At 39.3% G+C, this 121,524-nt stretch overlaps 5 protein-coding genes across 14 annotated transcripts; 3 read left to right on the forward strand and 2 right to left on the reverse strand.

Moving 5' to 3' along the window:
* Positions 1-15,425: 15,425 nt before the first annotated feature.
* LOC131235071 (DNA (cytosine-5)-methyltransferase DRM2-like) lies at positions 15,426-29,508 on the reverse strand. Of its 8 annotated transcripts, XM_058232178.1 has the most exons (11): positions 29,376-29,508; positions 28,160-28,370; positions 28,021-28,059; positions 27,833-27,871; positions 27,464-27,571; positions 25,986-26,088; positions 25,853-25,899; positions 23,958-24,077; positions 18,888-18,987; positions 16,808-16,875; positions 15,426-16,679 (listed from the first exon to the last, which is right to left on the reverse strand). In XM_058232178.1, the coding sequence occupies exons 2-11, from the start codon at positions 28,232-28,234 to the stop codon at positions 15,465-15,467; spliced, it is 1,914 nt and encodes a 637-aa protein (XP_058088161.1). In that variant the 5' UTR covers positions 28,235-28,370; positions 29,376-29,508; the 3' UTR covers positions 15,426-15,464. The 8 variants fall into 8 exon arrangements, with proteins under 8 accessions (XP_058088161.1, XP_058088162.1, XP_058088160.1 ...); XM_058232179.1 differs by lacking the exon at positions 28,160-28,370 and having other exon boundaries at positions 29,376-29,465; XM_058232177.1 differs by lacking the exon at positions 29,376-29,508 and having other exon boundaries at positions 28,160-29,203.
* A 9,304-nt stretch (positions 29,509-38,812) lies between these two features.
* On the forward strand, positions 38,813-46,227 carry LOC131234412 (uncharacterized). The gene is made up of 5 exons (XM_058231265.1): positions 38,813-38,951; positions 41,931-42,532; positions 44,244-44,348; positions 44,456-44,503; positions 45,807-46,227. The coding sequence occupies exons 2-5, from the start codon at positions 42,266-42,268 to the stop codon at positions 46,044-46,046; spliced, it is 660 nt and encodes a 219-aa protein (XP_058087248.1). The 5' UTR covers positions 38,813-38,951; positions 41,931-42,265; the 3' UTR covers positions 46,047-46,227.
* LOC131234410 (probable polygalacturonase At1g80170) lies at positions 44,264-95,796 on the forward strand. Of its 2 annotated transcripts, XM_058231261.1 has the most exons (10): positions 44,264-44,348; positions 44,456-44,503; positions 90,550-90,678; positions 91,667-91,837; positions 91,946-91,972; positions 92,292-92,499; positions 93,957-94,038; positions 94,201-94,309; positions 94,443-94,559; positions 95,247-95,796. In XM_058231261.1, exons 3-10 carry the CDS (start codon positions 90,571-90,573, stop codon positions 95,547-95,549), a joined length of 1,125 nt encoding a protein of 374 aa, XP_058087244.1. In that variant the 5' UTR covers positions 44,264-44,348; positions 44,456-44,503; positions 90,550-90,570; the 3' UTR covers positions 95,550-95,796. The 2 variants fall into 2 exon arrangements, with proteins under 2 accessions (XP_058087244.1, XP_058087243.1); XM_058231260.1 differs by lacking the exons at positions 44,264-44,348; positions 44,456-44,503 and adding an exon at positions 88,192-88,762.
* Positions 46,295-49,389, forward strand: LOC131234409 (pentatricopeptide repeat-containing protein At1g05750, chloroplastic). The gene has a single exon (XM_058231259.1). The coding sequence runs from the start codon at positions 47,050-47,052 to the stop codon at positions 49,096-49,098; it is 2,049 nt and encodes a 682-aa protein (XP_058087242.1). The 5' UTR covers positions 46,295-47,049; the 3' UTR covers positions 49,099-49,389.
* A 441-nt stretch (positions 95,797-96,237) lies between the features above and the next one.
* On the reverse strand, positions 96,238-102,688 carry LOC131234411 (shaggy-related protein kinase epsilon). Of its 2 annotated transcripts, XM_058231263.1 has the most exons (13): positions 102,518-102,688; positions 101,434-101,635; positions 101,231-101,323; positions 99,963-100,022; positions 99,527-99,799; positions 98,444-98,518; positions 98,316-98,372; positions 97,625-97,765; positions 97,465-97,515; positions 97,272-97,367; positions 97,099-97,182; positions 96,817-96,919; positions 96,238-96,738 (listed from the first exon to the last, which is right to left on the reverse strand). In XM_058231263.1, the coding sequence occupies exons 2-13, from the start codon at positions 101,545-101,547 to the stop codon at positions 96,656-96,658; spliced, it is 1,230 nt and encodes a 409-aa protein (XP_058087246.1). In that variant the 5' UTR covers positions 101,548-101,635; positions 102,518-102,688; the 3' UTR covers positions 96,238-96,655. The 2 variants fall into 2 exon arrangements, with proteins under 2 accessions (XP_058087246.1, XP_058087247.1); XM_058231264.1 differs by lacking the exon at positions 99,527-99,799.
* Positions 102,689-121,524: the final 18,836 nt, after the last annotated feature.

Here is a 121,524-nt window from a genome sequence, read left to right on the forward strand (position 1 = left end):
TGAAAAATCAGCCAGAATGTGAACTCGGGTGGGACACGCCACAAGGAACAGTTCGGAGAGGATGTCAACCAATAGAACCTTTCCAATTGTTTGTGGGGCCCACCGTGTTGTGCACATGTCATGTAATCCATTCATCAGTTGCGCTCAACTAGGATGAAGGGACAGACCAAAAACACCTGGCCATTTCAAAACCCAGGTGGACCATACTACATGAATTTCAAAGTGTTAATTTTACATTGTTCCCTGCTTTGTATCCCACCTAAGTTTTGCATCAACATGAATTTTGGGGTCTGATATGAACATAAGGGGAAGAAAACAATGGATGGGGTGGATCAGAAGCACATTTGAGATGGCCTCTACGGAAGCCTTGTACTGCCACAAGTTGTGGTGGTGTGGTTCCATATAAACACACCTCTATGTATATATGTATATATAGTTTTAATTTTCCATTATCTTTTTTAATTCTAAAATCTTGTGGCCCACATGATTTTTTGGATTTATATACTCTTGTCTCTAACCATATGATGTAGAGCAGGTGGAGGATATTTTCTTGGCAGATATGGACCAAAGAAAGCCACATCAGATGCGGAAGTGATTAGGATTGACAAAACCCTAAAATAGGCGTATCTTGCAAACCAGAATGAGTTATTTGACGTATTATATATAGTTTTGGGTAGGAGAAGCTACTTTAGCTAGCCAACCTGCTGGGTTACCCATGGCGGATTTGTGAGATTCCATTAGATCGACGGTCGAAAATCCATTTTAATTTCATTTTTACTGTCTATAGTAAGTTTTGTTCGATCATAACTCTTGATCCTTTGAACTTTAGGAGTCATGCCCAACATAAAAAGGGTTTAGAAAAATTAGGAGAATATTGTGATTAGGCCAAATTGGACACTTATTATTTTTGGCCAAAAACCATGAAGTCTAGTATAAATCATGACCGTCTATAAATTGTAAGTTTATTATTTATAGTACGTCACGTTTTTAGAGAGTTTGAGTTTGAGTTTGATTCTAAACTTCTTCCTATGTTTAATATCACTATTTAAAGGATTCTAAATTCATTTTTATCATCAATCAAATTCTTTTCAAATTTATTAGAAATTTTTTCTATTTTCCTCGTGAATTCGAAGAATCTCTGTGAGGAGTCCAGAGACCGTGGATTCGGAGTAATTATCCCCTAAGGAAGATGGTGATCGACCTCATCACGTCCATCCGTGCGTCACCATAGCTCATGTATTCTCGTGTGGTGCACTTTGGTATTCTCTAAAATAGGAATATTGCGTGATTTTTTACTACAAAGGAACAACTTATGGAAAGTGTTTCAATCAATCCAACCGTTTCTCCCATTTGGATACATGAAAATGTTTTGGAAGCATTTTCTTTTTGAAAAGATTTTACTTCAAAATGGTGGTAGTATATTTCTTTTATAAAAGCCAGTTTATCATTCTCCTAAGATTTTTTATTTTTTTCTTTAAAACACACACTCACAACTCACACACTCACACTACAATAGGATTTTACCACAATGAGTACCTAAACCCATGACCTTGTTGAAACTCCTGTGAGTTTACCACTGAGGCATGAGTAAGGACCTAATTCTCCTAAGAAATCTACCATGACAACATTTTTTTTTTCTTTTCTTTGATTGAAAGTTTAGGTCTCAATCATTTATTGTCTTTCCTCCTCTTTAATATAATAGCCCATTTGATATGAAGGAAAAACAAGGAAAATGAAACACTTTTTATGATGAGATATTTCACTATATTTGGTTTAAAAAGAAAATAGAAGATTACACCTACTTTTATATTCTTTTTCTATCGTGTTTATGTTGGGGGTCCCTCCTTATGTGGAGCTAGGACCCACATGTGTGGCTTAAGTAATCTTTTTTTAATCACGTGTGTGTGTGAGTATTTTTTGTCTTTTTTCTAAGTAAACTAAACGAAGAAAAAATGGACATTCTTTGTGTAGAGATTATTATTGTTTCAACACAAAAAGATTTTTTTTTTCCATTTTTTAGAGAAAAAGAAAAAAAGAAAAAATATATTTTATGGAAGAGGAAGAACAAAAGCCTTCTACTACTAAAATCTTCGCATTCGGGTTTGTGAGGGTTCATCTATAATATTAGTTTTTTCAATTGTCTTCTCCAAGAGTCGTGTTGAGAGTTTTCTACAATCCCTATTTGTTGAGGAATTTCTTTCTTTCATGGTTGCTTTTAATTCACCTTTGGATGATGTAATTTTGATATCCAAGAAAGGCTTCTTAATAATTGTACTTTCATTATTTTTATTATAGCGAATTTACGTCGTATTAGGTCTCATAGTTTGTTTCTTCACAATGGAGAGTTTTCCACATAAAAAAATCCATATCTCTTGCACTTTACATGCTTGATGATTTGCTTACTTATGTTGGAAATGATTATTATTTAATTAAATATTTTATATTGTTAATCCCATTGATTTGCACATAGAAGTGAAAGAAGTATGGTTTTTCAACTGTTTAATAGAAAAAAAAAATGAGAAAAAGAAAGGAAAATGAAGTACTTTCTCACAAGGGACATGTCAAATCGAAGTAAAAATGGAATATGATATTTTCACTCACTATTCAAATAACACTCCTAAAGTTGAAATCCATAAAAATCCATGTTTGAACAATGATATTGAAATCAACATCAATAACCATTATACTTTTTTATTTATTTTGTTTAAGGTAGATTGAAATGTAATCTGATGCGTTGGTGATAAGGATAAAATGACAAAGAGTTAATATTCAACCATGACATATACTGTTTACATGAATCACTTTCTTTTTTATGCACTTGGAACAAATGTGCATTGAAATCTAGACAGATGCGCATTGAAATTTATAAGAATTCATATTTGAACAATGATATTGAAATCATCCTTGAATAACCTTTTTTTTTCCTTTGTCTAAGGGTAGATTGAAATGTAATCTCATGCCTTGGTGATAAACAGAGGATTAATATTCAACCATCACATAATCTGTTGATATGTGTCACTTCGTTCTGGAATTGGAACAGATGTGCATGGAAATCTATTAGAATCCATGTTGGAGCAATGATGTTGAAATCATCCTCAAATAACCTTTTTTTTTCCTTCGTAATTAAGGATGGATTGAAATGTAATCTCATGCGTTGGTGTTAAAGATAAAACGACAGAGGGTTATTAATATTTGACCATGACAAAATCTGTTGATACGTATCACTTTTTTTATAGATTTGGAATAGATGTGCATTGACCCTTTCATATCTCTTGTTTATCAATGGATAATGTTTGTACTTTTAAAAAAAGTGAGTAGCAACCCAAATAAGTCATGCAAAAGACGGTAACAGTAAAGGAGGCGATTGGTTCAAGGTGACAAGATTTCAAAAACACAAAATATGCAAATTCCCGAGGTATGAGGACAATTAAACTTCCATCATCAGACCAAAGAGGATATTCTCTTTTACATCACTCATTTAGATTAGATAATATAGATAGAAAGCTTATAGAGTAGATGACACCGACCATCTCAAGAGGACGGAAAGTTTCATGAATGTTTAAATACACCTTATCTACCCATTAAATAAATAAATAAATAAATAAATAATCAGGGAGATGAGATAGCAAATGAAAGACAAACACGCAAGTGACACACACACACACACACACACACACACACACACACATATATAGAGAGAGAGAGAGAGGCCCATGCAGTTGCGCACCTTTGCACATGTGTCATGGGCCCAAAATTTGAACAGTATATGTGATGAGGCAACTCATGAAACCCCCAAGGATTAATTTTTAGTCTTATCCAAAACTCTAGTGGAGCTATAGAAAAGAGAAATGCAAATCAAGGGAGTAAAATGTTATCTTTAGCCATGGCCCACTAAAGTTTTGGATCATGGTAAAAGTTGAGCCATGGGGTTTCTTGGGGTGCTACATCACACGGAACATTCAGATTTTTGGCTCACATCATGTGTAATAAGTTCTTAAAAAGTTTTCATGAGAACCCTTGAGAATTGGTGTGAGCTAAGCATTGGGATATATATATATATATATATATATATATATATATATATATATATATATATATATATAGATATATATATATATATATATATAATACGCTGTCTTTAAACCTTAATTCGGCTCCGGTTGAATTGAGATCGCTAGTGGGTTACAAGCGAATTGCTTCCAGGATAAGACAAGTTTTTTGTAAGGTCCTGCTTGTAGCAATCACAAAGGAGCTTACACAGATACTTGATTAATGCAATTTGCTTCTCTAGCAGATTTGTTGAGTACTCAAACTCAGTGACTCAAACAAGGTTTGAGTCATTCAGTTACTTGTTGAGTAATCTTAAAAGAGAAAAACTATTTACAGAGATCAAATCACATTCTGATTGAATCTGTTGTACTTGAATTATTCTGGACCTGGAGGGAACATTTTATATAACATATGGGGTGTGGATCGTTGCTAGGTGGTGATTAATGGTTCAGAATATTTGTAAAACGTTTATGACGGTTGACACTAAATTCCATACGTTTCAGATCATTAGATCAATGATCTGATCATTGGATCATCAAGGGATGTCTGTTTTTAGACCATTTTGGATATTAAGACTACTATCTGTTCTTAGAAACGGTCAACGATTTCAAATCCATCGATCTAACCGTTCCCAACAGCCTATAAAGTCAAGTCATCACTCACATTTCACACCTCTCTCTTGCACCGTCTCACATAAGGTTGAGATGGAGCAACCACTTTGCAACACATGCGAGCAAAGTGCATAAACTAATAGCACTAAAGCCACACAACCCGCGCCCTCGAGAGCAATCGTGCATGTTTTGCCATTGGAACATACAAACCGAACGTCTCTCTCTCTCTCTCTCTCCATTTCCCCAAGCAAGAATCCTCAAAGAAAACCTCTTTTTGGAGGAAAACAAATTTTCAAACCTTTATTTATTTATTTATTAAACCCCACACACACACATGAGCAGCTCTCTCTCTCTCTCTCTCTATATATATATATATATATATATATATATAACAAATTAGAGATGGACAGACACGTGGGCGATGAAAGGAGAGACGGTTCACCATCATATTTGGGTTGTGAAGATGACCCAAATTGTCGGGGCCCCAACTGTTGATGGAACATCGCCCAAAATTAACACCGATTGATATGTTGTAGACACCCCACTTCGTGTGTGGATCCAATGATCTTATGTCATTTAGATATATGACCTTAGATTTGATTGGTGTTTGGCAATTTTGAGCTGAAAATTTGAGTTTAATCTCTTCATGGGACCTTGATGGAAAATCTGGTGTGGGAGAAGTGTGGACCCCACTTTGCCTTTTGAGGGTTTACACTTTAATTTTGAGAATTTTAAGAAAAATTAAGTAATGCACACATGAATGAGGGGCCCTAACTTAAAAGGTGGTGGTAAAATATCACCTTAGTCTTGCTCTTAATAGGTGGATGGCTAGATATGGCACTAAGATGCCTTTGCCTAATCTCGTATCTAATCTTATCAATAACCAGAATAGAGGTTTTGCCTTTAAAAATAAATAAAGATAATGCATCCGTACGTAAATGACAAAAGTGAACCATTTTAGTATGATGCATGTATATATAATGATACAATACTACAACTACTTGTAAGTTTCATACATGCCTTACATCAGCTCAAATTAAACCGTTCAAATTGTGGGCCTCAATCTAAGATGGGCCATCAGCCCAAGATGATATTGATCGAGTGATTGTAACAGACACTTATTTCTTCAATTCAGATTGTAGGCTATTTTAATTTCATTCTATCCATCCATTAGATGTCCACCAATCGTCCAGTTAGAAAATTGAACCAATGTGATTTTTGGTTTATGATCCATCTAAAATCAGGGTCCATATGGTACGAATGATTTAGTTGTACACCACATATAAAATCTCTTAGTGACTGCATATCAACCATCATACCCTGCAGAGTACATTTTATTTTTTTCAATAACATGGCCATCAGGACCTTTATCATCAAAGCTACTTACGATTTTTAATTAAGGGACTAGGTTAGATTTTTCTCAAACATAGAAAGGATTTGGTTACGTGAGACTTGTTCTTGGGCTTTTTAATTATATGATTAAAGAGAGGTCTTAAGTCCAACGAGTTGGACAATAAGTTACGGTCCACCCATTGGATTACTTCCAACTTAGCATGTGCATGCCACATCCAACACGTCCAATAGGTTGGAACGATCACAAGGATCAACATATGCAAACATTAGCCATATAACTTCATCTGGTGGGCCACACTTGTATTTTGTTATTTATCAGTGGCTAGATAATGGTTTATAAGGTTTGGCCCACCTGATAGCTGTATGGGGCTTGTTTTGCACAAATCCTCATGCATGGTGGGACTAAACTAGTGGAAGCGTTGGATGTCGTACACACATGATAGTCTGGATCAAGTCATTGGTTGGGCCGACAGTAACTAATGGCCAATCGGTAGGACTTGAGACAATGTGGCATACGTGTGCGAATCCTGACCACTAATAAGGTGTGCACCACTTTTATAAGTAGCGGACTGAAACAATATCATGGGGTGCAACGCATCTAAGTTGGATGACGACAATTGCTATATTTCTTTTTTATTCGTTTTATTCATAGACGAGTGGCCGACCTGATGACCAGACCAGTCTGATTTAAAGGTCACATCATATAGATGGTGGGGCCAACGAGATGAACGGCCCGGATCTCATACACATGTCCCACAGTGATAGGCATGGGGAATTGTTGACTACTGTCACGATTTACCAGCCATTTTCTTTAGGTTAGAATGAGCTTAAGCTACAAACGTTGTGTGTAGCAACCATTTTGACTTAGGGCCCAAATCCACTCCGTCCATCTGGTGGAGCCTTCCAAATTCATCTACTATCCAAAAATCAGATGGATCCAAAATAAAGGTCGGTCACACCACTAGGAAAAGTTGGCATGCGGTCCTGGAAATGCCCAACATTCAAACTTTCCAGACTGTGTATGGTACCCACCTTGTTCCGTATATCTCATCCAATCCACTCATCGGATGTTCCCCGAGAAGGATGAATGGACGCCCCTAACCCATGCCATTCGGGGGCCCAAACCATAGGTTTCAGGCATGATTTCACATGGTGGCCCACTTAAGCTTTTGATCGGCCTGATTTTTGGGAGATGGGGTAGGTTAAATTGAAGGTAAAAAACTGATGGACGGAATGGATGTCACACACACGCCACGGTGGGCTCCACACACAACGTTTAGAATAAGCATATTTACAAGGTTGTAGAGAAGCGGCCTCCTTTATTTATTATTGTTATCTTAGCATCTTGAGGATTTTGCAGGCGACAACACATACATGGTGGGGCCTACTAGATGAACAGCCAAGTTGCAATATTTTAAGGTTCATTCACTGAACAATCGAAGTATAGGATTAGAGATGAAAAGAGCACTACAATCCAATGTGGGCAGTTAAAAAAATGTCGCATGGTGATGGAAGTTAGGTCACTGGTTTGGTAGTGAGATATCCAATAGAAATTCAACATTAGATACGTAAACTATCGGGATCTCTTTATTTTATTTTATTTTTTTTTAAGGCAATATATAATGAGGTTAGATATTGTATAAATAATATAAACAATCACATTATTTATACCTCATTGTTTAAGGTTGTTGACTACCTAATAATAAAATCTTGAACCTTAAAGCAAGTGAGTCGGTTCGAGTCATGTTGAGTTGTGTCGATTAAACCTACTCATCCAATTACGTAAGGGCCTCTTCATCAAATCACAACCTTTCTTTAGAAGAGAAAATCATGTGGTTTGTCTTCTCTTAAAATTAACTCACTGAGTCAGCTTATTGTGTCACAAATAATAGTAAAAAATATGAAAAAGAAATATTTATTAAAATTACTGTGGACCAAAAGATTTTCAACATGAAGTCCGAGTACGCATTGTGGTGAAAACTCACTCTGTGTGTGGAGTGTGAGTGCATTGTTTTTTAAAGGTGGGCCATCCCACTTAGGTCATCAGAACCATTCATCCTTTGCACCCCATCATGGATAGTTAAATCTCAAAATGTCCATATTCACATTCAATCATTATGATTTTCCAAGGCAGGTAATGAGGGGTGGATCTAATGGTCAGCCCAAGGTGCCTATTGGATCTAACTACCTAATTTCTATAGGTCAGTCGAAATACAACGGGTTGGATCATCCAATCATTATTTTAGGAAAGTTTGTTAGGAGTGGGGTGGATCTAATGGCTAGTTCAGGTATGATTTCATATAAGTGGGTCGAAATATAGTTAGGTGCATGGAAAGATTTGATCATTTCATTTCTCTTTTTCTATTGGTCCACTATTTTTAGGGCCAGCCTCTTATGTTAGTCCTCCACCATTTAAAAATAATGGTGGTGACTCATCAACTTCATATGTGGCGATGATGAATAGCTATCACACCATCCAAATTGTGGGTCACATTAGATGATGCATTTATCTATAATCAGACTCATCAAGCAATACTAACTATCCAATTAACGGCTATCAAATGGATGGTTAAAAAATACATATTGGATATAAAAATTAAATAAATAAATAAATTTAAAAAAAAAAAAGAAGAAAAAAGATGGTTATTATTATTTACAGTTGGGTGAGTATTTCCAAGGTCTAAATTTTCATACGACCTTTCATACGTAGGTTTTGAAGAGTCACAACCATCTTTCAAATGTTGCAAAACTAACATTGGCGCCTAATCCTCATTTATTTGTTGCTTTCAGCTACAAGACAACTACAATCGTTGCAGTGAATGACATAAACACGGAAAGTTAGTTTTATTATGGCGGCTATTCCTGCGATAATACAACAAAATCCATACAGTCAATCAAACCACTCCATATGGAGAAAACCTTTACACTCTGAAAAAGTACGATGGTTAATATGCAGCACTTAGACGATCGTTAACGAACATGGCATACAAGTAATTCAAATGAAATTGTCCAAAGTTTATATATATCTGACTGTGGGATTAATGGACATCTACTGGACGGTTAAAATTGAAAAGAAAAGAAACCTGTGATCATATTTTAAAATACCAGTGTCCACAATTCAGAGGTTAGGATTGTTCAACCCATCTAATTCTAAATCTGAAACTGTTAAGTGACGGTCAATGTAATTTCATTTAGGGCCCATTTGGATACCACACTTTTTAACTTAAATTAATTTGATTTAAACAAGTTATTTATTCTCATAAGTATTTATTTTTAACCTTTCTAGCTCTCTCTTCATGTGATGGATGGTTCATATCAAAAGTGGAACCCACGCAATGGACGGTCCACAAAGGCCCCAGATGATGGACAATCTATGTTAAAGGGGGCCCACACGATGGATGGTCCTCATCAAAAGTGGGCCCCACATCATGGTGAGCCCACATAATGGATTGTCCAAATGAAACGTGGGCCCCTAATGATGAATGTCCCACATCCAACACAAGCTCCGCATGGTGGATGACCCACATGGAAGGTGGGGCCCACACGATGGATGGTCCATTTCAAAGGGGGACTCCATCTGAGGGGTGGTGGATATTGAAGATGGCCTCATATGATGGACAATAACATTGAAAGTAGGCCCCACATGATGGACGATAACATTAAAAGTATGCCCCACATGATGGATGACCCAGATCCAGTAAGGTTTCAACAGTGGACAGTGGACGTTTCAGTTCCCACTATCTTGTTTGGTGTGACCCTGATCATGGGTTGTCAATGGGCCAGACCCGGCCCACAAAATCGAAGGATTGAATAAACCAGCCCAAAACCCATTCAAAATCTCAGCCCAATCCACCACAGACCCACCCCATCTATCCGTCCCAACCGACACGGACATAAGTATTAATTAAAGCACCAATGCCAGCTGCCGAGAGAAGGACAAGATAATTAGTTATTTTTTCTAATTGTGGGCGACCCGATCGCTGATGCGAGGTTTGATAATTAGTTATTTTTCAATGTTTTTTTTTTCTAATTGTGGGCCACCCGATCGCTGATGCAAGGTTTGATAATTAGTTATTTTTCAATGTTTTTTTTTCTCCAATTGTGGGCCACCCAATCGCTGATGCGAGGTTTGATACCGATAGTTGAGCTTTTCATGAAATTGATTGGCTAAAAACAATGTATATGCTAAATAATGTTGTAGTTTTTGACTTTTGGATTGATTCCACCTCAGTTGAAAAGGATTTAATAATCAAATTATAACCTAAAATTCTTCAAATGATAGTTTATGTTATCTTAATTTTTGTCTGTCCAATTAGCACATTCAACTATAGTGGTGACAATTGCTGGGGTGGGGCCCATTGAGGTTGGTCCTAGCCCAGCCCTAGTCCTGTAAGCATCGGTCCTGGCCATACATGGCCGGGCCATGCCTGTAAGAAAAATGTTTGAAATAGTTTGATCTAAAAATTCTTTTCAGTATCCTCCATCTAAAGCAATCCTATCATAAAAACGGTTTGGATCATTGAAACATGACCCAAATCCAGCGACTGTCTTTAAACTACCCATGTATGGTGAATTGGAACCGCTTTAAACCATCCCTTCCTTTTGAATAATGGTGGTTCAGCTCAATAGGCAAAATTTCAAGCCCGGGCCCAGCCTTAGCCAGACAAGGTCAGGCTGGGCCACCCAGCTTATTGCCTCCGTATTCATCTCCAATCAGGGCCGTTGAAAATTTTCACATTAAAATCATATAAAATGCCACTCGTTCTTAGATGATGACGAAAATCATAATAAAGCTTCAAATAGCATTTGATAATGACTAAAAAGAATTTGAATATATCTATGACTTTTGTAGCCATTATAACAATCCATAGATAATGGCTCAGGATTCATATGAGTCGACTCAGCCGCAGCTTGATTCGACACCGGACGAGTCGGTCTGAGTCACTAGGTGCCTGCATGTAACTTGTAATCTTGCACCGTCTGTCTTTCCCGCCAAAGCGAACATCCGTACTACCATGAGAATCACCTGGAATCAATCGACAAGCAGCTGTCTGACTCAAGATATAGGTGTGGCCCACCTAATGAGTGGATAAGACTTATCAACAAGACAGGTGATCTTCATGATGGGACCTACTGCTTGCCTGGTACGGAAGACACTTTGAATAGCCTGAAGTTATGAAATAGATGGGCCAGAATAGCCACAAGGTCCATTGATCTTTTCCTCTTATCAGGCGCCCAGTTGATAAACGGACCGGATTGAGCTAATAAGATTTGACAACAACATTATATAGAGGCCTAAACCAACACTAGGACGAAACCCCATCTACTCATCCGCAGAACTGGGATGAATTTCAGGAGAATTACAGACCCTTGGATAGGCCTAGGGCCATAACTCGGGTCCGGGAAATAACTAGGCTGGGCTTGGGCTTGGGCTGTTGATTTGGTGGGCCATACCTAAAAATCAAGCCTATTAAATTTGTAGCTCTCCGATCTGTGGTCTAGGAAAAGGATGGTTTGCCCCCAAATGAGCAGAGCTATCCAATTACTGTGAATTTTGGTCTATAGCCAATGCAAGTGGTGGCCCACCAGATGGACACTTCCAATCACCATACATTTTTACCGTGTGTACGGTGAGGACAACACTGCATGGGACAATGGTGCCTGTCATCATAATCACATATCTCAATCAGCAACTTCACACCACCATCTATATGATGAAGAGAAACAGATCCATCACGACCACATATTTCAAATGATCTGCCGCAAATGGGCCATCAAAATGCCATAAGCAGTAAGAGTTTCAACAGTTGGACCAGAGGAAAAGGCGAAGCCAATGCCCCATGGACAAAAAAGAAAGAAAAGAAAAAAGCAAGTGGAACTATTCATCCCGATGGAGTGGGCTGCAATGCCAAAATGGCATGAGATCTGGGCCATCCATTTAGCTGGGTTGACCTCATTTGTTCCCCAGTCCAACAGTCAGGGCAGATATGTTGGTCCGGTGGCCCACACTTACATTGGATGCAGAACATTGGCTGATTGTCTTTAAGCCTCTCCATCTCTTCAGCCCACCTGAAGAGGCTGTTACCACCTTTTCAAACGAGAAAGTTAGGCAAAAGCAGCAACAACACCTGCAATTCCATAGATGAGCTGTTAAAAGGGTTACAAAAATTACAATATCTAAAGACCATGTTTCTCAATCGCCACAATGGACATCATATCCCTCTGGCTTTGACCTTGTTAAGATGAAAGAGAAATGGAAATTTATGAAGGGCTAGAAAGCAGTGATGGTTCAGGGCCACTTTTGACGTTCCAGTGTGTCTCTTCCACCGTACACACGGCACGCATGTGCAACATTCCTGACCATCTGAATCATAGGCCCCATTGTGGATGGAGCATACTGCTTGAAACTCGCATCGATAGAAAGTCTTAACCAGTGTTTTAAACAGCCAATAGCATGTAGCCAAGTGTTCACTCCTCTAAAGTGTGAGTAGTAAGCTACATAGCGTGTAGTGTGAGCTACATTCTATAGATTTTTAATTAAGGTTGTGCTTGGTTGCACTAAATATCATGAAATTTCATGATATTATGCACGAAATTAGGTTGACTAATAATGAAATTTCATGATATCTTGTGCAACCAAACACAACTAAAATAATAGGAAACATAGAGCAAAGATTAACAGTAAAGATAAAGAAAGAGGAAAAGAATTAGTTTAATACTGCTACTCTTATAATTTTTCTAAAATCGGTTAAAAAGATCAGCTAATTTTTCTTGAAAAATAGAAAAATGTAACAAATCGTTGAAGATATTAATTGATTTTTGTTTTAGCAAAAAAATAACTTGTAGTATAGGCTACATGCAACTTAAGCTATTTTAATGAGCTACATAGCATTATGGCTAAGCTATGCTATATAGCTTAAGCTATTTAAAACACTCTTAGCAAACTGATTTTCGCTAATATAAGGAAAGATTTAGAAGAATGCAATGTTATATAAACTTTATTTCATGTACACTCTACACAACTAAAAATACATGTTGAGTCATTGATTAGCATATAGTGTGTAGGAAACCTTTTCATGCTCAAGGTTCTTGTCTAGCACTTCATGCTCTAGACAAATGTTTGAAATATTACCCTTTTGTGGGTAAGACACAATAGTTTGTTCTAAGGTACATTTTTTGAGCTGACTGTGTGTCATGCCAATCGCAATGGTAATCATGTACTAGTGAATTCCCTGACATTTTGGTGCAGCCAACTACTCGAGCATGATCTTAACGTAGCACTATGGCTAAGCTACACTACATAGCTTAAGCAACATGCTACATAGTGTACGTTATTTAAATCACTTAGCAAATTGATTTTTGCTAATAGAATAAAGATTCAGAATAATGCATTGTTATGTAAACTTTATTTCATGTACGCATAAGATGTAGAGAAATGCAGCTACATTCTACATAACAAAAAATACACTCGAGTTATTAGATAGTATATGGGATGTGGGATACATTTCATCCTCAACGGGCTTGTCTAGCACTTCATGCTCTAGACATCAACTGTTTGTGTATTTCCTTTTGTGGGTAACACACAATAATTTGTTCCAAGGTACATTTTTGGGGCCTACCGTGTGTCATTCAATCGCAATGGTAATGTATGAGTGAATTCCCTGAATTGTACATATCCATGTTCTTTGTGAGTTTCTGACACAAAAAGCTTGAGAGATGGGAAGACTGTAATGCTACAACAAGAAAAGCAATAGGGGCAAAGGTTTCTAAATTGTTTCCGACACAAAGTTTAGAAAACCAGGTTTCTTTCGCGTCCCTCTGATACTCAAAAAGGATACAGATGATGTAATGCTCTGATCTGCTGTAATACTAAAAGAGATTGTTGTTCAATGCATCCTCACTTAATGGGCTGCAACATCGTATTGGGAGAGAAGGTTGGCCATGGAGTAGTTGGTGATGTCTTTATAGGAAGAAAGCTCTAATGAGCTCTTGCATTTGAGATATTGGAATTGGGGTGAGTTAAATGCACCAGTACAAGCAATCTAATGCCAGCAGATGTCAGAATGATGTTTTAGAGGGTTTTTTTTAGCTAGGTTTTTTTTAATTATAAAGGAGATAGAACACAAAGTTGCTTATGATGAAGAAGAAAGCATGCAACCAGCCAAGGTCAGGCAGTTTGGTTATATTCTGGCGCTTGTGTCCTTTTACTCCTGGTTGGAGTCTACGATATCTTGAGCCTTACTTTCTTCTTTCTTATCCAAAATTTCACAAATTTCCAACTAGTTTTTCTCATTGTCAAAACACCTCGATCTTTGTTGCTCCAAACCAAGATACCATGCTTCGAATAAAGCGCTAAAAGATTTATTGTGTAGCCAGTGTGTGGTGGAAAGGGGGAGGAAGAGATCACAGTCTTCTTCCTCAAAGATAGACCTCAAATCCATGAGGAATCTTCAACCCATGAGGCAAAAAAAAAAAAAGTCTCTTAAATATAAAATATTAATGAGAATCATGAATAGTCTGTTTATAATGCTTATATTATGACTTATATAAACCCTAGGTTCATAACTTTCTTGAAATAGTACTTTCGAAAAGTAGTAAACTTTCCAAAAAATAGTAAAGACATGTAATCCTACCCTAGCTCTCCAAGAAAACTTAAACAGAGACTTGGGGCTATAACAGTACTATTGAAACCCTAAAACAATTAAAAATGGTAGAAACCATAACTAAGTAAAAAATCATAAATTTTAACCAAAAACTTAGATTTGAGTCATTTGACCTCTAAAATGACCTTATTTTGGAAAATTTTTCGGGGGCCAATTGCCTTTGGCATTCACCAAGACGTAGAGCGTTGATAGCTTTCCAACAACATATTACATGCATGATTCCAATAAACTCTCACAAAGTTATGTCCATTGAAAGCTATAATGCACATTATACCTTTGTTTTTCCCCCCATCGCAAGCTATACAGCCTAATTTCTCTCAATCTTGGCCCTCCATAAGATTGCCCTTGTCCTACATCAATTTATGTCACAGAGATTTGTTGACCTTCAACTAATAAAAAGAAATCATGTTGAAACATAAGTGTCATTAAAAAGAGATGTATTTGTTCTGTGGACAGTCTTCAATGATGCTTTTTTTGGGATCTAGATCTCAACACCAAATGCTTCTGACTTCATCTGTCTAAACATAACAAGACTTACTCTAGATGTATTATTAATGACATGCTTGCCACTTTCTAAGATGGCCGAGATTGGCCTTTGTCCCAAGATGCAAAGAGATACTAAGCTACACTTGAAGTAATATACTAATGAAAGGATAGCATCCGCAAAGAATGAAGGGAGGAGGAAGAAGAAGAAAGAAAGAAAAAGAAGAAGACGAGTAAAGAAGAATAAAGAAGAAGAATCACCAATTTGAATGCCACTTACCAAAAGGTAGCTCTATTTTCAAGACTACTGTACGTTTCTCCCCATAATCGCCTTCACAAGGTCCAGAATACGATAATAATCATAGAAGAGGATAGAGTGCTCTCCCCCAAGCCCATCTCTGCTCACCCTGTTGCTGCCCGCAAGGTTATTGCACGGGCTTCCCCCGATAATCAGATCGAAGCCACCAAACGTATTTATAAGTTGCTCAAGCCGATCGGAGTTCAATTTCCGCACATCCTCAATATGGATCAAATTCCCCGTTTGGTTCGTCTGTTCCCACCAACTACGCAGGATGTTTCTATTGATTTCTGAAATTTCAACTGAAACAACAGTCTTTAATGGGATCCCAAGCTGGTGAAGAGCCACTTCTGCACCCCCAATTCCAGAGAAAAGTGACAAAACTGTGATGCCGTTGGGAAACATGCACTTCAATATGGAGAGGTGGTAGGCTACAGTGTCAACCTGAAAAGAATTTCCCAAAGATTTATATCTCTCCGTTCGACTAATTCCGCCTCCTCTTGTGTGATTCCTTGGGAATCCCAATAACATCTCTATCTCATCAGGCTCAAGAGGGGCAACCTTATGCACCCCAACCCAAACCAAATTCCATTTCCGGCATTCATTCAGCACATATTGTTGGACATTCTGAGGTGGTGGATCGGGTGACTTGGCGAGAGCACTCCGTATTCTCTCTGTTAGTTTAGCACTTGCAATACAAGTCTGTAAACAGTTCAGTTGCTTTCGTGGGTCCCACAAAGGCCACCATTTTTTTGTCATGGGCAATGCTTCATGTATTGTGCGTGGAGCAACTGGCTGAAGCGGAAACCGACCGTAAATGGGGAGATTGTGAATGTAGCCGCGTTTTCTTGTTGCAGCGCAGAAATGCTTTGAATCCACAAATTCTGGCTCAATATCATATAAGAAGCGGGATATAGTTTTCCAAACACCTTTTGGGGTACTTGCCACGTTTTCATAGTAGAAATACGGAGGTCCTATTGCAGCCTCTGGGATCTTTCTCTTAGTCATAGTCCACGGATCATCAGGAACCCCAAAGCCAGTCATATTGGCCGGAATGCAAAAATCTACTGGCTCATTATCTTCATCCACTACAATGTTTTTCTGATGTTCCCATTGACTACTCCGGAAATTAATTTTCTTTTCCCACCTCCCCCCTTCTTCAAGCCACTTTCTGCTTTTCTTTTCTCCAAGAGAATCGTCAATCAAATAACTTGACCCATGCTGTAGAAATAGGGGGGAAAAAAAAACAAGATTTATTATCTTAAAATTTACTCGATACAATTTTACAAGAACCAAAAAAAAAAAAAAAACTAAAACAACTACTTCTGTAAGCATGGAATGATGCCTACCTCAGATGCCTTTGCTATTTGAGCAGCATATATGGAATCAGTTAGCTCCACAAGAGAAGCATCTGGACCTGCAAATGTTTTCACACTAAAAACTGTAAGAGCAAGGAAAACAATAAGAAATGCTCAAAGATACCAATAAGAAGAAATGCAAAAGGTTTATGTACTCTAACAGAGAATATTAGTTAGAAAAATGAGCATCTCTTTTCTTAATGCTAGCATCTACCATGCAATTTAAGCTCATTATCCAATTATTCAAATCCAACATAAGATGGAAGGTTTGGAAGTAGAGGTTTCATGACCTAACATGACAACATTTATTCCTCACAAGAAACATGATAGAAAAGGGCAGAGTACAATGAAACCATGGATATAATTAAGTGGCTATGTCTCAGACATATATATAGCCTTGACATGGAATTGAGATAGGAGAATAGTCTATTCCATCATGATTTTTATATTAAGAAAGACTGATGACAATTCTTCAAGTTCAAACCTAATAATTGCTGAAGATGACCATGTTGACCATGGAATGGTGGACATTTACATGTGCATGATACATGGGCATTATATAACAAGAAAGCAATATAGAGGGGAGCACATCCCCTATATGCAATGAAGGTCTTGGAACAACACCTTGGCTAGAAGACCAGCTGCCTAATTATCCTCTTTGAGAGCATGGATGAAAGAAACATCTAAAGATCAACACTAGTCATGCAGTTCCTCTAGCTCATTAGTAACCATGTATGGAAAGGAATTACATCTATATACCCACCAGACCACATTAAATGAGTCACCATCTGTAATCAGTGAATTGCATTGAAGGAAAAAAAAAAGTCACAAGCACTCTATGGCTCTCAAAGAGAGTATCAACATATGTAGTGATGGAATCAAACAATGCGAATGAGTCCCACATAAATCAATTGAATCTTGCCCATTCAGACCAAATTATAGAAAATTTAAATGGACAAATGTGCTTAAAAATTAATTATCAATTAAAAGTATAAGTGGATTGCCACAATTGACAACCCTAAGATATGTGCATACAATAAAAATAACAACCATGAGAATATCAAAGTTGAAATTGCTTTCTAATGTTCGAAAGAATCTAGAATCAGCATAATATCACAAGAAAAAGGGACCGGCATTTCTAATCTAAAGACTAAAACTAGAGAAAGTAGGAGGCCAGGGAAAAGCCCCTTAATCTAAATAGCATATTTCCCGCCATCGCGCTTCATGGGAAAGAAATCAAGAATATGGGATCAAACATCACCTCACAGAAAAGAAATTCTTCAAATCCCAAATGCTTAGGGTACGGGTATGGAAGTATGGGTACAAGTGCAAGTATGATTCGTTACAACTAATAGCTTATGAGATAATCACTTTAAAATGTCACCCCAGCCACACTGTTCTTAGATGTATCTTTGAAGAAAATTCACTAGTTGGGCTTGTAGTCATCCCCAACTGGCTTTAACTAATAGATCCTGAATTCAAAACCTGGGCATGTCAGGAGTTGAAGTCTCAAAGGAAGGGAGCAGTGGAAAATTGCCAGAGAAACAAAGGAAGGCAAAAAGAAGGGACGCTGGTGGGCTGTATCCATGGCATATCCCTTATCCAACTTACTGGAAATCCAATACTATGTAGAACTCTGTGCAGGGATTTATTTATTTCTTTTCTTTTCTTTTCAAGCACAATGATTTCATGAAATATCATCATCATCATAGCCTTGCAGGAGCTATTTGGGGTCAGATTAAATAATCCTGTTTCAATCAATTGAAAACAGGAATTCTCGTAAAAGAATGGATATGTGGAGTAAAAATGGATAGGCAACATAAAAAAGCAATACAACTTTAATCACGAGCAATAAGTGAACAAACTCCAACTGCACTCAAAGCCTACATTCAGCTGAAAAATAAAATATATGTGCAGAAATTCTTATATCAAAACCCAATTCTTCAGAAGGAAGAAACAAAAATCCTGTCCCTAACTAAAGCATAGGAAGCCATCGCTCCTGCATCTTGCCTGTACGACGGGAAAAAAAAAAAAAACTAATATAGTCATAGTATAAGTGCTATATACACACCACATCTATCCATAGCTGAAGCAGCCTCGTCTGTGGAGAAGCCCATTTCCACTAAAAGCAACAATTTCTGCTCCTCCCCAGAAAAAGTTTCCTTTGTTTCCTGGAAGAAACACCGGCGCAATCATGCTGAATATTATATAGCTACCCCTAGGCACAACAAACATAATTTGATACCCATGAACTCTAAACAAGTATCATAACTCAGGAACACACACAAAATTAAAACAAAAATGACAATGGAATTAGGAAACGTGCAAACAGTACGTTTGTAGTAAAGTTATACATGCTCTCATGAAACTCTATCAGAGGCAGGGAATAATGAGGGCTTAGTAATAAACAGATCAAAGAAAATTTTCATATCTGAGCCAAATATTGCAAAATCATGAAGAGGGTGGATCAGATCATTAATGAACAAGTGTCATGAAAGGAAATTATAAGCCTCTTTCATTCATTAATTTTTACTTGAAAACCTCTCTCAAACAGAAACATTTTACCATATTAGTAGAATTGCAAGTCACTGAACTTCACTTGCAGAGATCTGTTGTTTTACAGTATAAGCAAGCTTGCTGTTGGTTCATCAATAACAAAACAAGAGCTAAATTTTGCCACTCAAAGGACGTTCTCCAAAATTGGGGTTCCCACTTAAATTAATACTCATTTGTTTCATGTTGCTTCTTTCCATTCCTGCTAGCTTCATCACAAATTCCTCACCATGATATATGCTACCAGACATATCTAAGGAGACACCATACTGTATCTAACACTTCAACAGTGAAGATACAAGCTGCAATCATACCACATCACTGTTAGATTGTCCACAGTTGTTAACTTAAGGTTTTGTCTTTTACATGATTAACCTGTCATATATTTGGCTGTCACTCATGTCCATGGTTGCTGAACATTCATACTGTTCTTTGAAGCAACTTATGATCATTTTCTTCAGAAAATGCTAAACTGGATGCTAATTGACTGTAATTATTGTTTTTTAGAGAAAGCCAGACTAGGTGCTAACTCTTAAGAAGGTTTCAGAATTACCTCTTGAGCTTTTGTAACTATGGCACGAGCATGGTCATACACATTGATTGAGATACCTGCACAAATAATTACCTAAGACACGTGGCAGTCCCATGGTTTTGAATAAAGGTTATGTTACGGCTGTATCAGCCCTTACATAACCCTATCTGTCACCCCATTACGCGACACAGGGGTGTACCATTCTGTTATGAAAAAAAGGGGCCATGTCGACACATATTGTCCAATAGACTCTGTATTGGCACCAATATGGGGCTGATACGGCTGTAAAAGCTCCATTTTCAAATATATATTTTCAAATGTTCTCTCGTATTTCCACTTTTCTCCATTTCAATGATGAAGGAAGCTTAGAAACTAATTTGAAACTGGATCTAGGCCTATTTTTAGAATCAAAACACAAGCTTTCTAATGAGGACATCCGAGCACCATACCTGAGGAGGAGGGCTAAGCCAGTCTCCTTATGGCTAGACGACCATTACATGGAGCCCACTTGGGCCAATTCACATTCTTAGCTAAAGACCCCACATGCATGTCTATGCATCTTTGAAGACCCCGCACTAGGAAGATGCGCGTGGGCTATATATAGGAGCTTGATAGACACATCGGACCGTTGGCTTGGGTGGACATGATAATCGGACCGTTGGATCATTAGTATCAAACATCTTGATCGTGGATCCCCATGGGACACAAAATAGTTTAGTTGTTTAAATTGTTTACATGTTTCGTTATTTTTTTGTATAACTTATATTTATGTTGAAATTAAGGAGTTAGGAACAACTTTTAATTTATTAAGTGTTTTTATGTTGATAATCTTATCTGAGAGCGTCTTTTTGTAAAAGGTCTTTTCTAAGACTATAAAAGAGAAAGATGGGTGTGTGAAGCCCTAATGTCATTATTTTGAAAAAAAATAAAAAATAAAAAATAAAAAAATCTATGTTTTCTCTTCTTCATGTGATTTGAAGAATACTCCATGTAATTTGGAGCTTGGGTGTGGTGTTATTCCATTCCCTATTCAACGGAAGTGTGAGGCATCCATCTATCATCTTCCTTCTCTCTTCCTTTCTATCCAAAAGAGGAATTTTTCCAAAAACTTCATATCTTTTCTTCCCTTCCTATCCAAGAATATCCAAATCATCTTTTTCTTCAACTTTTCATTATCTAACTTCAAACCCAACCAAAATCAACCATTGAGGACCCAAAAACCCTAGCCAATGACCCACACGTGCGAGCCCCTAGGCTGACCATATGGACAACCTCTCAATCCTTTGATTCCCCTTGCGTCCTCCATCAAAACCCCTTGATTCCCCATCCATAACCCTACCCTAAACCCTAGATCCGCAATTTCCTATTTTCTCCAATTTCTAAAAACCCTAATTCCAAAATCCCCAATTTCCATGAACCTTAATTTTCTAATTTTCAGAATTTCTCCTTCTTAACCCTAATTATAAAACCTACAAATCTGGCCATTGAGTGTGGAACGTGCCTATGCTAAATTAGAAGTTCTATCCTTCCATCGGGCATAGTTTTAATTAATTTATATTTTCTTGGCATGCAGGCATATGATTTAGATTAAATCAAAGTTTATTTCCTATTGTTTACTCTTAATTACTTAGTAGGTTAGCATCTTTTGTTAAATCAAAGTTTATTTCCTATTATTTACTCTTAATTACCTGGTAGGTTGGTATCTTTTGTTAATTGAATTACTTTATGGACTCTTTCATAATCTCCACGTTACATGCTAGCATTAAATCATGTGTCCTGCATCACTTTCATTGGTAAATAATGAACCAAAGAGGAATCGACCATTTTTCGAAATATTGGAAGAAGGGGTAAATCATCATTTCTTTTCCATTTCTCTGCCTTTTTGTTTTATTTATATGTAATGGCTTCTAATCCACAAAATCATGCTTGATTTGTGTTCGATTTTTCTATTTCATCTATTTTCATCGTGTCAAGCTGACATTGATTGACAAACAACATTCTTACTAAAGAATGGCCGGTTGCACCATTAAACACTTGTCCAAAAACAAATAAGGTACATATTCGAGATCCTCCTTAAAATAAAAATAAAAAAAAATAAAAAAAATAAAAACCCATTATTTTTTTGATTTTCTTCAACCAAATAAATCCTATACAGCCAGTATTGCATCAATCAGCAAGCTGGCCGATACAGAACCAAATACTAATATTCAAAACCATGGGCAGCCCTAACATGTCTTTTATCCAATTCCTATGACTATAATCAAGACAATCAAATTAATCTTAGGCACTAGCCGCACTAAAAGTAGAAAATTATGCCTAATACATAATGTAACAAACCACCCTAATTTACCTAAATTAAGAAAATATACTTGAAAGTCAAATAATATTTAGTATCCCCTACACACGTGGACATGTCGTCGTCGTCATCATCTAAGCCTTATACCAAGTAATTGCGGTTGGCTATATGAATCCCGTTCCACCATTCCACTCTATCAAGGGCCAAACCTTCAGTTAGACCATAGGCCATCAAGTCTTTTCTTACTTTATCCATGTCCTTTTGTGCCTTCTCCTTCCCCTTTTAGAGCCTTCAACTTGTCTCACTCCTAACCGGCGCGATTCTTGGTCTCCATTGCACATGACCAAACCAACTAGGTCTACTTCCCTCTTCTTATTACCTATTGATGCTACTTCTAGGTTCTCTCAAATGCATTCATTTCTAATTCTATCCTTCCTCGTCTTGCCCCTCATACAGCTCAACATCCTCTTTTCAGCTACACTCATCCTATGAACATGTTGTTCCTTTAGTGCCCAACATTTTGTCTCATAAAGCATGCCTTGTCTTATAGCTATCCTATAAAATTTCCCTTTTTCATTTGAGTAGTACATGACGATCACATAAAACTCTGGAGACACGTCTCCATTTTTTCCACCTACCTTGAATTCTATGGACAACATCTTTCTCAATCTCTCCACTCATGGCTTAGTGACCCCAAGGTATCGAAGGTGGTCATTTGGGGAAACTTCTAGTTGACAATCTTAACTAATTCCTCATCTTTTCTTCTATTTTTACTAAAATTGCACTCCATATACTATGTTTTGGTCCGACTAATTTCAAATCCTTTAGATTCTAAAACATCTTTCCATAGATCTTTCTTTGTGTTTATGCCCTCCCTCGTCATGTATGTGCAAAATAAATAAATGCGGTGAAACCGTCACCAGATTTCCTAACACAATGATATCATGCATGTATGCAAAGTATGTTTTGGTCCTCTTCTATTTATGATAAGGCCAATATGTAAAAGAAGCGGTTACCCCCGTTACACATTACAAGGGTGAATCAGTTTGTTACGAAAATGACTCAGAACTCCAACACTTCCTTATAAACCAATACAGCCATAAAGTGCTCATTTCGAACATTTTTATTTTCAATCTCTCTCGAGTTTCCACTTCTATCTTCCTTTCAAATGTGAAAGAAGCTTAGAAGCTAAATTTAAACTAGACCTAGGTCTATCTTGAGGATCAAAACACAAATTTTGAGTAGTCAAAGTTGAGTGGGCCATTTTGGGGAATATTGGAAGAAGGGGTTATCACTTTTATAAATCTTTCCTTCTTTTTTTTGTTTTGTTAAATTTATATGGAACAAGCCTAATCCACCAAATCATGCTTGATTGGAATTCAATTAGAGCCTATTTGGTTGACTCTCAGTTGGCCAAACATTGCCGAACAGACATTATTCTTATCAAAGAATACACCATCAAATATATGTCCAAAACCAAAAGAGAATACATATTTGGGATCCTCACATTTTCTAGAATTTTACCAATAATTTTTTATATTTTTCCTAATAAAAAATAAAAAATGGCCGTTACAAGATCGTATCATATTGGCCAACTTGCTGGCCACTATGCCGGCCTATTCCATTACACAATGCCTTGGCTACAAACAAGAGATAAATCCTTGCAAATAAGTAAATAAATGAGTCAAGCAAGAGATAAAGAATCCCTCAATTTCTCTACAAGAATTCCATTGTCATATGTGGCCCACAAAATGAATTACCTCATTTCCCAGCCAGCTATCCACATTTGGAAGCTCTTCGTCCATGCTAAACCTTTCAATTTCTGAAGAACATGAATTAGTGGGGAAGCTTCTACCTCCTGGAGAAGATTTCTCAAGAACCTGCCATATCCTACATACTGTTAATATGAAGACACTACCTTCAATTACATAAGAAACAACTAAGATCTAGAAATTAAGGGAAAAAATGTGCTCCAACAACCTATAGGTTAACTTCACTGTGACCCATTTCGAAAACTTGAAATGTATGATATAGTTTGTGTTTATAAATACGGCACAAAATTTAATTTTGTGAAGTACAAAATTAGAGGAAAGGAAAATTGACATATGAGAAAATTGTGGAAATTGAAATCTATGGAAAAGAATCCAACTAAACTAGTTTGTTTTAGCATGTGATTTCCATAGAAATGTTAATGCGGGGGCATTTTCACACTGGGCTTGAGTGGGCTGGCCTGTGAGATGCAGGGGCACACTCAGGGTGGGCAGCCTGCAGAACCCATGGATTTGGGGGCTGTGTGAGGTGGGTGGCTCTTGTGAGGCGGAACCCATGGATTTGGGGCTCATGAGGAGGGTTCGGCCGAGGACCTAACCCATGGATTTGGGGCCTGGGCCATGAGATAAAGAGATTAATTTGTCATGCTTTATCAGTTCAAGCTTTTAGAGCAGGTGGTTAATTATCCTGCATCAAATTGGTATCAAAGCGAGAGGTCTCATGTTCGAAACTCCTCACCGGGAGTGATTAATGTGGGGACATTTTCACACTGAGCTCAAGCGGGGTGGCCTGTTAGATGCAGGGACACACTCGGGGTGAGTGGCCCACAAAACCCAAGGATGTCAATGATAGAAAAAATGAGAGTGGTCTCTCATTAAACGTGGAAATCTCCATTTCCTAGCTTTTTTCAGGAAATGGAAACCGCCCATCTTCAAGGCTCACTTTGGTAATGGAAATCAATTTCAGCAGCTGATTTTGTTTTCATAAACAGCGGAAAAACATCACAGCCTAGGAAAATTATTTCATTTCCATGGAGAAAATAGGATTACACCAATCAACGGTTTCAGCAGATTTTACTACTTCGTTACTCGGACCAGTGATAACCCGGGTAATACATGGGTGCTTCATGGGTAAGGTGCCTCTATTGAAATGTCTGGAAACATAGAAAAGGACAGCCAACAATAGGATACTTCAAGAAAATATAGAAAAATCAACATTATCATTGCCTAGACATAATTAAGAAAATCATCCATGTTCTAATGCAAAAAGTGTAGAGTATGTCAGTTCTAGTTCAAAGATTTGTGGATTGTTGTGTCATGAGAAGCACAAAAATGTGTTTGTCATCAACCAAAAAAGGAGTTTCATAGCCTCAAATGAAATGAAATGTCAAATTCCCCTGCAATATACAATTGTTGATAAATCAATGCACAAGAAAACCCAATACCCAAAATCACGGGGAGTGATATGAAACTATTATCTTCAAACAAAATAAAAAATAAAAAAACACTTCTAGTTGGGAAGCCACTTTGAAGATTTGATGTTAGTTGTAAATGTATCAAAAGGATCAAATTGAAAAGTTAAGGCATTGCCCCACCAAGGCACAGCTAATTTCAGTCACAGTGAACTAATTTCCCATGGACCCAAAAGAACAAAGAAAAAGATTCAAGAGGCTTATTGGCTTATTTTTGTATAAAAAGATTCATGAGGCTTATGGCTTATTTTTGTATCTAGATATCATTCACCAAGGTCACTGGGAACTAACTGCAGATGAGGGAAATTTTCCTCACTATATACCTAGAAAATAAAAAAAGAAACAGTGTCCTTAACAGTGAATGGGAAACGGTATTCTTGACAGTTTTCAAACTAGAGGTATATATTCACTCACTGAATATGCAAGGAGAGTTTCCAGTACTCCCTCTGCATCCCCTTCTCCTACATGCACAGAACAAATTAACAACTTTTCAAGGCAGGATTTGTTAACAATGTAACAGAGCCTATCAAAAATACACTGCATATACCATTTCCATCAATTGCTTTAGCCACCATGTCTTCTGAGAAGCCCATTCCAACAAAATGAGCAATCAACTTGGACTTGGAGCAGGAAGAGCTTGCAGAATGAGCCTAAGGAACAAAACAAAAAATATATTTTATCACAGATATGAACAAAATTACAAGCAAAAATTTATGCAAAAGTCATATTTCTACTTTAACACAAAAGCAACTCCCAAAAAAGTTTTTTAAAGCCTGCAAGGAGAGATTGAAACCTCAAACAGACAAACCTCAGCAAAGATACAGCCAATTACTTGCATGCTCACCCTACTGCTACAAACACCATATACCCACCAAGCCTTATCCCTTCAAACAGACAAACCTCAGCAAAGATACAGCCAATTACTTGCATGCTCACCCTACTGCTACAAACACCATATACCCACCAAGCCTTATCCCTTCTCCCACTGGAACACCCTCCCCCCCCCCACACACAAACCATGCAAGACAATTAACCACTTGCTCTAAAAGCTCGAACTGTTAGAGTATGGCGAATCACCCCGAGTGTATCCCCGCATCCCACAGGCTACCCCACTCGAGCCCGATGTGAAATGCCCCTGCATTAATCACCCTCCGGTGAGGAGTCTCGAACACGAGACCTTCCCAGTGGGCCTCAAATCACATGGGTCACCCACCCCGAGTGTGTCCCCGCATCTCACTGGCTACCCCACTCAAGCCTGGTGTGAAAATACCCCTACATTAATCACCCCTGGTGAGGAGTCTCGAACACGAGACCTCCCACTTTGATACCAATCTGATGTAGGACAATTAACCACTTGCTCTAAAAGCTCGAACTGTTAGAGTATGGTGAATTAATCCCTTTATCCCATATCCCAGGCCCCACATCTCCTGGATTAAGACCTCGGCTGAACCCCCCTCGTGGGCTCGTGGGCCATAAATCACATGGGCTGCCCACCCCAAGTATGTCCCCACATCCCACGGGCTACCCCACTCTAGCCGGGTGTGAAATGTCCCTGCATTAATCATCCCCTGGTGAGGAGTCTCGAACACGAGACCTCCCCCGTGGGCCCCAAATCACATGGGTCACCCACCCCAAGTGTGTCCCCGCATCCCACGGGCTACCCCACTCGAGCCCGGTGTGAAAATGCCCCTGCATTAGTGTGTTTGGTTGCACCAAATTTCATGGAATATCATGAAAATTTGCACCAAATTAGACTGATTGATCATGAAATACATGAAATTTTGCACCAAATTAGACTGATTGATCGTGAAATATCTTGTAATTTCATGATATTTGGTGCAACCAAACACAACCTAAAAGAGAAATTTTCACTAATCTACTAAAATTTCAAAATGTAACTATTTGGCATTTGGCATTATAGTGATTTCTCATGTTTGTTTCCAACTTCTCTTCAATCATTTCAGTGCTACCACAAAAATGAGATTTCACATAAGCTCAGAAAAAAAGTGTCTGCGTTCCCTAAACCTGAAACAGCTTTCGAGCAGGAAGTGTCACACTAGCGCAAGTAGAGGAGGCTGAAGTCGGGGTTGCAATTTCCTCACCACCCTCTCCTTCAAGGTCAATAATCCCATCCTATACAAACAAGGACACATCATATCTTAAGTTCTTAACAGGATGGCAAAAAAAAAACAGAACCATAATAGAGGAGTCACTACTTGAACCCTCATTTTTTTTATAGAATCATCACTTTCTTCTACGTTTGGAAAAACATTGATACAAACTTTTACCCTTTTTTTAATTTGTAGTAAAAGAAGGGTGTCTCTATCGATCAGAGTAGGCGTAAATATCAATTCCCTTATAATAACAGAATTAATGAATACAACAAGGACTCACCATTTCTTCAAAACCTTGATTCTCCACAACCAGAGTTTCCTAAAATCCATTCGTGAACAAAAGATAATTGTAAATAAGCTCCAAATCAAGGGAATCTTGGAAAAAGAAACAACCACAACGCAGACACAAGAATACCAACTACTCGCTTAAACTTCAAGAATAGAAAATTTTAATAGAACAGGACTCACCATTTCTTCGAAACCTTGATTCTTCACAACAGGAGTTTCCTAAAATCCATTCATGGACAAAAGATAATTGCACATAAGCTCCAAATCAAAGGAATCTTCAAAAAAGAAATGATGACAATGCAGACACGAGAATACCAACTACTCGCTTAAGCTCCAAGAACAGAAGATTTGCACTAACAGGTACTGTAAAATACTTCGTCTGAACCAGCTGCATTCTGTTTCAACCAGCATCCTACATCAGTGGTGAGGTCCGCCTTTCAGTGGTTCACAACATTTATCTGGTGGGTTCCAATGACTTTTTGGAAGGTACAAGAAGTTCGTTGATGAAATGAAAATTGAGAACTCATCACCTGCAGCCAGTGGCATGCTAACTTAGAACACAACCCCATTTTCCAGCTAATGTATCACTTGTGTAGGAGACAGGAGCCTTGCAAAATGCGGGCCCCACCATGACTATCACCTAGAGAAGAAACAAAAAAGAAAAGAAAAGAGGATAGACCACTTATCAGATGGGCCATGCAGTCAAAATCTAAGAATGGCCGAGTTCGTCTGGCTCAAGGACAGGTGTGTACCACCTAGTAAGTGGATTTGCCTGATCTTCAACACAGATGATCTTCATGTGGGACCCTGTTGTTTGCACGGTTCAGATGTGACATGCTACGGGAAAGATGGGCCTCGTGTAGGTGATCGGTTCTCAAGAAAAATACATCAAAGAAGGGGAGAAATAGATAGATAGACCAAAACTAAACACTACCAAACAATCCCATCCGTCGATCTGTGGACACTTATCTGTGCCGTAAGTTAACAGATGGACAATCAGCCACATTTTTTTATCGAACCATCCACTCACGGACCTAAGAATCGGATGGCTAGGAATTCCCCAAGATAGTGAGAGTTTTTCTTTTCTTTCTTCGCAGCATTGTCCATTCATGGTGGGGCCTACCAGATGAACCATCTGGATCACATAAATGCGGGCCCTGCACTGCTGGCCCAAACTGAAACGACTGCAAGCTCAGGCCGAGCATTGTCCGTTCCCTCTTCCGCAATTCCTTCGAATCAAAAACTGCAATGAAAGACTTTTTTTCAAAGAGAAATCGGAACCGTACGATCAAGATTGCCACGCCAAATGATCAAAGGATTCGATTCATATAACACTCAAAGAACGATGAATTTGCAGTAATATTTTCAGGAAAAAAAGAAAAGAAAAGAAAAGAAAAGAAAATAACATAAAAGAAAAGAAAAGGGAAAGAAAATCTGCAGAGATGAAAGATCAAATGCCAAAACCTCGCAAGAGAATTATAAAATAAAAGAAAAATAGAAAACTCGTTTTGGCGGGAAATGGGGAGCGATTTTACCTCTGCGGTTGGAATGAAGAGAAATGAGGCTCCGTTTCTCTTCTGCATCTTGCAGTTTCCTTTTATGGTAAGAAAAGCGGGGTTTAATGGCGGAAGAATGAGACAGAATTTTCCCTAAATGGTATGTACGGAGGTTGCATGCAAAAAACGGAAGAGAAGCGTTGGGCTGCTGGTGCGCACTGTAACAGATATCTCCGAGATTTTGAAAATATCGCGATATTTCCTTAGAAATCAGTTAAACTATAGTATCGCGATAATATAGCTCATTTTCAAAATATCGCAATTTTAAATTGTCGCATTAGATTTTAATGAGACAAGTTTTTAATTTTAAATACTTTTATTATAGGATTAAATATTTTCAAATCTAATTGCTTTTAGTTTTCGTTTTTCACGATATTTTCCCGATAATATCGCGATAGAACCCTCAAATTCACTTGTCTTCGGCGCCGCGCAGATCAGGAGCTATTTGGTACGCTGCAGGAGTGTGAGATCCATACGCACGCACTCATCCATCGTACACATAGAATATTAGTAATTGAATCAAAACCGTATATCGAGTGGATCTAATTGTAGGTGAAGAAAATATCCTGTAGATAATTGAGTATGTGGTTTTCTATCAGATAAATGGACATTTTTCTTTGAATTCAGACAGTTATTAATACTCCTTTAGACCGTCCATTTCATGTTACCAATTGATCGGTTAGGATATCTTTGCAGTGTGGATTTTGTCCTGGGGGCCATCTAATATGGGTCCCATATTCTGGAAGGTTTAAATTGAGGTACACGTGTGTCAGTTGTAGTGGGGTCTGATGAATGTGTATGGACCATTACACTCCGCCAGAGCATCAAAGTTTTTAAAAAGATAGGTACTCTGGCAGTGTATGACAATCCGTGTTCATAAATAGAGTGACTATCCACGTGTTATGCGTGTCTGTAACCGTTAAAATAGTGGACACGAACAAAGACGCATCATAACACCTAAAGTTCACAAGCATGCTCATAGCTATCCAACTGGTAATTGGTGGCCATTAAATGGACGATTGAAATAAAAGGTCAACTTTTCAATTGTAATAAATAAAGTATTCATTGTCTGTATATGAGATCATGCAATCTGATTTTTGAAATTCGGACGGTTGCATTTGAAGAAAGATCAAAGCACATGAACCAGTTTCTGTTAGGGCTGTTCACGAGTCAAGCTAGCTCCAAAATCTCGCTCGACTCAGCTCGAGTCAGCTCGGATTGACTCTGCTTGAATGCCGATTCAGGCCGAGCCAAGCTAATTATTTGAAGCTCGAGTTGAGTTCAAGCCGAGTTCAACCAGGGGGCATTTCAACTCGACTCGAAGCTTGAACTCGAGCTCGACTCGGCTCGATTAATAAACATATTAAAGTTGTGGGGAATGTGGAGAAAGTTGAAGTGGGATCTTTGCTTTCACCCCAACAGCGAAGAGTTTGATGCTAGTGTTGACGATGTCTTGAATCCAAAATGATATATTATATGGAGCACTCACATGAATAGACATATCCTTCCTGAATATCTTGTGAGCTACAAGTCCTCAAATCATCTGTAAGGTAACGGAAACTACAATTTTGTCTAAGTAGCAACAATATAGGTGGATCCCACTTTTTTGTGGTCCCAGGTCTATTCAAAATCCTATCCGTTGGAAAGTATGGCCTTGATGATGGATAATTCAGAACATACAATTGAGGATGCTTTTGGCCCATGGTTCTTCTATCATAGGGCCCACACAGATGAATTTTTTGGACTGCTGAAAGATGGACTACACCCTGTTTCGGTTGCCGGGCCAAACCAAAAATGAATTTCGCTTGGTGGAGCATCATGTAAAATACATCTTTAATTTTTTTTTATTTAACTTCTTTTCTGAATCAATGGAGGAGGATCAAGAACAAAATCCATTACTCTCTCATCCAACAAGTTCGAGCTTGACTCGAGGTAAACTCAACTCGACGCGAACCACTAGCTCGACTCGAACTTGACTCGACGGCTTTGGCAAACAAGCTAAGCTTCAATGTTGAGCTCGAGGGCTCGAACTCGAGTATAGCTTGGACGAGCTGAGCCGAGCTTGGCCCACCTCGACTCGGCTCGGCTTGATGCCCACCCCTAGTTTTTGTGCCTGTGTATGGATCAAAATAATCTCCAAGTGTATCAAACAATTCTCTCTCTTATTCTCTTTGCTTTACAGTACACGTGGCAATATGATGCGTTAGAATTGAGTTCACTCATGTTTTTTTTTTTACACGCGCACACGCACCCCCACACACTCACGCCATAGTGGTATTTCACCACTTATGGATACTCGAACCCTTGACCGGGTGTTGAAACTCTTGAGAATAGGATCCGAGTTCGAATCATGTGCAGGCCGAGGCATCAGAGAGGCCGGTGGATCCATGAATGTGGGGCCCACTGTGCATCCACGCCGTCCATCCATTTCGAAAGCTCTTTTAGAGCCCGATCCCAAAAATGAAGCAGATCCAATTCTTAGGTGGACCACACCACAGGAAACAATGTTGATTGAATACCCACCATTAAGAACTTCTTGGGGCCACAAGAATGTTTATTTGCCATCCAACTTGTTGATAAACTCACAAAGACCTGAATGGGGGACCACATCGTATTAGCTTGATACAAAATTTTTGTGGCCCATAGTAAGCTTTTAATGATCAATCACCTCTGTTTCTTATGATGTAGTCTAGTTGACGTCCGGATCTGCTTCATATCTTTTATCATATCTTAAAATCAGTTTTCAAAATGGATTGACAGTGCACATATATAACATATACAGCTAGGTATGCCAATGATCCATAATTATTTTTGTATTTAGAGAGTAGGTGATGATCTGCTTCATGACTGGATAGATAAATATTTAGATTTCTCTTTAATTTTTTAATAGGAGTTGTTGATTATCAAAAGTTTATTACGCTATTCTCAATTTTTTAAAATGAGTTGAAGGAGTGCATGTGCTACAATGGCCAAGACAAAGGGTGACGATGCCACAAGGGTGAGCTAATTAACTCTAAAAGCCCCTCCTTAGCCCACCATGATGCATGTGTTGTACATCTATTTTGCCTCCTCAATTTAGAAAATTAACTTTAAAATGAAGTAAAATCAAAGCACAAGTTGACAACACTACAAGAAATAGTGGTGATAATGACACTCACTGGTTGAAACCTTTCTAGGGCTGACTATGATGTTCATTTGCCATACCCCATGCTCATCACATAGCATGGATGAAGGAAGAACACAAATATCAGCTTGGTTTAAGACTTTTATGCCTCCTTGAGTTTTTAATAATTGCCCTTCAATTGCCAATGTTTCTTATGTTGTGGTCCACTTGAGTTTTGGATTTACTTCATTGAGCTGGCAAAATGGATAAACACCTTCCATAAAACACATATATCATGGTGGACCCCACGGAAGGTCACCAGGCAATTCCTTTCTACAATTTAGGTGGATACCCAACTGTGAGGCCCACAGTAATGTATGTGCCTTACATCCACACGGTCCATCTATTTTGGTATCTCATTTTAAGGTATGATTCGAAAATAAAGCAGTCCAAATCTTAGGTGGTCAATACCATAGGAAATAATAGTGATTGAATCCATACCATTAAAATTTCATGGGGGCCATTGGAATTTTTATTTACCATCCAACCTGTTGATATGGTCACAAAGACCTAAGATGCAGAGATCACGCAAATACCACCCTGATCCAAAACTTTTGTGGCTTACAATAAATTTTTAACCATTGATTACCACAGTTTTGTGTATATATTATGGTTCACCTAAGATTTGGATCTGCTTTATTTTTGGATAATGCCTTAAAATGAGTTTTCAAAACAGATAAACAACGCGAATATGAGGACCATACATCAGATTGGGCCCCATGGTCAGGGATCTCATCCACCTTAGTGGATCGTGGGATCTACCGAAGTTGCACCCCATTAAATTCCACAGAAAAAAAAAAAAATTAATGATCAAAATGTAAATGAACAAACGGTAGAAATACTAACAAGATTATTTCATGGGTTTTATTTTCAAATATAAGCTCTCTATTGTTTTCTTCTTTAATTGCAATCACAGGCCTCCTCATCACCTCCTTTTAATATATGAAAGGTGGTGTCCTGTCAACAAAGTCCACCTTGCTTAGCCGTCTCTCATTTGTTTTATTGTCTTTGTATATTTATCACATTTCATGACTTCTTTCCTTTAATTCTTTTATTTAATGATAGTCAACTTCTTTTCCATGGTAACATACACTTGAGATGCATGTAAGACGTAATGCTCCTGTTTGTGGCATGTACAAATCAATGGTTTGGATTAACTAGATGAGCTGTTGTTGGATCTATGGTCTATGGGCATGTGGCTCACTTTTATGGTCGTTATTGTTTACTTTCACGAAATCAGAAGATGAACAATCATGATTTGGGTACTAGAAAATGAAATGCATGGATACATAAAGATATCAACTAGAAAACTACGGTTTAAAAATAAAATTAAAAAATTAAAAAAGAAGAAGAAGAAGAAGAAGAAGATTGGTTACATAACTTTGAAACTTTGAGCTCATGTTTTCCAAAAATCAAAAGCTAAAGGAAGGAGTAACTTATTACCTTTTATCATATTGAGTAAATTGTACTGGGCCCCACCATAAATGTATGTGGTTTATCCAAGCTTTCCATCCATTTTTCTAACTCATTTTAGGGGTTGAGTCCAAAATTGAAGCATATTCAAAGCTCAAGTGGACTACATCACAAGAAATAGTGGGAATAATGATTTTCATCGTTGAAACCTTCCTAGAGCTTACAGTGATGTTTATTTATTGTCATTCAACCTATTCATAAGATCACATAAACATGGATGAAAGGAAAAATACAAATATTAACTTGATCCAAAACTTTTCTATCCTCCATGAGCTTTTCAGTAGTAGACATTCAATTCGCATTATTTTCTATGGTGTGATCTACTCGAGCTTTAGATATGTGTCCCTTTTTTTTCGATCAAGCCTTAAAATTATTTGTTAAAATGGATGGATGAAATTATAAAATAATAAATTATCATGGGCCCAGCAAAGTTTCTTGATCACACTTAGTACACTAAGTTACTTAGTATGCAATCCACTTCCAAGCTAAAGTGGCCATATGCATGTGCGTGTGGGTGAGGTGAACATGTAAGAGACACTAACAATTGTATTATGTATATGAGGATTAGGGCAATAAATGTTTCCATGTTTCCTCATATGTGTGATAACCACTCCTTTACGATGACCCTAAGGAGAGAGTTTGCAATGAGTTATGACTTTCATCCTTAATTTATAGGAATACGCCTAGCTCTCCAATTTCTCTATACGATCTAAGCAATTATTCTCATCTTTAACTGCAGTAAGGGAAGAGAATTGCAATTGCTTTCATCTTTAATTGTAGTAAAGGGAGGGAGCTGCAGAAGAACATCGAGGGTGAATCACCTAACAATCAAAGCAAGCTCGCTTGGAATGTAAGACAATGGAGGCAACTCCTTTTGATCTAGTTACTTTATTTTTTTACTCTTTTCTATTGGGAGAAAAATTAATCCTTCCCACCCACACATATACAACAATACTGAAATTAAAAGAAAGACAAGAAAAAAAATATAAACCACAATATAAAGATTTACATGACTCTATTCCAATACATTTACCAATTTACACCAATTCAAAATACTTAAGAGGCAAAAACCAAAAAGCAGCTCTCAAAAATATATCTTTTTCTCAATAAAATATACATTACCACACTATCTGATGATCAGACTTCATAGATCCTGCCATTTTTCACCCTCATAATTTTGATGAATAGACACCATGCACGTAGATCGGAAATCCAATTACAAAATATGTTATCTAATTCCGGTGCAGTGTATTCAGTGCAGTGTATTCTTCAAGATTTCCATTGAACGATAACAGCCAGCAAAGACATGAGAAATTCTTCTTTTCTTTTTTTTTTGGGGTTAGCTTGTCAGTACACACACTCCATGTTAGCCACCCTCATTAGGGATTGATACCAAGACCTCAAATGTTGAAACGATGTTTCTCCACTCAATCTGCCAAGACATGAGAAATTCTTGAATCATATCATGCCAAGCAAAATGTTAAAAACATACTGTTTTTCAAGTGATTCCAAAATTGAAGCAATCCCAAAGCTCAATTGTACTTTTTTTTAAAACACACGCACACACCCCCACACTCACACATGGGTACTGGAACCCTTGACCAGGTGTTGAAACTCCTGAAAGTCTACCACTGGAGAAAAGCTCAATTGTACTAAATCACAATAAACAATGAGAATTGAACTCCCATTGTTGAAAACTTTTGAGGGCCATAGAAGTTTTGGATAAGCTGATGTTTGTGTTTTCTCTGCATCTATCTTTGTTTAACCTTATGAATAGATTGGATGTCAAATAAACATCACTGTGGGGTCTACCTGAGATTTGGATCTGCTTCATTTTTTAGATCATGCCCTAAAATGAGCCGTCAAAATGGATGGACGGCTTAGATGTATGGCATATATATCACGGTGGGCCTCATAGTCAGGGATCCATCGAAGCCGTGTCCGAACCATGGGTCCCACTTATGCTTAGAACCCGAACATCCCAGCCGCAGTATTGCACCATAACTCTTCAAAACCTGTGGTTCGTCGCAAGAGTAGAGATTCAAATCCAGCGGCGGAAGCATTACCTTGTGCGGGACAAGACAAGGGTGGTAGGTGATAGTTCACCACCATTTTTTAAGTTGGTGAGTCTATCCACCACAAATGGTATTCATGCCCTTCAGTTCAACGGTCCAGATCGTGGGAAGCATCGTTGATAGGAATAAGCCCAAAAATAGCACTGATCAAAAATCCAATTTGGTGGCTATAAAATGGATGGTTAAAATGAGATAATCAGCCGTCAAAAATTCATGAGAAAAATGAACGAGATCTGTTTGGGCTGTGACACATCCACACCGTGCACGCTATTTGGACAGTCCAGATCTACGTTCAAGTTGTGTGAGACCCACTGTGATGTTTATTTTCCATCCAGACCGTCCATCAAATGGTTCCATGTTACTCTAGCGACCCAAAACGAAGATGGTGCACACCACTGGAACCAAAGGGAGAGATGGGAAGGAGGAAGCCTAAGATAACCTTCCAGAATTTCTGTAGGGCCCAACTTGCTGTGAATACAACATCCAATCCATTTATCCGACGCGATCCCGGAGGATGAAGGGAAACTCCTCAAAGGAATACAAGCCGGACGTGATTTTATTTTTTCCATGAAGTGTGGCCCACCTGATTTTCGCATAGGAATTTTTGTCCATACGAAAAAAATTAGGAGAATCACATGATTCACGGTTTGGATTTGACACGAACATCAAGTTTCGAACGAATTAGAAAATCACCTACGTGAGTCCGTACGTGGTGGTTCCTCGCGTGGTAGAAGGCTGCCTAACCTTACACGGCCTCACCTTACACGGTGCGACCCTTACTGTGGGGCCCACATTGATGTATGTATTCTATATCCACACCGTCCATCCATTTCTCTAGCTCATTTTAGGTATGATCCTAAAAATGAAGAAGATCCAAGTCTAAGGAGGACCATACTATAGGAAAGAGTGGTGTTTGAGCACCCTACCATTGAAAGTTTTTTTGGGCATACATTAGTATTTTCGTGGTGTTTATTTTCCATCCAATCTGTTGATAAGGTCACGTAAACCAGGATGAAGGGAAAAATATATCAGATTGATCCTAAACTTTTTTGGCCCATCAATGGTCAATCACCGCTATTTTCTGCGGTATGGTCCACCTGATAATTTGATCTGCTTCGTTTTTGGTAAAATCCCGTTAATTGATCTGGAAAAATGGATAGACGGTATGGATTAGAATATATACATCAAGGTGGGGCCCACTGTAAGGGCCGAACCATCTTAGGTGAGGCCGGGGTCTCACCTAATCCACTCCCGACCTAATCACCGGTTGGCCAGGTTTTGGTAGGACAGTGAACACGGCACCGTGGCTAAAGTGTGGTGTGGTTTTTCATACGGATTGCATCTTAGATTATGATCTGAACCGTTAATATTCTGAATTCTACGCGAATAGTATATCTTAAAAAATATTCTTTGAATGAATGCTTTTGTATGGAGAAAAATTTGGAACACTGATAAGTAAATTTTGAATGGTTCGTTTTCAAATATAAGATCTAATGGTTAGAATAAGCAATAAATCCTGATTTTAAGATGTTTACTTACATAAGGCAGTATTGAGCACACGAACGGTTCAGATCATCATCTAAGATGCAAACCTGGGTGAAAACCCACCGTGCTGTGGTAATGGGGCATGGTAACTTATCAAAACCGCTCTATGGATAAGAACGGTATTTTTTTAAGGAAAATGCTTGTGTAACTCGCGTAGGTGACTACCAGGGTAGTTTTCTCTAAATTTAGAGGAAAATAATTAAAATCCAATCCGTCCATCATTCGTATAACCTCTTTATTAGCGTTGATCTAAAAACTTAGGCTCATTTAACACAGGTGGGTGGGAAAATCCATAAATTTATACATAAAACTTCTAGATTCACGTATCATAGGCCATATTAGCTTTTTATATATTGAATTTTGGCTAATTATTTCACCATCATGGATAACATCATATGAATGGACTGGATGGCATATAAAAACCACGATGGACCCTATATAAAACTAAAGGTGGGCATCCCATCCCAAAATCTTCCTAGGTGTTTATTGGACAACTGGATGGTCCTGATTTCTGGATTCCAATTTGAAATGAGGCAGAGTACCTGATGGACGGATTGGATCTTCTGAAAGTTCCACCCACGTGGCTCTCAGTGCTCGACGTACCTTGTGCGGAATACCTCCCTGCTCGAGGTACGCTAGTGCAGCTCATTTTCGCAATACGTGGAAAATCGGAACCGGATTAGGTGCCACCCCGGATACAGCCAGGTGGGTACGTCCCTGAGAGTGGGGTCCATATAGATATATTATTGTATATCCATACCGTCCATCAGATTTTAAAGCTTATTTTATGATATAAACATAAAAAATAATGATAAATAAAATCTTAGATGGACCACACTTTAGGTATTGAATTACCACCATTAAAAACTTACTGGGTGCCACAAAAGTTTTTTTATCAAGATTATATTTTTTAAAAAACTTCATCAGTATCCGTGTAATCTTCTCAACATGTTGGATGGAAAATAAACATTACGGTGGACCCTAGGAAGTTTTTAATGGTGGGAGTTCAATGATCACTCTTTACATTTTTGTGGTCCACCTGAGATTTTTAAATTCTAAAATTTTGTAAAACCTGTCTAAAAATATCTGTAAAAACTTTTGGACGGAGTAGATATACAACGTATACATCTATGTGGGCCCCACGATAGAGCCGCACCCACCGGGCTGTATCCGGGGTCGCACCTAATCCGCGTTCTGAAAATCGAGGGGCATTAACGAGGATGCCTTTCCAGCAAGAAGCCGATTTTAAAGGAATCGTCGTTCTCTTCTAAAAAACCGGCGATCTCTTCATCTCGAAAGGTTAGTTCGTTCTTCAACTCTCCTTCCTTCTACATGCCTCTGAAATCTCAGCGCCTGTAATTTACAGTTCTGCCCTTAGTCTAGGCCTCTCTTTTGATTTCTCCAGGGCTAAAATCGTCTTTTTTTCCTTTTGCTTCGGCGATTCTTCTACGTCTCTTCCCTGGAATAACTCCGGAAAGTTCTCCTTCAGAAAAGAAAACGTTATAACTGTAACGGTCCACGGTCTGTGCAAGTGGGACCCATGGTTCGGCGATCTAGACCATTGATCCAATGGGCCTCGGTGTGAATGGATCATGGCGCTATAGATTCCCTGATTCGACGATCATAGCCCTTTGATCAGTGACCTGCTAAAGTAGACGGTGAGTTGAACTTGAGCAGTGGCTTCTATTCAGCTGGAAATGGGCAAAAGATTGGACGGCTAGGATCTTCCAATCTGAGAGATCTTTTCTGTTGGCTATATCAGATCAACAGGCTGGATCGTGGGTCCCACCTGTATAGGCTCAGGGCCCGAGGACACCGTTACGGTTACATAACGGTGATGACCCTCGACTGTCATATTTGGGAGATATTATTATTGTTTGTGTAGGATTTCCAGTTTTATGTGATTTAATTCAGACGTTCTAATGCTAGTGACATAGTTGATTTTTAATGGAAAAATTAAAAAAATCCATTAAAAAATACTAGTTAGGTTTTTAATGATTTTAGTGCATTTCCTGGCATTTTATTGTTAGATATTCTCATGATCATTGGATTTTTTTTTGGGTATCTGGTTCTACTGATTTCTATAATAAGGTAAATCTATTTGGGATTTTTTATTTTTTATTTTTGCATGTGGATGAGCAGATAATTTATTTAGATATCTATTTTCTAGTTGTGCCCCATGGCACCCTGTCCATCCTCTGGGCCACTATTAAGAATGGCCTGTGATCCAATGATCACACTGAAAAATGTTATCCTGACTGTTGATTTATTGATATGAATGTGACCCATTAAAAAAATTTCCTTTCAATGGTTCACATTCAGCTGTAATCATCTCCATTATAACAATATAAGTTTCTTACTGTGACCTGTCTGGGGTAGCACATGAAGGATGGTTGTGATCATGCAACCATCTCTCCACGTTGGCATTATTTAGAATGGCCTATGATCTGATAATCACACTGAAGTAAAAAAAGGAAGGAAAAAAAAATAAAATCCTGACTGTCGATTTATTGAAATGAGTGTGAGCAGTGAGCCATTAAAAAAATTTTAATTTCAAGAATCATCCAGTCAGCATAAATTTATTACAGTTGTGATCATCCAACCGTCTCTCCATGTGGGGCCAGTCAGGCAACACATGTTGATGATTGACGCAGGGAAGGACATGTAGTTACAAGGCATATTCCTTAACACCCGATTCGAGCACCGTCTTCCTCAGGGGGACAACTATTCCGAATCTACGAACTTATCTGGACTCTTCACAGAGATCCCTCGAATCCATGAGGAGAGATATAAAATAGTAAATAATTCTAATAAAATTCATAATAATTCAATTGATGATGAAAAATGAGCCTACAAGCTCTTAAATAATAACATAAACCCTAGGAAGAAGTTTCGGAATTAAACTATAACTAAAACTCCTAGAAATCGTGACTTACTATAAATAGTAAACTTATTTATATTAGTGCGCATGTTTTTCGGCCAAAAATAGCAAGTGTCCTATTTGGCCAAACCATGATGTTCTCCTAACTATTCTAAGCACTTTTCATGTTTGGGCGCAACTCTGAAAGCCCAATGGATGAAGAGTTATACTCAATCTAAAACTTACTATAAGCAGTAAAAACGAAATTAAAACAGGAATTCGACCGTCGATCTGATGTTATTTCGCAAATTCGGCGTGCGCAACCCGGCATAGCAAGGTTGGGTGGCTAAAGTAGCTCGTCCTACCCCAAAATCATACATGGCACGTTGGATAACTCATTCCGATTTGCGAGATACGTCCGTTTTAGGTTTTGATGGTCTGGATCACCTCTGTCTCGGATTGGGCTTTTTTGGTCAATCTTGGCCATGAAATTATCTGCGACACGCTCTACATCAATGATCCTGAGTGAAACTAAAGCATAGAAATTTTTCAGTCAACTGAAACTAAACAGTCTCATTTTTGGATCTTTTGTGAGTATTGCTTTTGCCCCAAAAGAGAGCAAGAAGTAATTTTTGTTTCTCTTTTTGAATTGGTTGTCACTCTTCATTGATCTCTATTTAAGATCAAGACAAATTCAAAGCATGCTTATCTTAGATTTGCATGCCATTTTCCCCCTTTTTGTAAGATTGGTTTTTCCATCGAGGATTCGTGGAATTTTATTCATGTGAAGTCCCCATATCTAGGGGTGTACACGAACCGAGTTAGCTCGGTTAGCTCGCTCGACTCGACTCCAAAAAGTTCGATTCGACTCAGTTCGAAGCTGAGTTCGAGCCGAGTTGAGCTGATTTTTTTGAGCTCAAAAAATTTTCAAACCAAGTTCGAGCTTGCCCGAGCTCGACTCGACTCGGATCGAACTAGTTCGGTGACTCGGTTACTTTGATATTGATGTTGCTCACCAAGTGTTTGATGAAATGACCCAATGAAGTGTCGGCTAGTGGCAGGGAAGGTATGTATATGAAACAAATATCATTTTTTCTTGATTTTGATGTTGCCTAGAAGGTGTTTGATGAAATACTTTTAAACAGCTGCTGCTGCTTTACATATAGTGAGAAATTGAAAGTGCACAACATGTGTTTGTGAAAATGCCACAGAGGCTCGATTTTGGCTCGAACTCGGCTCAAACTGGCCCAAGCTGCTGACTGAACCGAGCCGAGCTGGCCAGTCAGGCTCGAAGACTGAGCCAAGCCGAGTTCGAGCTGGGGTCAGCTAGTGGCCGAGCCGAGTCGAGCTGAGGCCAGCTCAACTTGGTGTACACCCCTACCCATATCTGCATCTTATGTTACGTGTTTACGTTTCAGGGTAGTGGTACAGATATTGGTTTGATCTGTGGAAGTTGGTGCGCATTTGCATTTCTATAGCTGCCGATACAGATATTGGTTTTATCTGTAGAAGTTGGTGTGCATTTGCATTTCTATAGCTGCTATCGTTTGGTCATTTCAAATTCTGCGTAAGTCTTTCCCATCGGGGATTTGTAGAATTTTTCTTGTGTGAAGTTTCCATGGCTGCTTCTTACTTTACCCGTGTTGAAATTTCCAGGAGGTGGTACTGATCTTTTAATCTGTGGTGGACATTTGCATTTCTATAGCTACCATCGTTGGGTAATTTGAAATTGTACAGGAGTCTGGTTTGAGCCATGGGATCTGAAGGGCCACCGGCTATTACAGTTCATGTGACTGGATTCAAGAAATTCCATGGAGTCGCTGAGAACCCGACCGAGACGATAGTTAGCAATCTGAAAGATTTTGTGAAGAGAAGAGGATTGTGTGGAGGAGTTACTCTTCGGAGCTGTACCATTCTTGAGGCTGCTGGAGAAGGAGGGCTTCCTAAACTTTACAAGATCATGGAGTCAGCTATGTCTGAGCCCTACTCAGACTCTTTGAGCAATGAGCGGGTCATATGGGTTAGTTTCAGTTCTTCTTCTTTCCATTTTAGAAAGAATTCCATAATTAGATTTGTATGTTAAAGGTATTAGACATGCTCATGCTGGGAGCTTGTACAGTACATTCTGGTTTCAATTTTGTACAAGTGCGTCCCATGGTTCAGTGATCTGGACTGTTGGCATGGTGTTCTTTATCCTAGATGGAACATGTGTCAAAACTCCCCAAGATTGGAAGATCCTAGTTATATGATATTTTGCATTTCTCGGTTGAATGTGAACATGTGCTGATTTTTTTTTTTCTTTGGCCTTCTAATTATCATGGCACCTATTGAAGGCTTAGGGTTTCTCCATCTGAGAAATTTGGTGTGTTTGTGTGTTTCAATTGTTCACATCAATGTTTTGGATCACTTACTGTGGGCCCCACCTGTACAAACTGAGACTACAAATATTTGGTCTGAGCATTGTATAAATTCTTGTGTGTTAGTGTACTTTGGGATAATAAGCAGGCTCTTGAAATCAAATATATATCTTGAAACTTTAAAGAGAATATAATCAAGGAAAGGTTGGCTCTTGAAATCAAAGCATGATTGGTGTTAGGTGGGCTTAGATATTAAGCAAAATTGTATCAAAGGCCCATCAAGGTGTTGAATGGAGAGCATGACAACTCATAAAGGCGGCAGACGCACTCATCTTGACCTTGAGTGGGGCATGTGATTTATCATGATTACTTGATTTTCCATGTCCTATGTTTCAATTACATGTCTTGTTTGGATTACCAATTACCACATTAATGTAAAGGAAAAATGCAATGATTACAAATTCATTTACCTATCTCCTAATAACATCTGCATTTGACCATTGATTCCCGTGTTTGGTTGATCGTCAGTAAAATCGTAACGATGGCATTTTTCCATTACCTTAATGTCAAATCATCACATCCATACACCGATGTCGCTGTTTGGATTTGAGATTTCCATGGGAATGCCATGAAAAAGTGCAATGATCACAAATTCATTTACCGTCTCTTGAAAGTATGTGACAATTCCAGTGTTCGGTTTGGCAGTAGTAAAATCATGATGATTACATTTTTCCTTTACATTACCATGGTAATTGGTAATCCAAACAGGCCTAGCGTTTTTTGTGTTGGTAATTTGTCATAGCAGTTTATGCGTTATTGTTTTGGGGAGTTATTTGATACTTGGGCTGCGTATGATGCTTGATATACATGCACTCATAAATTGTACACATAGCATACATTGGCAAATTGATGAAATTGTGGAACTCAATTTCCCTCACTGTTCGGAAATCAGATTGGTTGAACTGATTCATGGAGACTTGTTTGTTTGTTGCACCAGAATCATTAGATATTTTTCATTTTCAACCATCCCCGTAAATGCCCACCAAACAGACAGTCAGTTTAGATTGAATTACTTGTTTGCCACAACTGCCTGCATATCATCCATCACACTACCAGATATCAAAGTTTTTCTCTATCATTTGTTTACTGCAGTGATAATAGCAAGGATAGGGATTCATGCGGTGTTCATGTTTGGAATTGGATGCATATTGCGGCTCTCCTACTGTTTGTTCGATCTTTTGTTGTTACTAATGCTTGTGGAAGGAATCAAAGGAATTGCATGGTAGATGTAGTTCCGATTGAAGTACTCTGCATTATGTAGTCTTGAGTGTTTTGTCATAGATGCTTGTTGGTAACCCACATTTCTTTGTGCAGCTTCATCTTGGAACCAATGCCGGGGCATTGAGGTTTGCCATCGAGCGACAGGCTGTAAATGAAGCCACTTTTCGTTGTCCAGACGAGCTTGGCTGGCAGCCTCAGGTAGAGCTTCTTTTTTACCGGATCAATAGAAATCAAAGCTGTCCTCTCCTTGACTTAGAGCTGTAGTTCGTCTCAATCTGCATTGTTTTCCTTTTTTAATTGCGCAGCAAGTTCCAATTGTCCCGGAGGATGGAGGGATTTCACGGACTAGAAAGGTAATTGCTCATTTTGTTTTTGTCATGTGTTTCAGTAAGGAGGAAGTATGCGATGTTCGATCCTATCTGTGGGCCAGCTTGATAACCACACCAATCAACTTATGCGATCCTCATGGCAAATGGGAAACACCCCAAAAATCTCCCCAACTGGATGATCCTAAGGTCCAATTGGGCCTGTTAATGCAGCTCATTGGCTGCAATTGCCGATTTTCATTAGATGGCTTGGATCATCTGATAGCCAGGGGAGATAACTAGAGCAAGGCATGTCAGATAATGTGGCCCAATGGATCTACTACATCTTGGGTTGCAAGAAGGTGGTCCCCACCTGCACCATTTTTAGGTTGAACAAACAGGGGCATTTCGAGCATCATATATAATCAACCTGAATGGAGCCAACCGGTATGAGACAACAGTACAACAGATATCCTACGTATGATCTATATGGGAAGGGAAGTTATCACATTCATTCAAGCGTATGGTAATCATCATGCATTGGAGCTGTCTGGAGCTCATCCTGATGTTTAAGTGCCATCCAACCTGTCCAGTAGATTTGAGCCCTACTTCAGGTGTAGATGGCAAAATCCATCCCGATCCTAACTCAGGCGGGTCACACCAAAGGAAACCATGGGGGACATTGGAGAGGCAACGCCAGACACTTCTAGATGGAATGTGGGGTCCACAGTGCTGTTCGCATGCTATTCAACCACTTCATCTTCACCGCAAGGGAGGCAAAACTCAGACCATAGTAAAACTCAGGTGGGGCCACACCATGTGAACAAATAGTTTTTAGGCATGATTCTGCACTGCTCCCTTGCACCTGAGTTTTTATTTTTATTTTTATTTTTATTTTTTTAACACATGCGGTCACACCCCCACACACTGGTTTTTCACCACAATGGGTACTCGAACCCATGACCTCATTTTGAACTCTTGTGAGTCTACCACTGAGAAATGAGTAAGGACCCTGAGTATTGGATCAGGATGATTCTTGGGATGTATGGTAAACATGATTCGCATCAGATGCGCGGTTAGGATTCCACATACACATCATAGGTGAGCCCAACACAGCTCGAACATATGGTAACTGCCACGCATTCAAACGTGTGATCATTCCCATATTGGAATCAGGCGACCTCAACTGTCATAACTGTGCCTGCCATATCTCGAGGACAGTAGGTTTGTGCTGGTCTGTTAATTGCTTAGGCTACGTTCGGCTGCACCAAACATCATGATATTTGGTGCAACCGAACACACCCATGCTGTCTATCTCAAATCTAAATTGCTTCCATTGGGTTTCCTGAAGACTTCATGCTCCACCGACGCGATTGCGAAGTTCTTGAGAAAGCAGGGCTATGATGTGGCACTCTCTGACGATGCAGACCAGTTCGTGTGCAACTATGTCTACTACCACTCGCTCCGGTTCGCCGAGCAAAGAGGCCACAAGTCTCTATTTGTCCACGTCCCTCTCTTCTCGAGAATCGACGAAGATACCCAGATGCAATTTGTGGCGTCACTCTTGGAGGCATTGCCGATCATGTACTGAATCTACCAATCTTTTTGAAATTATTCAATCTCTTAATCTTTGTTTCCTTGCTGTCATATGTGTGTGCATAAGATAGTGACAGGCTAGTGGCTTTCCGTTCCTGGGGCAAGTCACTCCTACTCAGCTGTGCGTTATAATACTATCATAGTTATTGGTTTTTCATGTGAAGTATATTTATATATGGACTCTCTCTCTCTCTCTCTCTCTCTCTCTCAGGTTTCCTTTAACTTCTCTGTAGGAGTTTGGATGTGATTATTCACAGAAACACCCATTTCCGTGTTTGGATGCACAAGTGAATTGAATTGTAAATGTTCAGTTCGATCAGGAGAAGGCTATTCATAAGGCGGTAGTAGCCCTCGAGTTGCAGTTTTGTACTTGCCAAGTCCAACCTCAAAGTAACATATTTTCAATTTGGAGTGAGGATTGAAAATTGGATTCGGTGTTCCATATCAGTCACCACCGTATCACCTCATATCGGGTCGTGTTGGGCCAATACAGGCCATCTTTTATGGATGAAATGGGCCCACAGAAAGGATGCAAATTGCCCGTGGGATTCGATTGGGCCACATGCTGCTATCAGAAATGGGGCCCACACCAAGCATGTTCAAAAGTTGTTCGATCTCAACCACACTCAACTGGGCTCCATCTCTGACACCGGCATGTGGCCCAATTAAATCCTGCCATGTCGGCTCACCGGGCAATCCGCTTCCCCACATAAAGTTCATAGGTTCTGGTTCCAGGCAATGCTTTGACCCTTGATTTGGAGCGCAGTCCCTTGAATGAATGCTGCTAGAAATATCAATTTGGTCATTTCCACTTTATTGGATTCATCATTGCAATCCAACTGGATCATGCACCCAAATGTGCCCCATGCCCCCATGAATGCTTGCTTTGATCTTCTACTGTATATATTCCTTCCTATTGGAAGAGGCCCTCTCTCTTTCTGTCCCTCCAAGTCCTGGTTGAAGTGAGACTTATCAGAAGAAGATGTCTCTATAAGTGCATGTTAGCAATGCATGCAAGGTATCTGCTATCTTGCATCCAAAGTACCGCAAGACTTACAACCATAGCTGCTGCTGCTGCTGCTTCTGCTTCTGCTTTCCGCGGATCAGGATCAGGACAAATTCACCTCGTAGATGTTTCTTCGTACAATCAAGCAATCGACAAGTTCATAAAATCTGGTTCCTTAATTCCTGCCATTCAATTATTCGAGGATATGCCTGACCGCGATGTGATCTCATGGAACTTGATAATTGCTGGCCATGCACGACACGGGTTACCAGAGCGAGCTCTTGATCTCTTCAAGGAGATGGTTTTTCAAGGAATCAAAGAAAGCCCATCGACGTTTTCCTCCATTTTGGGTATTTGCAGTGATGCTGGATTTTACCGAGAAGGGAAACAGATTCACTGCAGGGTGACTGTTCTTGGTTTTGGTTTGAATGTGTTCGTTGGTTCCGCACTCATTGGTCTTTACATGCAGGCAGGATTTCCAGATCTCGCAATGATGTTGTTTGATGAATTGCTAGAGAGGAACTTAGTGACATGGAATTTGGTTCTGCGTGGATTCTGCGAGTTGGGTCTATCAGATGAGCTGTTAGAATTTTTCTCTAGAATGAAATCAGACGGCATCAATGCCAATTGCATCACTTTCAGCTATTTGATACGCGGATGCAGTAATGGAGGATTCTTGGATCGAGGAAAGCAGGCACACTGCCACGTGATCAAGCTCGGATGGATACCAGCAAATCTATTCATTGCCAATGGATTGGTGGATCTATACTCAGCTTGCGGATGCTTGGCCGATGCAAAGAAATCATTTGAATTTATTCCCGTCGAGGACGTGATTTCATGGAATTCGATAGTCTCCATTCATGCAGATCATGGGCTTTTGCTTGAAGCTCTTAAATTCTTTTATGGAATGCAATTGTGGGGGAAGAAACCTTCTGTCCGCGCATTCAATGGGTTTTTGAATGCATCGAGCAGGAGCCAAAACCTTGTGTTTGGAGAACAGATTCATGGGTCTGTTCTAAAATTGGGTTTGGATCGCAGCAGCCTCCATGTTCAATCTGCATTGATTGATATGTATGGAAAGTGCAGTGAGATTCAGAGTTCAGTTTCAGTGTTCGACGAAATGCCAGAGAAGAATTTAGAGTGTTGCAATTCACTGATCACTTCATTCTTACATTGTGGCATCATAGACGATGCGGTTGAGATGTTTGGATTGATGATGGATGAGTGTGTGAGGCCTGATCATGTGACTTTCTCTGCGACACTAAAAGCATCATCCTTGTCGTTCTCTGGGGGTCCAACGACATGTCAATTGCTCCAATGTTGCGTGATCAAATCAGGTTTCGAATCCGATATTGCAGTGTCCTGTTCTCTGATTGACGCATATTCAAGATGCAGTGACATAGAACGGTCCCGCCAGATTTTTGAATGGATTCCAAAACCAAATGTCATTTGCTACACGGCAATAATCTCAGGATTTGCCCGAAAGGGGATGGGAATAGAAGGGCTACAAATGCTCAAGTCGATGGTTCAAGAGGGTCTGGAACCAGATGCAGTTACGTTCTTGTCTGTCTTATCAGGGTGCGACCATTCGGGGTTAGTGGAAGAAGGGCAATCAGTGTTCAAATCGATGAAAGACATTCATGGGGTCCACCCAGATCGACGGCATTATTCATGCATGGTCAACCTTCTTGGCCGAGCAGGATTGCTAGAAGAAGCGAAAGAAATGCTGAGAGTTGCACCAGTTGAAGGCAATTCAGTAATGTGGAGCTCACTGTTGCAGAGTTGTATAGTGCATGGGAATGAAAAGATGGGGGCCGAAGCAGTGAACGCATTGATGGAGCTGGAACCAGAAGATCCTGCAACTTATTTGCAGGTTTCGAATTTTTATAATGCGATTGGGGATTCGGAAAGATCGAAAGAAATTAGAGAGAAAATGGTGATGAAGAAGATGAGGAAGGAGATTGGGTACAGTTTGATTGAGGTGATCGATTGTCCTGATCTTGAAATGCAAGTACAGCAATGGATTGAACCATCTTCCTGATAGTCTATCTGTCCATAACTAATGTTTTGAAGCTTGGACCAAGCATCAACCTGTATTACCGGTGTCCGACCAGTTTGGACGTTACTTGTGCAGCTGAATGCATGTGGCACAGTTGGGTGTATGCAACTCAGGGAATGGGCCGTATCTTCGTTTTTTAAGGTGGAAAAGTTCTAAACCCTGGACTGAACATCGACCCGTTTTGGTCCATGGTTTGGTCTAAACGGGTGCAACCAGTGTCCGAACAGTTGGACAGACTGGTGCAACTGAATGCATGTGCATTGGTTTGAGGTATGTTTGTTTGCTTGTTGTGGGTTCCAATCACATACAACTCATTTGAATTTACCTCTACAAATGGTTGAAATGGTCGAGCCTTTCATTCAAAAATAGCCAACCTGGGCTGGACAAGATGGTTCAAATTGTTTCTCCAAAGACAGGTTTTGAGGTGACTGGCTCACTCGACTCGGCTCGGATCGAACGTTGGGTGGTTCAAATCGAGACGAGCCATTGTTTTAAGCTCGAAAGATTTTTGAGGTGAGCTCAAGATTATCCTGGATCGGTTCGACTCGGTTGAGAATATTGTTGCTCCGACAGGTCTGATGTGTCTCGCTTGAGGCGACTTGGAGTCAGTCCGAGTCAATCCGAACTCGGGCAAGTTGGGATTGGATGAGTCTTGACTCGACTCAGGACTAATGAGCTGGATGGATTGACCGAGTCTTTTAACGATGTCCCTCACTAGTGGGAATTCTTCTTCTTTTATTGTTCATGTTCGTATGTTCATTTCGAGTATTCCATAGGGTCGATAGTGTCGATCAAAATGGGGCCCACCATCATGTGTCAGACATCCAATCCGTCTATCAGCCGCGCCGCCTAATGTTTAGTATTGATGCATACAGCCCTGATGGATTGATGTATCATGCAATAATACATCGAGAGACATTGTAGCTGTAGTTGGAAAACCAAAAACTCGACTCGACATCAACCCGGTTGGGTTTACTCAAAGACTCGACATGACTCAAATTTGATAATTATAAATTGAAAGTAATAAGAATAATACTTAATATCTAAATTAGTTAGAAATATTATAAGAAATTAATTTATTTTTTTTAAAGAAGAAGCTAATCTAACAGCAATCCACTAATTAAAGAGTCAATGTCGAGTCACAGTTGCAACCGAGTTTCCAATGACTCAGCTCAAAATTTCACTGACTGAAGTTGACTCATACGAGTTTGGAGTCCAGCCAGTAAATTTTAGAACTATACTCTTAGCAAACCTCCTCGTTATTTTATTAAAATGATTAGTTTAGCTTAGATGGAATCATGCTTCAAAAGTCATTCCTCGTGCATGTTTCATGCATGACTATTCCTAGATGGACGGTTGGGAAACGTAATGTGGTAGGCCACCTTGTGGATGTTCCTCTACTTCACTTTGGTGTCCAATTCAATCAATCCTAATCTAATAAAAATATATCCGCATGATTACAAGTTTTTTTTAATTAATGAGATGTGTGTGTGCATTCATTAAATTTTAAAATAATAATAATAATAATAATAATAATAATAATAATAAGTTTCATGTCTAAATAGACATGTGAAAGATGACAACCATGGTTCTTAGACTCGTTGACTCAGATCAACTCGTTCTTTGTCTCACCCGAGTTGCATCGAACCGGATCCGATCGTGTAGTACCGAATCTGAGCCAACTCGGTCTCCTCTTTGTATAGTATGAGAAAAATGCTCGTGTCCAACCAATGGCTAGCTTCCAACGTGTCATGTGCATGCAACATCCAACCCGTCCACCGATTGGCCCCACCGTAGGGATCACCTAGTGCGAAAAAAAAAAAACAGCTCGATCCACATGTCTAGTGAACAATGGATAGCCGTCGATGTAATAAAGAATACATGTGGGGCACTAATAGACAGTCCAACCCATCTAAGTAGACTGTTCACCCCACATATTTTGCGCCAGTGTGCAAAAACAAGACCATCAGATGATCCTATCCATCCAAAAAAAAGGGCCCCGGTCAAATTCCCTAAAGGGATTCAACCTATCAAATATTCTGAGGGTAACCTTCCGACGAGCTTTGGAAAAAATTTTGGACCAAAAGGCCCTTGTCCTTGGATTAGTGGTTATACAGTTTAGAGTGTAGAAGAAACGTGTTATTTCAACGGAAGCCTTTTTTAGCGTGGGCAACGCCCAACTCGTGGGGCCCATATTGACGTATGTGTATAATCCATGCCACCCATCCTTTTTGTCTTGTCATTTTACGGCTTGAGCCCAAATATCAGCCTGAATCAGAGCTCGTGTGAGCCACATAATAGAACATAATGGTGACAATGGCACCCGCTGTTGAAACTTTCCAGGCTCACTGTGATGTTTGTTATAAGTAGAGCTGGGCATAATCTGACTCGATCCGATCGGAACCTAAGGTGATGGGGACATCACGCACGCCGCCCCCTACGTATGTAGGCAAGAAGAGGGAGAGCCCCACCATCGATTTGGCTCGATGACGATGTCCAGGGAGGAATTTCTAGTTAGAAAACGGAGTTTTGATTCCTTGGAGTAGGCCCGATAATCAAGTAAAGCCCATCATGGGATCTCATGATCAGGGCCCACTAGCCAGATTGATTTTATATTTTAGGTTTTGATTATTTATATTATTTAGAATATCATGAACGCTTTACATTTCTTTGATTAGTTTTTATTTTAGTTTACTTCATCGCCAAGTAATAGGTTGCGCACAAGGCGCGAGTTTTGGGGTATAGGGTTTTCTTATAAATAGGCACCCTTTGTAGTTCTTTTGATTAATTGAAGTTGAATAAAAAATCCTGCATGTTTTTCTACTTTCTGAGTTTCTGAGTTGTGAAAAAATTCAAGTGGGTGCGAAGCCCTCCCTTTTCGAAAGGTTAACCACCGTGGTGTGAACTACATCTATTTCCATCTGCCCCTACCCTCTTCCACCATATCTCTCACTTTCTACAATCATCCTTGTTTCGGATCCACCAGTTTTTTCAGTCGTTCTTCTTCCTACAGCCAGTTTTCAGAATCTGGCCCTATAGGAGGGTCGAAACTTCGACGGAGATGGCGCACAGACCGTACGTCGGATCGCCACGAAACTTGGGAGTTTTGGAAACCCCCCTGGCGACCAGAGCCAAGGAGTCCGTTTCAGAAATCGAGCCCACTCGCACGTGCGGCCAGGCTCATGCACACGTGCGCTGGTCGTGCCGCTGTCCACATGTGTGGACTTTCTTCAGTTCAGGTTTTTCTCCTTATTTTTTCTATTTTCATAAACCGTAACCTTAGATTGCATTATCTTTAATTTAATTACTCCTTTTTCTCACCCTAAGCCTCCTTGAGTTAAAATGGTAAATCCCTTAGATTAGGGACTGATTGTTGTGCATATGTGGATGAATATTACTTATCTTTGAGTATCGTTTTGTTCATAAATTTTATTGATCCAGCTCTAACATGTGTAGGCCTGGACCCGCATAGATTTTCCTTAATTGAATGTTTGGACTTTTGTGTGGGATATGGAATTATTGTAATTGTTTCTAAATTAACGTGATCTTAAACTTAAAATTTTGCACATCATATTTGAATTTCATGTCCTGCATCAAATTTGATATCAGAGCCTAGGGTTCTTATAAGGGAATGCGTTACATGTTTAGGGTAGTTTGTTTAAGTCCATTATGTATCCAGTTTCATCATATATAGCTATTTAGAAGTCCATAGTTACTGATATTAGTTGCTGAAATTTTTGTTATCAAGAAGCTAGCAATTCACATTGCTGTAACTTTCTGTTATTCCTTTATTTTGACAACTATATTGCTGAATTTTAGTAGCACTGTATAGTTTCCCTCATATAGAGTCTCATAGAATCATTTAATCCTATTTAGTTGTATATAGTCGTCATAGAAAGTCCTTAGGTGGAGTTAGCAAGTATATGCTCACACGTACGGGTCATGGTTTTGGCTTCCACCCTACACTAAACATAGAGCAACTGCTAGAGTCACTAAACAAACTGTCCTAACAGATCGAGTCTTTGGGTAAGCGCTGAGAACAACATATAGACCAACGCTTTGATCAATTTGATGTGTGCATTACCCAAGTAAAAGCCTCCGCCAGGACAAACCCCACCAATGGGGTAGATGTCTAATCTCAAGCAGGTGGCTGAGAGGATAAACCAATGAATGGAGTTGGCTAAGGAATCAGTTATAAGCATGCACCCATGCACCCACCCCATGAGAGACATCAAGACCACTATTTTGAGGGGTACAACATGTGCAGCCTTGTGGCTGGAGAAAGTGCATCAAAGGCTAGTGTAGAGTTACCCAATGAGGTCATTCCGGTAATGGATGAGTTCCGTGATATCTTTTCTGATGATCTACCAGATGAGTCTTCTCGTATGAGGGATATAGAACACACGAGAACATGAGACACTATAACACCTACAATAAAGTTTGCGTTTAATAGTTTTGTCGATAGGTCCACAAGTCTCAGTCCTTATAAAGTCGTTACTGGTTACAATCCTGAGAAACCAATTGATCTTGTCCCTATGTCACTGTCTCATATGCCGTAAGAGCCTGCAGAGTTTTTTGCGTATCACATTCATTCATGGCATCAAGAAATCAGGCAGAAGATCACTACTAATAATGAATATTACAAATTTTCTACAGACCAACATAAATGTTTCAAGGAATTCAATGTAATGGACTCTGTGATGGTTCGCATCAGGCCCGAACGGTATCCTCTAGGGGTCATTCGTAAGTTATATGCACGCAGTACTGGACCCTTCGAAATTATAAAATGAAATGGTTTCAATGCGTATGTGGTAAATCTTCTACCCTCCATGGGAATTATTTCCACATTCAATGTGGAGGATCTAGTTGCATTTCAAGGGGCCATTGATGTATTGTCCAGCCTTTTGCCTAGCCATCCTAATTCTCCAGACTTTTCCTTGATCCATGGCCCCCTCACGACCCATTTTTTCAGCCTCTACGTCCCATACCTATCCATTCCGACCTATTTTTTCAGCCTCTACCTCCCACACCCACCCTTCCCAACCTATTTTTCTAGCCTCTACGTCCCTTACTTATCCGTCTCGACCCATTTTTTCAGCCTCTACCTACCATACCTACTCTTTTCGACCTTTCTTCTCAGCCTCTGCCTCTCATACCTAACCTTCACACACCAAGAGAGGAAATAGAAGATATCCTGGACCATCAGATAGTTTCAACGTCGGATGGTATGTTTTAGAAGTACCTCGTTAAATGGAAGTCACGCCCAACTTCAGACAGCACGTATCTCACTGAGGAGGAGTTTCAGAGACTTGATCCTGACATCCTGTAGTGGTTCAAGAGTTTTATTTCGTCAGTGGTGAAATATTCGCAGCCGGGGAGAATTGATGGGGACATCACGTGTCGCCCCCTACGCATGTACGTAAGGAAAGGGAGGGCCCCACCGTCGATCTGGCTCGATACGACGTCCAGCGAAGGCCTCCTAGTTAGAAGACGGAGTTTTGGTTCATTGGAGTGGGCCCGATAATTAAGTAAAGACCATCATGAGATCTCATGATCGGGATCCACTAATCGGATTAATTTCATATTTTAGGTTTTGATTATTTATGTTATTTAGAATATCATGAACGCTTTAGATTTCTTTAATTAGTTTTTATTTTTGTTTACTTCATCGCTAGGTAATACATTGCGCACAAGGCGCGACTTTTGGGGTATAAGGTTTTCTTATAAATAGGAACCCCTTGTAATTATTTTGATTCATTGAAGTTGAATAAAAATTCATGTGTGTTTTTCTACTCTCTGAGTTTTTGAGTTGTGGAAAAATTCAAGTGGATGCGAAGCCCTCCCTTTTCGAAGGGCTAACTACCGTGGTGCGAAGCCACATCTATCCTCATCCGCCCCTACCCTCTTCCATCCATATCTCTCACTTTCTACAATCATCCTTGCTTCGGATCCACCAGTTATTTCAGTCGTTCTTATTCCTACAACCAGTTTTCAGAATCTGGCCCTACAGGAGAGCCGAAACTTCGACGGAGCACGGCACTTAGACCGTACGTCAGATCGCCACGAAACTTGGAGGTTTTGAAGACACCCCATGGACGACCAGGGCCAAGGAGTTCGTTTCAGAAATCGGGCCTTGCTTGCACGTGCGGCCAGGCTCATGAGCACGTATGCCAGGCCCTGCCGCTATTTGCATGCGTGGACTTTCTTCGGTTCAAGTTTTTCTTGTTACTTTTCCTCTTTTCATACATATTTTCATAAACCCTAACCCTAGATTGCATTATCCTTAATTTATTTGCCCATTTTTTCACTCTAAGGTTCCTTGGGTTGAAATTGGTGAATCCTTTGGATTAGGGACTGATTGTTGTGCATGTGTGGATGAATATTACTTATCTTTAAGTATTGTTTAGTTCATAAATTTTATTGATCCAGCCCTAACATGTGTAGGCCTGGACCCGCATAGATTTCCCTTAATTGAATGTTTGGACTTTTATGTGGGATATGGAATTTGTGTAATTGTTTCTGAACTAATGTGATCTTAAACCTAAAATCTTGCACATCATATTTGAATTTCATGTCCTGCAACATAAGACCAGGATCAAGCCGGATCGAGTTGGCCCAGTGAGATCTAACCATTCATTGGATTGAGTTCGAATCAATGTCAAGCCAGACCGATCCGATCCGGAATTCGATCCGATTCAACCCGATCAGCACAATATTCATTCAACACTATTTCCTGTAATGTTGTCCACTTGAGATTGGGATATACCTCTATTTTTGTTCAATGCCATAAAATGATTTAGAAAATTACGTGGACAACATGGATGAAATAAATACATCATGTTGGGTCCACATAGCACCGACCATCAGCCATTGGCCGGTGGCCGGTGGCAGGGGAGTAGTCAATCCCTCCTCTCAGCTCGTGGCTCCAGGTGCATCGAGCACCAAGCTTTGACACGGACAAAAGGGAATGGTTCTATGTGGTCGAGCTGTGTGAGCCCCACCATGATGCATGTCGAACATCAACACCGTGCATTTGATGGTTCCCCTTTAAATTATGGGATATCCCAAAAATCAGCCATATACGGAACTCAGGTGGGCCATACCATCTAAAATCATGTGAAGACATTCCTAAAACATATAAAAGAACTTGGTAGGGCCCACCTAAATTTTAGAAGCATCTGAAACTTGGTTTGGCCCCTCATCCAAGTGGGACACACATACTGGATGGTCTGGATTTGTGAACCACACCTCGATGGGCCAAAAAAATTATCATGAATGTTTTAAGGGGAGGGTTACCCGTAACCCTCTCAACATTGTACGTGATTGAAGCGGCAGCTTGGTAAGTGTACCAACGCACCATGCCGGTTGATGTATTGACGTTAGAAAGTTATGTAGGTCCCATCATGAGGTATGTGTTATATCCAAACCGTCCATTCATTTGGCGGGCTAGTCTTAAGGCTTGAGCTGTAAAATAAGAAATATCTAAAGATCAAGTGGACCACACTACAAAAAGCAATGGGCGGTTGAACGTCTACCATTGAAACAAACTATTCAATCTGAACCGTACCCAACCCTATCCGACTCGGTTTCCCTAATCGAGTCGAACTCAGTTCAGGTCAGGCCAGCAGTACGACAGATTGGATCGAGTCAAAGGACTCGGACTCGGTCCCAAATCGGATCATGTTCGGGTCAGGGCATTGAAAGTTTCTAACCAAGTCGAGTAGGACCCAATCCGGTCTGACTTGACCCAATGCCCACCTCTAGTTATAAGTGGACACTGCCCAAGTCAGGACTTTTTGGGCCCATGGCGAGCTGGCAAAGGTGGATGGAATAGATCACCCCACTGTGGGCCTTAAACTATGGTACCTATGATTATCATTTCATTTTATAGTAAAGAAAGTGAACATGTACCAATCGCGACCCATGTAACATGACAACCCCGACCCGTATAACATGACAACTACAACCCATGACAACTACGACCCATGACAACCACGACCCATATAATATGACAACCACGACCCATGACAACCACGACCCATATAACATGACAACCTAGACCCTTGCCACATTACAACCACAACCCATATAACATGACAACCACGACCTCGACCCTTACTCCATTACAACCATGACCTTAATCTGTAGCTTTTGATCCATTTTTGGTAGTGTAGGCAATGAACAAGTAACAATCTGTCCATTAGATTTAGAATTTAATTTAACTTCATAGGCCAAAAAAATTTATGACCCCCAAAAGGTTTTCAATGGTAGGTTTTCAATTTATATGGGTCGAGGTTGTCGTGGTTGTGATGTGTTAAGGGTCGGGGTTGTGATATGTTAAGGGTCGAGATTATAACAACCCATTTTTTTAGAACCAACCCCACCGTCCACTTGTGTGTGGCCCTGTAACGCTCTAAAAATCGGGGGTCGAGCAGGTACCCAACTCTCGAGTTCCAACGCATCACTTATGCAACATACATAATGATGATTTGATGTTGTCCATGTTAGTGCATAAAACATGAATGAGGTTAAGCTAAATCAGTAGAACATACTCCAGGGACAGTTAAATTTACGCAAGCGGAAGACTGTAATCAGAGTATAAAATATATAAATCATTGTAAGTCCCCAAAGCATGAACGTATTGCCAGGTCAAATAGTTACAAGTATTGATTCAAAATACAAAATGTCAAAAGAGTAGCAGTCCTCTACAAGCATAAACCCTGAAGCCCCGTCGATTCAGAACGGTCTACGAGAACCCGCCTGAATACTGCATATATGAGAATGCCTCCTCGTCGTCCTCAAAGTCTGGCTCCGCCTCGCAGGCTACGCCATCATCTGAACCTACAATAGGGTCTGGTTGGTGTGTACAACACCGTCCCGTAACATAGGAGTGAGTGATCAACTCAGTGGAACAATAAAGCAAAGGTTAGCATGTTATCAATTCAGTCAAGCAGTAATGATAACACAATACAAGCAATTAACATGTTATCAATTAAGTACTGTGATTAATGCAAGAATGATATGAAATAATGATGCATGCCCTCGCCTGCGCTCCCTCAGCGACTTCATCTCACGATCGCGCATGCAACACTTCCTCAGTGCTTGACCTACTACACCAAACGCACACGTAATACGGTGCATGAGCGTGATTACCAAGTTCTTATTAGTCCTTTTCATACAGTAGGATTGGGAAGCTAAGGTACCTCCCTTATATCATTTCCTAAACAGTGATCCATTCCAGGGTCGTCAGTCCTAGTAAATCTCATAGGATGTTGCGGTTCTAGGTCACTACAAAGGGCTTGTCACTTTATCAGTGCAGGCCTAGTATATACTCTGGTTGCTACGTAAAGGCTCGTCGCCTCTACACGATCTTAAAGTATGCTCGAGGTCACTACAAAGGGCTCGTCACCTTATCAGTGTAGGCCGACAGCTCGAATACAGTGTCCCATACCACCGTATTCGGCTCACGAGTTTGGGTTGCTCATTGGTCACTACGGGGAGGCTCGTCACCCCAGCGTACGCCGACAGCTCGACCACATTGTCCCATACCACCATGCCCAGCTCATGAGTCTTAGCGGATCGAGCTACCAAGGTTAAGGAGTTTTCCACTGGTGAGTTTGGTACCTTAGATTCAAGCAGTAGCGTCCATACATGGTGAACATACATCGGGTTAATCGGGTTACTTGACGAGCTCGACTGGTACGAGCATACGTTGACTTGATCGACATGAAGTGCGTAAGCATTCCGCGTGGCCTAACCACTGCCGTCAAACGACGTACGACTCGAATTCGTTGAACGTATCTATCGGGTTAAATCAATTCAGCCACCCATTGTAAACCATTACCAATTACCTGGACTACATCGTAGCCCCACTCACATTCTAAACAATCACACTCACATATAATAATCCAAAACATCATGTGACAACTAGTGTAAATATAAATCTTACTTAATCATTTAAACAACCACATCATACACATGTTATCACACATAAACATTTCATCTATAATCACATAGTAGTAAGATAGGCTTCACACGGGAAACTGTAATTACGTATGAGGGGATCGAAAATTCTATCTCAACACCCTCATTAGATACATTACATCAAGCATTTTCTCATTCAGGCATTTTATCAAACACTTAAACTACGTACACTACATACATGTAATATATTAGTTATAACACATATTATAGCAAATCCTTCCATATAGGAGTTACCATACATACAACAATCAGGTATTCTCAATCAGAAATCATGGCAAGCACAAATCATAATTTCATACTCATTCAGACATTTCAACAAATACATGGAATGCATTTTAAAATCAACATAGTTCACATATATGTGTATTATACAGAAACCCTCGTATCTAAGCACATGTGATAGCAATCAAGTCAGTCATAAATCATTAACTGACATTGAAAGCCTTGAAAACCATAACCTAAACATTTATAGTCCACACCTTACGCCGGTAAACGCGTAACGAATTCGTTTTAGACACTTAGCCTTTGTCAACGGCGGATTGGCAACTTACAGTATGAAATAGGTTAGTTATTCCATTACTTACAATGTTTGAAATCCTATAACAGGTTAGGGTTAGGTTTTCTTACCTAAGAACGGAATTGGAATCGCTCGTATAGCGATACAGATAGGGTGGCTAAGTGCATGGAGCAACGGGATCAAATCCCAATATGACTCTCCAACTCTCACTCTCACTCTCTCTTTCCTTTCCTTTTCCTTTTATCTCTTTCTTAGGGTTTAAAAATTCGTATGGAATATTAGGGAGAGAGTTTAAGGCCCTTATATAGGCCCAGGTCTGATGGAAATGGCCCCAGGGCCAAGGTATACTTAGGTTATATCCAAAAGGTGTCTGTTTCAGCCCAACGGAGCACTTCTGGTGGCCCCTTTTCTGCGTGCGGTTGGACTTAAGTTCCCTGACATTAGATCTAGGTCAGGCTGAGTTTTTGCTCCGATCGGGTTTGCAGATCGACCGTGGCGGACCAATTTCAGTTCAACAGTCACGGTCACTCGATCAGGGCCACAAGAGCATTGCCATGTATGGGACATTTCTTCTGATCCGAGGGTATATTTGGGTTAGATTATAACGGTCCAAGTCCTTATATTTGGCCTGCAAGCGACACGACTTAGATTACTTAAATTCAAATTTCATTTCTAAAGATATTCACGTTTCTCACACATTTTGCTCCGGGCTCAAGTTGTGCATTTCTAGACACAACTAAGACTTGATTTCCGAGGGGATTGTCAAGTCCAGTAATGCGGTCATAACTGTATAGTTTTGCGATTATCGGACTTTCAACGTGTAGTCCAGGTCCGATATGAAGTTTCGGTGTGCTCTCGAGAGCAACCGGATTTAGGGATGGGTTCTAGATTTCAGGGTAATGTAGCGTCAATGATACTGCACGGTTTGGGTCTTGCAGATCATATTTAAAGTGATTAGTGCTAATTTCATAAGTACTCTAGTTTAGCACTTGCTAATATTAACCTAATTTCTAAAGGTTTTGGTCCTGGGTGATTTCTGCCTGAGGTGGTACTCCTTGTACGGATTTTTTCGAGACGTTACAGGCCCACCTGAGTGTTGGATCAGCCTCATTTTTTACCTTATATCCTCTCATGGCTAGGTCGAGATGATGGATAGAGTAGATTTATATCATCGTTAGTGGGACCCACCATATCTAAAAAAATAAAAATAAAAATTTTATCTTCCACACGTTACCGCCACCTAACTCACCTTCTCCATTCTTCCTTCCTTTTCGTACGGTAATGGGCACTGAACCCTCCCACAAAATGAAACTGCCCACATTCCCCACTCTTCCGCCCCGTTCTTCACATCCATTAAAAATGAAGGAAAGATATAAACAAAGATTCAATTATATTGAAAATGGAGAGAGGGAACCCAGTAGATCAAGAGAGAGGGGGAGAGAGAGAGAGAGAGAGAGAGAGAGAGAGCTCTGTAGATCAAGAGAGAGAGAGATGAGAGCGGGGGCGGATAATCAGACTTTTAAGGTAAGTGATTTTATCTTGAGGTTTATCATTTTCAGTTAATTATTATGCTTATTTATTCCAAAATTTTAATAAGAATATTATTGTCAGTTGATTATTATGTAGGTAATTCTACTCATTTATGAATTTCTATTTTATATATTTCTGATATTTAATGTTGAAATAATTTTCTTAGAAATAAAATTATCAAATTCATTTATACATGATGTTTATATTTTTGAATTTCAAAATTAATTAAATTTTATTGATTCATAGAGTTCAATTTTATTCTAACATCAATTCTGAAATTTAGTTCTAGGTATATTAAATTAAATTCACTAAATATTAATTCTGAGTTAGACTATCTGATTTAAATTTTTACACTAAGGCGATGGATGCACATTGAGACTTCTAGAGAGAGAAATATATATATATATATATATATATATATATATATATATATATATATATATATATATATATATATATATATATATAATTACAGAATAAAATAAACAATTTATTTGAGTTTATATTTTAATTTAGAAATTCTTAAATGTTTGTTAAGATTAAAAATTAAATATGAGTTATTCCTAAAATTTTAAAATTAATTAATATGAAAGCAAATTATTAAAAATATAATAAATTCAAATTAATTTATGAATTTATCTAAATTATTAAATTATAATTAATTTTAAAATATTTTAATTAATGATTATGTTAGTTATTAAATTTAATCGTGTAATTGATATGCATTATATATTAAAAAAAAAAAAAAAATCAAGTTACGAAGTAAACCAAAAATTTTAATTCCAATAATTTATAATACTTAGGATTAATTATAATAATAATAATTAAATTAAAATTTGAATGCATAAAAATAATAGTATCTAAAGTCGAAATTAATAAATTCCTTTAACTTATTAAATTTAGATATAAAAATAAATAATAATAAAATTCTGAATTTAGAATGTTTGATCTAAAATAATTAGATTAAAAATTTTAAGATAGATTAACTTAAATTATTAAATAATAATTTAATTACATTGTTAATGTTATAAATTTATGAAAATCAGTATAATATTTTGTTTCTGTAAAGATTAAAATTCAAATTTTAATTCTAAAATTTTAAAGAGTTAATTAATTTAAATTTTAAATGAACTTAAGTTTAAGAAATTTATCAAAATTTTAGAATTGAAACTAAATCGATTAAATTTCTATATTTTGAAATTTTAGTGATTAATATATATATTTAAAATGTATCAGAGTACATTTTAACGGTGAAAACCACTGTTTTCTAAGTTATGGCCCGCCAGGTAGCCGGATTGACTTCATTTTTCGGCTCAACACCTAAAATGACATGGGGAATGGAATGGACGGCATGGATTAGATTGATACATCAATGTGAGGCCTACACAAGTGGCACACCAAAAAAGTTTAAAAATCAAACTATTATATATATATATATATATATATATATATATATATATATATATATATATATATATATATATATATATATATATATATTTGTTAAGTTTATGTGATCAATAAAATAAAAATTAAAATTTTAGAATTTAGTGAATAAAAATAATAAATATTTTTATGTTAATATTTAATATTATTTAAGTAAAAATTTTGATTTAATTAAAGTTAGAATTTAAATAAATTTTCTTGTACATTATTTCACATTAATTTCTAAATTAAATAATAGTAAAAAATAATATTTTATTTAAGTATTTGAATTATTAAAGTTTCAACAAAATTTAAATTTGGAATTATTAATTAGCATTATATTGTTGATATTTTCGATTGTGAAATGATTATTCATCTTACATGCATGTCTATCATTCATTGAGCATTAATTTTAATATGTTGTATGTAACGTAAGGAAGTAGGGCAATCGTATCCCTTGGGTGAAAGACCCTAAATTTAGTAAGTAGCGCAATCGTGTCCCTCGGGTGAGAGACCCTAAAGCCAACAAGTGGGGCAATCGTGTCCCTTGGGTGAAAGACCCTAGAGCCTACTGGATCATTTGGAGTCTTCTTTGTGTACGGCGCATGAGTACAATTGTGTGCGCGAACATACGTCAGAAGTACAACTGGAGTAGTAGTCTGACCAGCTAACGTATAAATGGGTCCATCACCATGAGGTACTAGTGTGTAGACGTTAATGCCACGTGGTCATCCACTTCGGTACGGGTTATAAGAAATGATATATATTATTTATGAGAATTCATAAAAATTAACATATGCATCATAGTTTTACAATTTTGTTGCGTAATTTCATGTTCTTTATTATTTGTATTCTATTTTTTTCCATTGTTTATAAAAATTTGATATAATCTGAACATGTTAAATTTTGAGTAAGAAATGACCTTACTGGGCTGTTATGCTCACCCTACTGTAAAAATGCACAGGTGCAGAGCTGGAATGCTACGAGCAGGCGGGCCTCTACTATTAGTTTTATTTTCTAGAAAATTAGGTTTAGTTTTAATTCAAATTTTTTTTTTTTTTTTAGGTTTAGTTTATGTTCCAAATTTCGATGTAGAAAAGGAAAAACTATCAAGAGAGTTGTATTTAATAAACATTTTAGCAGTATGTTCTTTTTAAATGACGTTGAATATCTATTAAATTTGATTAAATTGTGTGGATTGTAATAAATATCATTATATTATAACTCACGAACCTTGGGATTCGGGTCCCGAAATCCTTATTCGAGTACCCGAATTTTGGGGCGTGATAAAGATTGTTACTTGTTCACTGCAAACACTACCAAATTAAAATGGATCAAAGGTTACAGATTAAGGTCGTGATTGTAATGTAGCAAGGGTCAAGATCGTGGTTGTCATGTTATATGGGTCGTAGTTGTAATGTAGCAAGGGTCGAGGTTGTCATGTGGCAAGAGTCGTGGTTGTTATGTTACATGAGTCGTGGTTGTCATGTTATATGGGTTGTGGTTATCATGTTATATGGGTCGTGATTGTCATGGGTCGTAGTTGTTATGTTATATGGGTCGTGTTTTTCATGTTATATGGGTCGCGGTTTTTACATGTTCACTTCCTTTACTACCAAATGAAAGGATAGTCATTGGTACCATAGCCTAAGGCCCATAATGGGGTGGTCCGTTCCATCCACCTTTGCCAGCTCGCCGTGAGCCCAAAAAATCCTAACTTGGACAGTGTCCACTTCTAACAAACATCACAATGAACCTGAAAAGTTTCAATAGTGGGTGTCACTGTCATCATTATTTTTTATTATGTGGCCCACACGACCTCCCACATTGATGCATGTGTATAATCCACGCTACCCATCCTTTTTACCTGGTCATTTTAGGGCTAGGGCCCAAATATCAGCCTAAATCAGAGGTCGTGTGGGCCACATAATAAAAAATAATAATGACAGTGACACCCACTGTTGAAACTTTTCAGGTTCACTGTGATGTTTGTTAAAAGTGGACACTGCCTAAGTCAGGACTTTTTTATCTCACGGCAACTTGTCCAATAAGGTAGATGGAACGGATCACCCCATCGTAACCCTTAGGCTATGGTACCAATGATTATCCTTTCATTTGGTAGTAAAGGAAGCGAACATATAATAACCGCAACCCATGTAATATGACAACCACGACCCATATAACATGGCAACTATGACCCATATAACATGACAACCACGACACATATAACATGACAAACATGACAACCCTGACCCATATAACATGACAATTATGACCCATGACAACCACGACCCATATAACATGATAACCTCGACCCTTGCCACATTACAACCGCGACACATATAACATGATAACCACGATCTCAACCCTTACTCTATTACAACTACGACCTTAATCTGTAGCCTTTGATACATTTTTGGTAGTGTAGGCAATGAATAAGTAACAATTCATCCATTAATACATCACAACCCCTACTCTTAACACATCACAACCACAACAACCCCAACCCATATAAATTGAAAACCTACCATTGAAATCATTTTGGGGGCCATAAAATTTTTGAATGTAACTCTTTTTTAGCCCATGAAGTTAAATTAAATTCTAAATCTAATGGATGGATTGTTACTTGTTCACTGCCTATGTCACGCCCCGAAATTCGGATATATAGTGTGCACCCTCAGACCTGAGTTTCAATTCGTAACTCGTACACAAAGTGTACTAATTTAATTCCTTAATTAATTTAATCGAAGATGATAATTACATTCAGTCTAAGTTCTACCATAATCTTAATCACACATACATAACACTTAGCACCAATCAACCAAGCATATATAAATCTTGACAATCTTTAAAATGAAATAAAACTTACACATCATTCATTTATTATATCATCATACTATAATTATGTTTATTCCATACTAACATTGTTTCAATGAAATAAATATAAATAATTTATTAAAATCTCAAAATTAATACCGATATGCATTATACGTTAATCAAACTATGCTAGTAACTAAATCACGTAATCAGAAATGACCTAATGTCGCCACTTCATCTTCATATATGTATGGTCACGTTTCACATAAATCGTGTTCAAGTACGGTGGATCTTTCCAGTTCTTGCGCCACATCATCTGCTAATGGCTCCTCTGTACGGTTTTTCCATCAATAAAAAGGTAAGCTGGCCAGGTTTAGTGAAATAACCTAGAATGGTTCATAATCATAGCAATTAAAATAATATAAAAATATATGTACAATGATATGTAAGACCCGTGTCCTAATCCGTACTGTTCCGTTAGCTTCCGCGGTCCTTCCGGTCAAATTCCGGCAATCTTCGCACCGTATTCGGTGTTTGCGCACGATCCTAAGCCAGGTCCCGCGCACCGACGTCGGCTTGATCCGAAAGTTATATCATAGCGACCGCGTCGTCGCCGCGGTTCCAATGCCGTGACTTGCGCACCGAACCGATACCCAGGCTAGAAGATGCCGATCAGCGTTTATTCTGAAGAAACACCGCGCGTTGCGGATTTCGAGGGAATCTCTATAATTAGTCCCATCAATTAACCATTAAAGCATCCCATACCTTAAGTACAACAACCCATCTCCACCTTTTACAAAAGTCTACCCTCTTTCCACCTCACCACTCCTCTTTTTCCCATTTTCAACATCAACCATACCTCCTTTTACAATTTTCAACCCAAACCATCCCCCATCACTCCATCACCCATCTCTTTCTCTCTCTCTCTCTCTCCCTTTACAACTATCTCTCTTATTCATTTTTTCAAAAATCCAAATCCAAGAGAGAGCACCATACGTATGAGTCTCCCATGGTGAGAAAACTTCATTTGTGAGGTCCACCTTTCCTACCCCTTCATCTCTCATCTCAACCATCCATTTCCCATCTTCCTCCATTAAAGAGTAGCACAAGGAGCTAAGGAAGCCAAGGGAGCAAGAAGATCAAGAGGTGGGTGTTTGGATAGGATAGTTTTTGACGTTTTTAAGATGGACCAAGTGAGGCCAACCGATCAATGGTTTGGATCTCGCTTTGGACCCTAAGATGTGGCCGATGGCCCACTTGGATCATCATGATCATTCCATGACGGGGCCATCCTCCATGGACCCCATCATGATGTTTATCTTCTTGTATATTTTGGGTCATCTAGACCGTTTAATTTGGTGGAGAAGGGATCTCCACCGTTGGATTTAATTTTAATGGGCCACATAAAATGGGACCCACTTGATGTATGATTTAGTGCAAGGGAGGGCCCATAGTGCCGGGGTCCCTCCATCACACGGTCTCACTCTCCATCTCTCTCCCTTTTATCTTATTTATTTCATTTATTTTATTTTGTAATAAAGAGATTATGTGGCCCACTTGAATGGACCCCACCATGAGGTAGGCATTTTATCCAAATCATTTAAAAGTGGGGCCCACTTTCCATGTTTAAGTACCCTGCCATCCATTCCCTGGTGGCCCACCTAAGCAGGGCCCACCTCCTAAGTACATGAAAAGTCCAGCGTCCCTGGACGCTGGACGTTGCTGGAAGGGAACATAAATATCATCTTTTTTCAAACCTTGGAGTGGTCCACTCATGTAGGCCCCACCTTGATGTATATATTAAATCCATGCCGTTCATTCCTTTCCCAAGATGATTTTAGGCGTTGAGCCAGAAGGTGGGATCTATCAGACCTTCAGGCGGGTCATACCATAGCAAATGGTGGTTTTCACCATTGAAAACTTCCTTGATTGGGTGTACATTGAAATATGTCCAATATTGGACTTGTTTTGCTCGTGGTGAGCCATGGAAGAACATTGGACGGCGTAGATTCACTGGATGCGGACCCCACCTATAAAATCCTTGGATTTTCAAAAATCAAAAAAAAAAATAAATAAATAACACAGCAGCTGCTGCTGCTTTGTCAGGCGCAGCAGGCGCTGCCTGCGCCAGCGTCCTGGCGGACGGGTCCAGGTACAGCCACCCACGGCTGTAGCCGTGGGCCCCACCTTGATGTTTACGTGTCATCTAACCCGTTCATCGGGTGGGCCACTCTCTGAAGTGGGCCCACCCCAAAGACCAGCATGATCCCAGACTCAGGTGGCCCACACCGTATGGAACAGTGGGATTGAACCTCTACCTTTGAAACCCATTTGGGGTCCACAGAAGTTTTGGATCAGGGTGAGATTTGTTCTCACCCTTCAATTGGGCCCATGTGACCTTATCAGCGGGTTGGATGGCCTCTAAACATTATGGTGGGCCCCACATGGAGCCACATTGATGTATGTGTTTCATTCCCACCGTCCGCCTGGACGGTGGACGTAGAGCCACTGTGATGAGTGTGTGGGCCCACTGTGATGTGTGCGTGTGTGTGTATATATATATATATATATATATATATATATATATATAATATTATATTTCATATAATATTATATGTATTATGTATATATGTATTATATACTATATATATATCATATACTATATTATATGTATATATTTTTTTCTAATGTTGAGGCCCGTGATTGAGGCCCACCTTGATATATAGGTAAGGCCCACCTCAGTACTTGTGACCCATGGTTGAGGCCCACTTTGATGTATATATAAGGCCCATGGGTCGAGGCCCATTTAATGTATTAGGGGCCCATGGGTCGAGGCCCATTTGATGTAATGGGGCCAATGAGTTGAGGCCCATTTGATGTGCACATGGGGCCCAATTGGTGAGGCCCATTTGATATATATAAGGCCCAGGTGAGTAGACCCATTTGATGTACATATGGAGCCCAACTGTCGAGGCCCATTTGACACGTGTAAGGCTTAGGCCTATTTGATATGTTCTGAAGCCCCCGGGTTATAGCCCATTGCAATGTACATAAGGCCCATTGGTGCGGCCCGCTTAATGAATATAGGCCCATATGATACGGCTCATTTGATGTATTGAAGGCCCAATGGGATATACCAAAGGTCCATTGCAATGTGCAATCCCGACATGATTTATGACAGTCGTGTCTTGGGAGCAATGTTGGTTTGACGTCCACATTGCAAGTATAATGTTGGTTAAATGTCCGCATTATGCCTTTCCCTAGGGCCCATTGGCCGGCCCATGCGTGTTATGTGCAGGTCGTCTAGGCCCACCTTCGTTATGCATGTCATCCATCCTATATAGCATGTTTAAATTCCATGATTCATGATCATATGCATCATATGCATGCTTGATATGAGAGATGACTGATCATAGCATAAGTCTTTGGGTAGATTGTTTAGGGACTCCCGTATAGAGGGTGTTGCCCTACATGAGCGCACGATACGCGCAGGATTGCTGCATGACTGAATAGTGTGATTCATGCATTCGCATTGTGTGATATGGTTACTCTACGCCCTAGCGACATCAGGGCCATAGCCTCCACAGACGTATCGTGGTTGGCAGGATTGGATACCGGAAATACTGTTCTACATGGGGTGCGATAGATATCCCTGGGTGAAAGTCCCTAAACCCTTATGGTACCAGGAGGTTGCTCCAACGTCTAGACCGAGTGGGTGCATGAGCGCTGGGTGCCGATTACCAGACGGTTGCGCTTTCCACTGTGTCGTGGTCGGTTGGAAGGGGGTGTGGCCTTACCCGCCCGAGAGTAGGGGGCAATGCTAGGCTGAGTCTGACCAGCTCGAGGAATGGGTCCGCTATTGACGAGCCGAGCCCGATATTGGCAGGCGGATAGTGAGGTCTTTTCCACTCACCTTATTGCGCGCGATGGGGCGGCAATCTGGCTTGGAGTGTACTAGACCCCGGTGATATTCCAGATTTGAGCCGTATTGACATGTGGACTTAGATGAGGATTTGTATGCTTGACTTGCATTTTGCGTTGCATGGCCTTGGTATGGCCGACATCATTCTTTGTACCGTATGGTCTTGGTACGGCCAATGGGATTCTTAGCATTCATCAGCATGTTCCGCATTACTCTGATACTGCATGACTACAGTATCACCTTGAGCATACACTTTCACCACCCTCTAAGCTTTCTATAAGCTTATGCACGACCGTTGCGTGCAGATGACGTTGGATCGCAGCAGCGCTGAGGCTTGGACGCGTGGCTGATCTTCTTTTGGAGTTTTGGTCTATCTTCATTGTATTTCCCTTATGCTCATTGTACTTGTAAAGTTTTTTATTATAGTGGAAATGTGATGGAGTTTTTGGTTGTTGTTTGTGGGTTATGCCTTTGGTTATGCTTATTACGAATCAAACTGATGTTGAAAATCCTCCTTGTAGCATCCCAGGATCGGAACCTGGCGAATGGGCGCTGGGAGCCGAGAATGGGGTTCTACGGAGGCTGTCGGCGCCAGATTCGGCGATCGGGAATTTTGTGAGCCCGGTTTCCGAGTTTGGGGCGTGACATGATATGCATGTAAATTGTGTATGAATGTATCAGATGAGATGATCGTCCATCTGCTTGGGTTGGAGGTCATCAACCCGCATCCACCCGTTGGGTAGGCTTCCACCTTTCGGTAGGCTTGGGCATAGCTCTCATCTGGTAACGTTATACCAGAATCGACATTTCTTCTAGGGAGGGCCCCTAGGATCGACCATGCATTATGTAAATGTAATTAATGATGGATGATATGCAAATGCATATTTTTCATATTTGGCATCGTTCTCTTGATCAGAACATTCACATATGAATTTAGCGTACAATTATCATAACAAAATACTTAAATCAGTATATCAATCAATCAAATAATCACAAATGATTTATTTTAATTTTAACGAATCATGACACAAGTTGTGTTACTCACCTGTACTTGGTAGAGGTAAATCCATCGAAAATCGTACATGTCTAAATCTAGGATCCCTAATGAATAATGTAAACAAAATAATGAATTGATCTAATCCAAACTTTATTTATATGGTATAGATCGGATCTGATGCTTCTAAAAATTTATTGATTAACAAATAGAATGATAGCGATTTAATTTGATCGGTGTGGCCCACCCAATGGTCAAATCACTCTAAATTTTAAGGCTTTGATATATCTTAGCCTTAGGAATCACATGGTCAACATGGATCTAATCTAATTAAATTAGGCGATCCCACACCAATCTCTATAGCAAGAGATTTCGTCTAAGATTTACTATTTTCATCATATAAATCAATAGGCCGATGCGATGAACATGTGGTTAATCCAACTCGTTCATTGCATAGATCGTAAAGAATAATTTTAAATTATAAGAAAATAAAATTAAAATATCCATCACTAACCTGTATCGAGGCAACTTAATGTTTCCTCATTTCTCTCATGTCTTTCCGCTAAGAAGCATTTTAAAAAAGGGAGTTATTTTTTTTAAAAAAGTTTTGGATCCAATTATGGAAGTTTCATTAACAACCAAAGATATGGCTTGGATTTGATGATATCGAGTGTTTAGGATTCAACTCTTCCAAGTATAATTTCAAGTTCTCACTCGAAACAATCCACCAACTAGAAAACATACGTAAAGACTACATAAGGATGTATTTTGATTTAACTAGGGTCCAGATACGATGAAGAACGTCACATATGGATGGTTGGGATTAGATAGATGAGTTTAGCCTAATAGGTAGTTATGATTAACTCATGAATGGCTTAGATTAAAGATCAGGAGCATCTCTTAAAGATAAGAAGGCTCGATCTTGAATAGGGAGAGAAAATAGCTAGTTTCCGTTTCAAGCTTTGTTTATGTGTTGGATAAAGCTATTATTTAGGGAACTGTTTCATAAGACTTCTTTCATACATACAAGTGCTTTTCAATTGGTGGTATTCACGACCATATTATGAGAAATCCACTCTGTCCATTCACTTTGCCTGATCATGTTAGTACATAGGTCCAAAAATGAAGTAGAACTAGTACTCGAGTTGCCCACTTGATTAGAAACAATGAGTAAGAAAAACTACGGTTGAAACTTCTCTATCCTCATTATTATTATAATTACTTATTTTTTTATTTATTTATTTACCACTATACTTCATACATGTGTATGCACATGTGTGAAGATTTAAAACATTAGGTGACGTGTGTAGGTAAAATTGTGAAGCCGTTTCTTATTAGGAATGTTCTCCCATTGTTTTCATTTTTTCTTTTTTTTAAATGGATGATATAACTCATACAGAGACCGGATATCGTTTTTTTTAACAAATATCTTCCAATACTCATAACTCATATTCGAATCATCTATTTGTGGCAGAATTTCACCAGCACTCGCTATTTTGCGTACCCCATAAACAAGTTAAGTTTGGGCCTTGTTCTCTCAAGGATGACCAAGATGCCTATTCAATGGCTTACACCCATTTATAACTCAAAAAAATGTGTATTGACATTTTATGTAAAAATTAACCAATAGTTTTGATGTATACCCTATGATCTCCCTGATGAATATTTCATTTAGACATTTGGATGGCCCAGTTGGCAAATCAAGTGGCCTCACTAATGAATAGTTTGGATTGATGGTCATCAAAGTTTAGATGGTTAAATTTTGAAAACCATGGATGGATGGTGTAGTTTGGTTAGCTGACAGTTTGATGTATGGCTGGGACTCTAGGATGGCTAGTGTTAAGAGATTGGCTTGGAGCATATCAATGGGTCTACCTATTGAACAGTCTGGATAATGGGTAGTTTAGATCCACCACAAAAACATAGTAGTTTAGATTCACCACAAAATCTGGCATTTCAAAAACAATGAAGAGTCTTATATAGTATAGGCTTTAAAACAAGCGTGTGTGGCAATGCATATAAATAGGGATTGTGTTTTATTTAAATTTAAATTTCTTTTATCATTATTTTATTAGTTTTATTTTAATATACGAAAGAGGACGTAATTCACTAATTCACTGGAAAAGTAATAGTGTCCAGACACTTTGGGTTCCTTAAGCCTCATATATACTCAAAATTTTAGATCGTAGATGGCCATAGTTTGAACCGTCTGATTTGGGTGAAACTTGACGTCCCACTTTAGTTTGACGTGCTCTATCTAATGAGCTCAATATTGACTAATGATTTTCGATGGTGGCTAAGATTTATTTTAACAACTCTCACTTAATCATGGTCTTTAACGAAGTGTGTAAGTCCTATGTATCAACTAAACTAGTGAATTTGAAGTGTATACTATGAGCTTTAAATTGAATAGTTTGTTTTGGTAATTAGATGAGCCACTTGACGAATACGAGTGTGAATCGAATTATTAGGACTCTAATCTACATATAAGGTGATGCATAATCAGTTTTTTATGGACACACACATAAAAGGTGGTTTTGAGATGGATTTCTCATGTATACTTAAGCTAATGTAAGTGTACATATTCACCTGCATGTGTACATGCACCCAAAATCTCGGGTTGTTACATTCTACCCCCCTAGAAGGGAATCTCGTCCTCGAGATTCAGAAGTGCTTTCATCTAATTATGTTAAATTGACCAGGGGTAATTGTCAAAATGAAAAAGATAATAATAAAAACAAATAAACCTTGCCTGGTGAACGAACAGTGCACCAATTTGGGCTTTCTATCACATTTTCCTGTACCTTAAGATTTCAGATTAGGTTTTTTTTTTTTTTTTGAAGATCCTATTATAAGTTTACTATCTCTGAAAAATTTTACTTTATTCTGCTAATTATAAATATTTTAAAAACTCTGCGGTCAAATCTGTCTAAAACAAACAAATTCAGGGTAGAATGCAAACTCCCTAAATCAGTACAGTTAGTATCAAATTCAGATTTTTCTAAATATTTTTTTCTTCTTTAACCTAGCTCTTTTTTATTTAACCTACAAGTAGGCTTTTGAATCACCTTGATCAAAATTATATTTATAATTACGAATTTTATAATTAGATTGACTACTACTGTCCATTTTTATCCAGTGGGACTTTGGGGAATTTAATGTTTTAATATAACTTTATGGTTCAAATATTATTAAATCGAAGTACATGGAAACATCCTAACGTAATTTTGAACATTTTTTTATTTTTTGTAATACATCAATGAACAGGGAATTTTTTATTTTTTTTCTACTTCTTCCTAATACACAATATTCAAATAAGGAATTCTAAGTATATAATTTCCAATTAAAGGGGATCTACCAATTATGTATGTATGTGGGAGTATAACCTACATGTCACAATAAGCTTAAAACGAGCCTATCTTTGATACCATTCTGTCACGCCCCGAAATTCAGATACAGAGTGTGCACCTTTATATCCAAGTTTCAATTCGTAACTCGTACACAAAGTGTAATAATTTAATTCCTTAATCAGTTTAATCAGAGATAATAATTACATTCAGTCTAAGTTCCACCATAATCTTAATCACACATATATAACACTTAGCACCAATTAACCAGGCATATATAAATCTTGACAACCCTTAAAATGAAATAAAACTTAAACATTATTCATTTATTATATCATCATACTATAATTATGTTTATTCCATACTAATATTGTTTCAATGAAATAAATATAAATAATTTATTAAAATCTCAAAATCAATACTGATATGCATTATACGTTAATCAAACTGTGCTAGTAAATAAATCACGTAATCAGAAATGGTCTATTGTCGCCACATCATTTTCAGATAAGTATGATCACGTTTCACATAGATCGTGTTCAGGTACGGTAGATCCTTCCAGTTCTTACGTCACATCGTTTGCTAATGGCTCATCTATACGGTTTTTCCATCAATAAAAATGTAAGCTAGTCATGCTTAGTGAAATAACCCAGCATAGTTCATAATTATAGTAATTAAAATAATACAAAAATGTATGTACAATGATATGTATGTAAATGGTGTATGAATGCATCAGATGGGATGATCGTCTATCTGCTTGGGTTAGAGGTCATCAACCTGCATCCACCCGTTTGGTAAGCTTTTACTTTTCAGTAGGCTTAGACATATCCCGCATCTAGTAACGATTTACTAGAATCGACATTTCTTCTAGGGAGGGCCCCTAGGATCGACCGTGCATTATGTAAATGTAATTAATGGTAGATGATATGCAAATACATATTTTTCATATTTGGCATTGTTGTCTTGATCAGAACATTCACATATGAATTTAGCGTACAATTATCATAACAAAATATTCAAATCAGTATATCAATCAATCAAACAATCACAAACGATTTATTTTAATTTTAATAAATCATGAAACAAGTTGGGTTACTCACCTGTACTTGGTAGAGGTAAATCCATCGAAAATCGTACATGTCTAAATCTAGGATCCCTAATGAATAATGTAAACAAAATCATAAATTGATCTAATTCGGACTCTATTTATATGGTATAGATCGAATCTGATGCATCTAAAAATTTCTTGCTTAGCAAATATAATGATCGCGATTTAATTTGATCGGTGTAGCCCGCCAAATGGTCAAATCACTCCAAATTTTGAGGCCATGATATATCTTAGCCTTAGGAATCACATGGTTAACATGGATCTAATCTGATTAAACTAGGCGATCCCACACCAATTTCTGTAGCAAGAGATTTCGTCTAAGATTTACTATTTTCATCATATGCATCAATAGGCCAATGCAATGAATGTGTGGTCAATCCAACTCATTCATTGCATAGATCATAAAGAATAATTCTAAATTATGAGAAAATAAAATTAAAATATCCATCACTAACTTGTATCAAGGCGACTTAAGGTTTTCTCATTTATATCTTGTCTTTCCGCTAAGAAACATTTTTAAAAAGGGAGTTTTTTTTTTTTAAGATTCGGATCCAATTCTGGAAGTTTCATTAAAAACCAAAGATATGGCCTAGATTTGATGATATCGAGTGGTTAGGATTCAACTCTTCCAAGTATGATTCCAAGTCCTCACTCAAAACAATCCACCAACTAGAAAACATACGTAAAGACTGCCTAAGAATATATTTTAATTTAATTAGGGTCCAGAGACGATGGAGAACGTCCCATATGAATGGTTGGGATTAGATAGATGAGTTTAGCCTAATAGACAGTTATGATTAACTCATGAATGACTCAGGAGCATCTCCTAAAGATAACAAGGCTCGATCTTGAATAGGGAGTGAAAATAGCTAGTTTCCGTTTCAAGCTTTGTTTATGTGCTGGATAAAGCTATTATTTAGGAAACTGTTTCAGAAAACTTCTTTCATACATATGCATGGTTTTGAATTGGTAGCATTCACAACCATATTATGAGAAATCCACTCCGTACATTCACTTTGCCTGATCATGTTAGTACATCGGTCCAAAAATGAAGTATAACATGTGTGTGTGCACATGTGAAGGTTTACAACATTAGGTGACGTGTGTAGGTGAAATGGTGAAGCCGTTTCCTATCAGGAATGTTCTCCAATTGTTTTCATTTTTTCTTTTTTTAAATGGATGATATAACTCATACAAAGACCGGATGTCAATCTTCCTTCGTTTTTTTAACAAATATCTTCCAATACTCATAACTCATGTTCAAACCATCTATTTGTGGCAGAATTTCACCAGCGCCTGCTATTTTGTGTACCCTATAAACAGGTTAAGTGTGGGCCTTGTTCTCTGAAGGATGACCAAGATGCCTATTCAATGGCTTGCACCCATTTATAACTCAAAACAATGTGTATTGACATTCTATGTAAAAATTAACCAATAGTTTTGATGTATACCCTATGATATCCCTGATGAATGGTTCATTTAAACATTTAGATGGCCTAGTTGGAAGATCTGTAAATCAGGTGGCCTCACTAATGAATAGTTTGGATTGATGGTCGTCAAAGTTTAGATGGTTAAATTTTGAAAACAATGGATGGATGGTGTGGTTTGGTTAGCTGACAGTTTGATGTATGGCTGGGACTCTGGGATGGCTGGTGTTAGGAGATTGGCTTGGAGCATATTAATGAGTCTACCTATTGAACGGTCTGGATAATGCTAGTTTAGATCCACCGCAAAAACATGGTTGTTTAGATTCACCACAAAATCTGGCATTTCGAAAACAAGAGTTTTAGATAGTATAGGCTTTAAAACAAGTGTGTGTGGCAATGCATATAAATAGGGATTGTGTTTAATTTAAATTTAAATTTCTTTTATCATTTTTTTATTAATTTTATTTTAATATACGAAAGAGGACGTAATTCACTAATTCACTAGAAAAGTAATAGTGTGTAACACCCCGTACCTTTGGTACACAGGTGTTACCCTTTTTAAACATGCATCAGCGGAAATCAAGATGGATTAATTAGATAGCTTACACTCAACGCATGCAGGATGGGAGTTCCAAGTAGCAATAAAACCATCCATCAAGGGCCCTAAGAGCTGAGACAAACTCCATGACGGCCAGGAGGATAAGATCAACCAAAAACCCAACTCATAGAAGCCCTGCGTCATTTAAATTGAATCATATTAGGGACAACGCTCATACAACCAACTCTTGAGAGTTAGTAACAGATCAAGCCCTCATCATGATCTGGACCCTATTTTGACCATTACAACCCAATTTCAATTCAATCCAACCTTGAGGTCAAGGTGTGTTGACCAAACCAAGGATGAAAATGTACAACATGACCCACTTGGGCCTCGGTCTCACCCCAAACTAGACAGGAACCCCTAGGCAAGGGTCCTCAGAGGGATGGACGGATTGGATCAGTCACGCAATCATGCACGATGTGCATTGGGACAATGGGCTCGATCAAATGAGCTTTGACCGAACTCCTTGCAAAAAAGAGGAAAATGGCAGATTTCTCCAGCCAACAAACATTCAAATCTGGGAGATTTCACTGCCCAAAGTGGCCCACCCTGGGCACTTTTCGAAAGATCTGAACCGTTCATTAAGCTCGTGGGGTCCGTCTGACAAAAACGATATATTCTTTTAAACCCACAAAAAGGGACGAAGGAGATAGGTTGCAACCGTCCAATGGGTTGCACATGGCAGATATCTGCTAGGTGGGACCCATCTGGGACCGCATGGGTGACCCGTGATCACCTTGGTCAAGCCATCCCATTCGTCCATCGCCAGGGAGAGAGCTATGCTCTCTCTTTTCCGAAAATGGTCGAGCAAGGCCTGCATATGGAAAAGCAAAGAGGAGACTGTCCTCTCTAGGAAAGCAAATGTAGGCATGATCTCGGCCATCCCCTGGCCACGTGGAGGAATCCCGACCATCCCCTGCAAAGCCAAGAGAGATTTTGGGGAGAAATACTCCATCTCATGAGAAGGAGTGGTGAGAACTTGAAGATCTCATGAGATCTTCCCAAACTAATGTTTGGGGCCCAAAAAGTGGACCCCACATTGATCAGAGATCTCATCTGGTCCGTCCAACCAGACCAGATCTCAGGAATATACTATATATGGGGAGTTGCCATTAAAGACTCTCTCATCTCTTCCGTTAAACTAGAGAAAACTGATCACGAGATGGACCCCATAGGTCTAAAAAAATTATTTTTTCTGTGTGCCTAGGGGTCAGTTATCCATCCTAACAAGTGGACGGCCCCATGCAAGGCAAATCTTAGATCACAGCCGTTGCAAGTTGGGCCACTTCTAACCGTTGGAGCTCTCTCCTCTATGGTTATAAAAGGGGTCATGTAGACCTCGGGATTTGCACCAAAGAGAAAGGAAAGAGAGAGAGAGAGAGAGAGAGAGAGAGAAGGGGGAGAAAGAGAGGGAGAAGAAAGAGTGAGTGAGTGGCTGAGTGAGCAAGTCGGCTCAACCCAACCCGGTTACTCGACTCGGTCAAGGGTCGAGTTGTGAGAGACTATTAGGTATGGGTCCATAACTGAGGTAATCAGCCCCTCCTCATCCCTTAGGCTTTCTCTTCTTTCAACCAAAAACACACCGACTAGGGAGTTGAAGCCGACCTCCTTCAGACCATGAAGGCAGGTCGTGCCGAACTCTAAAGAGCAAGTGAGTCCAAACCGGAACTAAGCCAAGCAATGGCTGTGTTCGGGCTGAAGTCTAGCCAAGATAGAAGTTCAGTCTCAGGGCTTAGACATGCCAAGAAATGGCCTCGTGTGGGACTAAGAAACCAGGCCAGCTTATCTCATTTCCATTCCAAATAACACCTAGCTGCTAGGGCCACATCCAGATGCAAGTCAAGTTCAGTTCTAGCCCTTGCGATGGCTGCATTCCGGACTAATGAAGAGGCCAGGTGATAGGCGAATTCTAGACCGAGACTGGGCCAAGAAATGCCCGCGTTTTGGATTGAAACTTCGGCAGAAACTGCACCTCTAGTGGGCCATAGATGGGTCTCCAAGCAGGCCTTAGACTCAGTTAATGACATGCCCTGAACGAGCATCCCATCCAAACCGAAGAACGCCTTTCGTTCTGCCCTCAGTCGGGCTCCGAACTAGGCTAGAAACTGGCCTCAGTAGAGCACTATCAGGGCCGCGAGTGCAACTTGCAGTGGGCCTTCACCAATCCCTGAACGGTGCTGCAAGCGTCTTTTGTTTGGGCCCTGCAACAGGCTCGAATCTGCCTCTGCTGAGGCTCTGAAAACCAACGGAAACAGGTTGTTGAGAGGACCCGTTTCAGGGCCGCAGGCGCTCCAACAGTGGGCTTTGAACCCAGATGGTGGGCCGCGCCTGAGAGGGCTCTCAGCGGGCTACACTGCCAGGTGGGTTGCACCTCATTTAGATCTCAGATGAGCCATATCTCCCACCTTGAGCCCAAGCCAGTTTTCACGGTGGGCCACTCTCTACACCAGGCAGGTGGGCCGTCCTCTGGGCATGGGGCGGGCCCAGGATTTGTTAGGCCATGGGTTCTAGGCCTAAGGTGGCCAACCCAGCCAGCCCTTGGGTCGTACCTGCTTATGGGCGACACTACACATTGCAATGAGCCTCACTTAAGTTGCAGCGAGCCTCACTTGAATTGCTGAGGGCCGCACTACAAGGTAGTGGGCCTTAATGGGCAGCAAGTTGGAGCCGTCCAGGCTCAGTTCAGGCCTCATCCTCAGGGATGTTTAGGCGTACCCCAGGCCCGTTAATCAGGTCATGGTAGGTGGGCCTAGTCACCATGAATCAGGCCCATGTGCTCTTAATCATCGAGTCCTTACCAGTCCCCTTCATTCTATAAATGGGAATGCCTTCTAACACCAGTTATTGTATTGGGAATGACTCCAGGAGGCTACTCTCGTGATATTGGGCAGCTATGTACTCGCGATCACTCGGATCAAGGGGCTCGCTGCTATTTATCTTGTGATGACTCTTTTCCCCTTGGGCTTTCCACTTCCAACTAGACTAGAAGTAGTTGTTATAATGATTTACTGGCTAGTTAGACTTATGAAAAATTATGTGGGAATAGACTGTATTTAATTGATATCCTTATTTAGATTGATGACTCTCATGCTTTATACTTGCTTAGATCGCTTGAACATGCGTATTAGATTATCCAAATGATTAAATTAGTTACTCATTACATGCGTCATGTGTTAGCTCATTTAGTATGTGATTGAAATCTCAAGGAATACATTCGTTATTCTCTACTTCTTACTCATAGTAAGGATTCATGTTGTTGTTATGATACACACATTGTTGAAACCTCTCCATGGGAAACTCTAACAAAGGAGATTGAGTCCGTGCTTAGGGTGTAACTAGACTGGTTGCGATAAGAGTAGGCCCCTGATATGGAGGTTTTGGTTGTTGGCATTTGACTATGGGGTTTACCATCCATGTGTGGTTTCACCTAACTAACTTTGGATGAACTTTGCAACCTTTTAAATATCGCTGCTTACTCATCTTTGAACTATTCATGCTGTTATGTTTTAATCGCTATATTTAGTAATTTCGACATTTCATTCCCAGTCAACATTGGTGATGGCCCCTTCATATTGAATTGATTGACCACGTGTTGGTGGGTACTACACACACCCTAAGACGGTAGTCTCATGAGTCAGGGATGGTGGTCATGGGACACTATGCCTGATCCATCAGCCTATGCTGGGCCACAAGCTCCCCATAGTGACCGTGAGCTTAATTAAATTGGCTGAGTGTACTTGGACTAATAACGGATTAGCTAATCATGCATAGATGTCACAGACCAACAGCTATTGTTATCGTACGTGATGTACGTATTCTATCCGACTGGATAAGTTTTCCCACGTCGATGATTGCATGGGTGATGAGCCCACTATCCGCACAGATGAGTATCCCCGGGGCAATGATTGCATTTCCTGCATCTATGCATGTAATAAGACTGCATCTGTCATGTTTTGATTTGGCTGGATGTATTATGCTATTTTTTATCTCTAGCGGCAGTGTGTAATCTTGAGGAGAGATCACACTAAGTTGGCCACTCATTCATCAATATTCAACTGTACAGAGGATATAGGGGCGGATGGACTCTCGACAGATCCAGAGGTGGCTGCAGTCGAGGAGGAGCCTTACGATGAGGAGCCGTATCAGGAGGCGGCTGCATATTATGGCCTTAATCAGTAGATTGTATTTATGATAGTCTGTTTGAATTATTACATTTGAGGATTTTGTAATTGGCCCCCAGCTGAGTGGGCCAGGATATTGTTCACATTTTGGATTAGATCTATGCTCTGTTTCATTCCCGCTATTTACACTTTGATTTACTTATTGATTACTATTATTATTAGTTAATTAACTCCTGGGTTTTTGGAATGCGAGTCGTGTACTCGGGTTCAGAAAATCAGGGCGTTACATAGTGTCTGGAGACTTTGGGTTCCTTAAACCTCATATATACTCAAAATTTTAGATCGTAGATGGCCATAATTTGAACCGTCTAATTTGGGTGAAATTTGACATCCCACTTCAGTTTGACGTGCTCTATTTAATGAGCTCAATATTAACTAATGATTTTCGATGGTGGCTAAGATTTATTTTAACGGCTCTCACTTAATCATGGTCCTTAACGAAGTATGTAATTCCTATGTACAAACTAAACTAGTGAATTTGAAGTGTATACTATGAGCTCTAAATTGAATAGTTTATTTCGGTAATTAGATGAGCCACTTGACGAATACGAGTGTGAATCGAATTATTCGGACTCTAATCTGTATATAAGGTGATGCATGGTCAGTTTTTTATGGACACACACGTAAAAGGTAGGTTTTGAGATAGATTTCCCATGTATGCCTAAGCTAATGTAAGTGTACATATTCGCCTGCGTGTGTACATGTACCCAAAATCTCAGGTTGTTACATTCTACCCCCTAGAAGGGAATCTCGTCCTCAAGATTCAGAGGTGCTTTCATTTAAGTTTTCAATTATAATTATAATTATGTTAAATTAACCAGGGGTAATTGTCAAAATGAAAAAGATAATAATAAAAACAAATAAAACTTACCTGTTGAACAGACAGTGCACCAGTTTGGGCTTTCTATCACATTTTCCTGTACCTTAAGACTTCATATTAGGTTTTTTTTTTTTTTTTTGAAGATCCTATTATAAGTTTACTGTCTCTGTAAAATTTTACCTTATTCCGTTAATTATAAATATTTTAAAAATTCTTGCGGTCAAATCTGTTTAAAACAAACAAATTCAGGATAGAATGCAAACTCCTTAAATCAGTACAGTTAATATCAAATTTAGGTTTTTCTAAATATTTTTCTTCTTCATTAACCTAGACTTTTTTTAAAAAAACCGACAAGTAGGCTTTTGAATCACCTTGATCAGAATTATATTTATAATTGCGAATTTTATAATTAGAGTGACTACTGCTACCATTTTTGTCCAGCGAGACTTTGGGGACTTTAATGTTTTAATATAAATTTATGGTTCAAATATTATTAAATCAGAGTACATGGAAACATCCTAATGTAATTTTGTACATTTATTTATTTATTTATTTGTAATACATCAATGAACAGGGAATTCTTTTCTCTTTTTTTTTCTACTTCTTCCTAATACACAATATTCAAATAAAGAATTTTAAGTATACAATTTCCAATTAAAGGGGATCTACCAATTATGTATGTATGTGGGAGCATAACCTACATGGCATAATAAGTTTAAAACGAGCCTCTCTCTGATCTCATTCTGTCACGCCTCGAAATTCAGATACAGAGTGTACACCCTCAGATCTGAGTTTTAGTTCGTAAGTCGTACACAAAGTGCGTTAATTTAATTTCTTAATTAGTTTAATCAGATATGATAATTTCATTCAGTCTAAGTTCCACCATAATCTTAATCACATATACATAACACTTAGCACCAATCAACCAGGCATATATAAATCTTAACAACCCTTAAAATGAAATAAATATTAAACATCATTCATTTATTATATCATCATACTATAATTATGTTTATTCTATACTAACATTGTTTCAATGAAATAAATATAAATAATTTATTAAAATCTCAAAAATCAATACCAATATGTATTATACGTTAATCAAACTATGCTAGTAAATAAATCACGTAATTAGAAATGGTCTAATGTCGCCACTTCATCTTCACATAAGTATGGCCACGTTTCACATAGATCATGTTCAGGTACGATGGATCCTTCCGGTTCTTGCGCCACATCATCTGCTGATGGCTCCTCTGTATGATTTTTCCATCAATAAAAAGATAAGGTAATCAGGCTTAGTAAAATAATTAACCCAACATAGTTCATAATCATAGCAATTAAAATAATACAAAAATGTATGTACAGTGATATGCATGCAAATGGTGTATGAATGCATCAGATGGGATGATCGTCCATCTGCTTGGGTTGGAGATCGTCAACCCGCATCCACCTGTTGGGTAGTCTTCCACATTTCGGTAGGCTTGGGCATAGCCCGCATCTGGTAATATTCTACCAGGATCGACATTTCTTCCAAGGAGGGCCCTTAGGATCGACCATGCATTATATAAATGTAATGAATGATGGATGATATGCAAATGCATATTTTTCATATTTGGCATTGTTGTCTTGATCAGAACATCCACATATGAATTTAGTATGCAATTATTATAACAAAATACTCAATCAGTATATCAATCAATCAAACAATCACAAACGATTTATTTTAATTTTAACAAATCATGAAACAAGTTGGGTTACTCACTTGTACTTGGTAGAGGTAAATCCATCGAAAATTGTACATGTTTAAATCTAAGATCCCTAAGGAATAATGTAAACAAAATCATGAATTGATCTAGTCCGCAGTCTATTTATATGATATAGATCCGATCTGATGCATTTAAAAATTTATTGATTAGCAAATATAATGATCACGATTTAATTTGATCAGTGTGGCCCACCCAGTGGTCAAATCACTCCAAATTTTGAGGCCTTGATATATCTTAGCCTTAGGAATCACATGGTCAATATGAATCTAATCTAATTAAACTAGGCATTCCCACACCAATCTCTATAGCAAGAGATTTCATCTAAGATTTACTATTTTCATCATATGCATCAATAGGCCAATGCGATGAACATGTGGTCAATCCAACTCATTCATTGCATAGATCGTAAAAAATAATTCTAAACTATGAGAAAATAAAATTAAAATATCAATCACTAACCTGTATCAAGGCGACTTAAGGTTTCCTCATTTTTCCCTTGTCTTTCCACTAAGAAGCATTTTTAAAAAATGAGTTATTTTTAAAAAAAAGCTTCGAATCCAATTCCGGAAGTTTCATTAACAACCAAAGATATGGCTTGGATTTGATGATATCGAGTGGTTAGGATTCAACTCTTTCAAGTACGATCCCAAGTCCTCGCTCAAAATAATCCACTAACTAGAAAACATACGTAAAGACTGCCTAAGGATATATTTTGATTTAATTAGGGTCCAAAGACGATGGAAAACGTCCCATATGGATGGTTGGGAGTAAATAGATGAGTTTAGCCTAATAAACAGTTATGATTAACTCATGAATGGCTCAGATTAAAGATCAGGGGCATCTCCTAAAGAGAATGAGGCTCGATCTTGAATAGGGAGTGAAAGTATGTAGTTTCTGTTTTAAGCTTTGTTTATGTGCTGGATAAAGCTATTATTTAGGGAACTTTTTTAGAAGACTTCTTTCATACATACACGTGCTTTTCAATTGGTGGCATTCACGACCATGTTATGAGAAATCCACTTCATCCATTCACTTTGCCTGATTATGTTAGTACATGGGTCCAAAAATGAAGTATAACTAATACTCGAGTTGCCTACTTGATTAGAAACAGTGAGTAAGAAAAACTACGATTAAAACTTTTCTATCCTTATTACTATTATAATTACTTATTTTTATTTATTTATTTATTTACCACTATACTTCATACGTGTGTGTGTGTACACGTATGAAGGTTTAAAACATTAGGTGACGTGTGTAGGTGAAATGGTGAAGCCGTTTCCTATCAGGAATGTTCTCCCATTGTTTTCATTTTTTTTTCCTTTTTTAAATGGATGATATAACTCATACAGAGACCGGATGTCTATCTTCCTTCGTTTTTTTAACAAATATCTTCCAATACTCATAACTCATGTTCAAACCATCCATTTGTGGCAGAATTTCACCAGCGCTCGTTATTTTGCGTACCCCATAAACAGGTTAAGTTTGGGCCTTGTTCTCTAAAGGATGACTAAGATGCCTATTCAATGGCTGACACCCATTTATAACTCAAAACAATGTGTATTGACATTTTATATAAAAATTAACCAATAGTTTTGATGTATACCCTATGATCTCCCTGATGAATGGTTCATTTAGACATTTGGATGGCCCAGTTGGCAGATCCGTAAGTCAGGTGGCCTCACTAATGAATAGTTTGGTTGATGGTCGTCAAAGGTTAGATGGTTAAATTTTGAAAATGATGGATGGATGGTGTAGTTTGGTTAGCTGACAGTTTGATGCATGGCTGGGACTCTAAGATTGCTGGTGTTAGGAGATTGGTTTGGAGCATATCAATGGGTCTACCTATTGAATGGTTTGGATAATGGGTAGTTTAGATCCACCTCAAAAACATGGTAGTTTAGATTCACCACAAAATTTGGCATTTCGAAAACAAGCAAGAGTTTTAAATAGTATAGGCTTTAAAACAAGCATGTGTGGCAATGCATATAAATAGGGACTGTGTTTTATTTAAATTTAAATTTCTTTTATCGCTATTTTATTAGTTTTATTTTAACATAAGAAAGAGGACGTAATTCACTAATTCACTAGAAAAGTAATAGTGTTCAGACACTTTGGGTTCCTTAAGCCTCATATATACTCAAAATTTTAGATCGTAGATGGCCATAGTTTAAACCATCTGATTTGGGTGGAACTTGACGTCCCACTTCAGTTTGACGTGCTCTATCTAATGAGCTCAATATTGACTAATGATTTTCGATGGTGGCTAAGATTTATTTTAACAGCTCTCACTTAATCATGGTCTTTAACGAAGTGTGTAAGTCCTATGTATCAACTAAACTAGTGAATTTGAAGTGTATACTATGAGCTTTAAATTGAATAGTTTGTTTTGGTAATTAGATGAGTCACTTGACGAATATGAGTGTGAATCGAATTGTTTGGACTCTAATCTGTATATAAGGTGATGCATGGTCAATTTTTTATGGACACACATGTAAAAGGTAAGTTTTGAGATGGATTTCCCATGTATGCCTAAGCTAATGTAAGTGTACATATTCACCTGCGTGTGTACATGCACCCAAAATCTCGAGTTGTTACATTCTACACCCTTAGAAAGGAATCTCGTCCTCGAGATTCAGAAGTGCTTTCATTTAAGTTTTCAATTATAATTATAATTATGTTAAATTAACCAGGGGTAATTGTCAAAATGAAAAAGATAATAATAAAAACAAATAAACATTGCCTGTTGAACGGACAGTGCACCAGTTTGGGCTTTCTATCACATTTTCCTATACCTTAAGATTTCAGATTAGGGTTTTTTTTTTTTTTTTGAAGATCCTATTATAAGTTTACTGTCTCTGTAAAATTTTACCTTATTCCGCTAATTATAAATATTTTAAAAATTCTTGCGGCCAAATGTGTCTAAAACAAATAAATTCAGGGTAGAATGCAAACTCCTTAAATCAGTACAGTTAATATCAAATTTAGATTTTTCTAAATGTTTTTTTACTTCATTAACCCGGACTTCTTTTTTTTAACTTACAAATAGGCTTTTGAATCACCTTGATCAGAATTATATTTATAATTACGAATTTTATAATTAGAGTGACTACTGCTGTCTATTTTTGTCCAACGAGACTTTGGGGAATTTAATTATTTAATATAACTTTATGGTTCAAATATTATTAAATCAGAGTAAATGGAAACATCTTAACATAATTTTGTACTTTTTTTTTTTTTTTTATAATACATCAATGAACAAAGAACTCTATTTTATTTTTTTTCTACTTTTTCCTAATAGGTGGGTTTTGAGATGGATTTCCCATGTATGCCTAAGCTAATGTAAGTGTATATATTCACCTGCGTGTGTACATGCACCCAAAATCTCAAGTTATTAGAGCCTAGACTACCAAAAATGAATCAAAGGCTATAGATTAAGGTCGTGGTTGTAATGGAGCAAGGGTCGAGGTCGTGGTTGTCATGTTAGTCATGATTATAATATGGCAAGGGTTGAGGCTGTCATGTTATATGGGTCGTAGTTGTCATAGGTCGTAGTTGTCATATTATATGGGTCGTGGTTGTCATGGGTCGTAGTTGTCATGGGTCATAGTTGTCATGTTATATAGGTCTTGTTGTTACATGTTCAATTCTTTTACTACCAAATAAAAGGATAGCTACTGGTAACATAACGTAAGGCCCACAATGGAGTGATCCATTCCATCCACCTTGTCGGTCAGCTCGCCGAGGGCCCAGAAAGCCCTTACTTGGGCAGTGTCCACTTATAACAAACATCACAGTGAGCCTGAAAAGTTTCAACAGTGGGTGTCATTGTCACCATTATTTTCTATTATGTGGTCCATTTGAGCTCTGATTCGGGCTGATATTTGGGCCCTAGCACTAGAATGACAAGACAAAAAGGATGGGTGGCATGGATTATACACATAAATCAATGTGGGCCCCACCAGTTGGGTCTTGCCCATGCCAAAAAAGGCTTTTATTGAAATAACAGGTAACTTCTTCGGCACTCTAAACTATACAACTGCGGATCCAAGGACAATGGTATTTTGGCCCGAAAATTTTTCCCAAGCTTGTCAAAGGCGACCCTCGGATTATTTGAAAGGTTGAATCCATTTAGGGAATTTAACCATCGAGGCCAGTACAGCCAAATTCCCTCCAAAAAACTACGATGATCAGGACTGTCCAATCCACGTAATTTTCCGCAACCATAAGCAATCAACGATGACTCCTAGCCACCCATTCAATGATAGGCGGTAAGAATCATCCAATCGGTTGGATCTTTGCTGGTGGACCTATCAAAAGCTGGTTGGACTAAATGTACAGTCAAGATTCGACTGTCTACATTCTCCGAGTTTAAAAAATTGAAAAAACTCGACTCGACCAGATTTCACCACGACTCGTAGAGAGAGAGAGAGATTTATGCTTTTTAAATATTACATAATACTGAACTAACTCAGAAAAACTCGTGCCGAGCTTTTGAGTCGACTAAATTCGACTGGGTTCTGAGTGAGTCGAGTTTTCATGTTCTAAAACTATCACTTGCACTACTGTAAAGAAGATTGAGAGAGAGAGAGAGAGAGAGAGAGAGAGAGAGAGAGAGAGAGAAAGCAGCTGAAGTGTAAGAAAAGGCATAGAGCTTTGGGCTACGGAGGGGTAGATTTTTAGTTTTCTCAAAGGAGAGGAGTAAAGCAAAAAACTTTCAAAAAGAAAATCCCTTCTACTTAAAGTCTACACATATAGATGATAGAAAAGAAAAAAGAAACAAAAAGGAAAAAGAAGAGAAGCTCCATCTCTCCTTCAAAGCAAAGCCATATATCCCCATAAAACCTTTCATTTCCACCTCTAATTTTATTCATCTCTATCAAATCAAAACACCCAACATTTCTTTTCTTGATTTATAGTAGCTTCAGAAAGAGAGAGAGTTTAGAAAAAAAAAAATGGAGAAAACCATCTTGCTTCTTTTCCTCGTCCTTGCATTAGTGAGAGTGCATGGAATTGAAGAGAATGACATTTTGAATGAGAGTTTTTTCACGCATGAAGGAGAGATGGAGGAGTGGTATGATTATGAAAGAGGAGGAGACGGAGATGAACGGTTTGGATTTCATGCATTGGGGAGTGAACGGAGTGGGAGAGTTGTGGTGAATGTTGATAGCTTTGGTGCTGTTGGGGATGGCGCTTCTGATGACACCCAGGTCACTTCCTTTCTTTTCTCTGTGTGTCCACGTACGGACGGATCTCCAACCGTCCGATGATTGTGCTCGTGAATTTCCTACAAAAGATGTGGGGTCCACCGTGGTTTGTTCTACGACATCCAATCCGTCCATCATTTGCGCCAGCTCATGTTCAGACACAAGTCCAAAACTCAGGTAAGCCATACTAGTGGAAAACTGGGGATGGGAACCCCTACCGTTTAAACCTTTTTCCGGCCCACTGGAGTATTTGATCAGGCTTATATTTTTTTTTTTCATTTTTTCTTAATCCTGGTGGGACCCACCTTGTGGACGGGTTGGATGGCATATAAACATCACGGTCTGCCTCGAGAAGGCTTCAACGGTGGGCATGCCCATCTCCATTGTTCCCTGAGCAGGCTCAATGATGGACGGCTTGGATGTCACATACAAAACACGGCTGAACCTACAGAACTTTTGGTTGTACGGGATCCGGAAATTCGCGTCCATTAATAGTGAGAGAGAATCTTAACACACATTTCAAAATGGGACTTTGAAAAATTGAAAATTGAAATGGTTTATGGATTCACGCCGACCGTCTTTTGGTGGAGGATGGCATGTGCGCCCGCTATCAGCGTGCACTCTGCATATTCAATACGTGCCCCAAGCATGCCAAGTCAGCATGCTAAAAATTTCTTCCATCCATAGTGTCAGGACATCCTGGCCGTTCAGAACGTGGCCCCACACCTGGATCAGGTTGATCCACAAACCAGGTGGGCCACAACTGTGAGTTGGGTCAGCTGGCCTGCTGTCTTAAGATTTCTACGGTGTGGCTCGCCTGATGATATCACTGGACAGATTTTTGACGCCAGGTGGGTCCCACACTCCTCTCTAGGCTCGGATGTCTTACACATGTAACACGTTGGCGGCAAGTGTAGAATGCAATGGACGGTATAAAATGCTGGGTTGCAGTAGTGGGGCCCAGCGCTCGAATATCCAGACCGTTGATCACACGGGTCCCCCCCTGTGGATGAATCGTGCTAAAATTCTCCGAGTTTGAAAGATCCTAAACATCCATTCTTTCGTCGTTTCTCCGTGTTAAGATTCTGACGTCCAGGAGAGTTTCGGGGTATGGACAGAGGTGGTTGCCCCATCAGATCAATGGTCTCGATTACTGTACCTATACAGGGTCCATAGATAGAATCTCTATCGAAGATGATGCGCATGCATCAATCCGGACCGTCCAATCGATGCGGGATCACTTAATGGGTCAATAGCCTAAAAATGGTTCCCCAATATTCTTAGATAGTAATAACCAGTTATGGGTCACGGGATTGATGATTTCCTGGGTCACATTTCTGATCATGGCCCATTCATTGGATACAATTGGACTATCGAGGAACGATAACCTACACCCAGTTGTACGTTAGCTTAAACTACAACCATTCACGCATGCCAACGTGTAAACTGTGTACAACATCTGGACCGTGCAAAAGGTGGGACCCAAAATGAGGAACATTGTGATCGAAAACCAGGTCAGTTCAGTCACCATTTGAGCCACATCTGTGCATTGAACCGGACCGTCTGCAGGTGTGATTTGAACTGTCCATTTGTATTTTGTACACTGTGGCCTGATTGGCCACAGAAACAGAGACTCTTGAACCCCAAGAATCTGGATCGTGGGGCGGACGAGTGCACTGCTCGGATGTAGGACGGACTTGAGAAGATGGCACGTATAATGGATTGTAGGTTGAGATAAGGTGGAGACGGCTCCAGGTGACGATTGCTCTTTGTTTTTTTTGGATGAGCAGGCGTTCCGTAGTGCATGGGAGATGGCATGCGCCATTGACAAATCGGTATTTCTGGTGCCCGAAGGACGTCGCTACCTTGTTAACGCAACTAGATTTAGGGGTCCCTGTGCTGACAGTTTTATTATCCAGGTTCTCTCTCTCTCAAAAACAAAACGTTCAGGCAGCTGTGAATTATTATGTGCTTCTTGCATACTGGCTCCCTCCCTTTCTGTTTATATCAGAAAAGTTTTTTTTTTTCTACCGTGGACTCTTTTGCATACTGGCTCCTCCCTTTCTGATTATATCAGAATAGGCGCCCTTGCTTATCATATTTGTAAATAACACGTGGCCTTTTTAATTTTGTGAAAACAAAAGTCCTGGAGTTAAATTTCGCCATTGGATGATGAGAAGATGTCTAAACCCTGTAAATTTAGAGGTTTTAGCATATATTGAATTACCTTTTTACCCACCTCAGATGGATAATATACCTTACACGATAGAAAGGCCTTTTAATGTTGTACATGAAATTTTGGTTATTTAATGAATGCAAGATGGGGCCTGTGTAGCATTTGCTCATCATATTCATTTGATTTGTGTATGCACCATGGCTGGAACAACAATATCTGATGCTTTAATTTTTAAGTTATGACCATACCCTATGTGCACCTCGCTTTACCAGTAATTCAAAAAATACCGTCAACCTGTTGAAATGCAATTACGCAAACCTGCTGCCCTCATTCAATCATAACCGTAGATTTACAAATTTGTTCGTTATATCCCCATTCGTGAGATAGCTAATTCGCTACATTATTTATACAATTAATTCCTAAAATAACCCCACACGTGTAAGAGGAATCCAATATACACGCCGCCGCATACACATGATTTGCAAACGTGCAAGATCCAAGCCGCATATGCATGATTTGCACACGTGCAAGATCCAAGCCGCCTATGGGATGGATGTCCTTGACCAACTATCAGGCCTATCTACACCCATATACAAAACGTCCATAAGCCTAGTTGGTACACGTGCAAGACCCAAGCCACCTATGAGATGAATCCCTCCCGTACCAAATATTAAGATTTTTAGGTGACTTCTGGATTCCCTGAGTACTGATCAGTTGAACAAATGGAGCAGATAGCAGGAACGATCATAGCACCAAGCGAGCCCATGGACTGGGACCCGAAGAACCCAACCGTCTGGCTCGTTTTTTCCAAATTGAAGGGGGTGATCTTCCAAGGTGGTGGAATTTTCAATGGCTCGGGTACCAAATGGTGGGCCACATCTTGCAAGAAACTCAAAACAAAAGTATGTAGTCCGTCCCCTAACCTATTTCACTCAACCCCTCGCATTCTTTACTCCAAATGTCTTTTTTCTTTTTCATTTTTCTTTTCCTCATTGCTTTCCCTTTTCCAGGAATGTCGGTCCAGAGCTGCTCCGACGGTAAGCCTACTCTTCCGCACAAGTTTCATATGTGAAGGACACAAAATGACCATGCTGGACAGTTCATCTTCTGGGCCTGATCCGCCACAGTTGAACTTTGGCTTGAATTAAGACCACAGTCAACAAGACCTGGATGTATACAAAACCAATAAACAGGCCGGGCCTCAAACTCCCATCTAGAAAAAGAATGCAAACCAGACCCATTAGTCCTGTACCTACCATATGAACCACAAACAGTGTAATATGGACCATACAGGTTCTCTTACCCATCTTAACTGCTATAAAACATTTACATTTACATTTACCATGTTTCCTGCAGGCACTAACCATCGACTCAAGCTCAGCTATCAGGGTGAGGAACCTCAAACTACAAGACAGCCAGCAGATACATTTTGCAATCTCACGCTCAGATTCGGTGCGGGTGTCTGAGATCCTCATCGAGGCTCCATCCGACAGCCCCAACACTGACGGGATACATATCAGTGACACGACTAACATTGTTGTACAAAACTGCAAAATTGGATCAGGTCTTCCTCAATCACATAATTATTAATCAGAACTTTCACATTGTGGGGAACTAAACGTACTCAGTCAAGGGCAATCTGAAAGTGTACATCCCTTGTACATGGAAACAATGCACTTCCGAGCATCATTAGAAGCCTGCTCATCATGCAAACCCACCAAGAGCCATGTCTGAAAAAACAGGCTCATGGTCATCAGGTGGGGCGACCCATCGTTAGTTATGTGGTCCACCCATCGTCCAAATCCTAGTTATGGCCCACCTGATCACCAGATCTGCATGATTTTTGAGACATGGCATCTACTGTGGGATTGCCTGATGAGTGGCGCTGATCCTGGACACATGTTCAGTGAGAGGTGAGTACACTTTCAATCATATTTTACCAACAGTGGGACATCTTAACCATCCACAACTCAAACCCAGCCCATACTGATAAAACTGAACAGTATGTTACTAGAAAGCATCAGTTGAGGCTACTTTGGAACCACTTCAGGACCTCAGTACAGTAGGTGCAATTTGATAATTTTCACTCTCTATTGAACTAGCTATTCAATTCAACTCAAGAATGCAGCCTAATACTGGTTCTTGCAATTCAATTCAAAAGTTCAACAAATGCATCCATACATGAATGTGTTTTCACGCGACATTACTATGGCAATGCACTTCCTGATTATTACAATACATAATTCATTGTTTATTAAAATATCCGGGCCTGTTGGGGTAGACACCCGGAAACAAGTTTATCTCATTTTAGTTAATCATGATTCATGATTATGCATTAGTGATCATAATCTCTGGTACGTATTTCATTTAGTTATTTATAATTATGTATTAGCTAAAATGATAGGAACCCTTTTCAGGCGCCCACCAAACAGGCCCTTATCAAATATACAACCACTAAAATCTACATCCTGGATAAATGATAGTGGCACCATTTTCTTTTCTATTACCAAAACAATAGAAAGAAATGGCATCACTATCAATGCTCTAAATCAATATTAGTTGCTCTCTTGAATTAGTAAATCAATACCATTTACCCAAATGCAACTAAAAAAGGAGGAAAAAATGTTCCCCGCATGGGTTTGAAAGCTTGCCACAACTCCATTGGGGAGCCAAAGATGACTACGACAAATAGATTCAGTTTTGCTGAATCTGATTTAGCTAGTCTGAGTTCAAAATAAATATTCCCTGACCTGGCATTGACTCAGAGAACTGTGTCAAGCTACCAACCCAACTGTGAAACACAACTGAGTCAGCATGGACCTCACAAGAGTCAGTTGTGACCAATTCACGATCTCCCTGTAAGGTTCCAGTCAGAGTTCTGAGTTCATGTTTCAAGGACCTCAGTTCTGAAATTACCTCCCTCTCTAGCTACATGGGTTATTCCTCCCTTTCGATAACTATTTACAAATCTGAATCTCCTTGGACAATGCTAAGTCCTATATTTACGTATTTGATATTCAGGAGACGACTGCATCTCCATCGTCAATGGTACCTCAAATCTGAAGATGAAGAACATTGATTGCGGACCAGGACATGGAATCAGGTAAGCTTTGAATCATAAGCTCTTGCTAATGAAATGCAATTGACATATGTAGGAAACATAGATGGAAGTAGCACCACTAACAATGTGGGCATGGAAGCAAGCATTGCCTTAATTTCCCTTGAAATTTGTGAGTTGCCATTTAACAATAACTATAAAAATTAGCATAGGGAGCCTGGGGAAGGACAACACAATGAACATAGTTACAGGGGTGGTTTTGGATACAGCAATACTCAGAGGAACGACAAATGGATTAAGGATCAAGACCTGGCAGGTAATTTTTCGACCCCGACTAGGCAAACATCCTGACCAGAATACACTTTTAAGGATGCTGTTGGTGCACCTCTACCCACAACTAGCAAATCTGGAAACCTAATGACTTGGATTTCTTTTTTCCTCTTGGGCAGGGAGGGTCTGGCTATGCTCGCTCATTGCGGTTTGAAAACGTGAAGATGATTGATGTTGCCAACCCCATCATCATCGACCAGTTCTACTGTGATTCCTCAACTCCTTGTCAAAACCAGGTGTGTGATCTCCTCACCCACCCCTACAGGCACATTCAAGTCATTTGATCAAACCCTAGTAACCCTTTTCCTTATTTATCATTACAAAAGTTCCATGAATCCCACACAGACTAATAACAAAAACATGTCCACTGCATATGCCCAGTCAATGAGTCACTAACAAGGTGGTCCTATGGCAGAAGAATCACACGATCAATGGACTTCGAGGTCCAGTGCCTGTAACTTTTTGTAAACCATGAAAAACCATGCCATACTAGAAACGCCTGATTGCTGACGAACAGGTCTATGTCCCAATTGGATATGTATGGTCATACGACAAGTTTCAGGGGATAGTTTAACAAAAAATCATAGCGCCTTTAATGTGCCGGCCTAGGGTTGTCTTGGACCCAGATATTGAGCTGTCTCGGGCAAACAATCAGGCCAGGCCTACAGAGAATTTGTAATTGATAGGCCAAGCTATATTAGAAACACCTGATTGCCAAGGGCAGCATCAATGGGCTTGTGTGCCGATTGCATATAGATGATCATACACCCAATTTGGTGTTGGTTTAACACACGATCGTTCACCTATTCTATTTACTTTTTACCCTTCGGTGGTCAAGTTCATCCCTCTATATATAATCCAAAGCTTGCGATATGCAGCTGTATTCCTTTTCACTCTCCATCATGTTTGTTTTCCTTTGTTAGACATCAGCTGTGAAGATAAGCCAAGTCATGTACAGAAACATCAGCGGAACTTCAAAGACTCCAAAGGCCATGAAATTCGCCTGCAGTGACACAGTTCCTTGCAGCAACATCATCTTGGCTAACATCAACCTAGAGAGGGACAATGGCACTGCAGAGACATTCTGCAACTGCGCCATGGGATTCGACTATGGGGTTGTGAAGCCTTCGGCAGAATGCCTGCATGTAGACGAGGACTCCCGTTGCGACACAAAACAAGATCACGTCCAAAGGAAAATCCATGATCCGGTTCATACAGAATTGTGACTTCTCCAGACAAAATGCAAACTTTTGTTCTGGCAGAAGTTTGCTTTTGGGCACTTACAGTATTGTGGTTGATTTCTAAGGCTGGATAGTTCATATAACCGCGTAGAAAAGAGGTTTGATGAAAAAGGTTCGAGTAGGATCCACATCAGCTATAAGGCAAAAATTTCAGATGCAGTTATGTTTGTATTTTTTATAAATTATGTTTGTATACTTTAGATTATCTACAATCACATTTACTGAAGAGAAAGGTATGCCTTCTGGTTGTTGTTGGTTTTTTTCTTTTTCCTCCTCCTTCTTCTTCATTTCTTTTTCTTTTTCATTTTTTTTTTTTTATCAATTGGTTTGCTACAAATTTTATGTGTAAGATTGTTAAGGCGCATATAGGGATTGGTTTTGATATATATTGTTGACAAAAACTTGATGTTGTAAGTCATGTTTAAGACATCTTTGGTTGTCACCCTGTTTGAGAAGAACTCAGTAACTACGCCTTGACTCAACCACATCTTCAATCCATAGGCTAAGAAACTAGGCTAAGAAACTTGAAAGACCTTCAAAAACTAGGATTAACATATCTCTGCTCCTACATACTCGAAATTTATACATGGTTCAAATATAAAAGGAAAAAGAAGATTTTCATGATAGCCCAATGCAGATTGCATCTCAGTAAAGTAGAATCATGCTGCATGAATGATCCTTCATATATATGCATGCATTTATAAATGTACCTGTGTTTTCCATGGTCTTCATTTGGACAAAACAAGTCAACAGGCACACAGTGAGGAAATACAGCAACAGAAAAGGATGAAGCTACATAAGTTTACCTGAGATGTCCAAGTTGAGAAGAGAACGGGGGATCCAATTTGTTCAACGATCATAGCAATGAAGGGAAACATTAGAACACAACTCCCCCTTAAGTTCCCTTTCAAAGTCAGAAGACTAACAACATGGGATTAAGGATAAAACCAGAAGCTTCCACATACACTGTTTGCAGGTAGGAAACAAAAACAAGGAAAAACAAACGGGGTTCTGCATTGCTTCAAACTACGTGAAGGAAAATATGATACACTTGCACAACCACCAAGCATACCTTTACATGATGTGCCTATCTAGAAACCAAGAAAGGGGCATTGCTTCCGAGCATGCTCAGGTATCAGCCTTGCTAGGAGCTCCAGAGACGCTCCTTTGAGCTCTGCAAAGGGTCAGCAAAAGTGAGAGAGGTTGGGTGGGAATGAATAAGTGAGGATGCGGTCGAGTTTATATAACAAACCTTGGGGTTTAAAGTTGAAGAGTGGAGGCAAGGGGCGTCCGTTAGGGAGCCGTGTATTAGGGTCACGGAGCTCATCAAAAAATGGATGGATAAGGGCCTCTAACTACAATTAATAAAAAGAAATAAAATATCATTAGATTATTGCATGACAAATAAAACAGCAGTAACATAAAATATCCACTGACAATAAACAGGATTATGGGATTTGGCAAGTTCAGATAGAAGAAATCAGTATGAGCACTAAAGATAAAATCAAAAAGGTAATATTAAAAAAATACTCACGGCAGTGCACCGAAGATTTGGGGAGTACTGAAGAAGTCTTGAGACAAGATCTACTGCTTCTGGAGGCATGCGCTTGTGGAATATCTAGAACATTAAAAGAAAAGAACAGAAACTTATTTACTATGCAACTGGTGAAAATGCTGAAAGGTCAACATAGGGTTCAGGGAGCTGACCTTATGCCATGGATGAGCCTTGATCTGAGGGAATTTAAACTCTGTGTAGTTTGGATTCATACATTTGATTTCTTCTCGAGTAGGTGTACCCAGAACCTGCAGACACAGGCAAAATGAACTTGTAATATTTCCTGAAGATAGCAACATTCTCATCCAATAGTATAAGTAGTGCATGGACTCCAAAAACACTTACCTTGATTATCTCTACAAGTTGGTCAACTCCACTCTCTCCAGGGAAGAGAGGCTAGCAAATTTTGCAAGGCCGGAAAAAGAAAAAGAAAAAAGATGAGTCTTTATTTTTGACATTATCTATACCAAGTGCATTGAAGCATTTTTTCCAGCATGCAGCAAACCTGTCCAAGAAGCAATTCAGCTAGGACACAGCCCACAGACCAAATGTCAATTGCCGTTGTGTATTCTGTTGCCCCAAATATGAGTTCAGGTGCTCGATAATAACGAGAGCAAATATATGATATATTCGGCTCGCCTTTGACCTGATATCAACATGGCCCGAGAAGTCACGAATTGCCAGAAAGAGTAAAAAAACAAAGGTTTGCTTGAAAAGAAATGAAGAATTACAATGATCATCAAAATGATGAAAACACATGCATATATACAAAGGAAATTATCTATGCAGGGGATTTATGCTGCTTCTGCAAAGTGGGAAATTCTTCTTCGATTCTCAACCACTTGCATAGTTTCCTTTGTGTGATGCACACTTCATCTTTTCATTTTAAGAGCCACTACTTACAACTCAGTACGGAACCATACAAACACAGATAAAAATAATAAACACAAAGAACCACACAAATACCAATAAAAGTAATACAACGTAAAGAACCACACAAATTCCATAAAGGTACATTGCAGATTGACTACCAAACAGTAGCAATTGCAGACTGAAAAAGAATTCACAATTCAAGTACACAAATTCAAAAAAAAAAGTTTGAATAGAACTTCTGCCTTCTATCTCAGCCTTATAAATATAACATGTTGGTGAGAAATGACAATGAACTTTAACATATAAGCAACAGGATACCATACCAGCACTTTTGCACTTCCAAAATCACATAATTTGAGCTGATGTGTATGAGGATTAACCTGCACAAATGGAGGATTAAGCAGGCAGAATGGATAGTAAAATAGAATATTTCTAAGCTTTCGATACAAACCAGTAGATTCTGTGGCTTAATGTCCCTGTGGCAAACACCTATGCCCCCATGAATATATGCCAATGCTCTACAGATCTGCCATTGTTTTTTGGAGTTAGATTACCTTCTCAGAAACAAAAGATTGATCACTACATGTTGAATGTTAGTAATTGACTTAAGTCTCCCTTCTCAGCAATCATCCAGTACCTCAAATTATAGACAAAACTCACCAACAAATGTTTTCTGGAACGTAAACTCAATCTTATTTAAAGGAAGGAAAACCTACGACACAGGCAAGGGGAAATGAGGAACTGCATGAGTGACCCTCGCGTCACTCGGTCACCAAGGTCAAAACTAACGTTTTAATCATAACCAAAATCAATAGAAGTACTTCAATAATAATTGAATGAAGCAAAAAAAACAAAAAAAAACCTACTGAAACTTTGTATCAAACAGCAGTCTTATATTTTAGAATTCGCAAGAAAAGATTCCCTAGAAGTGGGATAAGTCTGGCTTCGAAGGTGTCGGCTTTTGGTTGGTTAGTTAGTTGGAAGGGGAAAGGTGTTGATGGTGGACAACCTCAGAAGTGTACAATGATTATCCCCAACATATGGCTTCTGTGCACAGCGGATACCGAGTCAGCTAATCCTCTTTTCACTCATTGCCAGTTTGAATCTCAGATTTGGTCAGGTTTTCTAAGACACTTTCATGTTCTGTGGGTGATGCCAAATTCTGAGGATGATCTCCTTGCAGCTTGGAATGGGGTGGGTCTTTGGAAGCAAGACAAGGCTTTGTGGAGGCTTAGTTTGCTTGCAGTTTTTTGGGCTTTATGGGCCAAAAGAATTGGGAAATGTTTTTGTAATATTAACAATAGTGTGGATAGTGTTGGGTAGGGCTATGGATTTAGTTGCTGAGTGGGCTTCTTGTATAAATGGGGTTAAGGGATTGTATTTTTCCTTTTTAGTTGATATTGCACTTTTTTGGCACCTCTAAATAAAATTTGTTGTTATCTCCCACAAAAAAAAAAAAAAAAACTTTGAAGTCGCTATGACCATTCTCGTATAAATTAATGAAAAGAAGCGGTACAGGTAGACAATAACAGACCTGAAATGTATATAGTTTGACATATATTAGAGGCATACGCTGATTTGCCCTGCTGTAGTGTTTTGCCACACGGTAAACTGTCTCAGGTACATATTCAAGAACCAAATTGAGATAGAGCTCATCTTTATCCGTCGTTGAAAAGAAACAGTGCTTCAGAGAGACAACATTGGGGTGATCAAGAAGGCGCATTGTTTGCAACTCTCGGTTCTTATACCTCTTATCCTGCAAAACCTTCTTGATTGCTACAGTCTCTTCTGTTTCTATGCACTTGGCCTGTAAATTAAAAAAATATATAAAAACGGGGCTGGTGGCGTTGAGGCTGCGCAGTTACAAATTTTACATTGATTTGGAAGGGCAAATTTCATAAACAGTTAAAGAGTATGAAACATCAATCTAACAAATACAAATCAGTGTGAATCAGAGTGGAAGAGATCACCTGAAATACAATTCCAAATGATCCATGCCCAACCACACGCTCCGCCATGTAACTTATAGTCTGACAAACAAATCACAGTACATTTTAGCATACAAGCTATTGCTACCTGAAACAGGTAGTTCCATTGTCGGAATAATCTATGTACTTCAACAGTTTATAAATATATGTTTCATTTGCAAATGTTCTACCTTTAAGTTAACAGTGTATGCATGGGAAAGAAAAATGACATAGAGAATCATGGAATATGATTAGAAACAAAATTGTGTAGCAACACATTTTATTCCTACTTTCATTGTCTAGTATATAATGCTTTCTTCACCCTTCTTATCAATGGAGGTATTTTATCTGTGAGATCCTAAAATTTGAACTGAGGATAACAAATAAACAGTAGCATGAAGAGGAAAAAGTAGTGCAAAACTGAACTACTTTAATTCATCCCCACTGAGATATGGAATTCAAGACTAACTGGAAATGCCACTGTACTAGTGATTACCTGGCTAACAAGTAGCTCCAGAACTTGTTTCATGAAAATGTGATGACAGGAAATTGGAAGAAGCAGCAAGATCATTAGTTTCTTCAAACACATCAACCAACCTACTCAGAATAAAACAAGCACCATCTACTTTCTGTTCTAGTGGTTGATATTTTCCATTCAAAAAAGTTCTATCTCATTCTACATTAGAGCAAAAGTGACACTGATAGAGCGATCATAACCATCCAATTAATGGATATCAAAAAAGTTTTTTTTTTTTTTTTAAGTGATCCAAATTCCATCGGTAAAATCTGATGCTATTATCATCTTTTGGTATAATGTCTGGGACATGCTCTATCCACAATTAGGTAAGTTATTTGGACAGTTCAGATTGCTGTACCAACAATGCCACATGTATGGTTAAAGGGTTCCATTATTCCCAAAACGGTGCCAGACTATCACAGGTGTCTATTTCTTTTAAAGGTAGGCAGAGATGTTTTACATTGATTCCTGTTTCTTTTCTCATTTGCATCTTCTTTCCAAGCTTTTCTTCTCTTTGATATTTTATTGCGTCTTCCCATCTTGCTTTCCCTTAGAAAAGCCTCTCTTTTTTTCCTTCTTAACAATTACAAGGAAAAACAGCCATTTTGACATCACTGCACTTTTTTTTTCTGGAGTAACATCTGGGAAAATACACTCCTGTCTTTGCAATCCTAGAAATTGGATGTTTTCCATCGTTTTATATGGTGGAGTTCATCATTCCAAGCTAATAACAAACACAACTAACAAGATATACCTGCTTGGGTTGGCCATTTCTACCGCCAATTGTTGTTACAATTATATGCCCCGTCTCAGTCCCATTTCCATCAACAACTGTTGCTTCCATTTCCTACCAGAAGATAACTATTCGTCAAATAAAAGAACATAAAACTGCCACAACAGAAGAAAGAATCAAACAACATGTTGTTGTGCCCAAGTTGAAAGAAGCAAGAGATTCACCTTATCATCCCTGATCTTCATCTCATTAATTTCCTCTGGCAACTTATCGACAGAAATTGTACTGCCAATGGATTTTCCAACAGTCGAAGGAGGCACAGTACCCGCAGAAGCCATATGTTGTAATAACTCGGTGCTGTATTCTGAGCTTTAAGTCTTAACAGCTTGGGACCCTTTTAATAAAGAAACAAGCTAATTTTTCAACCTGAATATGCAAGAATAGATCAGCAATAATCTGGCAGTTGACCTAGCACAGCTGTTCTTTTTCTTTTTTTAATTGTTATTTTAGCAGCTAAAATTCCTCAGTGCAATATAGCTTTAAAGAGTGAAGACTATGTAGTAGCTCATTTTCCCATATCATTTTTAGGTGCGGTTGTAATTGTATCCTGTTTCTCTTAATACTCTATTACAAATGAAGTACATGTCTTCTTCACTGACAATTTTACATGCAGGCACTCATATTGAATTATGCATATATGTGGCATATAGGTTGACACCAGCCAACCTTATAAGGTCATGACACCATTTTCTTTAAACCTTGATTCACACACACAATGACAAGAGAATCTCACCAAAACACTTAGAATGAAACACGGAACAACAAAAATGGCTCAAATCGCATACGTTAACTAAGAGGAACTTAATCATGACATGATGCCTCCAGACAATCACAGTAACGTTTGTAGAAGATATTATCAGTGTGATTCAGTATACATTCCACTCAATTCAAGAGCCTACTCACTAACTTAATCAACTCAGCACCAAATTCGCATACTTCACCTCAAGCAACAAACAACCAAAATCCACTGCTGCATAAAACAGCGAAACCATTTTACATATTTTCTTATCCAAGAACTGACCATTAACCACACCTATCAAACTAACAAAAACAAAAACAAAAAAACCCCAATCTTTACCGCATTGTACAGTGCACACGAATGCAAATCGCAATATAACAAGCAAAATATGCAAAAGAAAACAGCAAAAAAGTCAGAAATTTCCTTAAATCTAACCTAAAAAATCAGAAATCAACCCAGAAATAACGAATCTAAAGTGGAAAGTAGAAATGAGGTGGAGATCGGACTACCTTCTGTTAGAAAATCGCTGCGATTTCCGCCCCGTGAGCTGAAATCGGAGCTTTTCTCCATGAACCGGAGCCCTAGAAAGTAGAAACCAATCCTCTTTTGCGCAGAGAGAGAGAGAGAGAGAGAGAGAGAGAGATCGATCTTCGTGTCGTCTACGTTTTGACTAAATCTCTGTACTGGACGCTCTGCTCGCATTTTTATATTCTGCTGAAGCAGAGCGGAACTCAGACGGGTTATTGAATTCAATTGACAGGTGGTTTTCACGTCCGCACGCAGGGAAGGAGCGAGTCTGGTTGACACGTGTCCGTAAATGATTGAAAAAAGCCTGAGTCACGTTGCTGACTCGATGAGCTCGCGCCGGGTTTTATTATTTTATGGCGCAGGCGAGGACGCGGACCGTATTTTGTGTAGGAGAAAAGATGAAATGACGAAAAAGCCCCCGGATCTAGCGAATTGGCAAGGGACGCCAATCTCCTGCCCCTGGAAGCCCACCCTCATGTCTATAGGACATCCACACCGTCAATTGGTTTCGCCAGATCATGCTAAGGACGTCAGCTCAGAAATTAGGCAGATAGAAAAGCAAGGCGCCAACCTTATGAAAGATGACCACATTTTAAATTTTCTTGAGGCCCACCGTGATGTTTATATCCCATCCAACCCGTTCATAAGATCAGTCGCACCAGGATGAAGTTAAAATACAAATATGAGCATCATCCAAAAATTTGATGGGGCACAGGGGTATTTAAATGGTGCATCCTATGAGTACTTTTTCCTGTGTGTGTCCCAATTGATTTTTGGATCTGCTTGATTTTTATGTTCACGTTCTAAAATGATCAGATGCAGTTGGTGGATGGAGTGGATATAACAAAGACATCATTGTGAGCCCCACTAAGCATTAAGGAAATTGGTCCACATATAAAACCAGAGTGTTAGGGTATTTAAGTCATTAGCAAAATTCCTCTGCATTTGGTGCAGTTGAAACGTCACTCTCTGAGGAGTGTCAGTTCTCCGCACAAGGTGATTAGTGAAAGATCTGCCTACAATGAAGGTGGGATCATTTTATTTACAAAATTTTAGTAATAAAGTTAATAATTTAATCGCTCTTATATTATGCACACGTTTATTATATATACCGGAACATGTGTGACCATCGATGTTTAAACACCTACATATATCACATGTACCACCATTAATTTTCGAATGCCTCACACTTCTTATGTTAATTAGTGTGCACAAGTGGCATAATGCCACTTATTTTATAAACTATCATAAGGTCTCTATATGTTCTACCACTCTTTGTTTAGCTGCTTGACAAAAATGACACGATAGAGATAGTCCACCACTTCATGACATTCATAATATTTGACAATGAAATGAATCATATGATATGAAATTTCACACATGTAATGTAGGTCAAGAAGACAAGAATAATACAATGATGTTTGAGATTTGTGGCAAGGTTAAAGCGTATGGTATGCCAACTTTTTTTTATAGTTTGCATCCTTTGGTATAATGAACTAGTACAGAAAGCTCCTGATGCACTATTCCCAAAATACAACACCCAATGATCAAATTCACAAAGTATGCAAACATTGTAAGAATCCTGGCACCACTCAGCACTTATTCCTCAAAAGAAAAAAAAAAATCCGAACATTAGAAAAAACAGCTATGTTGCTTGAGAGAATGATAAGTAATTCATTAAATGCAATGGGATCTGATCGAAACTTAATAGATGTGCAAAATAAAGTATACTTTGATAAGAGTCTATTGAGCATGATTAAAACAAAATTAGCATCATCTACAGGCTTGCCGACAAATATGAGTCTATCCCCAATAAGTTTGATATTGAGGAGGTATTCAGCATCAGTTAATGCCCCTTTTTTTATTGACTGAAGTTGTAACCTCGATTACATGGTGTGGAATTCAGAGAGAGCTGAGAAGTGTCATTCTATAGTTTCCCATGCAAATTGAGATGTTAGACTACTGACCATATAGGGTGGAATGCTTTATGACAGTATAGCATTTTTACAACTCGATAGATTCCGATCTTAAAGCCATCATTCATCATTTCATATTGACAATCGTGGAGATTTTTCTGTCAAACATGATGAGAAAATTAATCTTGGCAAAAGTGTGTGTCATCAATATGGTGGAAGAGTTCAAGTACTTATGAAAAATTTAATTTCCAAATAGGATAGTTATTTTGGTATAGTTTTACGGAAAATACGGTAGAGATGTTGGCGATAATAAATGATGAGGATGACACCATTGATGATAAAGAAGATTGCATTGATAAACGGAAGTCACTGGCTCTAATTTCATAGACCAATGTAACACTCATACATATATGTATGAAATAGGTTATGAAGGAGAAGTATATTTCCCTCTTTTACAACAACAAGCTCTTAGATCAATAGCAATTCATTCTTAAGGGATCCATGTCCATGGTTAATTATATCATCAAGTTTGACGAGTATATGATGCGATGCAACATACAAGAGGACTTATTAGCCACCCTTTCGAGCTTCAACAAGAGCTTATTCCTCATGTCATTGATATCCTTGAACACGCCTATCAGGATACCCTTGAGCACGCCTATCCAGTAAGCGACCATGTGGTGGTTTACATTAGGCCAAAGTGCTTTCCTCGTGGAACCATTAAGAAACTACATGCTCCTAGTGTGAGACCTTATAAAATATTGAAATAAATTGGTTCTAATGCGTACTTTATAAATCTTCCACATGCAATAGTGATTAGTTATACATGTCATATGGAAGACCCTGTGTCTTATACAGGTTCTCGGCGATAGTTACTAGCATTTCACATAACCATCACAGTGATCTAGATATATCCCATGACCCATAGCCTTTACCTGACCTGTCTTCCCAGCTTTTGCCTCCCTTGCCACCCATACCTGAGAAGAGATTATCTTGGATGATCAAGTAGTTTCTCCACGCCAAGGAGGGTTTCAGAAGTTCCTCATATAGTAGAAGAACATGTCAACATCATATAGTACTTGAATCACAAAGATAGAAATTTAAGACATTGATCCAGACTTACGTGAATGGTACTGAAACTTTATTTCACTAGAGGCAAAAAAATTTCAGCCAAAAAAAGTTGACAGGGACATTACATTATGAACACCATTGTGCACATATCATGGGAAGGTTCAAGCCCATCAGTCATATGCACTATTCCATGGTGGGCCTAGGGCTTAAAATTTAGGTCAATCCGTGGCTTGTGTGGGCCACACCACATACAAAAGTTGAGAGGGGTTACCCTCCATTAAAACATTCATAATCATTTGTTGGGCCCACTTAGATGTGGTTCACAAATCCAGCCCATCCATTGTGTGTGTCCCACTTAGATGAGGGGTTAGACCAAGTTTCAGACGCATTCAAATTTTAGGTGGGCCCCACCAAGTGCTTTTATATGTTTTAGGCATGTCTTCACATGATTTTAGATGGTATGTCCCACATTAGTTCTGTATACGGATGATTTTTAGGATATCCCATAATTTAAAAGAGACCCATCAAATGCACGGTGTTAATGTTCAACACGCATCATAGTGAGGCCCACGCAGCTCGACCTCATGAGAAGTTCCCATGAGCTTGATGGCATAGAACCTTTTTCCATATATATATATATATATATATTACGTAAGATGACATATATGATAAAAATCTTTATAGAGTTTTTGTTGCTGGATTCTTGGCTAGCTTGTTAGCTATACATGATTAATGATATATACATGATTTCCATGACCATGTGGCCTTCTCCATGTAATGAGATGTACACTGTTGTTTCCACAATCGTGTAGACTTCTCCATGTGAGATATGTTGGGGGCCATTATACAAAACCTTAGGATCTAGCCTCCCAAAAACACTAGAATTATAGGATCATAAAGCATTGAAATAAATCAAAGCACAAATCACACAACACAAGAGATTTTTACGTGAAAAACCCTCAAAGAAGTAAAAACCACGGGACCTCGTCCAGATCAACAATCCATTATGGAGTAGAACGTTACAACCGATCATAAGCACACACCGCTTGGATTAAACTTTCTTCACTTACGCAGGAGTGGATAAATAATAAAAGAATGAAGAAAAATGGAGAGATCTCACCGATCATGAGGACGTAGAAGTGCTGAGACGTCGACTACGAAAACTCCCTTCCACAAGCTTCATCTCTCCCCCTTTCTCTCTCTCTCTCTCTCTCTCTCTCTCACCTTGGTCATGAAAACCCTTAACACAATAGCTTTAGAAAGCCTTCTCAATGCCCTAGAAAAGCCCTAGGGACCCCTATTTATAGTTTATGCAACTCCCTTCCGCACCATGACGAAAATCGCCTCAAAGTTTCACAGTCCGCACAAAATTCGGACATGAATTTGCATAACCTCGACTGGTCGAGCAGAGTCCTCGACCGGTCAAACAGACCCTCGACCAGTTGAACAGACTCCTCAACTGGTCAAGCAGTATAGAGGAATAAATTCAATTGGTCGCTGGACTTTGAGTCGAGCGCCACCCTCGACCGGTCGAGTGCTTACTCGACCGGTCGAGCTTGAGGAGAAAAATTCTCATCAAATCTCCTCCTTTTCGACTCAGGAGGAATCTACCTTCTTCAAGTCAGTCTGGTTTCTATAAACCTCAAACTTACCCTTAAACAAAGCCTTAGTCATCATGTCTGACCCATTATCGTCCCTGTGGACTTTCTCAAGCTATAACACCTTCTGTTCCAAGGTATCCCTGATTCAGTGATACCGAATCTCTATGTGCTTCGACTTGGAATGCTGACTTGGATTCTTTCTCAAGTATATAGCACTTTGACTATCGCAATAGACCACGTGTTGCTCATGCTTCAGGCTAAGCTCCTGTAGGAACCTCTTCATCCAAAACATCTCTTTACATGCCTCTGTGATGGCAATGTACTCGGCCTTTATTGTCGACAATGCTATGACCTTCTGTAGCTTGCTCTGCTAAGAAACTACTCCCCCTGCAAATGTGAATATGAACCCCAATGTAGACTTCTTGGAGTCTATATCACCTGTCATATCTGCATCTGTGTAGCCATCTAACACATGCTTTCCGTCACCATAGTATAGGGTTAACCTGGATGAGCCTCTTACATACCGTAGTATCCATTTCACCATATCATAGGTGTGGTTCTTATGCAAGAATCTCATCTCCTTTTGTAAAGCTTTTAACCACTCCCTTTTATATTCATCGGCTAAGGCCTCAGAATAATCTTCTGACTCTCCTCCATCAGTAAGCATAATGTACTCATGCGGCGAGTACCTCATGAACGGCTATCTGTCCCCTAGATGACCTCCTCACCTGTGACTTAACAGGTGGATCAAGTGGGGGCTGCTCTCCCGGTTCATCTTCTATAAAAACTCCCTCGTCCTCTACACATTACTATACTTTCTTGTCATCAGGCACCACAGAAGGAATAACCGGATCCATGTCATCTAACTCACCTGAACTAGGCTGGTTCTTCTCTGGCTTACCAATGTCTTCTATACACTGATCTTCAAAGAAAACCACATCTCTACTCCTGACGAACTTCTTCTCGGTTGAATCCTACAATCTGTAACCAAACTTTTCACATTATCGTACCCTAAGAACATACACTGTCTGATCTTCATATCGAGCTTGGACTTCTCGTCCTTTGGTACGTGAACGGATGCCCTATATCCAAACACCCTGAGATGACTGTACGATAGATCTTGTCCAGTCCACACCTTCTCGAGTACTTCTTCATTCAACGGGGCTGATGGAGACCTGTTTATCAAATATACTGTCATGTGCATTACTTCTCCCCAGAGCGTCTTGGGCAAATTCGCATGGGATAACATGCATCTGATTCTCTCTGCAGTGGTGCGATTCATTCGCTCAGCTACACCATTATGCCAGGGGGCCTTGGGAACCGTCTGTTCATACCGTATACCTAAGGACTTACAATACTCATGAAAGTCACCGATGTATTCACTACCATTGTCAGTGCGGATGCACTTCAATGATCTACTTGTCTCTCTCTCTCTCTCGACCATAGCATTAAACAATTTAAACATACCAAAGACCTCGTCCTTGGATTTCAAAGCATAAACTCAAACCCTCCTAGATGCATCATCTATAAAAGTGACAAAATACAATGCCCCACCTAAGATTTTTGTCCTCATAGGACCACAAACATTAGAATAAACCAAATCTAATGCATGCACTTTATTAACATGAGAAGCAGATTTAGCAAATAAAACTTTATGTTGTTTCATTGATAAACAATTAATATAGGTTTTGAAAGATATACGTATCACGTCTAAAAGGAGCCACTTCCTCGCTAGCACCTGAAGCCATTTTTCACTCATGTGGCCTAAACGCCTGTGCCACATGTCAATAGTTAAATCTTCCTCTGCGTTCAACTCACCCTTGCACACACTGACACTTGCCTTGTAAATGGTGTAACACTTCTTTCCTCTGTCTGCGATCAATGAACCCTTGATGAGCTTCCAGCGCCCACCAACGAATCCGCTTTCATAGCTATCATCATCCAACTTTCTTGTCGACATCAAGTTGAGGCGAAGGTCTGGGATATGCCTCACATTCCTGAGAACCAATGTATAGCCCACATCGGTCTTCACACAAATATCACCAACCCTTACGATCTTCGATATGCCAGAATTTTCCATCTTCATGGTCCCATAATCACCTGACATGTAGCTTGTGAAGAAGTCCCTACGTAGAGTCGCATGAAACGAGGCTCCCAAGTCTATCACCTAGTCGGTGTCCTGACTCGTAGCCATGAAACAAACATCATGATCTACTAAAAGAATAATTACAATGTCGCCGTCTGAAGTGACCGCAATGGAATCTGATTCATCTTCCTTCTCATTTCCTTTTCCTTTCTTGTCGTTCTTATTTTTACGATATTCATGCTTATAATGGCCCTTCTTGCCACAATTCCAACATTCAACATCCTTACTGGTACTCAATTTACCTCTTGATTTATCTCGGGTCTTCCCGCCCTTTCTGTTCATTCCTCTCTCCCGTTATTATATTACAAGGGCCTCTTGCTAAGTAGACCCCTGAAACTTCCTCCTTGTCTCCTCATTGAAGAGACAACTGGTTACCTGTTCCATGGACACATTTCCGTCTGACGTGGAGTTACTTAGAGACACCACTAATGTCTCCCAACTATTAGGCAATCAGCTAAGCAATAACAGAGCCTGTAATTCATCGTTTATGACCATTTTCATAGCGGAGAGTTGGTTCAATATATTGCTAACCACATTCATGTGCAAAGCCACAAAACCATCATCTTTGAACTTGAGATTCACAAGTCATCGTATTAGGAAAATCTTATTGACAGCTATCTTCCTCTCATACAGCCCTTGCAGTTTCAGGCATAGGCTAGCGGCTGAGGTCTCCGTAGACAAATGGTGGAAAACGGAATCATCCAACCATTGTCTAATAAATCTCACTGCCTTCCGGTCCAATTTCTTCCAATCATCATCTGTCATATCCTTTGACTTTGTTGATATACCTTGAATTGGAGAATAAAAGTCATTGCAATAAAGCAAGTCCTCCATCTTAGCCTTCCATATGGTCCAGTTAGAACCATTGAGACTGATCATCCTTAATGAGCCACCTTCCATAATTCAGAACCGATCCCACCTCATTCAACCAACTTAAGAGCTTTGATACTACTTTGTTGAGGGCCGCTACACAAAACCTCAGGATCTAGCCTCCCAAAAACAACAGAATTATGGGATAATAAAGCAATGAAATAAATCAAAGCACAAATCACATGACACAAGAGATTTTTACATGGAAAACCCTCAAAGAGGTAAAAACTACAGAACTTCGTCCAGATCAATAATCCACTTTGAAGTAGAAGGTTACAATCGATCACAAGCACACACCGCTTGTATCAAACCTTCTTTACTCACGCAAGAGTGGATAAACAATAAGAGAATAAAGAAAAATGGAGAGATCTCACCGATCATGAGGACGTAGAAGCGCTGAGAGTCAACTGCGAAAACTCCCTCCCACAAGCTCTCTCTCTCTCTCTCTCACTCTCTCTCTCTCTCACACACACACACACACCTTGGTCATGAAAACCCTTAACATAATAGCTTTATAAAGCCTTCTCAATGCCCTAGAAAAGCCCTAGGGACCCCTATCTATAGTTTAGGCCCTTCCGCACCATGGCGAAAATCACCTCAAAATTCCACAGTTCGTGTAAAATCCGGACATGAATCTGCGTAACTTCGACCGGTCGAGCAAACTCCTCGACTGGTCGAGCAGCACGGAGGAATAAATTTAATTGGTCACTGGACTTTGAGTCGAGCCTCGCTGGATTTTAAGTCGAGCGCCACCCTCGATCTATTCGACCGGTCGAACATGAGAAGAAAAATCCCCATCAAGATGTACACAATTGTTGTTTTTATAATGGTGTGGACTTCTCCATACAACGAGCTATCATAGATTGTGACAGTCCTAAGTGACAATGACCGTCTGATATCATAGACAATGCTTTTGGAAAATCTCCACCGTTCTAAAAAAAGGTCTCATCAAGGATATGGATCATCCCGCGATGAGTCAGAGGGAGATGTGCTAGAATTTGTCGTTTCAAGCTTAGCTTGTACTGGAAGGTTTGGATCTCTTAAAAGTCCTATTGGTGGCTTGGATCATCTGAATCGTGTGAACTTTGGGAGATGAACGGTCCATAGTAGCATCTCACAGATGAATGGTCTGGATCCTGCACATATGTTCCAACATAGTTAGAGTGACAAGAATAAATGTCTTTTGCTGTCTGATAAGATTGGAAATTGGTAGTACTCTCTCTTCTTACGCACCTTTGATCCACCGCCCAATTTACATGTGGCTCAAAAACAACCATGATCGCATTATCAAAGCCATCCGATTAAGCGCATGCAAAATGGACGGTAAGATTTAAATGGCTTGGTCATCCACTTTGTCAACCTTTAAATGGATGGTTGTGATCATCAGACCGACGTGATTTTTTAAGGTCTTGATCATATGCAGAAGTCCACCTGAGGCCCACCTTGATCCCACGGTGGAAATTGCAAAGCAATAAACTACTTCGTACTGGATCATCAGTTCGAAATACATAAGAATAGATGGGAGGCAGATGGGCTGGGCTACACTGGCCCATCTTGGAAGTTGGTGGCAATGATCCGTGTTTGGGCCAAGCCAGCATGGCCTAGCACATCTGAAAAAAATAGTCAGGCCCAGGCCCGACCAGCCCAAAAACTGATGAAACCCCAGAGACCCACTTGAATGTTTCTAATCCATCCATTGATAAAGTGGGCCACACATTAAAAGCTTGAGGGATGGGTTTGGGTTGAACCTTGAAGACCATGGGCTAGACAAGGGACTGAGTTTTCGTCTTGGGTTTCATTTTCAAAGACCCCGGGTTAGATCCATCGGGTCCTTGGACCTTGGTATCAAGTTGGGTCCAAGGTTTAATTAGGACATTTACATAGGCCCACCTGATGAATGGATTAGATATCGCACATGCGTGTCCCTTCGACTTGTGTGGTGTCTAAATAGGGGTTCTTACATGTGTTTGGCTTACCAAACCTGATTTAATTGTTAGAATAATAACATATGTAATATAGAGGAGGTCTAACATCCGACCAAAAGTGGACCGTTGGGTGATTCACCGACCGTAGGGCCAAATGTGATGGATTTGTTTTATATCCACACCTTACATCTGTTTTTACAGATTATCTCATGACATGAGCTTAAAAATAAAGTAAATCTAAATCTTATGTAGACTCACCACGTAAAATAGTGATAATTGAACGCTCACCATTAAAAAATGATGCAGGACATGGATGAAGCACATTCTTAACACATATAGATCAGAATAAACTTATGGAGAAACTGATAAAATTCAACATGGTTAGTCGATAAATCTGACTGATAGGCTGAAATTTCATCAAAACTTTTAAATTGTTGATTCTGTCAATTTAGACCGGTCAAAGTACTGTTTAGCATATTAGAATATTGTTTCAAATTGCTTGTTAGTTGATATATGCCCGTTTAGATATGTTGACAGATTTTGTTGACATGTCAAAATCCAGTTTGGTAAGTTGACAAATCGGGTTGGCAGGTCAGCAATAGATCGATTGTGAAAATTTTAACATTTTTTGAAATTTGTTTCAAAATAAGAAGTGTTTTTAAGATTATTTAAAAGATGTTAAATTTATTTTTATTATTCATTCAATCTATTAATTAAAATTTTTAAAAAATTCTATTTATTTAGTATTCGAATTTTTATTATTGCAGATTCAAGAGAAATTTGTGGATTCAAGGTATTCATCGATACATGAAGACTGTAATCGGGCCTCATCATGTCCTCTCCTGCATCAAAAACTTCCTGGGGTCTATTGTAATGTTAATTTTCCATCACTGTTTCCCTTGGTAATTAAACACGTTCCATTAAAATTTAAAATCACCGTCCACCACCCCAAGGGTAGGGGTTCAGTCACCACTGTTTCCTGTGGTGTGGTGCACCTTAGATTTGCATCTACTTCGTTTTTGGGCTCATGCAATGAAATGAGCTGGAAAAATGGATGGACAGCGTGGATATAAAACAAATACATCACGGTGGGCCCCACTGTCACGGATCCACGTCTGCAGGCCACACTGCGTGAATTTGCAGGTTTTATGAGCAATTTTACCATTGTTTCCATCGTTATGGCCCACATAAACATTTTATCACTCAGATCTTTGGTTTGAACGGTATATATAAGGGTTCACATCGGATGGACGGAGTGGATTTTACATAAACAACACGATGGGCTCAATTGAGCTCAGGTACTAGAGACGACTTCTGACCACTAAGTCAGATGACTTCCCATCCACTTACAGTCCTCTGCAACAGTACGCACGGGGTACAACATCTGACCACACAGTGGGACCCACATTATTGTTTGTGTTACATCCACGCCGTCCCCGTTAGATACACCCCTCGATCTGTTAGGCCACATCAAAAGTCAGTGGACCAAAGCACTCGTGCTCTTGTTTTCCACCGTCACTTTAATGGCCATAGATGAGTGGACATGATTATCTAATGGGTAAGAACCTGGAGACACAAACTAGACTAGTGGGGCCCACCTTATGAATGGTCCATCTAGAATTCTAGCATTAGATTTCAGGTCCAAGCCCGTCCAATCAATATCATAAATGGACCAGGACAAAAAATCAGACGGACCAGCCAAGCCCATTGGGAGATATCAGTTAGAACCTTTTAATGCCTATCATGGGCTTGGGCTTAAGTTGTTGAACCATGGGCTAGGACCAACTGGACCCTGGCCAGCCAGGTGGAATATGGGACCGGTCACTCTGCGGGGCCCACCTGATGCCTGTCTGCAAAATCCACTCTGTCTATTATTTGCACCACATCGTTTTAGGTCATGGACTCGAAAATCAGGCCGTTCCAACATTCAAATGGACCATACCACAGGGAACAGTAGAGATGGGAATCCCACCATTGAAATCTGCTAGGGATGGACAGTGATACTTATATACCATCCAATCCGTTAATAAGGTGATTCCCACCAGGATGAAGAGAAAAGCGAAATAAATCCACCTGCTAGGGATGGAGCACATGATTTGGTGATCCTGACCGTTGATTTTAGGAACCCTAATGTATATGGGAGATTCTCCACCCAACCAATTGATCGATACCTCTCGTCAGCTCTAGCGCAGAGAAATCACATTGATAAGGACGATATAACCATTCAATCAATAGCACATGGAAATGGACGGTCAGGATCATTAATATAAAATAGGCCCAATCAGCAATTGCACCCCTCTGGGGTCTTCATGATCAGTTATTGTTCTAACGAATCATCGTGACCAGGCAATCCGGACCATCCCATGCATGGCTTGGAAAGTGGATGGCTATAAAAACAAGGCTAACTTACTAGCGGATCAGATCATCCAATCCGTGCGATTTCTCATGGCAGGCAACAAAATAAGTGGTGGGCCAAATAGCCGGTCCAGATCAGTGGATTAGATTGTTCAAGTGTCCTATTGCAATAGGAAAACTTTTAACCCCACGCGCGTGTAGCGCGTGTAGAGTCCCGACAAATAGAGTCTGTTTGCTTTGTAAATTCCGTCCCATCAAAGGATCGAAGAGGCCAGATCTCTGAACCACAAGATCTGATCAGTTACGTCCGTCTGAGGGAAAGCTCAGACCTCACACACGTATGCCACATTGGCACGAGTGAAACCTCATTAACGAACACGATTTTAATCTATGAAAATTGAAAGGAGAAATGATCACCTACATTCCGCAGTATGCTAATGCAGCATGCAGCGCCATTTTCCGGCGTACATGTCGCTCGTGGAGAAAATCTAATCCATGTAAACAGTGGGCCCTACCATGAAGATGACCTGGTGAGAAAATCAGGTTGATCTACCAATCAAAAAGGCCACAACGTCGAAATCAAAGGATGGCCGATGGGTTCACTCAGTGCATTCGGTGTGGCCCACTTAATAAGCGATCAGCCTGATTTTACGGATAGACGATCTCGTGGTGGAGGCCCACTGTTTTCATGGAATGGATTTCCTAAACAAGGAAAGATTTAGCGGGAAAGATGTCCAGCAATCGATGATCCGTTAATAAGCAACGGCTGTGATTGGTGGACCATGATGTCCGATCAAAGATCATCTGACCGTTGCTAATTTCAGTTACATCCAGTCATGTGTCTGGCCTTGATAAATGTAGCTGAGCTGGGTGTGGGCCAGCCCTGGGCCAACGCATTTGACAGCTAACGTCCACATCCGACGACAATCGGTACTGTACGGTTTTCATCCAGGAATCTGTGGGCGTCAATCTGCGGTTTCAAATGCACGTGCCTACAGTGCACGCTATAGTACGCACGTACACTACCTAAGGGCCTTCCAGTCCTTCAGAGATGTGATGGCTACTCGCGCGCGTGGCAATTGGAATCCCACTCTTCCCAAAAGCGGCAATGTAGTAAACGTGTGTGAGATCCGAGTAGTTCATTAGGTGGCCCCCAAGAATATGTGCCATGTCCAAAAATAAAAGGCTTGATCAAATCCTCAGTTTGGGCACGTGTAAATGGAAAAAAAAAAAAAAAAAAGAGAGAGAGAGAGAGGAATGTGGATTGCCTACCAGAGTACTCAGGGCTTTCAGTTCTGACAGGTCGAGTCCACGAACTAGTAATCAATACCATTGATCTGTCTTTTCCCACCGTGGATGGCCCAGTCCCCCAAAAACGTCCCAGATTGGATGATCCTAGGCACCGATCTCCTGCCATTTTTCAGCTAGATGTGGACCGTCGCTATATTTTTCTGGCATACGATGGTCCCACGGAGCAGATTTCTTACGCAGTCCATCAACAGCGAAGCCCGACATACCAGTCATCTGGAACACTGAAATGGTGGGCCCCACTTGTCAGAAAAAGAAAACAGGGCATAATGGGCAAATCCCTCGGGTCCAATCCAGAATCCAATAATTCTTCCGCGACAAAAACAGACGGCTAAAACAAACCCACCACAAGCCCGCATTCGGCAGACAAATGTGGCACGTAGGAACCCGGTTTCCAGACCACGACATGTACCAAATGGGGCCCACCAGTTGAACGGCTTGGATCTTGCACCCACATGCCACTTTTGCCACAAGCAAGCAAAGAAACAGGCCACAAGAAAAGTTCATCGATCCGTGATTGCTAGGGGTTTTGGTAGGCCATTAAATCCACCGTTCCTAATACAAACAAAACGTGGCAGCCCTTTTGTCGTCCGTCGTTTTTAGAAACCCTGAAAAATCATAGACATGAAAAAGCGCCCCCAACTGAAAACTCACATGCCTAACAACAACCACCACCACAACGGACGTTTCTAATTCCACACGCGTGCGGGAGACATCCACACCCACACGCAGGCGCATGTCCCGAAATATGACACGTGTATGAGATCTGTTCTTCTCATCAGGTGAGATGCACTGTTTAGATCTTCTGACGTAAAAATTAGTCCATTTCACACTCCGGATAGGCCACAGTATTCCCAAAAAAGAATGAACGGCTCTAAAAAATTTGCATTGCCAATGCGGCTCACCTGATGAGTGAATTTTAATGTTTAAGACAGAAGATCTGAGGATTATCTCCGACCTTATAGAAAGCTCAGATCTTACACACGTGTTTCATATTTACACATTTGTCAGCGTGTGGATGTGTACGGCTCCACCACGCGTGTGGAATTACCAAACCTGATCACAGCCACAGCAACAACAACACCAGAACCCTTTTGGAAGCAAAAACAAAAAACAAGATAAAAGCTACAAATCCCACTTGCTCGAGTGCATTTCTTCAAATGCACCTCACTCACACGTGTAGAAGATCCGAACCAGTCAGACGATACTCTATGTATATACCCCATCCATCCTAATTCGAGCAAATAAGATCATAAGGTGGGCCACACGTGTATGTAGAATTTAGAGGCTCGACCTATCTCTTTTAACCGTTTGTTTGTTTCGTACAGTTGTGGCCCACTCAACGTTTGTATGTTACCAATTTTTTACGTGCTGTGTCTATATTTGAGGGATCGACTGATGAACGGTACTGATCTGATACACGTGAGATTTATTTGCACGTATGAGGAGGCTAGTGCAGTTAGCCATTCCTAAGAAGATAAAGCACCTTGCTGGCAGCGAATATATATATTATTCCATGATAGGAATTCTAGAATGATCCGTGACCCTTCTGATTTTATGTGAGATCATGGATTTTAGCACCTAAGAAAATACAAAAACTAAGTAATTATTTAATATTTTTCCAAGATAAGTGGACCGTCATTTACGGTTAATGATCAGTTAATGAATTGATTTTACACCTAATCACACGTGGTAGAAAGTTGTGTCATTAATTCAGGCCGGCCAACGGTTGTACAATAATGTTATTCTGCAGAGTCAGTGAGTGGGGCCCACATCCAATCTGTCCAAAAGGTTCATCCTTCGTGACTAACTTTATACGCAAAAAATCAGACAGACCCAAGACTTAAATGGACCACACCAGAGGAACATTTGTGATGCAGACTCTACCATTAAAACCTGTCAGATTGTGAAGCGGTCACCAGCGTATTTTTTATACGCCATCCAATCCATTCAGAAGATTAGTCCCTTCAGGATCAACGTGCACCCTAAAATCAGGCCCACTCAGGTTGGCCATACTAGGTTTTAAGAGGTTTTGGGCATGATTTTACATGGTGTGGCCCACCTGAGTTTTTTTATTGGCCTTTGGATTCCGAGGAGAACATCATCTGACTCACATGATGGGCGAATTGGATGTTATTTACACACCATGGTGGGCCCCATTGTATAATAAACTTCCTCTACAACCTCTGCAGTCTGCAATGGTTGTTTTGTACTTTGATGTGTAGGGGCATTTTGGGAACAAAAGAATTTAAATGGGGTTTCAGTTTTGCAATCGAATAGGTGGGACATATTGACACTTGATGATGGAGAATGACGATAGAGAATTGTTCACCTACAGCCGTCGCCATGCAAAGTTGGCATGCACCCCCATCTTTCCCACCAACGTGTTGCTTATTCATGCAATCAGATCCATCCAGATGGTGGGCCTCACCATGAATATCATCTGGCAAAAGATCAGGCTAGATCACACATCGGGCAAGCCAGAACAACGAATCAGTAAACAGCTAACTCAACATGCTGGTGTGGCCCATCTAATTAGTGGATAGGATTGATTCTTTCAAAGGTAGATCTTCTTAGTGGGATCCAATGCTTACATGGTTCAGATGTCCTTCAAAATGACACCTTAGCGGAAAGATGGCGCTGCATGCCAACTTAGCATACAGCGGGCTGTAGGCGATCGGTTCTGACATTAATGTAAAAGGACCTGATTTTGGAATCCAACGTTAAGGGCATTTTGTACAAATGGGGCCCATGACGGGTCTCATTGTGGATGGTCCACCACCAAAATCTCCCTGATTTGAAGATCCTCAATTTATGAATTTTTTTTTAATTTTTTTGTGGTTGAATGTGAATAGTTGCTGCTTTGTATCTTAACCATCGGTTGACTGCCTGCTGACCGGTTCAGATTCTTCCAATCTGGATGACTTTTTAGTGCATGTACCACCCACAGTGCTACCATGACAGCTACTGTTTGGATCACTGACCCATGGCCCCACTTCAACAAACTGAAATTCAAATGGTACCTTTGCATCTTTTAAAGTGCAATTGTTATGTCTGTGTGTGGACAGTCCAATCAATTGATCTAGACCGTTAATAGATCCAAAACTCATTTCATGGGCCACCTTGAAAAAAATAAACCAACCAGATAATAAGCAATGCTCTATCAAACCGGCGGTTCGGTTTTATTATCAGGCTTATTTATTATAAAAGATCTTGGCTGTCCATTTTGCATGCCAGGATCGGATGGTTAGGACAGTCCAATCAATGTGAATTTTAGATACGTAATCTACGGAAAGTTAGTAGACTGAAAGGACGGTCCAGATCAATATAGTGAGTTGTAAATTGCCCATATTCAACAGATATAGCACCAAAATTTAATAATGCTTAGAGACCATTGAATATTTCTCTAAACAATAATTGGCACATATGATACCCTTTCTTAAGCTAATACCAATTAAAGAGGAGAAATGCTTCAGTGCTCTCAGAGGTAAGTTATAGTGCTCCTAGCTGCATCAGTTCACTTGGACAGCCCAATCAATCAATCTGAACTGTCCATTCATTCCGGAACAAATTTCATGGGACACAATACAAATTTCGTACTGATCAGACCGTCTAATCCATTCTTTATTTGACCTTATTTTTCGTAGTCATTCTTTTTCAAACTTTGGATGGGATGGTTACAATTGCCTAACAGTGGTGATTCTTCAAAACCATAAGCAATCCATGATGGGTCCTAACAAATGGATGGATTGAATTGTTGATTGAGTGTATTTTTATATAAATGATCTTGATCGTTCATATTGAAGGCCATTGGTCAAATGTTTAATACCATTTAGATCAGTCTGATTTTTTCCTAGTAGCTTATGAGATATGTTCTGGACCCAATGAACAGTCTAGATCAATGGATTTGACTCTCCAAGTACCCCAATGCAACTAGAAGCACTATAACTTATAGTGCTCTGAGAGCACTGGAGTATGTCTCATTAAAAATAAATAAAAATCCTAATCTATCACTTCGATCATAAGCTACCAAGATGATATGCTTATAATCGATATGGATAGAGGAGGTTTCCTAGCCAACCCCCCTACACGTGCTCCACATTTTCCATCGTGACATGTACGGAACATCTGAGCCGTCCATCAAGTGGGCCCAACTGTTAGATACCCCGGGAAAAAAAAAATCAGACTGGTCTGATCATCACTCAATCCACAGTCTAAGAAGCAAATGAGTAGTCAATAAAGCTCGTTCCACCCCACCCGTACATTTGTTTAACACAATGTGGTCCCATCTGTGGATTGTAGAAACGCAGCATTCAAGCCAGTACATACAAGTAGTGGGGCCCACCCATTGGATGGCTGGATGTGCCACACGTATGTAACATCGGCACATGTGCAGCCATGCATGAGGCTGAGCAATACATCCATGTGGGCTAGCAAGCCACTAGAGATTTTATTTTATTTTTAAAAAAAACAATAATCTAAGCTTCGATGCAGTTGTAATTAAAACCCAAACCGTCTATGAATGGATGGCGAGTTCACGAGTGTACAAGTTCACGAGCATGTTAGCACAAAAAGACGGCTGAGAAGGTCCACCTCAATCTCTCCTTTCCACAAGTCCATATCATATTAATTAGCGGTGGTCACCACCACACAACCCCACCAACAAAATTCATAGAAAATGAAATTCTCATTTGGATATATATATATATATTATACCTATATTTTTATTTTTATTTATGATCAATATATATGGCCTTCATCTTTCATCTCACGTCCAACCATTTGGACAGTAAGTTACCGTCCACACAATGGATGACTTTCAATGTGTTGAGTGTGCAACATCCAAGCTGTCCAATAAGTTGGCCCCACCACAAGGATTATCTTTTTTAAAAACTAACCGCATCCATTCATCAGCCAGATGACACTTGTATTTATTTTTTTTATTTACTAGCGGCTATACATTATTTTCTATGCTGTAACTCACCTAATGAATGGATGGAGCTGATTTTTGCATTATGATCCTTGCAGTGGGGTTAACCTATTGAATGGGGTGAATGTCACAGTCATGTGGTAGGTTGGAAGTTATCTGCTGGGTGGATGGTAACTTATTGTGCAACTGATTGGATGTGAGCATTTATACGTGGCTTTTATCTCCTAAGGTGGAGGAGAAAAAGAACAATCAGTCGTGTGGTGTAGAATATACAAAGCACTATAGCCTATATGGATAAACTTACTTCACAAGAAAAGAAAATGAATAGCTGGCATTTCTCATTTACATGATGGGGCCCACCAAAATTCAACTAAGAAATGCACTTGATTAAACAAGGTAACATGGGTGCTTTTAAAAAAAAAAAAAAAAAAATCAAATTCATTTTACTAAACTTGTAGATTAATCTTTTTGGGGTAATGACTAATATAATACACATAACTAATTACCCGAAACACAGAAAAAACAAAGGTGGGAAACTTCGACTAGTAACGGATTCATTGAAGGATATTGACTGAAAACATGTGACTGATGTTGTGATCAGAGGCTGGGATTTCCTATATTATTTATGTTTTCACCTTCTTTTTTATACACATTGCTTCCTTGACCTTTTCTAGGTTTTAAATAATTCTTTTAAAGTTTTCACGCCGCTTATCGTGGCGATGGCGTGACGCCAACGACAAGTGCACACCCAAGAGTCACATGGGTTTTTAAGTTAACATGTGTACAAGAGAAATTGCGTGAGCTTGCAGGTAAACATGCACATGCAATGTACAACATAGGTTCTAGTAATTTATAATAATTTACTT

This window comes from Magnolia sinica, chromosome 19, assembly GCF_029962835.1.
Source record: "Magnolia sinica isolate HGM2019 chromosome 19, MsV1, whole genome shotgun sequence".
Classification (NCBI taxonomy): domain Eukaryota; kingdom Viridiplantae; phylum Streptophyta; class Magnoliopsida; order Magnoliales; family Magnoliaceae; genus Magnolia; species Magnolia sinica.

What these genes read in the sequence shown, in the direction of transcription:
- LOC131234411 (XM_058231263.1), bottom strand. Translation starts at nt 101,547, where the DNA reads ATGGCTTCTGCGGGTACTGTGCCTCCTTCGACTGTTGGAAAATCCATT. An exon ending in TTAAGCCACAGAATCTACTG is followed by an intron (nt 98,373 to 98,443) that starts GTTTGTATCGAA and finishes CCATTTGTGCAG; the next exon opens with GTTAATCCTCATACACATCA. An exon ending in CTGAATTGCTTCTTGGACAG is followed by an intron (nt 97,516 to 97,624) that starts GTTTGCTGCATG and finishes AAAATTTGCTAG; the next exon opens with CCTCTCTTCCCTGGAGAGAG.
- LOC131235071 (XM_058232178.1), bottom strand. Translation starts at nt 28,234, where the DNA reads ATGCAGCTGGTTCAGACGAAGTATTTTACAGTACCTGTTAGTGCAAAT. An exon ending in ATAGCTGGCTGGGAAATGAG is followed by an intron (nt 18,988 to 23,957) that starts GTAATTCATTTT and finishes TGTTTCTTCCAG; the next exon opens with GAAACAAAGGAAACTTTTTC. An exon ending in AAATAGCAAAGGCATCTGAG is followed by an intron (nt 16,680 to 16,807) that starts GTAGGCATCATT and finishes CTATTTCTACAG; the next exon opens with CATGGGTCAAGTTATTTGAT.
- LOC131234409 (XM_058231259.1), top strand. Translation starts at nt 47,050, where the DNA reads ATGTTAGCAATGCATGCAAGGTATCTGCTATCTTGCATCCAAAGTACC.
- LOC131234412 (XM_058231265.1), top strand. Translation starts at nt 42,266, where the DNA reads ATGGGATCTGAAGGGCCACCGGCTATTACAGTTCATGTGACTGGATTC. An exon ending in GCAATGAGCGGGTCATATGG is followed by an intron (nt 42,533 to 44,243) that starts GTTAGTTTCAGT and finishes TTCTTTGTGCAG; the next exon opens with CTTCATCTTGGAACCAATGC. An exon ending in AGCTTGGCTGGCAGCCTCAG is followed by an intron (nt 44,349 to 44,455) that starts GTAGAGCTTCTT and finishes TTAATTGCGCAG; the next exon opens with CAAGTTCCAATTGTCCCGGA.
- LOC131234410 (XM_058231260.1), top strand. Translation starts at nt 88,508, where the DNA reads ATGGAGAAAACCATCTTGCTTCTTTTCCTCGTCCTTGCATTAGTGAGA. An exon ending in AAACTGCAAAATTGGATCAG is followed by an intron (nt 92,500 to 93,956) that starts GTCTTCCTCAAT and finishes TTTGATATTCAG; the next exon opens with GAGACGACTGCATCTCCATC. An exon ending in TAAGGATCAAGACCTGGCAG is followed by an intron (nt 94,310 to 94,442) that starts GTAATTTTTCGA and finishes CCTCTTGGGCAG; the next exon opens with GGAGGGTCTGGCTATGCTCG.